The following is a 144,179-nucleotide window of genomic DNA, read 5'->3' on the forward strand; positions in this document are numbered from 1 at the left end:
GTAGGATCTGGAATTTCTTGTGGAGGGGTTGGTGACGTACCCTCGATCAAACCCATTAACCTGTGCACATGTAGATTAGGGAGGAGATGAGTCTTCCACAACAAGTAGTTCTCTTCGTTAAGCTTAATAGGTAGGTAATGAGTTATGTTGGGCAGAGTAGGAAGGGAAGTCTGAGTCAAGCTCCCAACAGCAAAGTAGGAGCCTGACCCAATTGCAGAGGAAATGGAGTTGTTACTATTGGTGGCCATATGGCTCTGATACCAAGTTGAACAAGATACGAACTCAAAGATTCTAGGTAAAGTTCGATGTCTGTATCACTCAAACCTTGTTTCATTTATACTTGTAGGTATAAGAGTTATAGTGGGCAACAAAAGCGTAAAAACAGGGGAGATAAGATAGAATACAATACAGGAGATAAGATAAACACAAACAACATGATTTACATAGGAAATTGATTCAAGCCTATCTGCAACAGAGGTCACGTATCTGATGTGTCAATAAGGGGAAAACTGTCGGAGAGGTTGCAGAGGATGAGGAAGTAGTTCAGACTATTCCGAAAGGATGGAAAGTCAAAAAAATTGCAGTGAAGGGATTGCAAAGGATGAGGAAGTGGGTCAGGAGAAATGTGGCGATGAGGGGGGCAAGGATGAGGAAGCTTTAGAGGGTGGCAAAGATTTGAATCCACCATCTTTAAATAGTGGGTCAGTCAAGTGAGTGACTTTCCAATCAGAGCTGACGATCTTAAGAAGGAAACTTCTTTGGGAGTTTCTTGTCGAAGTCGAGGCAGATGTTGGACTAGACCTTTCAGGTTCATACATGTTTGCCTTTTCTGTTGACAATGCACTTCGCATTAGTAACTCCGATTCTTCCATGAGGAAACGATCACTATTGTTGTCCAAACTCAAATATGGGTTTTTCAAGAACAAGGAGGGTCATACCAGAAAGTTTCAAGGAACAAGGAGGAAACGATCGTTGCTGATTTAGTTTCAATTTCATGGAAACATTGTCTTGTTTAAAAAGGTAAATTTAGAAATTTAGAATGTTATAAATCATGCATCAGTTAACTAACGGCGGATACTAAATTGATAGTTTTTGAAAGTTTGAATACTACAGTGACACGTTTTAAAGTTTTGAAATGTCTAAATCTATACTACTATAAAATGTATAAATAGGGTCTAAGATTTTTAGGTTTTTCTTTATTAAAATACCCCTTTTTTTTATATAGTCCCTCTTAATTGTGAGGGAAGAAATGTAAATTAAATACTATTATTTAATGCATTCAATTCCCTCTCATTAAATCCCACATTTAATGTACTAATTCCCATTCATCCTCATTGAATCATATATTTAAGGGTAAATTACAAAGAACCCCCATATACTATGGGGTCTGTGACAAAGACCCCCCTGTACTTTGTTTTGGGACAAAGACCCACTTGTACTATGACCGTGATGTGATAATTAAACAATATTTTTTTAAAATAAAAAAGTGTAAAGAATCACAAGAATATTAAAAATTATATGAAACAAAAATTAAGCATGATAAGCAAAAATTATTTATATAATGTAGATGAAATATATATAATTTAAAACTGATCTGAAATGAAAGATATTTTCCAATCTAGATGGTGGGTTAATGATCCAACTTTTTGAATCAACTCATAATGTCATAATTGAAAAAATGAAAAAGTACAAACTTTCATCATATTAAATAACAATTATTTTTATTAATGATTGAAATTGAATACAAAATTTTGTAACGCACGTGCATATTTACATAATTGTATGGGAACTCTTAGAAAGTCCAAAAGATATTACCTTTTAAATGTGTTAACCTTGCATGTATTGACTACAAATTCTCAACCTTACATAATCAAATCCCCCTCTTTTAACTTTCCTACTAACAAATGACTCCCCTATTTAATACCTCAATTATCCTATATTCATTGCACTACTTTGTATTATGGCCATTGTGGTTCCTGCAGCTACCATCAATCTCATGTTCATTTTGGGTTTCATGTGGGTCTTATGATAAGTTCTTTTCTCTAGGCTAGTGGGTAAGCGATACTCATTTATCAAGTGGGTGAGTAACTTTCCCATTTAAGGGGAAAGTTGACAAAACATAATGGGACAAAGTTATCCCTCTTAATAATAACATGTTATTATGGGTACAAAAGGTCCTTATTTAATTTACCTAAACATTTCTTTTTAATAAAAAAAAAGAACACGGATAAATACGCTTACATATGTAAATGGCTTTCTAAAAATGAATAGGGCCTATGTATGAAATAGTTAATACCAAGGTAAACTATTCATGCCTCCTCTAAGTGCATATGATATTCAAAGCTTCTAAAAGTCCATCTTATGTTTTTTATACTTTTTTGTATACATGCATACATACAGGGGCAAAGCCAGGGTGCCCCCCCCCCCTTATGGTTCAGAAAATCTCCACTTCCTATGTTGATTGGCCCCCCTATAAGTCCATCCATACTTCATTTAGGTTTTGGCCCCCTTTATAAAAATTTTCTGACTCCGCCATTTATTGTGTGGACAAAACACCATCATTTATATTTCTGAAAAGGACAATTTTTTAGCTGCAACTGAAAAGTTGAAAAGAGGTTTGAGAAAGAAATAAAATAAAATAAAGGGTTGAGATGGTAAAATTGTATTTTATTTTGTCAAAATTCCTTATGAAACCTGAAATGTAGCATATACATTTGACTGAAATTCCAGTAAAGCCACGAGTAATTTACCTTCTATTGCCAGGGATCCGATTCCAACCCAAGTCTCTAACCTTCCACAGTGCAGTATGCGAAGGTTGAAGGTATTAATGAAAATTATGTTCGCTTATACAGGGGTGGTTATCTTAAAATTTTATTAAACATTATCAAAAATCAAATAAAAAGAAAATAGGGGAGGATTAAGCCCGCCTTGTCCCAAACCCAAGAAAAATACAACTATTGAAGTCTGTATATCTTATGTGGCTATATGCCTTGTTTATAATAATCTGAGCCTTAGATTTGGTATTATTAATATGTTGGTGGTATTTTTTGTAAATAATTAAATTTTTCTGATGTATCGATACCTATCATAATCATTCCACCAAATTGATGTGTATTCAAAGTGCAGAAAAAAAGCTTGACTGTTTAAAAAAAGAAAAGAAAAAAAAAAGCCTGGGCTGTTTCTAGAAAATTATCCGGTTATCTCATTTGGTCCTTTATTTGTTTTTAATTAGAAAATATTCATTGCAATTACTCCTTTACCCCACATCTCAACCATATCTGTCCCAAGTCAGCTCTCTGCCTAATGATCATTTCTCCATTGCTCCACCATCTATTCAGTCAGGGTGATCATGGGCCGGGCTTTGCACCTGTGATAAGGGAGGAGATAGTTTGGACACTGGCCCAGCCTGACCTGGGTTCTTGGACTGATTACTGGCCTATGTATTTTATGTATATATAATATATAGGAAAAATTCCCGATTAGTATCTTATACTTGGGTCTAATGTCATTATGGTTCCTGAACTTTAAAATGTGACAATTCAATACCTGAACTTTCAAAACGTGACAATCCAGTACCTGTCATTAACTAATTGTTAATCAGCTGTTAAGTGACACTTTAAAAAGACATAAATACGTTTCGAGTGTTATTTAATTTTCTTTATCAACTATTCAAACATTAACAAAAAAAAAATAGTAGTCCCAAATCATCACCTCTTCTATTCAAGAAAGTTGGAGTCAACAAAATGCCCACTCAAACGTAACCCCAATTTTCTTGAATGAAAGAAGCAAGGATTTGGGACTGGTAATTTTTTGTCAACGTTTAGATGTTTGATAAAAAAAATTAAATGACACTCAAAGGACATTTGTATCCTTTTCAAATGTCACTTGACGGCATATTAACCGCTGATTAATAACAAGTACTAGTTTGTCACATTTTGTAAGTTCAAATATTGAATTGTCGCATTTTAAAATTTAGGGACCAAAGTGACACTAGGTACAAAATACAGACTACTAATGGGGAATTTTCCCTATTATACCATACAATATGCATATAAAACTAAAACCTAAGCCCAAGCCCAGAATTTATGGGCCGGGCTGAAAATGACTCCATCACCCCTACTACTCAGCCTCCCACTACATTGCCTTTATGTAATTAAAAGAATCATTTTTCTAGCATTTTTTGTCATCTAAAACTATAAAGAAAGTTCTGTGAGAAGCCACAGATCCTTATAGGGTGGGGTCCAAATCATGCACGAGCTCACATGTTATTTTGATTGATGATCCAGCAGCAGGGGCCATGCCAAAGTAGAACGTATGATGCCAACCGTGTTCATCCCTCGTTGGCTGCAAAATTTAGCAAAAACTGTAATGTCTCAGTTGTCATGACTCATGACTCATGAGCATCAGAGACCACAGTAGCGTTGACGAAGTTTTCTCGGCATGACCAGGAGAGTCATTTGGGCTTTTTTTTTTGAATTATTTTTTTTAAAGGAGGCACACTCAAAATCATTATTTTTTATCATGAGTAATAGCTTCTTTTGTTCTTTGGACTGTCAACTGTGGATATGACATTTATTAAAAATTGGATTTATCCTCTTAAAAATGTATTGGATTTTATAATTCTTCCAGCTAACGAATGATAAACGCATTTTATAAATTTATATTTGAGGGTGATTGCTCCTGGATCATCACTTTCTTTCTTTTTTTCTAATATTTCTCTGCTTCCACTTTCCAGCCAATGGGGCTTCAAAAAAAATTCCAGCCAATAAATGATAGACACGGTAGGGTTCTAATGGGTTGTTAATGGGTTATGAGAACATTTCTTTAAAAATAAAGACAACTTGTTTATTATTTAGGATACATTTGGTTCATGGGAATAGGGTTCCGGAATTCGAATTGGAATGGGTCATTTTGATCCCAACTGTTTGGTTGGGAAGAATCGGAATTTCATTTCCTTTTTTGTTGGAATGTCATTCCCCCATTTGAGAGAATGACCATTTCCTCCTTTCTTAGAAATAAAATCCCATTCCAGCTTATTTCAATTCTGATTATGGTTCCTGTCTAAACTTAACAGACTATGGGAATAGGCCATTCTGATTTCAATTCCTAAAGATTTTGATTCTGACTACAAACCAAATAGATCTTTACTTATTTATTTTATTTTCTATTATGCTTTCATTATATAGAAAACCATTCTGATTCCAATCCCTAACCCATTTGCGGTGTAGAGTATTGACCAGGCTCGGATACCCAACTTGTACCCCTAATTTTGAGAGTACTACTGGCCAATGTATATGATTTTGTTGTCCAAAACAATAACAAAATCATACACTGGCGAACATCTCCTTAGTGGGTAGCAAGAGAGAACCCCACATGCTGGAAGAAAGCAATGCTGGTTGTACAAGTTCATCCTGATTGAAACCATGGCTAGAATTAGTCGTTGATCCTCATCCCAATGGCCATCTTTTTCAGGCTGTCCTTTTTTTGTAAGAGGGAAGGTCTGCCAATTCTAGTAGGGTACCCTACTAAAGCCTGAATGACTCAGGGATCTTCCACATGGCAACATTAAAAATTTAGCTTTACGATTCCTCTTACCTGTCTATGACTATACTCATGCATGCATTTTAGCTCAAAACTCCTTGCCTGGGGCATCTCTCATTCTCTTGTAGACCTTGAACAGCTTATTTGGGATTAAGAACTATATATTGATGGGGACTTTATGGTGCTCACCGGGGGGCTGAATGCATTGTGAATCATTCGCACCAAAGTCCATTTAAATATGGATTGCTTTGATCTGTAAGAGCTTTAAAGCAGAATTTGAAAGAAGGTTCATACGAGATTTTGATTTAACAGTATGCAGGTAGGGGTGTCAATGGACCAGTTTTGGGTTGGACCCTGTTCAAATTAAAATCAATTTGAATGGACTGGATGGACCAATAAGACACATTGAATTGGATTAGTCTAAAGTATCTATTGCATTGAATTGGACCTATTTCATCCGTAATAAATTTATATTGGGTTGGATTGGATTAAACCAATATCTGGTCCATTGATAGAAGATAAGAATATAAGTGTCAATGGATCATATTTGAGTTGAAACCAATCTAAATTAAAACCAATTTGAACAGATTGGATGATCCAAAATAGACCAAACTATTCACCAGATTGGATTGGACCTGGTCCATCTGTAATGGTCAATTTGACACTCCTAAATGCATCAGCCTTGTGGAATTGTAATTATGTTTTTATTCTTGAAAGCATCTTTTATTGGTTTCAGAAAGAAATTGTTTTCTGAATCAAACAGTCTAATAACACACTTATGTTTTTTTTTCTTGCCTTGACATTGAATAAAAGAAATCAAAAAACACACACACATTCATGTTCATTTCTCTTGCCAATTTATAAGACGAGTGATCTGGGCACATCCATAAAGGTGGAATACCCATAATCATTAGTAGAAGAATACATGACACCTCAATGTTTTGACTTCTACAATAACCAACAGTGGTTTCTTTGTTGTTTTTCAGTAGGGATGTGCACCCTTTGTCAAAAAATTGGATGTGACCTAATCAATCTCCATTTATAGATAAATGGTCATTATTCAGATTTCAGCAATAAAATAAGAATACAATGGTTGAAACATTTATTCACAGTGAAAGTTGTGCTATTCTGATTATTGTAGACTTTAATTTGGAACCTGTTCAGAAACTTCCATGGAAGATTATATTCCCTGCATCATAAGATTAGATTTGGGTGATTATTAGATATCTAGCTTAATTTGAATGTAGATTCGAGTACATAATGATAATTCATCAATTCTTTAAGGGGTCTGTCAAGAACCGAGATATCTAGTCTACTTTTAAGTTTTAACCATTAACCATGATAAAGAATCGATTAGTCACAATCTGCAAATCAACTTCCAATTTAAGGGGTCTGTCAAGAACCCAGAAACCAAGATAGGCAGAGACGAATGAGATTATAAATCCATGATGTCCTTACTAGTTCCACTTGGCAATGTTTATGCCCTAGGTTTTAGGTTTTGTTTTGTTCCTCTGGGATTGGTGTGCTATTCATGACATGACTGACTCCCTTACTGTGCACCTCCTCAAACTCTTAGAGAGAGAGAGAGAGGAACCCACAACATTTGTGCTATAATTAAGAATGAAAACAGGCTAGTATAGACTGTAATTATTTTTTATAGGCTTCAAGCCAACTTGTGAGTTGTGGTATTATTCTTACAGGAACCTGCCTAACAGCTTTGCATGATAGCCCTAAACTTTTAGAGCTAGAAACTCAAGTTTTTTCAGAGACAACTCATCAATGGCTTCTTTTAGACCCTGTAGAGCTTTTAAGTGAGTTGAGCTGTCCAACTCAATGACTTGCTATGTCCTGTGGGTAGATAATCACATGTCTGTTTACTAAAACTTGTCCACTTAATGAGATAGTGTCCATCTTAAGGGACCATTTATGTAGGAAGAGATAGAATAAAGTTGATTTCTTTCCTTCTATAAAATAGGGTATTTGCCCTGAAAAGAAGAACATCTCCTCTCAAAAGCTATTAGGCTCTATCCCCTTGATTAGATTATCCCATGCATTTTCTTTCTCTCTCTTATTGTTGTTGGGTTTGTGCATATAGGATAGGGTCTACATAATAGTTGAGAAATCGTCGTTTCCAGGAAGAAAAAAATGGTTCCTAGAGCTTTATCTTCTCATTGGAATATTCAGACTATCTAGAGGCCCACTAATTAAATCAATGGGAACTAACTTGGATGAGCTAATACTAAGTTGCAACAAAAGTGAGGGAAGAACCCCAAGCAATTTTAATTTAGGAGAGAGAATGATTTCATCACAGAGACACATGGGGTAGAGTATAAAAGTAATCAGAAATAATGATAATGAAAAACTTAAAGACATTTTATTGAATAAACAGCCACAAGATTAATGTTATCTTACTTTAAATAATTTTGTAGGGCTTTTTGATATTATGTTACAGATGTGCTTGAGAATGTGCGGCAACGGGTCCAGTGAAAACGACGACCCACCTCACCCGAATTCATAACTTAGGAGGTGTTCTCCAGTGCACTGTTTTCAAAACCGAACTGGACCGGAAAAACCAGGAACTGGTTACTTGATCGGTTCTATTTTCTTTTAAAATCGCTTTTTTCTTTAAAACCGTTGATTTTGGTCAGCAAACCGCTGAATTGGCCGGTTAATCGTTTGAACGATTTTGACCGTTTTCCAATTTTTTACGGACCGTTCGAACCGATAACCAGACCTCTAACTGGTTCGATCACCAATTCGTTTTTAAAAACCATACTCCATTGTGAATTATTTTTTATTGTTACAAGCTATAAAAACAAAACAAAACCAACTGGTTTGAAACAAATGAAATAAAAAATATTCATGTTGTAGAACAACCCAAGCCAACTTCATTATAAAATAGGCTTGGATTAGCTTTGGCCCAATTTAAAAGGTTAAGAAACAACATGGATTGATGGGCTATTGGGTCGGTGGAATTATCCTTATTCCATTGAAATAGATAGAGAGAGAGAGAAAGAAAATGAAAAAGAAAGAAGGAAAGAAAAGGAAGAGGAGGAAATGATCAAAGTGCAGAATATTATTACTTTGAGAGTGTGAGGTGTTGGAGAGTATAGTAAAAGTTGTGAGGGGGCCAAGCCAAAGGACAGGATTCCTTCCACCCCAATTATATTCTGGTCGGTCTAAAAGAACTAGGTGAGTGCAAGGGTTTCATGATTTCTTGGGAATGGTCAAGTAAGTGCCCCACTCATTTCTATACTACTCTACACTTTATTTTTTTTTTTTCTTTTACACTTAAATTATTTGATTATATTAAGCTCAAATCTTTTAAGAATAAGCCACCTGTTTCAAATTCAACTTTACAAGAACTTTTGCCTTGGATAAACTCTACTCTTAAGGCTAAAACCTAAACTTGAAAACAAAGCCTCAACTTTATAATCTACCCAATAACTCATTGGTGGATTTGATGACTAGCTTAGACGTTAGACCAAGTAAATACCCTCCTACTCACGCTATTTCTTTCTAAATTCCATAGTGGGTCTATCAGTAGGTAAGAGCCCATCTACAAAATCTAATTGGAAATTAGAAATTAGAAATTTGGAGTGATCCAGCCCATTAGTGCTGGATCTTAGGCCCACACCCCTGGATTCAGGACCCAACTGGTGGACATCCAGGGTGCATCATATAACCCACGCAGGAACGTTTTGATTGCATTGTTGCAATGCAATTATTTCAAACATTGGATCTCCACCCCTTTTAACCTTTTTTTTTGGCAAAAGAAAAAACACATAGAATTGCTAAATTATCATTAGATTTTTAATGCACAGGAGCCCACCAGGCAACTCCATATAATTTGCTTCAAACAAAACTTGTTACATGTAAGGAACAAAATTTTTCCCATCAACAAAGATATCTATGTTCTTTTCTTATATTTATGTGGGGTTTAGGGAAAATTTGTTTTTCTTAGATATCATTTAACTAGGTAAGTGATACCTATCTTCCAAATGGATAACTAACTTTCCCATCGGGGGGGAGAAGTTGCCAACACTTGGATGGGACAAAATTGCCCCTTTTAATAATGGATTTGTATAGCTAAAACAGTCATTTTTTATTTATCTATGTTCTTTTCTTATATTTATGTGGGGTTTAGGGAAAATTTGTTTTTCTTGGATATCATTTAACTAGGTAAGTGATACCCATCTTCCAAGTGGATAACTAACTTTCCATTTAGGGGGAAAGTTGCCAACACTTGGATGGGACAAAATTGTCCCTTTTAATAATGGATTTGTATGGCTAAAACAGTCATTTTTTATTTATTTGGAAAGTAAAAGAATATGGATAAAATGGTCATATTTTGTAGCTAATACCCATGTTCTATTCTTAGATTTATATGGGATCCACGGAAAATTTACCAGGTAAGTAATACCCATCTCCTATCTCCTAGGTGGAAAATTAATTTCCCACCTAAAGGTAAGGGTGAGCAAGAAAAACCAAAAAACCAAACCAAACCAAAAAACCAACCAAATTTGAGCCAAAAATCTGATTAGTCGAACCAGTCGGTTCGATTTTGGTTTGATATTTTTAAAAAAATCGAAGGTACTAGTTCTGTTTTGGTTAACCAATATAGAAAACCAACAGTTAATCGAATCGACTGGTATACATATATTTCTATATATTTTATGTATATTTATGTATATGATATATATATATATATTATTTTTTATATATTATAAATTAATAAATATGCATTGTATATATAAATATATTTATAATATATAATGTATTATTTAAAATATAATATTATATATATATATATATATATATTTCTAGTTTCTATTATATAGTTATATATTTTTTATAATATATATTGTAAATATAAAAAACAAAACAATGATCAATCGGTTAACTGATCGGCTTTGATTCAGTTTTGATTACTGATTTTTCAACAACCGATAATACCGGTTCAATTTCAAAAATAGGCCCATGATTCGGTTAACCAAACCGTGAGCACCCCTACCTGGAGGGGAAGTTGCCAACACTTTGATGGAACAAAATTACCCCTTTTAATAATGGATTTTTTTATTACTTAAACAATCATTTTATTATTTATTTAGAAAATAAAAGAACATGAATAAATAAACTTACCTAGGAAAACCGAACTTAGTCAATGTAGAACCTGTTCCAACAACCATTATAGCCTTCCATTGGGAATATCTCCCCATGAAATAAAACACAAAAGTACAAAGGTGTTCCCGATGCAAGGCTATAAAAGCCATGGTTTTCAAAACCGGACCAGACCAGACAATCGGACTGGAAAAACCGGGAACCAGTCAGGTGACCGGTTCCATTTTACCCTAGAACTGTTATTTTCCCCAAAACCGTTGATTTGGTCAACAAACCACTAACCTAAGCGGTTGAACTGTTCAAACCATTCAACGGTTTGGCCATTTTTTAGTTTATTAATTTTTTTTGTTAGCACGGGTCAGACCGTTCAACCCGGGAACCAGACCCTTGACCGGTTCATTGCCCAGGTCGGTTTTAAAAACCTTGGTAAAAGTTGTTCGAACATGAATGGACCTTGCACCAACTGAAGCTAGTCTCCTTAAATCCAACATTTAAGTTATTAACTTGCATTCATGTTCATTGAATCATATATTTAAGTCATTTTTATTTCTTCTCATCATTAAGTTCTATTAATTAAATCCATACTTAATAAATTAAAAATTTAATAACATAAAAGCTTATACCTTTAAAATCTACCTAGCAAAAATAGTGTTTTCATCTAAGTGGTGGTAAGAAATTAAATCATTTTGGGTCAAATGGGTTAATCCATGTTGTCACGATTAAATAATAAAATTAAAAAATAGATGAAATCAAAAAAATAGAAATCAAAAAAAAATTAGGAACATTTTTAACATACATATTAAACAATAATAAGTATGTTAAATAAGAAATGTTTTTATTAATGATGAAAATGGAATGTAAAATTTAAAACCAATTGGAAATAAAAATATTTTCCTATTCTCTCATTAAATCCTATATTTAAAATATATTTTTCTCATCATTAAATTCTTCTAATTAAATCCATAATATTAATTTTAATAGTATAAAAATAAATATTTTGAAAAGTAATTTGAAAACAAAACCATTTTCTTCCCTTGCAGTGGTGGGCAAGCAATTTGACCGTTTGGGGTCAAACGGATTAATAAATAATGCCATAATTAAATAATAAAAAATTAAAATAAATAAGTATAAAATGTAAGAAGTATTTTTATTAATGATGAAAATGGAAAGTCAATTTCAAAATCCACCTAGAAATTAAATAATGTCATAGTTAAATAATAAAATTTTTAATAATAGAAAATACAAAGAAGCACTAAAAAAAAAGATAAGAGAAAATGTTGGGTACATATCTAATGTTATATATTTATAAAAATAAAATAAAATATCGGGTGCATATCAAACATTGTACATTCATTATATTGAACAAAAATCAGTTTTATACATAAGAAATAATTTTATCAATGATGGAAATGTAATACAAAATTTAATGTCAACCTAGAAATCAAACAATTTTTATTTTTAGATGGTGGGTTAGTGGTTTGAGTAAAATGATACCATAGACAAACAAAAATTAAATGTGATAAGTAAAAAATATTTTATATAATGTAAATGAAATATATAATTTAAAGGGAAAATTATAGTCAAAGTCGGTTGTACATTTAAAATTAGGTTATAGGTTGGTCTAGAAACCAACCAAACTCTGAAAACCGACTCTACATTTCAAATTATAAAAAACCCACGCCATGTCATCAGAGGCTTATGTGGTTGTTGCCAACATGGGACTCTTATTCCATGTTGGACACAGCAGAAAACCTATATCGAAAATAGGTTTTTAGTTTCTCTCCCACTCCCTCTGTCTCTCGATCTCCCTCCATTCTCTCTCACTCTCATAGTCATCTTTTGATCTCCCGCTCCCTCTGTCTCTCCCACTCTCTCTGCTTCAGTTTGTAGCCGAATCAAAACCCCTCTCTCTCTCTCTCTCTCTCTCTTTCTATTATTCTCCCTCAATCTCTATCGTTCTCCAATTGGTCTAAATTTCATAGCCAAGAATTTCTTGTGAATTTTATCAAAATTGTTGAATAATTTTTGAATCATACCAAGTTGGTCTCATGATCTTTTATACGAACTCATTAATACCATATAAGTGTATAAGAAAATAAGAAAAAAAAAACGAGAGAGGGAGAGGGAGAGAAACTAAGGGAAAACGATAGAAATTAAGGGAGAATGAGAGAGATTGAGGGAGAACGATAGGTAGAGAGAGAGAGAATGAGAGAAATTGATATAGATAACGTAAATATATAAACCAAAAACCATTTTTATTTATTTTCAAATCACATAGTCGTTGAATAGATAAAGATGACTGTGAGTGAAAAAGTGTAAGGGAGATTGAGAGAGAGAGAGAGAGAGAAACTAAAAATCCTTTTTTTATTTTCCAATCACCCAACATTAAAGGGCAATTTCAGTATAAGCTTTTTATTGTGTCCAATATGGATTAAGAGCCTCAAGTTGGCAATAGCCACATAACCCTTCGATGACATGGTGAGGGTTTTATAACTTGAAATGTAAAGCTGTTTGTTAGAGTTTTGTTGGTTTATGGATCAACTTGTAACCAAATTTTAAATGTACAATCGGCTCCGACTATAATTTTCCCTAATTTAAAACTAATCCAAAAGCAATGCTATTCCTTATCTACATGGTGGGTCAATGATCCAACTTTTCAAAAAAATGCATGATGTCATAATTGAATAATAAATATTTAAGTTTATTTTTAATCATTTTGTTACTTTTTTTAATTTTTAATTTTCTATCTTTACTATGATATATCTAAAATTCAAGTAATTAATATGAAGAAAAATTTCCCACGTACAATGCATGTGCTTAATTACTAGTTTCCTGAAAAGCGAATAAAACCAAAACCGAAAATCTAGGATGATTGGAAAAACATCATAACAAAAAATTTTGACCCATTAAAACCCACATATGAATTTTAATAAATTCCATCTGATTGGTTAATACATTTATGATATGTATTGATCGATTCGTTGTCCGAATCAGTTTTAAAAACCTTAATAAAAGTTGTTCGAACACGAACAGGCCTTTCACCGGACAACGACCCTTGACCGGTTTGTTGTTTGGGTCGATTTTAAAAACCTTGGTAAAAACTGTTGAACACGAACAGCCTTACACCAACTAAGTGGATCTCTTTACCTAGATAAGTAACTTCCTGAAAAGCCAACAAACCAAAAACCAAAATCTATGATGACATAAAAAATATCATACCAAAGAATTTTGACCCATTAAAACGAGACTGAATCAGCCCCCCCACAATGTCCCACAGCACATCCTCACCGTGTCTTAAAAACATTTCCCGATGATGACATTATCATTCCTGATATTATCATTGGGAGATGTTTCCAATACACGGCGGGATGTATTGTGTGACGTTGTGGGAACAATCTGGTGGAAGGCTGATTTTAACTCCATTAAAACCTACATGTGAATTTTGATAAATTCCACTTGATTCGTTAATACATTTATGATACGCATTGATCGGTCACAAATTTTTCAGATATTATGTGTTTCCGGATCCAACCCTACATAAAATAAATCCGTCATTGATCTAAACTGTTATTTTTATAAAATAATAAAAAAACTAAACAATATTAAACCTATCAGTTATTTTTATAGTCCATACAGGTTACAACATGATCTACAGCCGCACATCTCAAACATTATTGCCGTCTCAAAGTCAAACAGTAAGAAACATGTTTTAAATGTATAGCTGTAGATGATGTGAAAAGCTATGGTGGGACCCAGATCACGGCACTGTAATCCGACCCCAACTTGAGGGTCATGATTTTACGGTTTTAGCCACGTCACAGCAAAAGTGAACTCAGTATTAAGCGTTGAAACCTTTTTCAAATTGATAGTCAACTTTTTTGTGTTCGTCTGCAGAGTGCTAAAGGATTAGAGTAATCCGCTTAGGCGAATAGGCGCTTAGATCTCATTCCCTCTAACACAAATCCAACCACTAATAATGGTGGCACGTGTACATTTCCCTTTATACTCATCATAACTGCACGTGTATAATGAAGATCTGAAGCCATCATCAAATAGGTATCACCTGAAAGATCAACGGTCTAAAAAAATCAAGAAGTCAGATTATTTTCAACCATCTAATTTCTATTTTTTTTTTTGAAAAATTATAACAAGTATAGGACCCATCATATGGAAATTCAGGATCTTCATCATATTGACAAGTGGCAGATTAGGTGGACACCAAATTGCTAGTATGATGTGGAGCCCCTTTGCTGCGTGCCTCCCTCTATCATCATTTGTCAATTGTCATCCCATACATTATATAAATAGGAAAAACTACTTATTTTTAATTTTAATCTTTGCAAGATTTTTATATATGTTAAATATAATAAAAAAACAAATGTAAATTAATATTTCATTTTGCAGTTTTAAAAATTAATATTTTCAATGGAAGTTTCAAGAAATACATATCATCCATTTATGTAAAGCTTTTTTTTTATTTTGAAGATTTTTTAATTTCAATTTTTTGCCGCTCTACTTTAGACTTTAGAAGCTCAGTTTATTTTTTGGTAAATAATTTTTTCTCTCACTTTACAACGCGAGTCTGGAGCCGGCAGCCTTAACTAATGCATGCCGGCCTGAAGATGCTGCCCCTATCCAGGGTCCCACCTGAATACTCGCCAGGCGCCACGTGGGGCCCTCTTTCTTTTTGAAAAACGTTTTTCTTTTAGAAACCGGTTAACTAATCCGAACCTGGTAGGTTCGTGTCCGAACCACCAATTTGAATATTTTCGAACGTTGGAGGCCATATGGTTGGAATGACGAATAAACCCGTATATTTCTATTTTAATGGCTTTGACCGTGTTGTAAACGGTCCCAAGCTAACGGAAAGAAAGAAAAATATCCGAGCACGGTTTTAGGCATACGGATTTCAATAATAAATATCACCCCTACGAGGAATGGAATAGCAGGTGACGTTGATGGCGGTCCCCGTGTTCCTCCGAACCCGTATGGCTAGAATTGCCATCTAAAGGGTGGTGGACCGGAGCTTCTGCAGTCCTTGAGATACCCATATAACCATATTGGTTCTTTTTCAAAAAAAAGTGTGGGGACCACGAAGCGTGAATCATTCAGCCAGGGTCGTTCAAAAGAGTGGGTCCAACGTAGTTGTGGGACCCCGAACAATCAAAGACACAAGCTCCGTACGCCGTACGGGATACCCTCTACCATGCTTGGCCAAAAAAAGCAGCGTTACGGATGGTAGGATGATCATGGCCGTCATATTCCGTTCAAAGCTTGTGCAACCCACCAATTGGATTATACTTTACCGTATGATCTTCATGACTGGGACCCATCAAATGGTGGGACCTATTGGGGGCTATTAGCATGTTCAGCCGTAGGCCCACATGATTGGTCTTGGGTCTATCACTTATGGATCCTCTTATCAGATCTGGGCCGGAACTGGGTATGGGCGTTTTATTTATTTATTTATTATCATTTATTTTAGGGGGAGGGGGGGTCTGTTGTTTTCTTATGGGCTTTGGACTCTGTATTTGATCCAACACATCGATATTGACAGCCCTAGACTAGTGGTAGCATGAGTGATGAGTGATGACCCTAATGATTTGAGATGAAATGGTTGGTAACAGATTTTAACAACCATCTAGCAGATTGAAAACGATGGCTTGCCTACTCCACCCGGAGGGAGGACTTTTCTAATTTTCCCACTTTTTTTTCCTAAAAGTGATTATTTAAAGTGATTATGTGATTATTCAAAGCCTTAAAAATGCTTTGCAAATTAAAAAAGTAGTGAACGAATAAGCTAATCAAATCTTAAAGTTGAAGGCTTTCTGTTGTTGAATCAAAAACTCAGTTGTTTGATTTCGACCTTCTTACTTACCATGGTTTCTCATATGTTTGAAGATTAAGCAAAGGGATTGTCTCTTCTGTATTATCATCAGAGGAAAATTGATCAATTTGCGCCCTTTGGCTTCTCAGGTTCCACATGCATTTTTTTGACTTAGCTGATCTGTTTTTGAGTGTCTATGAACCTAACTCTTTCCACAGTGGGGGATACAAATAAAGATAAAGGGGTCCTTTTTCTTTTCTTCTCTTTTCTGTTTTTCCCCCTTTTTGGATTGGATAAACTAGATGGAGGATACTTCTTAACCCATAATATATGGACAGGGTCTTGCCAACAGGCCCAATATTTAATGGGCCCCAGTTATAGACGTACATGACCAAAAAGAAAATGGATATCAACAGTTGAGATTTTTCTTTTTTTTTTTTAATTTGAACATCAGATCATATTATGCTAAAACATTATGTCGTTTTTGGCTTAGACGATTATTATAATAAGGCAAGATCCAACCGGTTCAATCAGTTCTACAGATCCATCCCATTTCAAAATTTGAAATTCAAAGACAACAAGTGATTGGACAAATCCAAGAATATAAATCGAATTCAATGTTAAGTGGAGCAAGCTCATATAAAACAAAAGTATTTCCAATATAAATACATATTTTTCTTTTAGAAAAAAACAGGAATTTAATTCATGTTTAACATTTTGAGTTCAGACAAAAGCCTGTAATCGTAAGCAGCATTTGGTGATTGCAATGGTGTTTGGTACATGAATTATTTCTCCAATGTCTCTGTGCCATGTAGGCATTTCATTTTTGTTTCTCCCGCTTTTTTATTGTTTAGTTAAGGGGATGTTTGGAACCGTGGCCATTTTTTAAAAAAACGTTACCACATCGAATCTACATAGGCATTTCAACAAGCGCCCATGTATCTCATTGTTTGGTTCAGCCGATTATTAAATAATCGGGCATGTCTCAAAAATCGGGACTCCACCGATGTATGCATCGGTGAACCGTTTCCCCCAACAGTTGACTGATGTGTATCCTATGTGGTGCTTACCTGTCAGCACATACAAGAAAAACGGTGATGAAAGTCACCTTACCAAACAGCATAGTGTTGCTCACTGCCTACATGGCAGAAACGTTTTTTTGTGAAAAACAGGTCTTGGAAGCATGGACATTTTTTCTTGAAAATTGGTCCCAAAAAGCGCCCACGCTTCTAAACACCATGTAAATGTTTTGGAGCAGTTTTAAGTGTGGTGTAAAGAAATGCCAAATTCAATATATGTTTGGCATCGATGCTGCTGATGTGTGGATTGGAAACACCATTTTCTGAGAAAATGGTGTTTTTTTTTTTTTCCGAATCATTGTTGCCAAGTAGGACGTTTCTTGGAGCAACAACAACTTTTTCTGTTTGGTACCAATGCTCCAGGAAATGCTTTTAGCATTGATATCCATTATCTAGTGCCATATGACTGCCATCTCACATCTTTGTTGGCAGCAACGAGCTGTAGCTCTAGGAAACGTCAAATTTGGCGTTGCTCCAAACCATGTCTTGCTGATTTCCAGGGCATGGCTTGGGGGACTATTTTTTATGGAAAAAATGGTTCCAAACAAACACCCATTTCCTAGAGCACCATTTTTTTCCGATGTGGCGTTGATGTGATGCCATCTTCTGGAGCAATGGAAATAATGCCAAACAGACGCTCAATGTCTTCTCAGAAAACAACCTGTTGTTGCCAGTGGTGCAATTACATGTCATCAATGTAACATCATCTTGGGCGTTAGATAATGTACACCAATGCTTAAAATAGTTATATAGCACTGTTACCAAACTAGTGCATAAAATAGCCTATCCGGCAGGCATTGATGCTAAACAAAAAGGAGTCGTTTTATGAGAAAATGGTGCAATAAACCCTCATACAGGCAACGTTGTTTTCTCATAAAACATATCTGAAGCAACGACGATGTCAAACACCTACTAAGGTGATTTTGGCATCAATGCTGATTCTTTCTTACTGATACTTTAAAAAGAAATGGTATTTTTTAAAAATAGGTGAATTTTATTATTTGGTAGTCAGTTTGGTATCGGTTCTAAAGGGCTAATTATTTGTGCATTGGAGTTATTATTTAATGCCACGTCAGATGCCATATCATCATCAAACAAATCGGAATCAGTCGAAATCATGTGATCCTTGAAAATGGGCCGACTTCAAGAATTGTGTTTTTGGCTGATTTTCCGAAAATCAGCAAAGTTAGTCAATCAAACAAAAATTTCAGTGCCGATTCCTCTAATGCTGACGTGATTTAAAAAAAAAATTGGCATAAATGCCAAATATAATCAATTTTTTTTACTATGAAAATAATATTTTCTCTTTTTAACATCAAATAACAATATAAAATAAAAATTCAAAATTATCTTACGCATGACTGTAGGCCAACATCACACATGAGAGGAGGGGCTCTCTTACTCATCTAGCAAGGTTGGGAGGAAACCTTGGCATGATGATTAGATCAAGATCCAACAGCAATTAAGAATTCTTTCTCACATAGTTGTCAAAGGCAAAAGACTTTGGCATAGAAACTTTATTAAATGGCAATAAATATAAGCCATGCAATCCGATCATTCGATCAATTAAGAAAACTCAATTCCTTCCTTGGTCATTATTAAACTCTTAATCTAACTTTAGCAACAGTCCTTTATGATGCCCTTTCTTTCTCTTTAATCTTTTTCGCAGGCGCTCTCCTGCGTTGATTATTCCCATCTGGTGCAAATCTGACGGTTCAAGTTAAGACTCCATGTTAAAAGCATAGCATATTGAATCACAGGCTCACAGCTCATCTTTGGTTGGAACCCCACCACGTGGCTAGTGGTTCCTCGTAGAAGAGAATGTTGGACTCGCAGACAGCAAGACAGTTTCAGGGATGCGTACACGTGGTGGTTGTCCTGTGTTTACACGTCAACAACATTTCAAAAATATGACTGTTGGTGACCTTATAACATTAGCCAATAACTTTCCTAAAATTACATCTGAGGGTAGAAAACCGGAGAATCGAACTTTCTTCTTGTCCCGGAAATGCCCTCGTGATTAAAATAAATACCTACCTCAAATACCATTTTCCCATCCAGGGGCCCACTACGCCGCACTACGTGATTGATTTGATGCCACGGTCCCTCAATCGAACGGCTCGTAACCATTTACCAACTTAAGCAATATCATGGTAAGTTGGTAACTTAAGTAGAAACTAGAAACTACTAATCGGCAGGTGATGAGGTGAAAGATGAAAACAGGAAAAATTCCTGATGCAAGAAAGATTATAGAAACCGTTCGGGTACCGAACCGGGAGGCTCGGAACGAGGTTTGGTGTTGCTTTTGAGTGCGATATTAGAACGATGGAAAGGAGGGAGCAAGCTTTGAAAGACAGAGTGAGAGAGAAAGAGGACCGACTCATGCAGAAGAAAGTGTAGATACAGAGAAAGAACGAACAGCGGAGCGACCAAAGAATAGAAAGAACAGAAAATTCCTCACTTTTCTTTATATTTTCCTTTTCTTTTTCTTCTAATCTCTTTGTCTCTCTATAACTTTCGCTTTTCCTTGTGCATCTCTGGTGTCTGGAACCCTAGCTCTGTAACTGCTTGCTTGAACTCTTTCTCTTGAATAAACTGCTCTGCCTCTCTCTCTCTCTCTGCTCAATTTGTGGGAGGAGCTCTAACTTATCAAGATTTTGTTGCATTGATAAGAAAGGGTCGCTTGAACTTGGCCTTTTCTGTAATGGCGTGCATCTGAATTTCATTTGGATTTGTTCATCAGAGTTTTATCTTGTTTCTAGCACCGTAATGGCATCGGAAGGTGTTTTATCTTTTTCTATGGCTTCCGTAGTGGAGGATGTTCTCCAACAACATGGAACTCGATTGAGCGACACTGATTTGGCTTCACGTAAGGCGGAGGAAGCAGGTAGGATCGTACTCCTCTTTGATGAATTTGTCGATGGTGAAGTGAGATTTTGTTTTTTGTTTTTTCATTTTTGTGTGAGTATGTATTTAACGTTTTTTAAAATTGTTTAAATAGTGAGGTGTGCGGGAAATATATGATGCTGATTTCATTTTCAGTTTCTCTTCTTTATGCTTATCTTGAGGTTTATTACAACTAAGCGTATTATCTAAGTTTTTTTCTTGTCCTGGTGGAGAAGAATCTTTGCACAGTTTTACTGGTGAACTTAAGATGATTTTTTTACTAATCTCTTCGCCCTCTCTACACTATAATGATGCCGATGCAATCTTTGATTTCTATTTGTTTTCCTTTTTATGATCGCGTTTCTGACAGGGATCCAGTATTTTTCCTGGGTTTAAACTTCAATTGAGAGTAAAACAGAGCAAATGCTCCCGTTTCCTTTTATTGCTGTAAATCGGTATTGCTTCATTACCTTGATTTTTACAAGAACTTGTTTACTTATTTATTTGCAGTGATTATATGTAATTTTCGCGACAAGCTTCAACGTTTTCTTTTTTCCTCTTTTTGAAAAAACATTTTCTTTTTCCGCGTTATTTACATGAACAGATGTAATGGAATAAACTCAGACCTCCAAATTTCTATAGATTAAATTGGAATAGCTAAAAACGGTCGAATTTGGATTTCTTGCAGCATCGAGGAGGTACGAGGCAGCTGGGTGGCTGCGAAAGATCGTTGGAGTAGTTGGAGCTAAAGATTTACCAGCCGAGCCATCTGAGGAAGAATTCAGGCTTGGGTTGAGAAGTGGGATAATACTCTGCAATGCGCTCAATAAGATTAAATCTGGTGCTGTGCCCAAGGTGGGGGATTTGATGACATGTGTATTTGATTCCATCTGGCCATCCCTTTGGGATCAAAATATAGTCCTTACTGTTCTTGTCTTTTATAACTGTTTTCAGGTCGTTGAAAGTCCATGTGATTCGGTTCTTATCCCTGATGGAGCTGCCTTATCAGCATTTCAGTACTTTGAGAATGTGAGGAATTTCCTTGTCGCTGTGCAGGAGATGGGCCTCCCAACCTTTGAGGCATCTGATCTAGAACAAGTAAGTGTTGTTAAAAAAAGAGAGAGAATACTCTCCTGTTAAAAAATGAGAAAAATGTAAGCAATTTTCTTTTTCTTGTTATTCTTTTTTTCATTATTTTTTATACATAAAATCGAGGTCTATACAACATGGACCAATATGATTCCAGGAAGCATGAGAGTGTAGAAGAATATAACTTTTGTTATAACAACCCTTTTTCTCTTTTCCAGGGTGGAAAATCTGCAAGGATTGTAAATTGCGTTCTAGCACTCAAATCCTACAGTGATTGGAAACATTCTGGGGGAAATGGTTTGTGGAAATTTGGTGGAAATTTGAAACCCGCAAACTCTGGCAAATATTTTGCAAGGAAAAATTCAGAACCCTTCACAAACTCGTTGTCAAGGAATCTGTCAATTAATGATAGGTCTCTGGATGGTTTTTCCATTGACCAGAATGGTGATTCTGCACATGATCCTACTGAAATGGTTGGTAAGCTTTACAATTTTAAATTCATGCCAGTACTTTCTTTTATATGTAAATGAATATACCAACTTCTAGGCCTAACTTGAAATTTGGGTTACAGAATACCACACGTTCCTTAGACATGCTTGTACGTGCTGTTCTATCTGATAAGAAACCTGAAGAAGTTCCAGTGGTAAGTAAGAGTTCTTGTGCTTTCTGGAAGTTGATTAGTCCTTATTGTCACCAAGATTTGGATGGGATATTGAGGACTTTGAGAGGTTTGATTGTGGTATAAATTACAAGCATACAATGTTTGTAGGATCTTCAATCAACATCCTGTGAATACCATCTAGAGGATATTGTAGGCCTACAATTAGCCCCACTAGGTGATAATAACCATTCTGTTATTCCACTCCTTTGGATGATCTGGAAATAGTAGTCTGGAGCAGATGTCTATTAGCCCTCTAGATTGCCTCTTTGGGTGCCATGATAAGAGATCTTTCTACTGTAGGCCAATGATTAACCCCAGTAGGTTAGCTGCTTCCTATTGTTCAGCTGAAATTTGAACTTTCCTTGTTCATGCTTATTTTGTTTTGTCTATTCCTTTTCTTGTTGTTGTTTGGTTGGGTTTGAGGATTATATATTAGTATTTTGCTCATTACAGTTGGTGGAGTCCATGCTAAGTAAGGTTATGGAAGAGTTTGAGCATCGTCTTGCAAATCATAATGAGATGGTAAGTTTCATTTTATTTGTTTGATATTACCTTACATTGCCCATTTTGATAAATAAACTAAAAGTCCTTAATGCTTTTTTCTCTGTCTTGAATACGTAATTTCAGTGGATAAACCTTATTTAGAACTGTCTTAGACTATCATTAACACTCATGCATTTGCAAGAGTCTCTTTGAGGCTTATCTATTTGTTATTTTATAATTCAACAGATGAAAACAACTATTAAGGATCTGGCACTGTCTGATAGCAACAAGTCCCTTTCAAAAACAACTTCTGCTGAAATAAAGGTATATATACTGTTAGTTTTATTCTAAAACCTATCCTTGGAGTTTAAAATGCTGGAAATGGACCTAGATATGTAAACCATTTCTAGTAATCATGTTAAGATGTCAAGTTGGGACAAGTTTATCTAAGTTGTGTAGAACTGCACAATTTGGTAGCTTCCTCCATAGATCTTGAATATAATTGTTTGACATCTTTTTCATTGATATGAAGATGAAGATGGAAGATGAAAACATTGTAAAGATGAAGAAAGACAAATTCTCTCATGAAAAATGTAAACATGATGATGAATCAAAAGGTAGGCTGCTGAAGCAGCAACTGCTCCTTAACCAACAACAAAGAGACATTCAGGTATTCGTTGGAGGCAATTGCTTTCCTCTAATTTTTTTATTGATCTGGTTATTTTATTTCTAACTTGAAAAGCAATGAACTTGAACTCTTCTGTTATTCTGAATGGCTGTAGGAATTGAGACATACTCTTCAGACTACAAGAGCGGGTATGCAGTTTATGCAAATGAAGTATCATGAGGAGTTTAGTAATCTTGGTGAGAATAGAAATATTTCTAGGATTCTGTACGAGTGTCTTAATAAGTAGCTATTTCCTGTTTATTCTTCATCCTCACTGTATTGACTACATTCACAGGTAAGCACATCCATGGCCTAGCTTATGCTGCTTCTGGATACCACAGAGTTCTTGAAGAAAATCGTAAGCTATATAATCAAGTGCAAGACCTTAAAGGTAATGTTTCTTAGCCTAGTTATCCTAATCTATTTTTTAATGAGAAATTAATAATCTACATACAGTCATCAAACATTGCTTATTAGTTTCTTTTTTCTTTTTGTTTAATTAGGAAGCATTAGGGTCTATTGCCGTGTTAGACCCTTCTTGTCTGGACAGACAAATTGTCTGAGCACCGTGGATTACATAGAAGATGGGAATATTACAATCATCACCCCTTCAAAATATGGAAAAGAAGGGCATAGATCATTCAGTTTCAACAAAGTTTTTGGTCCATCTGCATCCCAAGGTTGCTAAGGTCTCCTTTCTTTTTTCTTTCCTTAAAGTATCAGTGGCCATATCTTAAGCACAACCTTTTTCTGTTCTGTTGCAGAGGAGGTCTTTGCAGATACCCAGCCTTTGATTCGATCTGTTCTTGATGGTTACAATGTTTGCATATTTGCATATGGCCAAACAGGATCAGGAAAAACATACACAATGGTAAGTTATTCTAATTGCTTTCTTTCCCTTTCACTTTTCTTCCATTTATGGTAAGGGGTATATAAGATAGACAAACACATGCATGGGAAAAGGGCTCTCTAGATAGATTCATACCTTTGCTGGACAAGATTTCTCTTTGATGATGTGACCAATTCAGACCATCCATCACATTGCGGAACCTAAAGGCGGCTTCCTCTCTTTCAACCCACTAAAATTCTATAACCCATTACTTTTGTATTGTTCTTCAAGTAACACCATCTCCTTTTAGTGCCATGTTTTTTCCTCAAGTGGGAACATGTTATTCGCATGAAACTTGCCACATGAACTGACGGTGATTTGGAAAGCACATGAATCCTTTTGGGCCACTTAGTTAGCTGTTAGTCACCATGTGTATGGTGCTGCCCAGGTTGTGTAAATATCTATGCTGCAGAACTGGTCCTTCAAGCTTCCCCTTCCCTTCCAAAACAAACCATTCTTTTATTTCTGCCATTAATGAACTTCATTGTTTGTTGTTTACACTGACGTGGAGTTTCTGATCATGCTTGTTTCATCTTTGTTTATTTATCCAGACTGGACCCAAAGAGCTTACGGAGAAAAGCCAAGGTGTAAATTATAGGGCATTGAATGATCTATTTCTTCTCTCAGAACAAAGAAGGGACACCTTCTTGTACAATGTTTCTGTTCAAATGATTGAGATTTATAATGAGCAAGTCAGGGACCTGCTTGTCACTGATGGTCTTAACAAAAGATATCCTTTAATATTAGTTATTTCACTTCTTTCCTTATACTTTTATTCTCTCATGATATTTACAATTTTTATTGGGGGAATTTCTTTAACCCTTGAAAACATTAGAGATTCGTAACAGTTCTCAAAAGGGACTCAGTGTACCAGATGCAAACCTTGTACCTGTTGCATCAACCTCTGATGTTCTTGAATTGATGAATCTTGGACAGAGGAATCGTGTAGTGGGTGCAACCGCCCTCAATGACCGTAGTAGTCGCTCTCACAGGCATGTCTATAATGCTTAAGCATTGTTTGAGGGGCAATATGTTTTCTTTTAATTATTTTGGATGCTAATTATTATTGAAAATTTATTTTCAGTTGCTTGACAGTACATGTCCAAGGAAGAGACCTGACATCAGGAACTATTCTACGTGGGTGCATGCATTTAGTTGACTTGGCAGGAAGTGAAAGAGTTGACAAATCTGAGGTGACAGGGGATAGACTAAAGGAGGCACAACACATAAACAAATCTCTTTCAGCTCTAGGAGACGTGATCTCTTCACTTGCACAAAAGAATTCACATGTCCCTTATAGGAATAGTAAACTCACACAACTGCTTCAAGATTCTCTCGGTATGGTTCAAATAGATATCCTGTATATAGATATCCTGTATTCTCTGTCTTCCTAGATATACATCCTGTTTTGGTTTTCCAAATCTTCTCTGATTTTGTTATGGGCTTCTTAATTCTAATTAGGTGGGCAAGCCAAGACACTGATGTTTGTTCATATAAGCCCTGAGCTGGATGCCGTTGGAGAAACAATTAGTACACTTAAATTTGCTGAACGTGTTGCCACTGTTGAACTTGGTGCTGCACGAGTAAACAAAGATGGTTCAGATGTCAAAGAGCTCAAGGAACAGGTTTTTACACTATTTTCCTACTACTTGCATTAATGCTTTCCACAACATATCTTTAATTTATTTCATGTTTTCATATGGAATGAGAGCTTTGTTCTATTACCAATTCTTATTTCAGATTGCTAGTCTTAAGGCAGCCTTGGCAAGAAAAGAGGGAGAAACAGAGCACCTTCAATGTTCCATATCTAGTAGCCCTGAGAGACAGAGAATAAAGGCTGATGAACCATCACCTTTACATTCTAACCAACAGTTTGGAGGGGAGATGTCAGGTGGCCACAGCAGCCGCAGGCAGCCTATGGAGGACGTAGGAAATATAGAGGTAATTTACCCTTTACATTGATTTGCTGAACAAATAATTTAAACTCAACTAAAAATTTGTGGAATTTTCACAGCTTTTATGTTTCCTTCTAACTGAATCTTACTATTTCATGTATAAAATTGCAAAGAGTTAATAAATTTTCATTTATCAAAAAAAAGCAACTTTCTTAGAACATTTCTAAAAATTGCAAGAGTAAGTGGTTTACCAAAAAGAAGTTTGTCAGATAATTCATTTGGTACTGAGGTATGTTCATAATAAGAGATACATGAACATGAATGAACCAACAATCATGATAAGATATGTGAATTAATTAATGTACATTAAGGACAGAATTTCGAAGCTTCATCCACTAAGCCCACTTGGTTTCCTACAAAATATTGTGAAGCTTATTAGAAAAGTTTCCAAGAAAATCTGTTTCAGACAGATGGTATCATTTGGCTGGGGTTATTAGATGGAATCATTTAATTCTGCACTATGAAGTTGGTAAAGATCTTGAGTTGATCTTGCTAGACCCTGGTCCATATCTGGACAAGAAAACCTTTGCTGTGCATACTATAAAAAGCCTCATCCACTAATCCACTTGGTTTCCCAAAAATTATTGTGAACCATGCCAATTGCAGAGGAGTATCTATGAAGTTGGTAAAGATCTTGAGTTGATCTTGCTAGACCCTGGTCCATATCTGGACAAGAAAACCTTTGCTGTGCATACTATAAAAAGCCTCATCCACTAATCCACTTGGTTTCCCAAAAATTATTGTGAACCATGCCAATTGCAGAGGAGTATCTATTTCAGAAGAAAAGATCATTTGATTGGAGTTCTGAACAGGACATGAAACTGGTTGATATCTGGAGTAGATTTAGCTAGACCATTGTCCAAATTCAGATAGGAAACTTTTGGTGGATCCCGGCTCCAAATCCATATCAGGTATAATCATAGTTGTCAAGGCAAACACCTAGGCAACAAGGCACCCTTTGAGGCTTGCCTCGCCTAATCACCAAGCAGTTTTGTACTAAGTAAAATATTCATTTTGTGTATTTATATACTAATTTGTTTTTATTATTTTCTTATTTGTTAGGATTTAATCAATACAAACATTGCTAAATGCTATATTGAACCCTCAAAGACTTTAAAACCTGAACCAATAAGTAAGGAATAACTTAAAATTTTGTCTAATCAACACATTTTCTACTACTACTACTACTACTACTACTACTAATACTACTACTACTACTTGTTTTCCTATAACAAAAATAAGGGTTCAGCCCCTATATTTTTTGAATTTTCTTTTCCTTCTTTTTTTTTCCTTCTCATGAATATGTTGATTTTCTATACTTTAACATGAATTCTATACTTTTCTTATGAAAATTATGAATAATTATTAAGGAAATATAGCTATGGTACCTAGGGAACTACCCTGGGATCTATGTTTTCTATATAAAAAAATCCATCGCCCAGCCTCGCCTTGGCGCCTTGAAAACTATGGGTATAATAAAGTGAGTATATCTGACCTAGGGCTGTAATTGGGTCGTATTTGGATTAAATTTATAATTAAAATAACGAAGAAACTAAAGTATTTTCCATTTTTAACCTATACATATATATAGAAAAATTTATCTATTATTATATGAAATTTATCTGTGTGTATATTCATATTGTATGAAATGTAATCAGGTTCAGATCTTAATTGAATTGGATATGGTGAAAATCTGCATCTGATCCAACCAATTATGCAAACAGATCATCCGGGTCTGAAATAATTGGATCTGGTGTTAGACGTTCATGCTTTGTTGTGACAGCCCTTGTCTGACTGACCCGCATTAAGCTTCCTGTACAATAAAATTTTATCTGTTCAAATAGTTTTTCAATCTACATTTTCCCAGATCTTTCTTTTTTCTGGTATTGCAATATCTTATGTGACCTGCACTACTTGTCCTTGGTGCCCCACTGGTTGGTGGCCATCCTCGTCAAGTTACCCTGTTGGGCTGTTACCTGTTGGTAAAAATTCTTTAGCAAGATGGTAAGTTCATTGCGTTGGTTCTGTAGGTTCGTAACAACTCTGCAATGAGGCCAAAGAGGGGAAGCTTTGATCTCCAAGAACTACTCAATTCGCCTCCTTGGCCACCCGTCAACAGTCCTGGACTAAATTTCCAAAAGGATGATGAGAAAGAGGCATGCACTGGAGATTGGGTTGATAAGGTCATGGTAAACAAGCAAGAAACTGTAAATAGAAATGAAAACCCACTAGGAAATTGGGAAGGAGAGAACGGACAGCTACCTGGGCTATTTTACCAGAGATATGTACCGGATTTAAAAGTATATCCGGAACAATTATATAGCAGGATGACAACAAACAAAAAGGAGAGCAATTATTATGATTTACAGCGTAGCCGATTTGACATGGCTACAACTGATGATTCTGATGAGCTGGAAGTTGCAACTAGCGACTCATCTGAACCAGATTTGCTTTGGCAATTTAATCTTCCTAAGGTTACTAGCATACCCAATGGTGCCGGGTCAAAGATCAAGAAACCTCACCCTAAGACAGCAAAGAGCCCGGAACTAAGGTAAAGACATACACTAATTATCATCTTTGATAAAAGTAACCTTTAGTTGGTGAGTGTATAATCTAATTGCTGTTGTATATAGGACTTCAATACCCACACTGGGCCCTTCACCGTCACGAAAGCTATCGAATGGGGTCACTCCACCTTTGCAGCGCAGTGCACGGCAGACAGTTTCTGTTGATGGAAAACGGCGAACTGGAAATGGGAAGTGAGACTGCAGCAGGTGGAACTGGAGATGGTTGTCTGGTACTCTGGTTTCTCTTAGATGAGAGAGAGAGAGAGAGGTCTTTAAAATATATAGTGCAGCAATAATTCCGGTTGCTCAATTTATTCTGGTGGTGAGCTGGTGATATCGATGGATGTGGTTTTCCACCTGTTAGTTTCTATTTGTTAATATGTGTTGATTTATTTGAAATTTTTTGTTTGTTTAGTGTTTTTTGTTACTAAATAGAAAAGGAAAATTAGAAGGGAATGAGAAAAAAAAAAGTGTTTACAGCTTCATTTGTCTGTCTTGTATTTTTTGTATGCTTCCTAACTCAAAGCAATACACCTATCAACCACAATTTGAATTCATGTCTTGAACAAGATTGCCACAAGATTGTCTTTCTGTAACGAGAGTCGTAGTGGTGTCGGGATTTGCTAGCAACAAAAGGCAAGCCACATCTCCCGATTGAGATGCTTTGAAGAAGCTGCCTAAATTAGCTCAATTGAAAAGTTAATTTCTTAACCGAGTTAAAATGTATTAGGGCTTTCTAGAGTTTTCAGTTTCACCAATGATTAAGCATAGCTTCTAGGCTTTCTTTGTGGAGCTCAACCCATTAGAGCTGCCAATGGAGTCTGATATACCAATTTTGAATCCTATTTATCCAAATAGAATTTGCATCAAATTAATAATGTATTGGATGCATATTTAACACCATCCGATTCGATTATAATTCGAGTATGATCAAATTATTATTATTATTGTTGTTGTTGTTATCAGATAAAATTTTCGATTACCCTGTACTTTGGGCCTACTGCTATTTTGGTCCCCGAACTTTAAAATGAGACAATTCAGTAATTAAACTTTCAAAACTTGTCAATTCAGTACCTATTATTGTTAATCAGCCATTAAATGACATTTGAAAAAGACACAAATGACCTTTAAGTGTCATTTAATTTTTTTTATCAACCATCCAAATGTTAACAAAAGATTAACAATCTCAAATCCTTGTTGCTTCTATTCAAGAAAGTAAGGGTCACATTTCAGTGGGCATTCTGGACCCCAACTTTCTTGAATAAAAGAGGCAAGGATTTAAGACTTTTAATTTTTTTATCAATGTTTGGATGATTGATAAAGAAAATTAGATGATACTCGAAGGGCATTTGTGTCTTTTTGAAAAGCATTTAACGATAGGTGCTGAATTGACACGTTTTGAAAGTTCGGGGACCAAAGTGGCACTAGGCCCAATTTTCCATTATTATTATTATTATTATTATTAAATATTATTATTATATGCGTAGAGACATTATATACATTTATATTTAGTTATTAAATAATAACTTAGATATTTATATTAATCAATTTATTGTATAGGTTAATAAATAAATTTTTCAAAACCTCTTTTTATTTTTTTTTCTTCATTTTAGACACAATAAATTGGATTTTTGAATCATATTGGATCCTGATGTAGCTGGATCCGATTTGAATCCAAAGCAATTACATCGTAGGAAGTTATGGCCTTTCCACTTTCCTATATGTTGGCAATCATCAAAGAGTAAGATGATCTTTGTAGTTGTGTTTTTGAGACAGCTAATTAAGGGCTTATTTATAATTTTATTATTTCACGCTAGTGTAAGGGCACGCGATATGTATGATATGCATCGGTGCAATGAAGAGGTTGAGAGTAGGGGTGTTCATGGGTTGGTTCGGTTTGGTTCTAGGCTATTTGACCAACTGAATCAATTTGGTTGGATTGGGAAATTAGTCACCTGAAACCGATTGACCAATGTCAGTTCAGGTTGTATTGATTTTGGTCGGTTTTTAATTTGGTCAGTCAATTCAAATATTAAATCTAAAAATTTAAATTTAGAAGTTAAATTTAAATTCAAAGAATTGAAATGGTATTATTAAAAAGTAAATTTAAAATATTAAAAATTACAATATAAAATATTTTAAATTAAGAAATATGGAAAACTTCTCACTTTCTCATATTAAAAAAATATAAAATATTAATATATATCTATGATTGGTGTGATTCGATTTTGGTCAGTTTACAATCGATCAAACTAAAACCGACCTGACCTCTTGAGTTAGCATAAACTAAACCGAAACCATCCAGAATGATTAGAAAACTGACCAACCCAGGGTCAGATTGGGTCAATTTGATCAGTTACATCGGTTTGATGAACATCCTAATTGGGACTTAAGGGGTTGGAAGAGGGCAAAATATTGAAATTTGAAAGTTTAGGGGGCTAAACATGAATACCCCTAAAGTATAATAAGGTGGTAATCTATAATTTACCCTGTTGAAAACCATTCATTGACAAAGCTGAAGCTAGAGTTTACAAGACGGGCCAAAAAAACAAAACAAAGCAATGAAACACACATAAAAACCAACACAGAGAAAAGACAAACCAGGAGAAAACAAACTAGAAAGACAACTAGTCAACTAAAGATGAGACTCTAACTACCACACGACCTAATCTCAGCAGCATTAGACATACTAGACTCCCAAAGAACCAATCAAGGGGTCGCCAAAATTTTGCTAGCATCCATGAAGCCTTTACAAGTGGATAGATGAGCTGCCCTGTTGACGAAACTATGGTTATGGAGAATCCTGTATGTGGAAGTGGAACCTTTTACCTTTGTGCCAGCTTTGATTAGCGTCAATTAAAATAGTCACAATCTACAATGATATGATCCACGTTCAATCATCTACCCAATAACACAAATTTAGTGGCTATAAATTTGTAATTTGATCTTTGATTACCACTCCAAAAGCGAGTTCGGCATCAGTTAGGGCAAAGCCGGTTCAAGCACCTTCTATTGCCTTGCATTGAGAATATTTCCATATTTGTGTTCTTTATTTCATGGGGAAGATATTCCCAATGCAATGGTGAAAAAGACTGTTAGAACAGTGTGGACACAGCTTTGCCCTGATAGAAGCCAATCTCTCCAAAAACTGGTCTTGAGCTAAAAAGCGCCATCTGAATTCTTTATTTATTTATTTGCTTTATAGGGCCATACGGTACAACCGGAGTAGAGGTCCATCCCCATCTGGATCTAGTAGGCACAACATAAATGAGCATTTGATAAGTATTTTGACAAGTGTCAAAAGTTTGTCAAAAGTGGGTTTTAATTTTTTTCAAGGGTGGGGTGAGGGTATTTTACGGGACAGGTGTTAAAAAGAATTTCAAGTGCTTATTGAACGTGCTTATAACGTTGTGCCTACCAGATCCGAACTACCTCTTAAACCCCCAACCCTGATGGCATTAAGTCTTTGCAACAAGCCAAAAATCCTACCAACTGACCCACCACCAGTGGGGGGAGTTACACGACTGAGCCATCTGAATTCAACACTATAAATTGTTTATTTTCTTATCACCTGCTGGAGGTAAATCCCCTTCCAACTATTTATTTTCTCATCTACCCCTTTCTAGAAGGTAATTAAAAGTTTGAATTGCTCTAAACCCATTTAAACTCTAGACAACTAGCCATGATTTTTTCTAAAGTTTATGGTGAACTAGTGTAAGAACTTCATATATGATATATAATATTTGGATTTAACTTTTATGACATGCATCAAAATCAAGACAATTATCTATTTTATATAGTATAGATGTTAGTGCCCATCTAGATAGGTATTATAGATGTTAGGGACATGAGTCAGGTTCAATTATATCAAGTTAAAGTTGTTCATGGGCTAGGCTCAGGCTTTGTTTTTACTCAAATTTGAATGTGTCCGATACAAAACTTGAACCCGAAGCAATAAAAAAATTTTCATGGCTGAGCCCAAACCCCAATCTGTGAATAGGTCTACATCAGGTTCAGATCCATTGGAATTTTAACAAATTTCCAATTAAACACGGATTGCTCCCTACCCCAATACAGTTGGGCTAGATGATTCAAAGAGCATGGGACTTGGTTGATAAGCTCTCCTGCTGGTGGTAGCGGAGACTTGGGATCGAATACCGCCTGTACCTGGGTGAGGGGTTATGGGTTGGGGGCTGGATGGGCTACCCCTATTGTGTAGTCCTAGTCCTTCAAAAGAAATCAAAAAGAAAAAGAAGAAGAAGGCAACCAGATAATAATTTGAGAAAGGAAATCAAAGGGTGGAAAAGCCAAACAAACTGACATTCTCATTTAATCATAACAGGCCTTGTTCGCCAATGAATTTTCAAATCATGAGATGACAACATATATAAGCTTGAGATTTTTGTGCATAAAAGGGGTCTTGGGTTAGTGTTAATTTTGGTCCTTGGAGCTTGTGACCATCATATTATAATAGTCTCTCTCTGATGACCATGTGAAATGAAATCATTTCATGTTTAGCATTTGAAAGCCTAATTAATGTTTAATAGAAACAATGCATTTTAGATGTTAAGCAGTGTTCTACTGAGACTGTTCATATGGAAAATATGGAAAACAATGGAACAATGCATCAAACCAATATTGGAGAATGGAGATTGACAAATCAACTTGAAATCGGTATACAATCAAATGATGGACCCTGCATTAACTCTTCAGCTGCCTTGTTATTAAATGGGGTGCAAATTATATAATTTTTTCTCTTGGCACTGGCCAGGAATTTTCTCTATGTAGTTTGTTGGATCCTTTTCATGAATTTTGAAACCAAGAAAACCAATAAAAGTTCTTCCATTTAAATATGATGGAAAATTGGAAATGGGGCCAAGTGCCCATGTGTTTCTAACTTATTGACTTAAAAGTAAAAAGTTCTTAAATTATTTTTAGGGAAATTGTCTAAAACTCACCATGAGTTTTCAACATTTCTCTTAGGGGGTGTTCTTTTTTCGGATTTTGGGAGAGGGGAAAGTTGGTACCAAGAATACCATTTCATTTTTCAAATTTATGTGGAGACCAAGGAAAGTTTATTTTCCTAGGTATCACTTACCCATCTCCTAAGTGGGTAAATAACTTTCCCACCTAAGGGGGGAGTTGTTAACACTTAAATGGGACAAAAACACCCCTTTTAATAATGAATTTTTATGACTAAAATGGCCATTACCTTATTTACCTAGGAAATAAAAGAACATGGGTAAATGCACTTACATGGGTAAGTGTTTCCCAGGAAAAACTTACCCAAGTAATTGTATTTACCCGGGTAAGTAACTTACCAAAAAGCGAACGAGGCCTTAAACTCACCACAACTTTTCAAAATGTCTAAAACTCACCATGTCAGTAAGTTTTTATTTTCCAAAACTCACTTTCTGTTAGTGCACCGGTAATGCTTCTTAATAGAGGTGTCCATGTCAGCATAAATAACAATTTTCATGACCAAATTATCCTTGAATTGTGAGTTAGAGGAAAAACGCTATTTTTCAGTTTTCAATTTTCTTGTTTTCTTTTTGCATTTTTAATATTTTGTTATAATTTCCAATGTTTTTTATAATTCCTATTTTTTTTTACATTTTTCTATTTTCTACAATCTATAAATTTTTGGTGTTTTTTCTCTAATTTTTATTTTCTGATTTTGTTTTTCAATTTCTATAGTTTCTATAATTTGAAAATAATTTTTTATTTTGTTTGCAATTTCTATAATTTTTTATTTTTTTGCAATTTCTATAATTTTTTATATTTTTTGTAATTTCTATGTTTTTATGTATTTTATATTTGAAAATATTTTTTTGAACTTTTTCCTTTTTTCATGTCTAAATATTAAAATGGTAATATATTAACATCCACTAATTTATTTTGTATATATTTTATATTTTTCTATGAAGGTTAAAATGGTAATATATTAATGTCCGTTAGTTTGTTTAACGTCAAGTTAGTGACATGGTGAGTTTTAGACAATTTCCCTTATTTTTACGTATTCAACTAAATAATTGAAATTATTTTTATTTTTATATTGAATAATTTAGTTAAAATAAACAGTAATAATTTTTGTTATTTATTTAATATGAACTATATTAAAATATTTAGATAAATAATTATGTAGTAATTAATAGAAAAGTAGTTATTATTTAAAATATTTGTATTTTATTTAGTTATTTATTCCGGTTCCATAATCTTCTTCACCCATTCACGAAATAGGGTCAAATGAAACCTCAAACCCGTTTCATTAGAAAAACGTATTGAACATCTTTTTTTTTTCATTCTAAAATGAGAAGAATCATGGTTTTAATGATTATGAGAATAATTGAAGAAGCAACTAACATGGTAGGAGATGCAAGAGATTTCTCTTATATGGAAATGAATGGTCTCTCCATCTAATAGCAGTCCGGATCAGGTAGGCACAAAGTTGTAAGCACGTTAAATGAGTATTTAAGAAAACTTTTTGACACCTATCCTTTAAAAGTTATCAATTGCTCATTTAACGTACTTGCTATACTGTGCCTACTAGATCCAGTCCCATCTAAGAGAAAACATTTTAATTCTTCTAAGGTCTTTGGAGTCAATGGTGCTTGTAGTTTCTGAAGTGATTATGGGTTGTCATATGAAAAATATGTGGTACACTTGAAAAATTAGAAATGATAAAATTTTTAGGGGGCTTTCTTTTTTCGGATTTTGAGAGGGGGGAAAGTTGGTCAATGGGATTTTAGTTTTCATTGACCAAGAATCTCATGTTCTTTTTTCAAGTTATGTGGGGACTAGGGAAAGTTTATTTTCTTAGGTATCACTTACCCGGGTAAGTGATACCCATCTCCTAGGTGGGTAAATAACTTTCCCACCTAGGGGAAAGTTGCCAATATTTGAATGGGACAAAAATACCCTTTTTAATAATGAATTTTTGTGGTTAAAACAGTCATTGCCTTATTTACATGAGAAATAAAAGAACATGGGTAAATACACTTACCCGGGTAAGTGTTTCCCAGGAAAAACTTACCTAGGTAATTGCATTTACCCAGGTAAGTAACTTACCGGAAAGCGAACGGGGCCTTAATGATAAGTGTCTTCCCCCCTTGTTTCCTATTTGGAGTTGAACTTTAGTAATAGTATCAATCAATTAAGTAATAAGAACAAGCTGTGGAGATCTAAGGAGATTAAAATAAATTTTGATGCTTCCCGTATAAATGATAGAACTTGCTCCATTGCTCGCATAGCCAGAAATCACTTGGTTAGGTTTTGGAGGCTAAAGGCTACATCAATATTGGTTCTACTAGAATTTAATTAGCTAAACCTTGGGCTGCGCGGGAGGCCCACAATATTGTGTTCAACTTGAGGGACCATCATATTCGCATTGAGGGTGATTCTCTTCTCGTATTGTCTTGTCTCAAGATGAAGATCGGTGTGCCTTGGAGATTGAAGATAATCATTGATGCTATATGTTCACGCTTATCATGAAGCCAATCAATTTGTATATTGGATGGCTCAAGGAGATCTCTCATCCTCTATCTCTCACCTTTGTTTCAACAACTCCTCTCTTCTAGCTGATTTAGCTTTCATTTGTTGTTTTAGTTATTGGGGCAAAGGTAGCCTTATATCCTCTCCAATGGGGTATTTTTCTTTTCTTTTTCTGCTTGAAAAATAGATTTTGGGGTGGGTAGGTTTTGGGATTTTATAGTTGGTATGGATGTGTGAAAGGTATGGTATTAAGCTAAACCCAACCCTCCCTCATCTACATACATATGAACTTATAACTAATTAGAAACCTACATGAATTTGATTAATACTAGTTGATCGCTTACCAATTAGATGATGTAGGTTGATTTGTTTTTTTTTGTGCTTTAGGTATGGTACCTCTTGAGTATCATAGTTGAACTCTTTAACTTAATACCTTATGGGTTGATAGAAATAATAAAAATAATCAAATAAGAGAAAGAAAAAGTGAGGAAAATTTCTTAAAAGAATTTCACAAAAAAGGGTAAAATATTTAAATTACCCCTAAGTTTTAAGAAATGGATTAAAACTTCCCCTATTGTTTCCAAAATCCCTTTTAAGTACCAATTGATTGAATTTTCCCAAGTTCAAAAATCAGTTTGCATATGATATCACATGACTTATATGATTTTTTTAAAGGGTAAATTACTTACACCTCCCTTGAACTTTTTGATCATTGCTGAAACCTCCCCTGAAGTTTGATAATTGCAATCATCTCCCTTGAACTTAGTGACATAATTGCAAGTAGACCCCTTCTTGTTAAAATATTCTAAAAAGAGGCATGAAAATGTCCAAAATACCCATAGAGTTACTTTTCACCACTATGTTTATTTTTCAGAATTTTATTCACATGATTCGCTAGCCCAAACCTTTCCACTATCTTTTTTAAAATTAATTTATTTTTCGAACTTGCCCTTCATATCAATCGCTCAAAGATAAAATTGCAACTTTAAATTTTATTTTTTTTATTGTTATTGTTTTTTGTAAAAACCAATCTCAATAATAATTGCATGGGTATTTTAGACATTTTGTACCTTTTATTAGCAAATTCTAACCAAAGGGGGTCTACTTACAATTGTGTTAGAAAATTCAGGGGAGGTGATTAAAATTATCAAATTTTAGGGGAGGTTTCATGAATAGTTAGAAAATTCAGAGGAGGTTTTAGTAATCTGCCCTTTTAAAATCCCACTTTTACCCTTTTTGATGAAAAATACTCATCAACATTGGCCCATTGAAACCTTGGGCCAAGGACTCATGTAAGAACGATTTGAAGAGGGAATTCCTCATCTCCTGCTCCTCCCAATCATTTCTTAACCTCAAGGAATGAACTAAGAGAGCAGACCATAAACCTATTTTATTGCACCAAGCTCGGTTCTCACGAGAGAACAAACCTAGATCTATTTTGTTACAGCAAGCTTGGTACCACACGAGAGAGAGGAGAGAAGATGAAAAAGAAGAATTGAATGAGGGGACCTGATTTTGCTTCGTCGCCCATATCTTCCTATCTAGATGTACTCTGAAAAGTGGGTGGTGTACTAGTCCAATTGATCATTGGTATTTATTGTCTGAACTAGGGTCTCTTCCTCATAGAGCACGCTTCACACCATTATCACAGTCACATCCCACCCTATATTGGGAACATCTCCCCATGAATAATAAATACAAGTACAAAAAATGTTTTCGATGTGCAGCCAGGACATACTGTGAGGTTGGTGTGAGGTGGACACATATCGTGTTAGTACAATTTTTGTATGTATTTGATTCCATTTATGTTTATTGAATAAATGTTTGTACTTTATTTGCTGGTAAAATTAAGAAATGCAATAATTACAATGGTTTATGATAACTAGGCAGCACTAGGCGCCATCAAACTCCACGTCAGCATAATAGTGAAAAACGCTTGGTTGTTTGTAGAAGCTTTAAAAAATAACTTCCACAAATGTTGGCATGCACAAAAACTAAAATTGGCTTTTTTTCATTTTTGATGCATGCAGAAGAACAAGAGAGAAAAAATGCTGAAGTGATGCCTATGTGGCACCATCAATAAACATTTACCGAATAAACACAAACCGAACCAAACATAGTGGTTTGTTGGACCCATTTACTCCTTACATGTACACAAACTTGTTTATAACATAGTGGGGCCTTTCTTCGTCGGACTCTTTTACAGTTTTACCCAATCTCGGCCCTCAAAAAATTTCATTGGATTTTATTTTTAAAATTTAAAAAATAATAATAAACGAATTTAACAATGGGATAAGTTCTAATTCATTTATTAAAATTAAGGGTAGTTTAAGTATTTTACCCTAGACAAAATTAATTAATTTCTATCTTGTTTTCTATCAAATCAAACAAACCTTTGATAATGCTGAACCAACCAATCACGTTACACCAGATCGGTTCGCTACACTAACTTCCATAAGTTAGGATGACGTGGAATATATTGTTTGGCTTACCTCCTTGATCCCCGATCACCCTTACTTGCGCTACTTTAATTGAGTGGCACGTGAAAAAGGAGAAAAAAATATAAATGGAAAAAGGGAAAGAAATAAATTAGATTTTGGGCGTGGTGGTGTGGACGTGAAGCCTAGGCAATATCGACATTATACGGTAAACAAACAATAATTAATAAATGCTCTTCCGGATCCGGATCTGTGAAAAAAAGATATTTTCGTATTTTAACGATTTTTCCGTGAGTAATCTCGAATGATTCGAATCGAAGCGAAAATTAAGGAAGGAAAGAAAACAAAAGAAGACAGGATACAGACGTCGTTATCGAAGGAAGACATCGCTCTTCGGGTCTATTAAAAACCACCTTTTTTTTTTTTTTTTCTGCCCGGGTTTCTTTCTCCCATGATCCTGTATACACTATACACTTTCCTCCGATTTTTCTGATATCAAATCAAAGTGAGTGAGAAACAGAATGTGAAGCAGAAAGAAAATAAACTGTATGATGTATGAAAAGAAAAACAGTGGCCAGTTGCTCTCTCTCTCTCTCTCTCTCTCTCGCTGCAACTGTGAGTGAAGCTTATAGATAGTTCTTTCGTACATTAATTAGGGTTTCTCTCCTGTTGTTGAAGGCGACTTCTTCCTCTCAGTAGCAGGGAGTTCTCATAGAGAGCGGAGAGTTTTGATTCTTAAAATTGGTGAGCTACTCCAAATGGTTGCAGAAGGGAAATCGTGTCCTCTTTCCATCTTCAATGTCTGATCTTTCGGTGTCTCGAGAGAGAATGTGATTTTCATTCTCTGAGGTTAGGGTTTCTGAACTTTGCTCATTTACTTATTGCCATTATACATGATTTATTTCGTTAGCTGTTTCCCTTGTGCTTTTAGCTGTTCCAGTGTGATTGTTTTAGTGCAATGTAGATTGTGCCTAGGAGACGTTTTGAATGTATTTAAAAAGTTAGGAGTAAATATGGCGAAAACCTGTGCAAAGCCTCACTAGATGGATGCATTTGGATTGAATTAGGGGTTTGATTCGAACGATGCTTTTTGGATGGACTAGGGCTTTGATATCAAGGTCTTATAAATGTCGAAACGCAGATTACTATGAGCCGGACGGAAGTTTCGATAATGAGGTCTCCCCTGGTTCCTCTTGGAACCCTGATCGGTCGCGAGCTCAGGAACAGCGAGAAGATCGAGAAACCTTCTGTTAGGTATGGACAGGCTGCATTGGCGAAGAAAGGGGAGGACTATTTTCTGATAAAGCCCGATTGCCAGAGGCTTCCAGGGAATCCATCGTCGTCCTTTTCCGTCTTTGCGGTACTCTCTTCATAATTGTTTTTTTTTCCTTTTCTTACGAAATTCCGTTTTAATTTGTTATTTTTTTTTTTTTAATTCCAACACGAAGAAATAAACTCAGAGTTTGTTGATAGATCTTTGATGGGCACAACGGCATCTCGGCAGCTATATTTGCTAAGGAGAATCTATTAAATCATGTTATGAGTGCGATTCCTCAAGGCATTCCTAGGGAAGAGTGGCTTCAAGCTCTCCCACGGGCACTAGTTGCAGGTTTTGTGAAAACTGATATAGAATTTCAGCGAAAAGGCAAGCATCAGTTGCAATCTTTGATACGAGCCAACCTTTTGCTCCTGTATTTGCAAAGCTTTTATCATTAATACGGTAATATCATCTATGGCAGGAGAAACTTCGGGAACAACAGTCACCTTTGTTGTAATTGATGGGTGGACTGTGACAGTTGCATCTGTTGGGGATTCTCGATGCATATTGGACACTCAGGGGGGTGTAGTTTCTCTTCTGACAGTTGATCACAGGCTAGAAGAGAATGCTGAAGAGAGGGAGCGTGTCACCAAAAGTGGTGGTGAGGTGGGAAGGCTGAATGTTTATGGGGGAACTGAGGTAAGGAGAAAATGAAAATTACATATAAAAAAAAAAAGAAAATTCAAGCATGTTTACTCTGACTGTTCATGGCTGGATGCTATTTCACCTTTGAGCATACATTGCTCTTTTTACATACATAGAACCTTGTACTTTTATATCATTCACAGGTGGGCCCCCTACGTTGTTGGCCTGGTGGATTATGCCTTTCAAGATCCATTGGTGACACGGATGTGGGAGAGTTCATTGTTCCTATACCACATGTTAAGCAAGTGAAGGTGAGTCATTTCGGTAAGCTTATTCATCTTTCTTTCCTTTTGTATGGTCTGGTCTGCATAAGGGATATCATGACCAGTGATTTAAAAGGCGTGCCCCAGGAACACCTAGGCGCACAGGCGAGTCGCATTTCAGTTTTCAGGGTATGCGCCTTGCCTAGGTCCTAGGCGCAGTCCTTTCAAAAGGCGCACGCCTGGTGCACCTAGGCATGCACCTGATGTGCCTTGCGCCTTAGCCCAGGCGTGCGCCTTTTGAAAATTTGACGCTTTTTTGCTGAGAGCCCCCAATTTGGTAATCTTGTTCATTCATTCATCCTAATAAAATGTCTTCTTAAAAAGCAATTAAAACTATAAAATCATTATTTTTTGTGTGAAAACTAAGAATTTAAGACCTAACGTGGACTTGTTTGGGCTTGCCTCGAGGGATGTGGCACAAGGGTGGCTCGTAGAATTAGGAATGCGGTATGTTATTACATTAGCTACGTGAAGTAACGCAATTGAGTGAAAAAAGAGATTAGAGGTTTTAAATGCTTGAAAATGTTTTATATGTTTGATTTTATTTTTAAATTCTCATTTGAATATGGTTTACATCTTATGTTATATGTATTTTAATTTTAGATAATTTTTTTAAAACATTATTTTAAAATTTAAGTTTATATTTTTATTAATATTATGTTTAATATTTTTTGAATTTTTTGGCAGTTTTTAATTTTCTGACTTTTTTTTTGATTTTTTCGCATTTGTTTTATAATTTTGTGCCTTGCGCCTCAGGCGCAAATTGATCCCTGCACCTTTTTTGCGCCTTGCACTTTTAAAACACTGATCATGACTCCAAACTCTTACATGATCTTCTGGTGGTTTAGCTTTCGAATGCTGGGGGAAGACTAATAATTGCTTCTGATGGAATCTGGGATGCTTTGTCCTCTGAGATGGCTGCAAAAGCTTGTCGTGGATTACCTGCAGAACTTGCTGCTAAGCTAGTCGTGAAGGTGGCATTGAATTCCTATTTCTATTTTTGTTATATCTTTCAGATGTTTGTTCTTTTCTATTTTTCTTAACATTCATGTGCTTATTTGTTCAGGAAGCACTTAGGTCAAGGGGTCTAAAAGATGATACAACCTGCCTTGTTGCTGACATCATTCCACCTGAACATTCTGTTTTACCTTTAACCTCAGGGAAGAAGCAAAATATGCTTACTTCACTTATTTTTAGAAAGAAATCCCAGAATTCAATTAACAAATTGACAAACAAGCTTTCCTCTGTTGGGGTTGTAGAGGAGCTATTTGAAGAGGGTTCTGCAATGCTTGCAGAAAGGTATGTCTCATAGTTTACCTCTAATGTTCACTTATTGATTTCTGAGCTCCCCTTAGTTTACATCGTTCAATCATCATAATTTACTTCAGCTAACATCAAATAGTTTTGAGGATTAATCTTTACCAAGGACAAGTCTACAAGTTATCATTTATATGTCTTATGAGGTATAGTTTAAATTTGGATAATCAGTTTATTGCATCTTAGAGAAGGCTGATCTTTTACTACAACATGAACACTGTCTTTTTTTTGGGGGGATAAATATGAACACTGTCTTTTTTCGGTATGATCATTCTTTTTTTTTTTTGATTCAATTACTGAGCATTTATTAATACAGATTAAAAGGTGCAAACTACAAGCATTTATGGGAGTGATCGTAGTTTTCAAGGCGCCAAGGCGAGGCGACATGGGGCTCTTTGTTGCCTAGTCGCCTAGGTGGGTGCCGGCGATGGATTTTTTTTTATGTAGAAAACATAGATCCTAGGGTAGTTCCCTAGGTACCATATTTCCTTAATAATTATTCATAATTTTCATAGGAAAAGTATAGAGTTCATGCTGAAGTATAGAAAATCAACATATTCATGAGAAGAAAAAGAAGAAGAGAAAATTCAAAAAATATAAAGGCTGAACCCTTATTTTTGTTATAGGAAAAGAAGAAAAGAAAATGTGTAGTAGTAGTAGTAGAAAATGTGTTGATTAGACAAAATTTTAAGTTCTTCCTTAATTATTGGTTCAGGTTTTAAAGTCTTTGGGGGTTCAATACAGCATTTAGTAATGTTTATATTGATTAAGCCCTAACAAATAAGAAAATAATAAAAAGAAATTAGTATTATAAACAAACAAAATGAATGTTTTAGTTTAATAGTGCCTATTTTATAATTATAATGTCAAAAAATAAAGAATAGAAAAGTATTTTATAATACATAGTACAAAACTATTTGACGATTAGGCGAGGCGAGCCTCAAAGTGCGCCTAGGCCTCGCCTAGGTGTCACCTTGACAACTATGGGAGGGATTAGCAAGTCTTTATCTCCCTCTACAACTTTCCTTATAATTGTGTCCAAAACACTTGTTCCCTCCCCACACCTTTCTTAGCTAGTTCATCAGCCATGCTGTTGGCTGTCCTTTTTTTTGGATAAGCAAGTTGAAAAGTATAAATTCATCCAAAAGTGGGCGAGCTCCCCACTAGAGCAGAAACAAAGGTCTTTACAAGAAGACAGAAAAGATCTGATTATACACCCTGAGAGTCCAGATAAAAAATTAAAGAAGACCACCTATTCAAAAAAATCAGAGATAGGAATATCTGCAAACTGCTTTAAAACCCTTCCCACCGAACCAGGATCCATTCTATTTTACTGATGACAGCTTCAATGGGGGCTCCCTTTTCCTCAAACAATTGGCTTTTCCTCTCTTTCCACACTGTCGAACAATGCTCTGCAGGGAGTAGCTTCCATAATACCTTTCCTCTCGTTGACAGGCCTCTTCTATGCCAAGAAGCTAGGAGAGAGGGTATGTCAGGAGGGAGTGAGGGACCACCCAGCTAGAGTCAAAGAGCTTCAGGAAATGAGATCAATCCAAGTAAGTGAAGTCACAGTGGATAAAAAGATGGGGAGCAGGTTGGACTGGACCTACAGTAACTGCAACAGTTCTCCACCAGCAAACCTCTACTCAGGAGATGATCCATTGTCAGCACTTTATCCCTCACCACAGTCCACAGGATGAAAGCCACCTTGGCAAGTCTTGGGCCTTCCTGAACCAACCCTAATGAACATCCTCCCTTGGGTGTGGTAACATAATCCTGTAGCAGGAGCTTGAAGTCATTCAAACTGGAAAGCATGGAGCTGAGGTCTTCCAGACTCTTCTATCAGATTAACTACGAGATATCTTAAAATCATTCAAACTGGAAAGCATGGAGCTGAGGTCTTCCACCTCCCAATCATTAAAGTTCCTACGAAAAGCAGGATTCCACACCACCTGAGATCCCAGAACCTCATAACAGTCCGACACAAGAGGCTCCCTATCTGTTGTAGTTGAAGAAAAAAGGATGGGAACACTTCACATAGTGGTTGGTCAAGACACCAAATACCCTTCCAGAAGAAAGCTTTGTCACCCCTCCGAGGTTGTAACTTTACATTCCTCAGAACTCCTGTTTATGTTTCACGATACCTTTTGACCTTTCCAAAGACTGCAAGTCTGCAACCATATTTATTAGACAAACCATTATTAGACAAACCATATTTCCCTGCAATCACCTGTCTGATCCCTGCCCCTCCCAAGTGCTTAGGTTCACAATTCAATTCCTTGAAACCCAGAGGATCTTTTTCTCTTCATTGTGTCCCATCCATATTTCCCTGCAATCAACAGTGTAACTATTGGCTGCCCTTTGAACCCAATGAAATCTCACTTCCACCTAATCTAGTCTGCCATGGGAACTTTTTTAGCTTTAGCTTGTTTCTATACTACCATAATGCTGCCTTCCCACTCTTCAACCACTCCACCACCAATTTAGAACTTTTTTTTAGCTCATTTCTTTCACTTTGTACCCCTTCCAAGTCATGACCTCCGCTCTCAAGGAATCGCCTACTCCAATAAGAGCTGAACAAAGTGCAATAATAATCCTTGTCTCGCTCCTAAAAATGCCTCCAATCCCTAAAGGTCCTGGATTTCCACTACTGATACCATCGAAGTTGAGCTTGATGAAGCCTTCCATTGGGGGAGCCTAGAGTTTGCATATCAGATTCTTCTTAGTAGAAGTTCCCACCACCTCTCACCATTTTCTCATAATGTCCTTTATTGAAATTGTTGAGAAACTCTCCAAAGATTTGATCCAATGAGCCACTCTAATAGTGATACATTCTATTATTGCTTTGTGGATTCTTTCCTTTTCTTTGAAAAAATGATTATTCCTTTTCTCCCAATCTGTCCAAAGTATTGCTGCTCTACTACATTTCCACAAGATTCTCCTCCTCTTCTTTGGCCACTTGAAAACAGGAGGTGCAAATAGATCTGACATGCTAGAAGGATTCGATCACCTGGAACCAAATAGAGACAAAAACCAATCCCAAATGCAAGAAACAAAAGGATAGGGGATTAACAAGTGTAGGGGTGTTCGTGGTTCGATTAACCGAACCATGGCCCTTTTTTGTAAACCGAACCGGTTGTACCAGTTTTTCCATTTCTTCAAACCGAAACTGAACCGGTACGCCGGTTTCGGTTTTTGACCAGTTCGGTTCTTTGGTTTTTCTATTTTTATATTTATAATATATATTATATAAATATATGTATAATAGTATATTATAAATAATAAATAATATATTATAAATATTTTAAAAATATATAATATATTTATAAATAGATCATTATAAATATAATATAAGTATATATTTATATATAATACATAGAAAATATGTGACATATACTAAAAATATATAAAATATACATATAAATATATATACCGGTCCTTCGGTTTTTCAAAAATTTTGAACCGCAATCGAACCGATCGGTTCGGTTAACCGCATTTGTGGTTCGGTTCAGTTTTTTGGTTTTTCATGGGCACCCCTAAACAAGTGCTAGCATGTCTCACCATTGGCTTTGCAAAGTAAGCACCAATGAGAAAGGCAACAGTTAGGTCTCCTCTTCTATAGGTCACAAGTGTTAATCTTCTCATGGAAGGCCTCTCAACAAAAAGCCCCAACTCTCGGAGGGATTGGTCTACACCAAATCTTTTTTATAGGGAAAAGATGTGTGGATACAAATAAGGAAGAGAGGATCTCAAGAAAAGAAGCTCAACAGAGAGCCAGAGAGGGAAGGGGTCCAAACAGTGTTTTAGAAGCGCAAGGGACAATTTGCACTCGAGGCGCAAGGCGCAAAAATACAAAAAAAGCTAAAAATTAAAAAAATGTCAAAATTAAAAAAAAGCCAAAAAATTCAAAAAATGCAAAAAGTAAAAAATATTAAACATAATATTAATAAAAAATATAAACTTAAATTTTAAGATTAATGTTTTAAAAACCTTTTATCTAAAGTTAAAATACATAAACATAAAATGTACAATGTATTCAAATGAAAATTTAAAAATAAAATTAAACATATAAAACATTTTCAAGCATGTAAAACCCACAATCTCTTTTTTTTCCTCAATTGCATTACTTCAAGTAGCTAATGTGATGTAAAACATTTTAAATTCCTGATTTTACGAGCCCCTTTTTACCACACCCCTTGAGGCAAGTCCGTACAAGTCCATGTTAGGGTCTTAAATTCTTAATTTTCACACAAAAAATAATGATTTTATAATTTTAATTGCCTTTTAAGAAGATATTTTATTGAAATTATAAAATCATTATTTTTTGTGTGAAAATTAAGAATTTAAGACCCTAACATGGACTTCTTTGGGCTTGCCTCGAGGGTCGTGGTCGGGGGTGGAGCCCCCAACCCAATCGCTAGGTTCAAAAAAAGCAAAAAAAGCATAAAATTTTCAAAAGGTGCACGCCTGGGCTAAGGTGCAAAGCGCATCAGGCGCACGCCTAGGCGCACCAGGCATGTGCCTTTTGAAAGTGCTGTGCCTTGGACCTGGATGAGGTGCCTACCCTAAAATGCACCTCGCCTATACACCTAGACATGCCTCAGGCGCGCCTTTTAAATTGCTGGGTCCAAATGCTAGAGTTAGGTTCAAGGGGGCTCAAAAACACTCCAAGAATTTGAAGGAGTCTAAGAATATTCTGGAAAAACCTTTGGTGGGGAGATTCTACCCTAGCTGCTTCTTTTCCTTGACTCTTCAACCTTTCTTTATACCAAGAAGCTACTGTTTGTTCCTGCTTCCGGACCTAACTGCTTAAAACAGCTTGAACCTACACCTTAGAAGGCCCCTAAGGGACCCAGAGATTTCTGACCTAATTGCGCTTGTACAGACCCTTAAAGAAGTCTACATCTGCCCCTCCTCCTCTGACACCTGAATGGATCCTCCACCCATTCGGCGAATTCTCTTCTAATTCTATGTTCAAGGCTCTAACTTCAGGTGAACAAAGCTCTTCCTTCCCCGTCAAGAAGATCTGATGCACCCATACTCCTTCAAGAGTTTGTTTCTTTGTCTGGGAAGCTTGCCTTCAGAAAATAAACACCTGTGACTTTCAGAAGAAGAACTTGGGAAGACTTTTATATCTTCCCATACTTGCTTATTATGCCTAAATGAAGGTGAATCAGCTGATCACATTCTTCTTCACTGTAAGTTCACTCAAAAGATATGGTTCCATGTCTTGAATCTGGCCGGTTACAGCTGGGTATTCTCAAAGCATATTCTGATTTTGTGCATCAGTGGCAAGGTACAGGAGTAAGCAAAAGAGGCAAAGTTTATTGGCAAACTGCACTATATGCAGTATTGTGGGGAGTTTGGGAGGAAAGAAACTATCGCCTGTTTGACAATAAATTCAGGCCTATTGAAGAGCTGACCTCAGACATCACTTATACCTGTAACCTCTGGGCTGTCCACTCGGATCTGTTCAGAGGTATTTCAGTCAATGACCTCAACAGAGGTGCTCACACTTTTCTGTTTCTCCCACATCCTCAACAAGCAAGCCTGAGACATCCACTTGTTTTCAACGCAGGTGTGTTGACCCTAAACTTTGATGGAAGTGCTTCAGGAAACCCTGGTTTAGCTGGCATTGGAGGTTGTTTAAGGGATGAAAGGGGTAATACTTGCTGGACTTTCAGTGGTCCAGTTGGTTTGGCTGACTCTACAAAAGCTGAAGTGATGGTGGCTCTTACAGGAATCAGAATAGTGAAAAATCTGGAATCCAGAACTTAATAATTGCTGGAGACTTGGCAAATACCATAAAATGGTTAAAGGAAAAAGGAGGGGGACCTTTGGAGAATGAACCTAGTGTTTTAAAAGCGCAAGGGCCAATTTGTGCCTGAGGCACAAGGTGCAAGGCGAGGCACGTGCCTTTTTAATAAAGGTGCAAAACTACAAAAAAAAGCTAAAAAATAAAAAAAGTCAGAATAATTAAAAAAAATACAAAAAATTCAAAAAATATTAAATATAATGTTAATAACAAATATAAACATATATTTTAAAATAAATGTTTTAAAAAACCAACTATCTAAAATTAAATACATAAAAAGAACATGTAAAGCGTATTCAAATGAAAATTTAAAAATAAAAGCAAATAAAACCCACAATCTCATTTTTTCCTTAATTGAATTGCTTCAAGTAGCTAATGTGATGTAAAGCATATTGCATTCTTCATTCTACGAGTCGCCTTTGTACCATGCCCCTCGAGGCAAGCCCGAACAAGTCTATGTTAGAGTCTGAAATTCTTATTTTTCACATAAAAAATAATGATTTTATAACTTTCATTGCCTTTTAAGAAGATATTTTATCGCATGCCTGGGCTGAGGCGCAAGGAACATCAGCGCACCAGGCGCCTAGGACTTGGGTGAGGTGCATACCCCAAAATACGCCTCACCTGTGTGCCTAGGCGCGCCTGAGGCGTGCGTTATAAATCACTGACTGAACCATTACTTGGCAGAGGCTAGGGACTTCCTAAACTACCTAAATGCAAGACTAACTTGGATTCCTAGGGATCTAAATCACATAGCAGATGGTTTAGCCAAATAGGGTGTATTTCTAGAAGAACTTTATAGTGTGATAGAATTCCTCCTCTGTAAGCTTTGTGGTTCTACCCCTGCCATTAAGATCATAGTCCCTTAAGCCTCTACAAAATCCCAAGTCCCAATCAAAACCAGAATGTGAATCTAAAATGTAGGAAATTGGTCTTTCAAAGGAGGCTGTCCTAACCAAGTATGTTCCCAAAATTTCACAAAATTACTAGAACAACCATCATATCTAATACAAGAGAGAAAAGTGGAAGGATGGCATGAATATCCTTCCAAGGGGAAGCTCTAGTTGCCCTAGTAGACATTCCAACATCCAAACCATTGTCCGTCTGCTCGTGAGTGCTTAGAATTACCTTATGCCACAACTTATCCGTATCCATTGGAAATCTCCATAGCTATTTCCCAAGCAAGGCCAAGTTCCTATTGTGTAAACTGCCTTGAAGACCACCTTCCAACTACTCAAATGATCCTCTCTCCTCTCTTGGTTCCCATAGAAAGTCTCTCATCATCTTTTCCAATTCTTTTCCCACCCTACTAGGAATCCTGAAGACCAAAAGGAAGTAAACCGGAAGGTTGGCTAGAGTGGACTTGTTAAAGTGATTCTACCTCCCATGGAGATGTAATTTCCCCTCCACAGTGCCAACTTTTTAGAAACTCTGTCTATAACAGGGGTCCAGAAGCATTTATAAAAAAAAAGGGGGGTCTAGAAGCTAGGTTCTCTTGCATTTGCACCTAAAGGAAGTCCCAAATATTTTAAAGGCTAAACAGAAATCTCACAAGTTCACCCCAGCTAAACAGCTCTTTTGAAGATTGACCTTGAGATTTGAGATTCTTTCAAAGAGTTGTACAACTAACCTCAGGTTCCTAATCCAGAGAGCATCACTCTCATCACAGAAAAGAATTATATCATTTGCAAACTGTAAATGAATGACTACTACACCATCTCCTGACTTTCATCCCTTTATCAACTGGCTTCTCTCTGCTTTAGGATTAACCTACTGAAAATATCTGCCAATACAGTAAATAATCTGGCCTTTGTGTGTGTGCATGCACGCGTGTTTGTTTGAAGCTTTTTTCTAAGCTATAGCCTAGTATGATGGCATTAGATAATTGTAGCTAAAGGCTTCAAAGCATTGGATGTGCATAGACTAGCAGGGTGTTTGGTTCCATTTACGTTTATTGAGTAAACGTCTTGTACTTGTGTGACTGCAAAACCAAGAAAAGCAATTAATGAGGTGTTTATGACACATAGGCACCATTAGGCACCACATCAGCAAAATGCCAATAAACGCCTACCCGTTTCAGGAAGCTCCAAAATGAAGCTTCCTGAAACGGGAGAGGTGCACAGAAACCAAAGTTTGCTTTTGCAAATATCGAAACATACAAATGCAATTAATGAGGCATTTGCTGACGGGGTGCCTATGTGGCACCGTTTACTCAATAAACGTAAACGGAACCAAACATATACTAGGTGATTGGATAAGCATTTTGGAGGCCTATGAGCCTATCGAATATCAATTATTGCCTACAAGACAACAAGGCAGGTGGAAGAGAAATAAACACTTTAATAAGTAATTATGCCCCTTTCTGCATTTTGATGCAAGTTTATAGAGCTGCTAATGGGCGAGTTCTGGGCTAGGTTGGGTAGACCTGATATTAAGTCGAAAAGAAAATATACCAACACAGACCTTATAGAGTGTAGGGTAGCAGTTCTATAACTAACCTCTTTATTACTCGGATCTATTGGGTAGGACTTTAAGAACCAATCATAACTATCCACATATAAAATTGAGAAAATAAGCATGATATTTTTCTAACAAATACAATGTAATCTCATATAAATTATAACTGGCATGCTTATTCCGTATTTGGAGATTCATGTATGACATCTTTGATCTCTTTCCTCACCTATTTATCAGCTTATTTCTGGTAGAAAGCAACAATGAGCTTTGCAATACTTGGACCACTGCAAACTTAATTTTCACCTTTGCAAATGGCTGATAACCAGGAAGTAGGATTCACTTGTAGGCATTGTACCAGAAAATCTCCATATCAAGAATCAAAGGGGGCGACAATTGATGTTTATGAGGCTTGTACTTTTCTTGCAGTTTGTCACTGCAACATCACTCTTTCTTGTGCCCAAAACACTTAACTGGTTCCATAGTTGCTTTTTTTTATGAGTAATTAGTTGAAATAATTAAAAGAAGGGAAGTAGAGTCTGAATCCTGATCTAAATGTCTATCTTGGCAATAAATCTGATTGAAATATGAGGAAGTAGAGAAGAGAAGGGAAGAAGAGAGGAAAGGAGAAGGAAGAAAGGAAGAAGAAAAGGTTTGGAGCAATAGAACAGTGCTGGTGGCGCCAGCTTCTATTATATTATATAGGGCGGCAGAAATAAGAAGGGAAAAGACCCTTGTGCCCCTGCTGTAAGTGAGTACAATAAAAGAAATAACAGAAAATAAAAAAACGCTTTAACTAGCCAAACAGAACCTAACGCAAATAACTAAATTATTTCAACAGTCTACTGTTTTTTGACAAGTGAATGGAATAATATTAAATGAAGAGAAGAGGTACAATGATAACAGTACAGGTAGTACTAATACAGGCTTCCCATAGACAAGCTCGAGGTGCGATCTCTCAACAGAAAAAAGCAAATACAACAACAATCGTGCCCAATACAATTGTTTTTTTTTAAGAGAAATCCAATACAATTGTGCCCTAGTAACCCCTTGCTTTTCTAGAGTATTGACAAAAGCATTGGCTGTCCTCACCTATTGAATTTTCAAGGTCATGTTTCTCATCAGCCATTTAAATTTCATCTCATTTCTATAACCCCAACTTACAGCTTCTGTTTCCTTAACCACCCCACCACCAACTTACAATCACCTTCAATTACCAACTTCTCCAAGTTCAACTCATTTGCAATTTGTGTTCCCTGTAGTATGTGTAAACAGCTCATCTCTAGTAGTCTCCCACCTCCACTGGGCCTGAGAAAATGGCACTTGATGTGTCCTTATTCCTGAAAACTCCCCCCAACTCCAGAACGGCCTGGGTTACCTTGTTTGCTTCCATCAAAATTCAACTTGACACGGTCATTTTAATTTTTTTTTTTTTTGTTGGGGGGGGGGGGGCGCAACAACTCTGAGAGTGCTAAAACTTTTCTAGAAGAACTCCTTGTCACCACAAGCCAATTTCTCCATAGGTCAGCAAAGGAAAAAAGTGAAAAGCTATTCAAAGTTTTCAACAAATGTCAATGCAATTCTTTCATCCCCTCCTTTCCTTTCTCTAAAAAAATTCTTGCATTCCTCTCTTCCCAGGTAATCCATATCATTGTTGCTCAAATGCATCTCCACATAATCCTTCCCTTTTTCTGAGGAATACTCCAGAAAGATGGATCAAAGAGACCATTAACCTGCATTGGCAAATTCCACCTGCGCCCAAATAAAGAAGACAACCATTCCCAAGTATCTGCAATAAAAGAACAAGAGATAAATAAATGTTTAATTTCGTCCATGAGAAATCATTTATCAAAAAAAAAAAAAAACTTCATGAGAAATCTTTATTGGCACAAGCCTTGGCTGTTACCTTTCAATCTTCCCACCACCACCTTTCAGTCTTCCCACTACTACCTTTCAACCTTAAGTTTAATAACTTTTACACTTTCAATCCTTTCAATGCTTGCTGATATCTCCCTTATTGAGTCCTGTGCTTGTGGCCAGCTGGTCCTGAAAATAGCACTACTATGATGCCATGTGCATCTCTAAACAGTCCACCATTCCTGAAGGGATTACCAATACAGCGACCATCAAACTTGAGCTTTATAATATGATCCCTACTAGGATTACATCGGACTCATCCCAGATTTCTTGCTGTTGAGAGGCCAGTGCAATAATATATTTTGGAGTTGCTGTTGCCTTCCCCTTTTGCTGGCTAGTGTGAGAAAACAGGTTTGAGTCTGACAGCAGCCATTTTGTGCAAAAAATGCCAAAGGTTAGGACTTAATCCAGTCTTCCCCTCCCAAGACCCAAGATAGTTGGACCAACACTGGGTAATGGCCTTTTTTATTCTAAATATCATACCTGTAACCTACAATACAGTAAATTATCTATTGAAACATTAAATTCAAGGTAAAATTTGATGGATGTAGGACCATCTGCTTTGATACCAGTTTATGTAAAATTTGATGTGATCAAGTGCTAGATTAGTAGTAAATTTGAGGGAAAATGAAAATAGAATATGATATTTTTCAGGGTTTAAGTCCATGGTAAGTTTGGAGAAGGTGGATGAGTTGGTGAGGGTTTATGTAGGGCTATAAAGCTGCATGATTTGATTAGGAAGCTAATTTAGGGCTGAAATTCCTGCAGGACTAGAGGACAAAAAGCTTACATCTAAAGATTGGAATAGGATTTCTTCTATCTGTTTCAAAAGATTGTTTAGGGTGGTCAACTAAAGAAGGAGATTGAGTTTGAGGGATTCTGTGATGGTTTGGCACAAAAAAAGATAAGAATTCCTAAAATCAGAATGTTTAGGATTTTTAGTGGGCATTTTTTAAAATGAAATGGAGAAGGACCTAGAATATGGGGTATGCTTATCTCAAGTGTGAGTCGATCAAGGTTTGATAGCGATTCTCTAGAGAGAGAGAGAGCATATATTCTGATCTGATCCAATTCAAATTCTGAAAATAGAAAAAAATGTAATATAAGTCGGATATATTAATATATCTGATAAAAACAAGTATTTTTTCACTATTTTCATCATATATATCATATATACATGTATTTTTATAAAAATTTTACAATAATGCAATATAGGTCAGATTGGATCAGATAGAGGGTGATCTGAATTCAATCTGATAATCCGGCAGGGGGTTATCTGAATCCGACAAAAATAGGATAGGTTTCGGATTGGATCATGATCTGGTCCATTTGCACCCCTATACTCAAGTGATATCACACCCTAAATGATGTTAATATTGTTTGATGTCATTCCTTATTTTGATAGGTAGAGCCTTTGTACTCATATCGAACCATTATTGAATATTCAAAATTTTAGAGTATGATGATTATCCATTTATTTAACTTTGGTTCCATTGGTTAAAAATATCATACTTAGTTCTTTTTAAATGTTTTCTTGCATTTATTGGCTTTCTGTATGTGTGTAGTAGTAGCAATGGCAAGAATGTATCTACTTTCTTCCTGTTTGACCCACATTGTGCTATTTTTTCTTTGAAAGGGGGGAGGGGGGAGGGGTAGGGGAATTTATTATGTTGATCTGGAATTGCCAATTTGCAGGTTGGGAAAGGACTTTCCATTAATCAAAAACTCTGGACAGTTCAAATGTGCAATCTGCCAAGTTGATGAACCGCCTAGTGATGTTTTGTCAAACTCTGGGTCGTTATACTCGTGCCCATCAAAACCATGGGAAGGCCCATTCCTTTGCACGACTTGCAGGACTAAGATGGATGCCATGGAAGGAAAACGGCCAAGCCGACCAAAGGTGGCAACATAGCAAATAAGCAACATTCCCGCTAATCATCACCGGTTTAACTGAATGTACACGTTCTCTGGCAGTTTTTGGTGTGTTTGTGAGGGAAGTGTATGAGATTTATTCACTATAGCTGATAACTTAATTCTTGTGGGTTGAGGTGTTCACTCCTGGTGAGAATTTACTTGTGTGTTTGAAGAAAGTGAAGAGAGTAAGTAGGTCCTACGAAAATTTATGTTGATTTAGGACTGATTGGACGACTAACCACTGAAGACTACCATGCTTATCTTACAAGTAATGTGTTCTGAGGGGTTTGATTGCTAACTACTTGAATAGTTGAATTTGTAAGTAACATTTGTGATGACACAGTATAATTTTTCTAGTGAAGCCCTTCAGTTTTCTATTTCATATTTTAAGAGGTACACCAAACCAGATTTGACGGTTCAAACTACTTATTCTTTGCGCTCATGGAGAGAGATCATCCTGTTCATATCGATATTGCACGGTCAATTGTTTTTCTTTGGCATGTAGGGCAATGCCACTACTGGGTCCATTTGGTTCACACTTCACAGTTGGAAACGGAATTAGAATCTGAATCTTCGGAATTGGAATGGTCTATTCCTCTCATCTGTTTGGTTCAGACAATCAGACCAGAATCAGAATTGGTTGGAATGAATTTTCAATCTCAGGGGAGGGGAATGGAATGGCCATTCCCTCAAATGAGGGGGGTAATGAGATTCCTATTTCACCCAACCAAACAGTTGGATTCCAATTCCTCTGGATCACTATTCTCAATTTCCCACAAACTAAACAGACCCTTAAAGTACTGCTCGAGTCAATTATATAGTGGTTCTGATTTTCATCATTTTTTGTTAAAAACCACAGAAGCCTGTTTGGTGGAGATGAAACTGATTAGGCGTTTGAATGCATCAGCTTTATTTTTAAAATATTTCATTATAATAACGTATTATGAACTGTTAATTCAAGAAAGTCATTTTATAATTCAAGAAATGCCCTCTTCACCAAGGTTCTAAATATCAATACAGACACGTGGGCGTATCGACCTGTATTGGTGCTTTTTTGTAATGTTTTATTTATTTTTAGTCAAAACCGGTTCAGAGGGATTGATTTAAGTCCTGGCTACCCTCTGAATCATGGCCTGACCCGATACAACTCCTCACAAAATCCAACTAAAACATTTTAGACATCATTTTTTCTCGGAAAACAGACTGGCTGGTCTTGCTCTCTTGGTCTGTTTTGCATGTATAATGTCTGGAAAGGAAACTTTTTTTTTTTCAGACTTCAAATTGTTCTTTTAAGACCTCTTGAAGAAACCACTTACAGTAGCATGACATGGTTGAAGAACTAATATACAGAACCAAAACCAATTTAAGACCTTAATTTCATCAAATGACTAAGCTCTCCGCAGTCTCATCATGGACAAAAGGCTAGGCACATACCCTGCCAAAGTCCGAAGACCTGGATAAACAGGATTATGATAGGTAATAGCCCTTCTAAGCTCTTCACGGTGTGCTAATCTGATCCCTGGGCTAGAATAATTCACCCCCTGCCAGAAATACATAATTGATATAAAATTAAGGCAAATGTAAAAGACGACAAAATTAATACTAATTGTTAATAAAGTATAGATGCAAATAAATATTCTATGGAAGATTACTTACTTAGATCATCTAAGGAGATATTGCTAACATTTTCTCCTGTTTTTATTAGACGTACTTTACCTGCAAGTGGATATTAAAAAGCATCTAGTTTAGGAAATTTACTGAATCCCATGATGGAAATATGGTCTTAAGATTCATTCTTCCACACAATCTGGTTAACCGTTTCAACATGAATTTAGCAACGACCAACATTCAGAATTCACAAAATGTACAAAATACAAACTTGAGAGTCTCCAAAAAAATATGGTTAGTTAATAGGAAGAATAGTAATCCGAAAACATCAGCGTTAAGTAAAATTTCTTCATAGTAAATTATACTCCCAGGAAAATTTAAATGCCACATCCAAGTAATTAACTGAGTCCTGAGTCAACTAGCATTTATCTACCTAGTGTGAATTTACAATTTAAATCCTGTACAATATGTCACTTCCCTTTGAATTGAGAACAGCTTGGGATACAAAATGCCGTTTGACTATTTTTTATCAAAATGATACATGCTACAATTGTTAGACCATTCAATTGTTGGATATAAATCTTTCATTTATAGGGCCACTAAAAGCCCTAGAAAACTATGATACCTGGATGCCTTCATATAGGTGCTGTACCATGTTAGACCCTTAAATTTTTTGTTTAAATTTTGTTTTCTATTCCTTGTCCAGGTAACAGCTAGAAAACTGTGCTTGAGTTGAACTTTTAGAGAAGTTTCATAGCTTAAGGTTTATTACATTTATTCAGTTTTCACAAAACTATTCATGAAACAAATATCGTCAAGCACCTTGTCACTAGTGTGCCTATGGTTGATTAACAACCATTAAAACCCTCTTTTTGTATCCAATAAATCAAAGCCAAGATGATATATTTTTTTGTCCAATTTTCTTATCACATTCTGTCATTGGAAAATGTTAATTAAAGATAATTTTTGCACCCAAAGAAAAAGTCCCAGCTCAAACAGAGAAACACATTGAAGTACTATTGAAAGAAAAAACAAAAAATTACATCTAATATCAAATAAGAATGCCAATTGAAGCCAAGTTAAGCAAACATAAGAAAAATGAGAATAATTAACTGAAACTCCAAAAAAGCTTCTTGAGGGCATTTCCACAACATTTCCTTTTTTTATCTCCTAGTTTATTTGACAATAAATTAACAGCTAATATACAAGATGAATGCCATTTTTCCTATCAAATATTACTTGGTAACAAAGAAAACATTTTTTTTCAGGTATATGATGTTAGAATTCAAAAATATAAACATTGTGTTATGCTTGTGCCTTTAATTCTTTATTGTGGCCCACTCTGAATTAAGTTGAGAAAAACCTAAGGCAAATTACGGGGAGGTGCGGAGCAGAGCACACAACGGTATGGATCCGATCCATATTCAACTTATGGGTCCGACCCATATTCAGCTTGGGGGGGGGGGTCTCTTGTATGTATCTTTTGGTTTGAGAATGAAGTCAATATGTTTTTTTTGGGATTTAGAGTTTCTGTGAGAGAGGTTGTGCACAACTCTGTAATCTCCACTATTGATTCTATAGTGGATTTCTTCTCCTTTGCCCATGGATGTAGGCTATAAGCTGAACCATGTAAATCTGTGTGCTTTATTTCTTGCTTCCCTTTATCTTTGTTTTACTTCATTTTCTTGTGCCATTCGAATATGTGTTTCTGGGTTTTACATAACATAACACATTTTAATATTAGATACTTTCCATAGACATCTTCTCTAGCCCACGTTTTCTCATCTTGCCAAATCAGATTCTTGGACATGTGGCGGATTCCAACTCCCATATCCATGCCCATGCAATTCATCAATTAGCAAAAGGACAAAAGATTTTCTAAATGATGTATTATCTTGACTATACTTGTTTCTATAGAGCCCTTGTTTTCTTTTCCCAGTATAGCAAAAGGAGGTTTTACAAAGAATTTCTTTCTCAATAGGAATTGTTTAAAAATAATCCTGTTTGTTTCCAATTTTAAGAAGCCAAAGATGACTTTCCAAAAGGTTGGGCTGCAGACTTCTCAAAGTGAAGATGCAGAGACAAAGGGCTGATCTTTGTATAGGAACATAATGGATCTTGATGCTCCTAAATTTATTAGATTATTCAGCAAAGGCCTTGTTTTTTGGAAGGTCTATTTCTGTATTTTATTGCATAGTTCCACTCTGCAAGAAGCCAAGAATTCCAAATCATTCTCTTGAAACTTATCCTCTTTAAGGTATATGATTCCCTTGCCCTGAGATGACCTGGCCCAATAAGGAAATCCCAATTTTTTTGTCTTTTCTACGTAATCAAATAGATGCTACAAAGGCTTATTTTTAGATGTGGAAATTAAAGCCCTTGGGTTGAAAAGTGGTACGAATAGTGTTTTGAAAGGCATGACTTGGGCACACTTAAGCTCGTGGGTGAGGATCGTCTTGGGTGTGCATTGCCTAAACCTATGTACTTATCACTTGGCTTGTTGCTATGTTTTGATAAATTGGCCTTCGATTTTATGTTAAATACATAATTTACTATATTGTAGGGTGTACTTATGATGCTTAGACTAAACATTTTAGCCTTTTTTTATCAGCAAACATTTGAGCTAATAGGCTTTCTGCAATATTTTAATAGTTGGAAAAGTTTAGGCAAATTTGAGTCAATGAAAATTCAGAAGAGAGGAAAATGTGGTCTTGTGGGAGAGTGCTATTTGAAATAAGAAAGTACTTTTTTCCCCTCTGGTAGATTATGGTTACATTAAAAGGGATGTGATTCTCCAAAGATAAATGAAGTACGTAAATCCAAGAAACCTTTGGTGAGAAATATTCTTAGTAAATTGAACTATTCTTTCGTATTTAATAAGGTGCAGACATTACTTTATTGTGTGATTGCATAATAGAAGCTTAAAATATGGGCTTTGAGAATGGTCATGGAGTAATAGTTCTAAAAACTAGAGGTATGACAAAAAAGAAATTTGCAATCATTGTGCATTTCAGTGGGAAGGAAAAATTAATTGAAAGATATAATCAATCTATGGACATATTGGCAATGAAAAGAAATGGATCCATAAGCCATTCCTATTTTTGTCAAATACTTAAATGTGCGTACTAAAGGACCTACTAGGGGAAAAGCATGGAAACTTCATTAACAAATTACAGGATGAGGGTTCTATTACTGACTACTTTTCTTAGACGAAAAAAAAACAAAAAGAAAGACATAATGTACTAATAGCGAGCATACCATCACGACGCACACATATCTCAGGAATATTTTTAACTTCACCACTGATGCTGTCGTTGTAGACCCTAGTTTCAATATCGCCTTCAACATAAACTGGAGAACTGGAACAAAATCATCGTGTTCAGTGATGCAACAATGAAGACAACCATGAAAATTGATTTTTTTAATGGGACACCAATACATACTTCTTGACTAATTGTTGGACAGCATAGGCCCCAAGTTGTTCATTATGCACAGCAATTCGATGCCACTGAGCCGGTTTTGGTAAGTGATCTGCTTTTACTATTCTCTGGTCATACATGCCCCCAGTTCCTACTGTAAAGATGGTGACAGTCTTTCCATTCCTCAAGATCTTCTGCACAGGAGCTTGTCCGATTTTTCCACAAATGATCGCCTAAGATGAAAACCGACAAGAGTAAACAAAAGGCAATAGAAGGGGAGAGTACAAAATATAGTTTCTTCGGTCAGAAATAACAGCAAATACCTTGTGAACCCCTCTGAAACCCCAACCTCTCTTAGGATCCACACCTTGTGGTTCTATGTCTTGTTTGTAAGGAATAAAGACATCGTCCTCCGGGTATGCATTGTTAACTCCAGTACCACCATTATCATCAACATCAGCAACGTGGCCACCTTTATTGAACGACGTAGTTGAGTACCACATTTTCGAACTTATTTGCACGCCTACGTACATTAATTCAAGTAAGACAATGAAAACAACAAACATTAGCAACATTCATAAAATACCAACTATCAAATGGTTCTACTGCCCCCAGAGATTGATAATATTAAAATCTGCTGCCGCCCCGCCTGTTGTTTAATTATTTTAACTATTCCCAATGATATTTAGTTCAGCTTCAGGTCGTTTATGAACCAGAAAATCCATCTATATAAGCAGTTGTTACATCCAGAAACCAAACCAAAGTAGTTTGAACTTCCAAGCTATATCGGCTAATGTAGCAACAGTTGTGCTTGTGCTTTGAAAGAGAAAGGAGAATGAAGATACCAGGCGCACAGAAGGTTCTTGACGGAGCTCTGACTCTTAAATACTTGATAAATCTGGCAGATGACGAACTCATTTGTTATTCTTTCAGGTAAAGGATCAAATTGAATATTCTCCTTTGTTCAGTTGTTGCGATGAGAATAGCCGAATAAGGAGGTGGAGAGAAGGTTTTACTTCAGAGCTTAAATTGGAACTTGGAAGGGAAAGAATTTTGAGATTTTAAAATTTAAAGAATTCACTGCTCACGGGCCGTAGATCACTATTAGGTAATAGAGACGGAGGGCCGTAGCCCGTGCTCTTGGCCGGTCCAGCCTTGTAAAGTAACTAGAAACTAGAACCCATGAAACAAGGTTTTAAAAATCGATCTGGAATCGAAACGGTTCCGGCGACCGGTTTATGGGTAAACGGTTTGATTGTCCGATTCAAAAATTATACTCCACAATTATGTCTAATTGAATCAAGTTTTAATGTCTCACCACACAAATAATTTGAATTTGGTAGAGATTTTAAGTTTTCAAACTTTTCATATCAGATTTAAAATGCTTCTATCCAACTTAGCATTAATCCTCTTCCATTCCAAAAGATAAAATTGCTTAGTAGAAAACTTCCCATTGGCCGTTGTCATCCAAACAAATTTCCCATTAGCTTTGAAAATCAATAGGTAATTAGACGTTTTTATTTCACCATGGTAGGAACCAAGTATTGCCCCTAGCTATTTGGGGTCGTGGGGAGAGGTGAGCTGAGTCTAGATCATTTGCCAAAAAAAAAAAAAAACCATTATAACACATTCCAGTATGATCTGTTTGCACATCTCCTACATAGTGTGCCGCACGTGGCCCGACACGACCCGATATGATGGTCTGCGGGTCGTGCTAGGCCTGGCACGATCATGTGGGCCGTGCCGCTCGTGGCCTGTGGGCCAGCACGACCCATATATATTATTTATATTATATATATTTATATAATATTATATAATAATATATAATATATAATATATTAATAATATAAATAATTTTTTAATTTTATTGTACTAATTTATTTAATTATTGTATATATAAGCAATTGTATATACACAATTCGTATAAAATTAAAATTTTAAGTTTTTTGTCATTTTTAAATAAATAACTTTGGCTTGATGCACAATCCAACCTGGCCCAAGGCTCGGCCCGCAGCACGGCACGGCCTCGCACGTGTCTGGGCCATGGGCCGTGCCGGGCCAACCCCCAAAATTTTCACCGGGAAGGGCGATACGACTCGTAATGGCCCGCGGACAAACATGGCACAATCCACACTTTGCACGAGCTACCCCCGGGCCATGCCATGCTGGCCCAACACGGCCCACTTTACACCTCTAGGTGCATCCTGGACTTATGTTGAGATGTGTGGAAACTGATAATGTTGGAAGAGTGTTGAGACAGTTCTTGTTGGGAGATCCCAACTTGAATTGGTATCAAGGTTAAGTATAAGGGCAGAGAGCATCAGTAAAACAATCTTAAAAGACATTACAACAAGGAAATATGCATGGATGCAATATTTGCTTGGTTCCTACCATACATAAAAAGTGCATAAATCAATAACAACACTATGCATAAGTCCCAAATGAGTTATATATATTATATATATCAAGGTTTTTAAAAATCAAACCGGTCAGGGGTCTAGTTCTTGGGTCAAATGGTCCAATCGTTCAAACTGAATGGATGATTCATTTTGACAAAAAAATAAAAAAAATAAAAAAATTGTAAAAAAAGCTGCCAAAACTGTTAAATGGTTCAAACAATTCGCCCACCCGGGTCAGCGGTTTACTAGCCAAATCAACGGTTTTTGGTGAAATAATAGTTCTTGGGTAAAATAAAATCGGTCACCTCACCGATTCTCAGTTTTTTTGGTCCAACCATCCGATTTGATCCAATTTTGAAAACCATGATATATACATAAAAATGCATACTTTAACGGTTTATGTGAACTGCAAATTAATAGAAAACAATTGTAAAAAATGATGAAATAACTAAAATATGCATGCATATATCTTAATTCTAGGAAAATCAATATAATGCATTAATATTTATTAACAAAAAATTTAATAAACAAAATTTACACTTATGGACAAACATACGATTTAGAATCCATGTATCATGACAACAAATAATCTGAACATGTTCTAATGGTGGATTTATCATCTCTTAATCGAAAAACCACAGCGAAAGTCTTTTGATTGGTACTGCCCAATATGACTTTCATACTAAAAAATCTTGTAACCAATCATCTGTTATCATAAAAGTGGTAACCAATCAGGTGATACTTATCAAAATTCATGGGGTTTTGAGGTTTTGATTGATCATAGCTTGTGTGACCTAGAATATTTTACCTTGTATTCTAACATTTGCCAATCCATGATTTTACTAACAAAACAAATACAGATATGTCATCGTCCATGCTATAGGGATAAAAGGAGACATGGAACCTGCAAAATTGACAATTCTCATGTGTCCATGTGGGTCCATATCTACTAGAACCATTGGATTGAATCCATGAAGTGAAAGCCATTTCAACCTTTTAATTTTAGAAACTTTGATTGCACTAATCATCTATACTATCATAAAATGTTGAATTTGATAATATATATTTACCTTGTACACATATATAACACATGCTCTCACATTAGTAATAATCCTAATATAGATGATTGTATAGAGATGTGTGTTGACGATTCAATGCTTATTTGAGAGTAGTATTTTCAATTTGTCATTAATGCATTTGGTTGGACTGTTTGATCCATATCAAGTTATGAATTTTGGTTTGGGTTAATCCTAAATCGTCTCTTTTTTTTGTCGAAAAATGCCTTTTTGGTCTCTCTCTCTCTCCATATATATCCATATGTGTATATATATCACACACAATTGATTCGACTGGTTAAACCAGTATTTTCAACCCGTTGTTGATCTAATTGGTTGAACCGTTCGAACCATCGTTCGATCAGGATTCTAAGTCCGGTTGTATTAAAACCAGTAAGTTAGTCACTAACCATTCGACCCAGCTAGTTCAACTATCGACCTATTCGACCTGGTCACCGGGTCGTGGGCTACACACTCAATGCATCCAAACTTTCGGAGGCCATAACTTTGCATTCCGATGTTCGATTGGGGTGATATTTTTTTTTATTTTTTTTATTTTGAGTAACTTTTTGAGATCTATGCGTCTCAAGGGGCCGTAGGCACCTTGCCCCACTATTTTTTTTTGGCCTCAAATCGTAATTTTAATATTTTTTTATAAATAAAAAATTTAAAATTAAATTTAAAAAATATAAATTAAATATAAAATAATACATATAACATATTTAAAACATAAAATATGATATATATATATATATATATATATATATATATATATATATGTACGTAGATGATGATGTGACACGACCTGTTTGGCCTGTAGGCCCTGTACGGTCGAACCAGAGGCAAGAACGGTTCAGCCTCAGGGTCGGTTATTAAAACACTGGGTTAAACCACTGGCCTGCCACCTGGTGAAAAAACATTAAAACAGGTCAGCCTCTGAATCAATTTTTGGGAGGGCTTCGCTTTTGACTTTGTGAGGTAAGCCCCATCTACACAGCCTAAAAGTAATGTTTGGTGAAACACTTGGAAAACCCAAATTAACCATCTTTCAGCAGAAAAATGACTTTTCTAGTAAATTTAATTTCGTGGGTCCTAATTAAGATGTGTAGTCCATGTTATACTTGTTGTTTGTTGCAAATTTTAAGCCACATTTTGCAGGTAAAAGAAATTGGGCTATACTAAGAGTTGGAGAATAGAGCTGTGAATGGACTCTGAAAGTTTGAAACCTTATCCAATTTTTTGAATTTAGATGTTAGAACCTAAAAATAATTATTTTTTAACAAAAATTATAAAATTTCTTTATTTTAAAGATGATAAAACAGATTTGAATTGAAACCAAATCCGACCTCATCACAGACCTAATGGAGAATGGAGAGCAGGGATTCGACACATTAATTATTTCGTCCAAAGTTTTGGATTTAGTACTGCTACTTACAGTCTTTCTAGCTTTTGGTAAGCGAAGGGGATATATGATATATAAATCAGCATCAGCGCATTATCTTCCAATTTTTTAAACAGGAAGTGGACCCACGTATTCCATCTTATTCCACTTTTGACTAGATTAGCCATAAACGTGGAGGATGAGACCTTTCTTTCTCTCTTCCCACGCGAGCCAGCACGAGAGAAAGAGAGAGAGAGAGAGAGAGCGAGGTCTGTGACTGTGAATTTCTGGTCGTGGTCTATGATCCACCTACCTCAGCCTCAGGCGGAGGAGTGAGGAGGACAATTTTGGCCCTCACACAAAGAATCAACAGACCAGACCAGAATGTTTAATCTCAATGAACAGAGGCTGCAGACTGTAGCTACTACGTCGTCGATTAATTGAAGATAAAGATGTAGCCCATCAATCACAAGAAGTAAATCTTTCAACCCTAGAGGCTAGAGCTTCCTTATTTTCTCACGTATAATGGGTCCTACTTGAGCATATTTTTCTCGTTCAAATGTTGACTCAATTAAACAAAGCAATGCATTGATTGAATGAACAATCTGGTCATTGCTTTTGAACATAATTTTCTATGCATATTATGCGATCGATCATTTGTTCCTCCATCACTCCTCTCCTCTTGTATTCCAAAATCCAAACCCTTGGCTTGGATGAGGAGCATAGCCTGCATAGCTTAGCCCATAAAGATTCATTACCATTAATCCAACGATTTGGAACTACAAGAGCACTCTATCTTTGGTCTTTCTCAGTACCATCTAATCGTCTATAGCTTCACTTTTTTCTTACCAACAATTCAACAGTAAAAAAGAAAGAAAGCTGTGCAAATCTTTGAAAGTTTTTAATCTCTGCTGTTATCTGTCAAAAGGTAGCTAGGAAAAAGAAAGAAAGGGTTAAAAATGAAATATCCAGTTTTTCAAACTCGACGGCTGATTCTAGAAGAAACATTATCTCGATTCTGTTTATTATGTTGTAGTAAGATAATCGTAACATATACCATTACCATCTATAAATACTGCTTTTCATCTGCACCATTGGCATCTCTCTCTCTCTCTCAGTCTGAGCTCTCTTCTCTGATAATTATTCAGGGTGATCTTTGCTTTGGGAAGATGGGCTTCACTAGTTTCAGCAGTGAGTTTGTTTCACCGGTTTCTCCGGCTAGGATGTTCAAGGCTGGAGTCCTTGACTTGCACAGTCTCATCCCCAAGCTCATGCCTGAGGTCGTCACAACTGCTGCCATTGTTCAAGGAGATGGAGGAGTGGGAAGCATTAAGCAATTCAACTTCACTGAAGGTTAGGACATGATTGATGCAATATTAATTAATCCACTAGGGTTGTTTAATGTTTAATGAGTAGTGACCCCTAGACACTTAGGTACAGCCCACTTTCAGATGGGCTTGGTCAGTTGGTCTGCACTTAGAGTAGAGAGTAGACACTGGTCAAGTCTGGGCTTAGCTTGATGGGTTTTTCTTTGTCAGAACAAAGGAGGCCCATTCTGATTTCTGAACCCAAACTTGATTAATTTTATCATTCATGATGAAAAATGAAAAATTTAAAATCTGGAAGTAAGTTAAACATAAAGTGTGTTGTTGTATTTGGTGTGCAGCTTTTCCTGTCAGCCATGTGAAAGACCACATTGATGTTCTAGACAAAGAGAAATTCGTGTGCAAGTATTCATTGGTGGAAGGTGGTGAAATAGGGACGAAGCTGAAATCTGCTTGCTACGAGATCAAATTCGAACCTTCAAGTGATGGAGGAAGTATCTGCAAATTGGGGGCCGAATACAACGTTCTGGACGGAGTGACATACACAGAAGACGAAATCAAGGTGGCCAAGGATGGGATGACTGGAATGTACAAGACGATTGAAGCCCATCTCTTAACCAACCCTCATGCCTATGCCTAGATATATATCTATTGTCACTGGCTTCATAATAATAACTGTGCTTGATGTACTTGGCGGAACTCCACTGTTGTGGTACTCTATCCTGTACTGTTCTAGTATATATAAGAATTATCTCCCTCATTTTAACTGGGTTTTTGCAAACTTGCAATCAAGAGAGAGAGAGAGAGAGAGAGAGAGAATTTGGTTTCATTTAGTGCAAGCCGGTGCTCACACCATTCAAACAGCTTCTTACATCCTTGCTATGCACCAATGGAAGGTTGTAAAGACTGTTCGAACGTGCTATGCACCAATTGAAGTTCAACTCCTTTTTGGAAAGTTACTTACCCATATTCTTTTAATTTCCAGGCAAATAAGATAATGACCATTTTAGCCATAAAAAAACTATTACTAAAAGGGGCAATTTTGTCTCATCCAAATGGTGGCAACTTTTCCCTAGGTGAGAAACTTGAGTTCGGATCTACTACCCACACCTACCCATGCCTCATTACAGTTGTACATTAAGAACACTTCTTTTATTTGCATGTATATCTACAAGCATTTAAGACTTTCAAGGTAGAAGTAGAAAAGCAGACTGGGGATACAATAAAGATAGTCCAGTCTCATAGAGGAGGAGAGTATTATGGAAGACATACTGACTTGGGTCAAAATTCTGGACCCTTTGCTTTGTTCTTAAGAGAACAAGGTATTGTCGCATAGTGCACCATGCCTGGGTCACCAGATCGGAATGGTGTAGTTAAAAGAAGAAAGAAAACCCTAATGGACATGGTGAGGAGTATGATGGGTGACTCCATCTTGCCCATAAGCTTATGGGGAGAAGCCCTGAAAATGGCAATGTACATATTAAACAGAGTACTGACCAAGTCGGTACCAAAAACTCCATTTGAGTTATGGGTTGGAAAGAAACCCAATTTAAATCAGGTACATGTTTGGGGTTGCAAAGCTGAAGTAAGGGTATATACAACCCACAATTAGGGAAGTTGGATTCTATGATCATCAACGAACATTTTGTAGGGTATGCTGAAAGATCCAAAGGGTTCAAGTTCTATTGTCCAAATAATTCTCCAAGAATTATAGAGACAAGAAATGCAAAGATCTTCGAGGATCTCTTGGAGAGTGGGAATTAACATACTAAAAACGTTGAGTTAAAGGAAGTCCAAAATATTGACAAACATATCAATGTTGTTCTACCTATAAATTTCACTGTGGTACAAGAAGAACAACCATCAATAGAATAGACCACTGAGGTAGATGTAATTGTTTCTCATCTTGAAAAACCTACAGAGCAAATACCATCTCTTGTAGAGAGCACAAAAGCACCCATACTCCCTAGGAGATTGATTAGAATAAGAAGCACTACATCTTTTGACTATGTATACCTTAAGGAGACTGAGTTTGATATGGGTCATTCTATAGAACCACTCACATTTAGAGAAGCCATGTATAATCATAACTTCACACTCTGGCTTGAGGCCATGAATAGTGAAATTGACTCTATGGTCACTAATGGTGTATGAGACTTAGTACCGCTACCGGTAGGTGCTTGGGTAATTCCATGGAAATGGATATTTAAGACTAAAAGGGCACCTACTGGTGAAATTGAGAGGTACAAAGATAGGCTCGTGGCTAAAGGGTACAATATAGAGAAGGGAGTTGATTACAATGAGACATTTTCTCCTGTCTCTAAGAAAGATTCATTCAGAATAATCATGGCCTTGGTAGTTCATTATGACATGGAATTATATCAGATGGATGTGAAAACGGTTTTTTGAATGGTGATCTAGAAGAGGAAATGTACATGGAGCAACCTGAAGGATTTGCAGTTGAGGGTATGGAACATATGGTTTGCAGGATTGAAAAATCCATCTATGGGTTGAAATAGGTCTCTTTCCAGTGGTACTAGACATTTCATAGTATTATTACATCTTTTGGATACAAAGAAAATGTTGTGGATCAATGTGTATACTTCAAGGTCAATGGGAATAGTTTCATTATGCTAATGTTATATGTTGATGATATCTTGTTAGTTAGCAAATATATGAGCCTGTTGCACCAAACCAAAGAATTTCCAAAACATAAATTCGACATGAAGGACATGGAAGAAGCCTTCTATGTTCTAGGAATTAAGATCCAAAAAGATAGAGCTCGTAAAGTTCTAGGGTTATCCTAAAGGGCCTATATCTAAATGGTCTTAGAAAGGTTTGGAGTGGAAAATTGTGCACAAAGTGTAGTTCCCATTCATAAAGGAAATAAAGTTAGCAGCGAAAGTTGTCCTCAAACTGAATATGAAAAAGAGGACATGAATATAGTTCCTTATGCATCAGTTGTTGGTAGTTTGACATATGCACAGGTTTGCACAAGACTTGACATTGCATTTGCAGTGGGAGTATTGGATAGATTTCAAAGTAACCCAAGTAGGGAACATTGGAGAGCTACAAAGAAAGTGCTTAGATATCTACAAGAAACTAAACAATATGTTCTCACATATAAAAGAGGGGATGAATTGAATCTGTGTGGGTATATCGATTCGAATTATATTGGTTACCTAGACACTAGAAAGTCCACATCAGGATATGTATTCTTGCTTGTTGGAGGAGCAATTTGTTGGAGGAGTAGCAAGCAGAAACTAAGAGCTTCCTCTACAATGGAAGTAGAGTTTATTGGGTGCCATGATGCTATGAACATGCAGTGTGGTTAAAAATCTTTCTTGTTTGGTCTAGGTGCTCTTGTATTAGATTATGTAGATAGATCAATACAACTTTACTGTGACAATGCATCAACTGTGTTTTTTTCTAAAAATAATAAGACCAGTAGCCAAAGCACGTACATAGATTTAAAGTACTTGGTAGTGAGGGGTAGAACACAAGAATGTAAGGTAGACATCCATCATGTTAAAGCTGACAAGATGTTGGCAGACCCCATGACAAAGGGGTTGTCCCCTATAATTTGTCAAAACCATGTGAGAAACATGGGTATTGTCAGTTCGTTGGATGGAGGTAGCTTAATTGGATGACAACGTCGATTCTTCTTGTATCTGCGGATGTCTCATAGCCTATCACCTTGTGCACATATATGTACTGACAAACAATAGACCAAAACACAATAGGTTCCGTACACTAAGGGTTGTAATGTATAATGGCATAATACATGGAAGGAAAATCTAATAGATAGAGAGAACCACTATGATTTGCTTAAACAATTATTAGCCTTGATCAAGATAAGTTTATTTTATGATTTTTCTCTATGTCCACTATTCAAGCCAAGTGGAAGATTGTTAGAAAATACCCATTCGGGTAGGACCTAGATTGTGGCCCATCATAGTGGCCATAATCCAAATTATTTGGTCCTAATCTAACCACCCAAATAGAGCTCATTGTGTGGGTGGTAGGACTTAAATACTTTCCCATAATAGCTCCAGAATTTGGGGATTTGGCAATTTAAATTTAAATATCAATAGACCCCATTTAATTGGAAATAATGGAGCTGTTAGTTGAGAGAAAATCAAGGGAATTAAATCCCTGGACCCCTCTCCCCTGGGCGTATGTATCATTCTCTCTATTGACTAATCTCATTCCAACCTCCAACTCATGAGAGTGCATCCTATCAACACTGTTTCTTAGAGAAGGGATTCATAAGGGAATCATTGTGACTTAAGGGGATAGACTAAGTCCATGTAGTCAACAAGCAACTATCTTGGTAGTAGAAGGTACTACATTCAAGTGGAGACATTTGTGTTGATACAGCCAAGAAGAATGCCCAAAGGTTGATACAAGAAGGAAATCAACTTCCAAAAAACAAGAACAATGGTTATGACAACCGGAGGTATAATGTTATTTTTTTTTGTTCTTTTGATCGACCAAAGTAATCACCAGTCTACAAGATCTGATCAAGTCAGATCAGTTTTATTATTTCGTATTGTTTTTTATCTACATTGTTAAAAATTGGTGACTGCTCAGCTATCCTTCATCATATACCAAGCAAATTCCTTGCATTTTTAGCACAAGATGACTATTGAGAATCTCTTAGAAAATAAGAGGGATTAAAGAATTGATTTATCTTAGAATTAACTAATCCTTATTATAATCTCAGGTAGCTGCTGCCATGCTTCATACACAAATATATTTTGAGGATTTTCACATGTTCCAGTCTTTACTTTCTGCCTTTCTTTTGCTTTCTTTTCACATTATTGAAACATAGGAACTTCTAATAGAAGTATATAAAATTATTATAAGCTCTTTAATGAAAAGTAAAGGTTTCTTAATATAGGAGTTCTAACATGTCATTGCTGTAGTTTTAATTGCACCTTTTGGGGTTTAATCCCAGCTTACATGAACAATAATTAAAAAACCAAGCAATGTTGCCTTAAAAAATCAAAATTATTAGAAACTGGACTAGACCTAGAGACTCCTAGGACTTGAACTAGAATGTAATTGGCTCAAGCAGGTTTTTGGGTCAACCTAGTTTTTAGGTGGGTGCCATTAGCCCACAACAAGACTCTGGTAGTCCTTTTCATTCTACTTTTTCTCCCTTCCCAAGGAAAGAGGGGACATTTTATGGAGGTGCATGAGGGTTGGTATCCTTTGGCCTATTTGGAAAAGTGGAACTCAAGAATTTCCTATGAGACTACTATCCCTGAAAGCATTTGATTAAGCTAATCTTAGTGAGGGTAGTTCATTGGGTAAGAACTTTGGAGGAATTCTCGATGGTTAGCACTGATATCATTAGGAACTAGTAGCATGCAACTTTGTCCTCGACAAGAACCCTAGTAGTTTCGATATGGGCCCCTCAATCTGTTAACTTCATCAAATTAAAACTTTGAAGGATGTAGATTTTATAATTAAAGTAATTATATATCAAGGAAGAACTCTTTTTACTATAGGGTCTATGTCTGCACTAGTCTTTGGTCTATGACAATCTTTGTGTAGAAGAAGACATTCAAGTAATTATAAACTGGACAAGGGAAGACAGCCTAGGTCCCTCGAATTGTGACACAACACCTTGGATGAATTCTAAAGTGATATTTTTCCATCCAAACTTTTTCGAGGAATGCTAGAGTTTTTTTTTTTTTTTTCTACTTGTATTGGATATGAATACATTATACACCTGCCAAGTGGAACATTGTGTCAATTGAGTTGGGTCTTGCATGATAGAAAACTTTAATTATACTTTTATAGACGTGGGGCACATGATGTATGTATATATATATATATATATATATATATATATATATATATATTTTTTGTGTCACTACCACTCCTTTTTGAAGCATGATTCTTTCTCCCAAGGGCCTCCTCAGTTCTAGCAACTGCTTGAGTAGTGGCAAAAGAACTCCCAACACTAGTTGTTCTAGAGAATGGACCCCATTAAAAGTTCTTTTGGTTATACAAATGAAGACCCGCAAATCCCTCTATTCCCACATTTTGACTAGAAGAATTTCTTCCTAAATTATAAGTGTTCTTGTTTGTTAAATGATGACTTGAGTTCTAAGACTTCTGAGAGAAAGACCATGGTGTCGATGAATTAGAACCATTTGATGGTGGGGGTACTGTCTCTATAGCTAAAAAAGGCTCATGGAAATTGGGGCAAAGGAGATTATGATCTTCACTAAACTTTACCATTGTAGGTTCAGAAAAAAATTCAGCACTTTACCATCGTCATGGGATCAAACAATTATGTTTTTGAACATTATAGTTTTCAAAATAGAAAAAAAGAAGGAAGTATGTCTTCAAAACTAGTTTTGTGAAGTTTAATTGAATTGAATCAATGATAGATGTGGTGAGTGGAGATTGGGGTTGAGGGGCCCCACATATCCATTTGTATAAGTTCTATGTGTTGGTAGGGTCCACATATCAGTATTGTTTAGTTTTTGTATTGGTCGAGCCCATACATTTGCATATTTACATTTATTCTTGATTTATATGTATTTGACTTTAGATTACTTTAAAACAAAATTCTTAAGTTCTTTTCATATCTTTAACTAGTCTTTAAACATATAAGCCTTGATGTATATCATGCACAATCTAATTTTATATTTGTTTTCCTTGTTTTTCAAGTTGAACTAATACAAGAATGATAGAAGGCTTTGTTGAAGGTATTGAAGATACAATTTTTTTATGATTTATTATTATATGTAACAAGAACTTTGTACCTTTTCACATATCATTAATGTATGAAACTCACATTAAGATCTACTTTTGTTTTTAATTAATATATTAGTTTTTATTAAATTGTAATTGAAATTTTGGTGTGATGTTATAGGTGTTAATCAGGTTGGGTTTTCTTTTGGTGGCGGATATACGGTACCCGTTGGCTTTTCTTTTGGTTCGGGTTCTCTTTTAGCGGCAAATATATCCACTGCTACACATCTGGCTTTAATGCATGGTTTTTTTGCTACACATTTGGCTTTTCATTTTTACCAATAGATATATCCATCGCTAAAATGCATGATTTTTTTTTTCTAGTAGCGGATATATCCGTTGCTATATATCAGAGGTGGTTGCTTGTGGCAAATATATCTATTGCTATATGACGAACCAATGCATTTATAGTGGCGGATATATGAATTTATGACAATTAGATAACCTTTTAGCAATGGATATATATGCCGCAATATCAAATTTTCCATTGCTATTAATGACTTATAGTGGTGGCGCATGTATATGACGCTATAACCTATAGTGGCAATGCTTATAGTGGTGAAAATGGATTTGCCGCTAATCCACCGCTAAATATCTATAGTGGTGGTTTTGTTAATGTATAGGTCAATCAACTCGCACGGAAGCCTTGAAAGGCTTTACTTGTGAGGGCAACTCCATAGTCCGTTAGCTGCTAACTCCCATGGGAGCCGCGGAGGGCTCGACTTGTAGAGGTGACCTCACGATCAGGGATGATGAGGCTTGTTCGGGCTGGTCGTTCTAATTCTTCCCCTACGAGGGTTCCTTTGATCCCATGCTGTTGTTGCTAGTTGAGGATACCATTACTTGAGGCTCAGAGAATGGGTGAGAACTTATCTTTTGTGTAGCGTGTTCCCACAGGTGGTGCCAATTGATGATGCACGATTTGACACTCCTTGTTTGTAGATAGCTCGGACGTGGAACTAAGTAGGTCACCTAATTGAGCTGTAGAGAAAGAGATCAGAGTGTCCTAGTTCCTTTACCTGGGGTGGACACTCCGATGCTTAAGTTAGCGAAGAGTTTCTTAGAAAATGGGTGCGCCTTTATATAGGCGTCGGTTGGCGTAAGCTTCACAAACTACGTCTGAGATCCCAGGGAGGACATGACTTACCAGTCCGAAGTCCCCGAAGGTAGTTTCGCATGAGGACTAGGCTTTTGTTCCTTATCCGGTTGCCTCCGGAATGATCGGTGCAGGAGCTGACTTGCAGAGGACCCGAGAGTGATAAGATGCATGTAGAGGAGGTCGGTGAGCACGTCTCGTAGGTCGCCACCTGGACCTCAGTTAGGTCGTTAAATCCTTCGGGCGAGGTCACTCCTCTCGCTGAGGTCCCTTAGATCGATATTGACGATGCACCATAGGTCAGCCCTAGACGAGGTATTGCTAGCCGCTCTCCTAAGGTGCCCAAGTTGTATATGAGATGCTTAGACTGATTCCGGGGTGCGCCTCCTTGACTTAGTGGGATGTGCAGTTGTTCGTGTGGCACTAAGGTGTCATGCGATTGTCCTATTGTGCCACGTGTCACGATATCATCGGAGGGCCAAATCACCCTTCATCAATTACAATTTCTCCATCTCCCTCAACAATTTCAATGCTCTTAATGGATTGGGGCATCGACTTGGGAATGAGATTGTGGGAGTCATGGATCAAAGCCTTGAACATCTTGGTTGGGACAATGGAAGTAGTGAATTCTTGAGTGTAAGTAGTGTCGATGCCCATGTTTCTCTTGAGAGAAGGAGAGGAACTTGCTCAAATTAATTAATAACTAGCGGAGGGACCCCTGCTTCACAGGGGTTGGAATAGAATTTTAACATTGTTATTTGCTACATTAAAAAAGACAATGGTTTCTTAATAAGAAACTTGCAATTATAAGCACTCAAGTCTTGAAACTCATATAAAGACTTAAAAGAAATAATCATGTGCTTGTTTTTTAAATATTGCTTCAGAAAGCATGCCATCTAAAAGAACACAATCATACAGTGATAGTTCTGAATTCTACTTCATATCTGTTCTTTGTTTTACATCGAGAACTCGCAGTTAACCCGAACAGTAGGACCGTTCGGCCTGGGAACCGTCTAGGCAACTGGTTCTGTTTTACCCCAAACCCAGTCCTTGGCAAAAAATCATTGAATTGGTCAATGACCCATTGACCCGGGCGGTCAAACCGTCAACCCGTTCAACGATTTTTGGCCATTTTTTTATTTTTGTTGTCAAAATGGGCCATCTGTTCAAATCGAACGGTCGAACTGTCAACTTGGAACCGGTGGCCAGAATGGTTCCATTTTTGGGTTGTTGTTTTTTTCTAGATGTCAATAATTAGACGAAATAACTTTGTAGTCATAGTCATGGGAATGGTGGACATTGCAAGGAATTCCACAACCTTGAAAAATAAATCCAAAGTAACCTTAAACACACTCAAAAAAAATTGGTGGTAAATCCACCAAATTGGAAAAACCAAGGAAAAAAAATCAGAAAATCAAGTCCAAAGTTCCACTTTGAGACATAGCGAAACATACATGCAATCAAAGAAAGAGACAAAGCAGATCGTCTTGTAAGAAAATAAAAAAAACATTGCACAAGAAACCCAAAGAAAAAACAAAAGGAAATAAATAAAATGATGGTAAACCTTAGACCGTTTTGGAGGATCTTGAAAAAGGAAGATACCACACATGCTTGAATAAATCCCACATTAGAAGAAACCTTTGATTAGTAAAAATCCAAAAGCATAAAAAGCCATGTTTTTTGAACCACCATTGACTTGGACGGATGGACATTTCGGCCCGGGAACCGTCCAAACAACCGGCTCCATTTTATCCCAATCCCGGTCCCTAGCCGAAAACCGTTGAATCGGTCAATGATCCATTGACCCGAGTGGTCAAACCATTGACCGTTGACTTGTTTAATGGTTTTTGGTCGTTTTTATTTTTATTTTTTTTTTAATTTTTGTTGTTAAAACGAATGCTCATTCGAACTGTCGACCTGAAAATCAGTGGCCAAAATGGTTCCGTTTTCGGGTTGTATGAGTCACATGCTCGAATGACATAACACTTATGATACTGCTTAATGGACATTGCACTCAATTTTTTGCCTGTAAGTTTTGTTGTCAAAACGGATCGTTCGTTTAAACTGGATGGTCGAACCACTATTTTTTTTTTTAATTTTTTAGTTGGGAACCGTCCAAGCAATCGTCTCCGTTTTACCCCAACCTCGGTCCCTAGGCAAAAATCGTTGAATCGGTTAATGACCCATTGACCTGTTCAATGGTTTTGGCTGTTTTTTTTTTTTATTTTTTTTTTAATTTTTTGTTGTCAGAATTGGTCATTTGTTCGAACCGGATGGTTGAACCATCGACCCAAAGACCGGTGGCAAGAATGGTTTCTCGGGTCGTATAATCACACGCTTGAATGATATAACACATATGATATTGCTTAATGGACCTCATACACTCAATTTTTTGCCTGTAATTTTTGTTGTTAGAACAGGCCACCCATTCGAACCGGATGATCGAACTGTCAATCTAAAAACCGATTACCAAAACGGTTTCATAGTTTTTATTGCTTGAACGGGCCATCCATTCGAACCATCAACCCGAAAACCACTGCTAGATAAGATATATAAGATTCCTTATGTTATAATTTGAGAATTTTCAATAAAGAATCTTATATATATATATATATAATTACTAGGCAAAGGCAAAGTATACAAGCTATATAATTACTGGTGCGGATGACGATCAATTGAGGGAGGCAGGTATTTATAAACTTATTAGAAGCATCGTAGAGAGAGAGAGGTAGGTTATCTTGGGTGCAGAAATTGAAATCCATGCATTATTTCAATGTTAAGGGCGAAGCACCTCCATTATGGAATTGGAATGGGGTAGTCTCTCCATTTTGACCGTTACCATATTGATTTGAGAGAGATTAAAACTATGCTTGATTTAAACAAACTTGGACCTTTTCTCTTATAGATAGATTGAAAAAAAAAAAAAGAAAAACAAAAAACAAAATCGGGGTCTAACATTGTTGGCTTTTCAGCCCATTTAGGCCCCGCTAAAGACCTGGTGAGCTGGGTCATTTTTTCTAAAATTTGAAGTCGTCCTGTCCAGATCTACCATTTATTAATTTATTGAATTGTTAGGATGAACTTATTTAGCAGTTGAAGGCTGGCTGTCAGACATTAAAACTTTCGTCAAACTCTTATAGTAGTTAGCTAATCCTTTTTTTTTATACTTGAAATAAGGCTTAAAAGATAATGAAGACAATAATGGTGATATGAACCAGAACTGAAGGTGAGAATGACTGAAGCAAGTTCAAAAGTTCATCATAATAGTGAAAATGAAAATCGTTTTCCACGGTGATTTACCAAAGGGTCTCTTTAGTTTGTGGGAATAGGGGTGTGGAATTGGAATCAAAGTAGTTGTTTGGTTGGATGGAATGGAATTCCGATTTTCATTCCTAGTAAAATGGCATTTTTCCAATTGAGAAAATAGAAATTGGGCCCTACTTCGGAATGAGAAACTCATTTCAATGGGAAAAAAAAAAAGCTTATTTTCCTTAATCTGATGCCAATTCTCCTTGGGTTTGGGTTAGTAATTTGTTAAATTTTCAATGACCCAAAACCCAAATGCTATGCGGTTGAAATTTTTGAAACCATAATCGACCAACCCAACTTTACCCCTATTTGACTGAAAATGTTGAGGCTCAGTTTGAAAGGAGTATAATTACAAATTTGTAGAATACAAAATATTTGTATGTATTTATACTGTACATATTTATATTTGTATTCTTTTCAAATTGAGGTTAAGTGAAGAATCAGTTAAACAAAATAAAATGGTTATAACTTATAATAGTCCAAACACGTAGAGATTTCTAAAGACATGCTACTTTATGTCAATGTTTTAAAAAATGACTTAGAACCGGAACCGTTTTGGCCACTGGTTTTTGGGTTAATGGATTGATTGCTCGGTCTGAACGGACAACCTGTTTTGACAAAATAAATTAAATTTTTAAAAACAGTCAAAACCCGTTGAATGGATTGAACAAGTTGACGGCTCAATCGCCCGAATCAATGAATCATTGACTGATTCAACAATTTTTGGCAAAAATCGGGTTTAAGGTAAAACAGAACTGGTTGCCTGAATGATTCCTAAGTCAAATGGTCCGACCATCCGGGCCAACAACGATTCGAAAACCATGGCTAGCTTTATATTGGGATAAGGCACATTATTATATTGTAGAGAAATTTCACAATGAAGAAATGTAACAAAATTATTAATTCTTTATTAATCACCCCACCATTAATACCAAGAAGGCAAGAATTTACCACATGTATCCAATCGTATGTATTACAAATCAAACATTTCAAGCACGCTCCCAACGGTGTGAAATGCCACAACATGGGGTAGGCTTATGTAATATGACACTTAAGACTCAGGATCATATAAATACTACAGAAAAGCAAGTAGAACAGAGAATTAATCACACTGCAAGACTCATATAATAAGAGGAAGACAAACTATATATAACATCTCAACAAATTAATTAGATCTAGAGACCCGGCCTCAACTCAAGGCTCAAGCATAGACATGAGGGTTTTCCGTGAGGTAGGCCTCTACAACCTTGTACATCCCCATAGCTTTCTCTTTGCCTTGTTTGATTTCTTCTTCCTTGAGCTCGACACCTTCTGCAGTGTGATACTCGCTTCTCATCTTGCACACAGCTCCTCCATCACCACATGCCTCAAACTTAACTTCGTATACAATCCATTTAAGTTTGTCACCCAACACATCACCTTCAATCAATGTGTACTTGCAGAAATAGTTTTCTTTGTCCAGAGAATCAATCCGGTGCTTCAAGAATTTGAAATGACCACCTGCTTATCAACAATGTTTTCCTTAATTAGTTTGGTTTCTTTTCTACCACATCTATAATGTCAAATTATTTTAATTTACTGCCAAGTAGGATCAGATTTGATCCAATCCGATCCAGTCCAATATGAATACTCCAGTTACAAATGGGGCCAGGTCCAATCCAACCCAATGAATAAGTAAACTATTTTGGATCGGTGAAATTCAATGTTTGAACCATCCAATCTGTTCAGATTAGTTTTAACCTAATTAGATTAATTCCAATCCAAACCTGGTCCATTGACAGCCATGTTCCTATCTATCAATGCATATAAATAAATCTATTACAGATGGACCAGATCCAATCCAATCCAATCCAATAAATATTTTAGATCAGTATATCTGGACTGGTCCAATTCAATATGTCTTTTTGGTTTATTGATTTTGATTTGGATGAGAGTTCAATCAAAACCGATCCATTGACACCCCTACTATCAAGTTAAAGTTAATAAAAGTATAGTTACCTTCAGGGAAGTTGGTTTGCTTGATGCTTCCAGCCCCACCATCTCCTTGAATAATTTCAATGCTCTTTATGGACTGAGGCATGAGCTTGGGAATTAGGTTGTGTGAATCAAGGATCAAAGCTTTGAACATCTTAGATGGAGCAATGGAGGTTGTGAACTCCTGAGTGTAAGTGGTGACACCCATGTTTGCCTGCACAAAATAAATTAAAAGAGACGAGCTTAAGGAGGAAACAATGAAAATTTGGGTTGGATAGTAAAGTACACAAGGTGAGTATTTGGATTGTGGAGATGAAGAGCTTGTGGGATAGTATTTATAGATGGGGATAGGTTGTGTGAATCTGAGTTGCGTACTTAGCACTCACTTGACTTTTCTCTCTCTCTCTCTACTAACCATTTTAAATGATAACGAGTTGGCTTTAATAATTGTGGGTCCTTGTTTGATTTTCTAAAACTTAGACTTTGAGGGGGAATAATCGAGAGTTTACATTGGTAGGCTTAGCTATTAGGCAGGCTACCTGCAGGTAGCCCAACCCAGCTGAGGACCTCAAGAACTAAGCATCTCGGGCATAAAACTGGAATTCACCTCCTTATTGTCTTGTTCTCATGTTCTGAATCCTTATAGTAATAATTAAGTAATATGGGTATAACCAGATCAAAGTTGATAAAGCCCATGAACATGTTATAATAATAAGGATCGTTTTCCTAACTGTAATGGCACCCTAATCACCTTTTCTGTTGAATTAATGCAATGGTAAGATAAGAAATATTTATTGTGTGTCGGCAATGTTCCCATTTTTCCTCTGGAGTCAAGCAATTCTCCTTTTTAACCCGTTAATTTTCTCAACCCAAGGTTTAAAATATCAATATGCTCAATATGTCGTATCGGCAAATCGATTCAGTTTTTTAGTGTTTTTTTTTCTATTTTTTTGTTTGCAACTGGTTCAAGGGAATTGGTTTAAGCCTCTTCTACATCCTAAATCGGTCAGACTCTCAATACATCCACCGTAGAGGTGTATCAGAGGGGTTCCAAAACGATACGTATCAACCGATATAGATTGATACATGTTGATACTTTGAACCTTAACCCAATCTAATCATTAATTAACGGATTGGCTTGTATTCATTTAATCACTACAAGAAAAACAGTCTAGGAAAACCACCATATCAGAAGTAAGGTGGCGGTCATTAGTTCGCCCCCTAAACCACTGACAGCCTAGATCAAGACCACCGGTTTAGATAGACAAGATCGCCGCCTTTGGGTCATTGGCAGGTTGGAGTAAGGATAACCCAATAAAAGAAAATTTAATGATTTTGATGGATTGGGTCATGGTTATCGACTGGGTGACCCTTTATTTCATTGTCTCTCCCATGAATAACCATTGCCAAAGGTCTGCTTGCTGCAGAAAATTAATGTCTTTCAATTAAGCACTGTCACTCTGTTGTCAATTCCAATAAGCTTCAAAGATGAAAGCTAAGCTATCGTCTGTGGAACGCCTGGTTTGATCTCTCGAATGCAGTTAGATTACGATCTTCAGCATCCCAAGTGAAGGTCAAGAAAGACCTGGTGAAGCTTTATTAAAATCTTAACCGATTTGCTAATTCCGTCAGTTCTCACTGATTCATATCCACCACTTCCTTCTACAAAACAGGCTTGATCTGGCATGCATGATTTCAATAAATATGATCTCGCTGTGAATTGCCTTAAGAAGGCCATCGATCTAGTATCTAAGATCGAGGTAAATGAAATTTTTTACAGTGCAGAACGGAATTTTCTCTTAGATCTAAACAAAGTGAAATCACGCTTGGAATCAGAAGTCCCAGATCAAAACCTCTTGTTGAATGGGTGGACGGCCTATGCATTTCTTTTCTTTTTTCTTTTTGTAATTTATGTTATTTTTTCATTTTCTGTGTTTTTTATAACTCTCATATTTTTCTGCAATTTCTCTTTTTTCATCTTCCATGTTTTTTATTAGCTTTTTCACAGTTTTTTGTGATTTTTTTTTCTGTAATTTCTGCTATTTATCTTCATTTACTGTTTTATTATAATTTCTGTAATATTTTTCTGCAATTTCTATTTTCTCAATACTTTAATACTTTTTTTGTAATTTTTATGTTATATTTTTCTATAATTTGTGTTAGCTTTTTGCATTTTCTGTGTCTTTTATAATTTCTGTTTTTCTGTAATCACTTTTTTTTTGTATTTTTATGTTATTATATAATTTCTGTATTTTTTGTTTTAATGAATTAAAAATTTAATGGGTTGGACGGGTTAGGTTGGGTCAAGATGAGTTTGGGTTGGAACCGATCCATTTACTTCAAACTTGGTTTTTGGCCAAAAACTGTTGAATCAATCAATGATCCATTGATTCGGGCGATTGAGCCGTTAACTTATTCAATCTACTCAGCGGGTTTTGACTGTTTTAAAATTATAATTATTTTTTAATTTATTTCTTTTAGAGCAGACTGTCCATTCAAACCAAACGATTGATCCGTCGACCCAAAAAACTAGTGACCAAGACGATTCTGATTCTGGATCATTTTTTATAACATTTATATAAAATACCATATTTTTAGAAATCTTTACGTGTTTGGACTATTATAACCATCTTGTCTTGTTTAATTCGTTCTTCACTTAACCTATTCAGTCAAATAGGGGTAAAGTTGGGTTTGGGTTATTGAAAATTTAATAAATTACTAACCCAAACCCAAACTAAATCTGCACCCCTAAAGAACAGGTAATTTATGTTGGATGGCATACATAGACGAGTCAAGACCTAAGATCGAATCCCACTACCACTAAGGTTGGGGGTTAAGGGGAGGGGGATGGACAACCCCAATTGTATCCCCATGAAGATAATTTATATAGCTTTATTTCTATCTCAATTTCTATAAAGCCTATGTCCACATATCCACTTGTCCAATGGTCTCTCCTTATATTCATCATGTATTTACTGATTGCTTTCACTTGTCATCAATGTCTGCTAATGGGCCAAATTTGAGTTTGAAATCTGTTTTTTCTGTGTTCTAAACAACCCTTTCTTTTTGAGCTACTTTCATATTGAAAATTCAAGTCTGTATTGTAATGCTCAATATTACTAGGGTAAAATGCTAAAATAAGGTTATAGGTTCAACCGAGGATTGTTATCTGCCACATCATTCCTCCAAGTGGCAGAAATAGGAACATACGATAGGCCCTACAGTGAAGCTCTCTGTTTGACCCAATTACCCAAACTTTTTCTAATCATATGGCATTAGTGTAAGTCACAAAAATTAAATTTCATTAATTAAAATTTTACCCTTTACTTGTAACACTAATATTATAATGTTCAACTAATCTCAAGGATGAGGAGCTTACATATATTACAAAAATCTTTCTTTGTTATGTATGTTGATTTGATGGCACTGTGACTTTGATTTACAGTCAGATTAGATTGGCATTCCCTGGAATCAGAATCTAAATCACCTAATCCCTCTGTCTGTTTGGTCTGGACAAGAATTGGATTTGGAGAGTTGGCATCCGATTAAGTAAAATAAGCTTTAGAGGGTTTTTAAGCCATTTGGCCTTTATTTTTTCCCGTTAAAATGAGATTCTCATTCCGAAGGCCCTAATTGTTATTTTCTCAATTGGAAAAATGCCATTCTACTAGGAATGGAAATCGGAATTCCATTCCATCCAACCAAACAGCTGCCTTGATTCTATTTCCACACCCCTATTTCCACAAACTAAAGAGACCCTTTAGTTAAATCACCGTGGAAAACGATTTTCATTTTCACTATTATGATAAACTTTTGAACTTGCTTCAGTCATTCTCACCTTCAGTTCTGGTTCATATCACCATTATTGTCTTCATTATCTTCTAAGTCTTATTTCAACTATAAAAAAAGAATTGGCTAACGACTATAAGAGTTTGACGAAAGTTTTAATGTCTGACTGCCAGCCTTCAACTGGTAAATAAGTTCATCCCAACAATTCAATAAATTAATAAATGGTGTATCATGTCAGTTTAGATATGGACAGGACGACTTCAAATTTTAGAAAATAAAAAAAAAGAATTATGCTTTATGACCCAGCTCACTAGGTCTTTAGAGGGGCCTAAATGGGCTGAAAAATCAACAATGTTAGACCCCGATTTTGTTTTTTTTGTTTTTTCCTTTCTATCGAAAAGGTCCAAGTTTGTTTAAATCAAGCAGGTTCAACGACTTTAATCTCTCTCGATTCTCAAATCAATATGGTAACGGTCAAAATGGGGAGACTACCTCATTCCAATTCCATAATGGAGGTGCTCTGCCCTTAACGTTGAATTAATGCATGGATTTCAATTTCTGCAACCAAGATAGCCTACCTCTCTCTCTTAATTGATTTGTAGGATGCCTCTAATAAGTCTATAAATACCTTCCTCTCTCAATTGATCGTCATCTGCACTTTGCCTTTTCCTAGAGATTGTTAATTAATTTGAGCCGGTTCCTCTCCTTCTCTCAAGACAAACATGGGTGTCACTACTTATACTCAAGAATTCACTACTTCCATTGCCCCAGCTAGGATGTTCAAGGCTTTGATCCTTGATTCCCACAATCTCATTCCCAAGCTGATGCCCCAGTCCATTAAGAGCATTGAAATTGTTGAGGGAGATGGAGATATTGGAAGCATCAAACAGACCAACTTCCATGAAGGTTAGTCTTCTTACTCGTGTAAAACTTAGGGTTCGTTTGCTGGTTTGTAATCGGAATTGGAACCGGAATACTTTGGAATTGGAATTGAGATCGATGCTTTGGAATCGGAAACGGAATGATCTATTTCCATAGTCTATTTGGTTCAGATAGAAATGGGAATGGAAATTGGAAACAATAGGAATGAGATTTCATTCCCAAGAAAGGGCCAGGGAGTGGCCATTCCAAAAAGAATGGGAATGTGAACCCTATTCCCATGAATCAAACAGGGCCTTAATTACTAATACTATTTAGTGTTTATAGCCCAACTTTTAGCTACGGACATTATATTTATGCCTGTAGCTAAAGTACAATAGTTACAGCCCCATTTTCCTGTAGTGGTAGTAATTAAGATATTGGACTATTAATACTGTTTGCTAAAAAAGAACTTGATTATTACTAAACATAATAAAGAGTTTGTTTACGCATTCATACATCTCAAAGAACCATTCAACCTAAAAGCTTAAGCTGTTAAATGAGGTCTTAAATAGGTTTTATTCTCTAACAATATGCATGCAGGTAGCCATTTCAAATTCTTGAAGCACCGGATTGATGGTCTCGACATGGAGAATTTGGTGTGCAAGTATACATTGATTGAAGGTGATGTACTGGGCGACAAACTCAAATCCATCATATATGAGGTGAAGTTGGAGGCATCTGGCAATGGAGGATCCGTCTGCAAGATGACAAGCGAGTATCACACCGCCGACGGCATTGACCTCAAAGAAGAAGAAATCAAGGCAGGCAAAGACAAAGCTATTGGCATGTACAAAGTTGTTGAAGCCCACCTCTTGGAAAATCCTGAACTCTATGCTTGAATCATTCTCTCTCTCTCTCTGTTGAGAAGATGATAGTGGTCTTAATTTCTTTCTCCTTATATATACTACAGTTTGTATGGTCGACTGGTCATCTATCTTTGTTTTCTTTACATTTATGTGGTATGCCAACGAGTTCTTCAGTGTTATATTATTGTGGTAACAATAAAGTTATTGGAATTGAGAGTGATATTGGTATTATGTGAACTTAGAGTCCTTATTATACTTGAAGGGCATGTTTATTTTTTCGATTTTGAGAGGGAGAACTATTCAAAAATCCCATTGATCAGGAAATTTATGTTCTTTTTTTTTTCAGATTTAAATGGGGATTAAATATCATATCACTTATCCCGCTTAAATAATACATATCTCCTGAGTGGATAAATAACTTTTTCACATGAGAAAAAACTTATCGATAATTGAATAAGACAAAAATACCCCTTTCAAATTATTACTTTTTGTGAGATTCATCAGATCAGATATGGCCGGGGTTTATATTATGAGATTCATCAGATCAATGAACAGAACCAAATTCGATCCTATCCATTGCATCCCTAACAAAAATATTGAACTTGATCTTTCATCAATCATTTTATGTGGAACCACCCAGGCAATATGGAATAGTCATTGCCCATTGCAGAAATCTGTTGCAGGGCTTTACCAAGTTCTCACTAAGTCAATTATGTGCCGTGTTTGCACATTTGTTGGCTAAGTCGTTTGGATCTGTTAAACAAAAAACTGTAAGAAGGTCTGATCAATCTCCTCCCTTGACTGGCAATATCATTTGCAGGGAGATATCTATAGAGAGTTAAGTGAAATATGACTTGAATTAGCTTTTGTACTTAAGAAAAATCGTGACATTTATTAAACATTTCATTTAAAAAAATAGATAAATATAATTTAAGAAATTGACAAGAAGTATGTAGAGGGAATCATTGTTCAGCCCAGCTTTGAAACTCAATTTCTAAATTAAAATTTGATTACTGGGACGTCAGATATTAGTTATGTTATGGTAATTTATCAATAAGTGCTTAATTTGCAGATGATAGCTTTCTAAATTGAACAAAATATACCATTGATTGTAAACAATACATAAATTGACATGATTCCTTAGCACAATTAATTTGCAGATGATAGTTAAAGATTCCTTTTTCAATATCTTTGTGATAAATTCTGCTTTATATTATTAAATTTTCTGAGCACAATTATACGTTATTCTAATAAGGTTTTAAATTCCTTAAAAATTAATGAAGGGATACAATCATGATTTTCAAAACCGGACCGGACTGGATGGTCGGACTGGAAAAACCGGGAACCGGTCAGGTGACCTGTTCCGTTTTTTCTCAAAATTGGATTTTTCCCAAAAACCGTTGATTTGGTCAGAAAACCACTGACCCGGGCGGTTAACCGTTTGAATGGTTTTGACTGTTTTTTAATTTTTTAATTTTTTTTGTCAGAACGAGAACCGAACGTTTAGACCATTCAACCCGAAAACCGGACCTTGATTGATTCGTTCTCTGGGTCAGTTTTAAAAACCTTGGATACAACTATTATTTCATGGATTCGATCAAAATTCATGAAATGCTTTGATTGATCAGAACTCTTCCGATCATAAAACTTAACCAATCAACCACGTTTTTGACTTGAATTTTAACTACCAATATACAAGGTGTAGGTCTTCTCTCCGGCTTTATTAAATGTTTGTATAACTTTTCTGGTCTGACTTAGAAGTAGCTAAAAGCTATAAAAGGCACTTTTCAATGTCAACTTCCGAGGTCTTGATGAGTTTATTAAATCTAATTTTAGGGGTAGTGGGGATGATCTTGCTTAAAGTTTCAAATAACTTTTTTAAACTTTCAAGGGCTCTAGAATTTCAAATTTTGGACTAGAAAGGTGGGTGTGAATTATTCAACAAAAAAAAAAAAACTGAGTCATGATTCATGTAATTATGTAGATCATGTTCTTATACATTGACACTAGGAACTGCTTTTGTGGACTAAAGGTTTGACTTAGACTATTCAGCTCAATCACCACCCCACCATAGCTATATCCAAAATGAGTAGGCAACGGCTTCTTATCCAATTTTCATATTTATGAGAATAATTAAAAGATATGGTGGTATTGTCAATGAAAAAACATCATAAACATTTATATTGGGGTTGTTTTGTAATTATTAATTTCTAGTAGATCTTCTACAGGACAGCAGACACTCAGACAATGAGATGTATTGAGCTTTTGGGGTATTGTTTTAAAGACCAAGACTGTTTGGTTCACGTTGTGATTTATTGGGCTGTTAATTAAAAAACAGCTAAATCAGTAGGGAAAGATCAAAATTTTTATTTGAAGCGTTCGATTTGTGGCCTTTTCAGTCTTTTATGCACTAGTAGATGTGCGGGATACCACTTTAATATGGCCCCCACTGTAAAGCTGGGGCCCCATGTATTTAAGTGGAACTTTATCATTGATTCCATAGCCTGTTGAACAGCTAAAACGTTCAGCTAAACCTTACACAGCTCAAAGAAACATCACAATCCATAATGTTATTGGGGAAGTTTTCAGAGCTGGTTTTTTATGTAAGAAAAGTTGGAGAAATTTCAGAGCTGGTGGTTAAAAAAAATATATCAAGTATGGAGGAATTCCCAATATATTAAGATCTATTTTAAGCAATTGAGGAATACTTTTTGATTGACCCAATTATATTTTTTGTAGGCTCGTCTGAATAATAAATCCATTTAATTTGAATTATATTCTCTATGTATAATAACTAAATAGAACAAAGAGGGGTTATAAGGAACCATTTTCTGTCGGCCTTATTTTTCTATCGGATTATGTAGGGCCTATTTAGTTAAGCGGAAAGAGAGAGATATCTTCTTTGTGAATGTGAAAGTTAGACTCGGTACTAAATCCTTATCTACAAAATAAAAAATAATAATAAGAGGCAGTAAAGTTAAGAACCGGTACCAGCTTGACACCGACCGCCGAGCTGTGAGTCGCGAGAACTGACTTTTGATTTTCAATGAGATATTCACACTCTGTCACAATCTTTGAAGCATACAATCTCTGCAATTTTTTTCTTGGCCTGTAGGGCCGGCCAGGTATTGTCTACGTCACTTGTGTAGGAATTGATGGCGGAATTTTGGAATTCAATGCGATGCCTTCTAAATTTAAGTGTGGCCACGAGCCGACCTATTCACGAGTTATTCCAGCTCAGTTCATGAAAAGTATGGTCCGGTTTGATTTCAATCGAGCTTTGAGTCGAGCTTGAATCCAATTTATTGGTTCATTTAATAATCGAGTTAAGCTCAAGCCTAATATATCTCGACTCGTGAGGCTCGCAAGTTGAGTTCAAATAGCTACATATAATAATAAAATTATTATTATATATACAATATTTTTATTTTTATATATAATAATAAGTAACTATTATAATTCTTAATTTTTTAAATATAAAATATAAAATATTTTTATATATATGTTTTTTTATTTTTATAAAACATTTTTTCTCAAGTCGAGCTTGAGTTCAAGGTTCTAACTCGAACCGAGCTCAAGCCTTGTACTACCTTGGTGAGCCGAGTTCGAACCTCGAACTATTTGGCTTGGCTCGAATCCACCCCTGGGTAGCAGTTGAGCTCGAGCACAATAAAGCTTGATTTATAAGGCCCACGACTTAATCGAGCACAATAAAGCTCGATTTATAATAACTCTTAATTTTTTATTTTTATAAAATATTTGTCTTATAATTAAGTTCAAGTCGAACCAAGCTCAAGCTTTTAACTCTAACCAAATTCAAACTCAAATCTCTAGCTCGAATTGAACTCAAGCCTCATACTTTAAAATTGCTAAATATTCGGCTTGATTTAACTCAAATTTAGTCCTAATTTTCTGTTATATTTTTACATTTTAGCTTTATCCATTTAGGTAGTAAGCTGGTGAATCAAGTAATTGATCTATATTCAAGCGCCAATATAATAGATCTCACGGAAAGATTATTTTGCAGACAATAACCAATACTCAGCTAAAAATATTAAAATCTCTCATCTTATCTTTACAAACGTGAACCAACACTAACACCACAATTTGCCCGGATAAACGAATAATGCCTTTATGTTACTGGATCTGCTATAAATAACTCAATAAGACATTTAAAAAAAAAAAAAATATCAATCAGAAAGGAAAAGCGGCCACTGAGGCGATTCTTGGAACGTGATATATTCCTCTCTTTTATGGTCAAAGTTTGCGTTCTCTCTTCACCAGATTAAAAAGGGACCAGCCCCCGGTCGATTTGTATAATCCTTCTAACTTTGAATCTGTTGACTCAGCTTCACACCAACTTAATTATATTGATCTTGCCCTCTTTCTCAATCTATAAATACCAAACCCTTTGTTTGGGCATTTGCAGCACTCACTCTAGTTAGGATTCCCCGTACCGTCTTAGGCCAACCCACTGAGTTTCCTCTACTCACTCTCTCCCCCCTCCAGACTCGAATCATGGGCGTCATCCATTACAGTCACGAGATCTCTTGCCCGATTCATCCAGCGAGGATGTTCAAGGCCTTGATCCTTGATTCCCACAACTTGATTCCCAAGCTCATGCCTCAATCAGTAAAGAGCATAGAGATCGTTGAAGGAGATGGAGAGGCTGGAAGCATCAAAAAGATCAGCTTCACTGAAAGTACGCTATTTGTCTTTAATTGTTATTGGCAAGTCTTTTTTGCATTAAGATCTTGATAGCCTTAAGACCGTTTGGTTAAGGTGTATTTTCTGTGCGAAGACGAGTTGAAAAAAATCAAAAAGCTTCATTTAGAACTTTCTGAAAATTGTTTAAAACGGGCTTTGCATATCTTTTTGGCACGATGTTTTTTGACAATCTCAACCAAACAGGAAAAAACAAAAACGCGGGCTGTCAGACTTTTGAAAAACCAATAGCCTGCATGAAAAGACATGCCAAACGGATAATAATTGCTTCGGCAATCTGAATAAGCTTTACGAATTTTTATAGATCCGGTTTCTCAAATGTATTTACACCCATTCCGGCCGGCCCCTATAAACACCATCCCCCGTGAATTAGGAATCTTTCCCTCCTACTCAATCTCTTCGATCGCATTAGGAATTGTGGAAGAGATCGACTGAACTCAAATTACCCCTAAACTTAATTTAAAGAATGGTTTTATGATTTGATCTTAATGAATGTTGTTTTTACACAGGCAGCCATTTCAAGTACATGAAGCACAGGATTGATGCAGTTGACAAGGAGAACTACGTGTGCAAGTATACTTTGATTGAAGGTGATGTATTGGGAGACAAGCTCCAGTCAATTGCCTACGAGGTTAAGTTCGAAGGATCTGCCGATGGGGGATGTGTGTGCAAGATGACGAGCGAATACCACACCGTGGGTGACTTTGAGATCAAGGAAGAGGATATCAAGGCCGGAAAAGAGAAAGCCATGGCAATGCACAAGGTGGTGGAAGCCCATCTCCTGGAGAACCCCCATCTCTATGCTTAATATTCTTATTGCTTCACTCTGCTCCATGTGGGAGATGAGACAGCACTGTGTGGGTGGATGCTTGCTTTCTTTTCATGATTGATTTTTCTTTTGGAAGTTTGGCTTGAAGAATAAGAAATCCATGTCCATCATCAGTTGGATATTGTTTGAATAATATTTGATTAATACAAATACATTTTGTGGGTTTTGGAATTCATCATCAGTCCATGAATATAATCCACTATTTCTATCGTTCATTTATCGTATCTCGTGGGGGATAAGTTGTTTATTATTCATTTCTATTAAGGCCTCGTTCTTGCCCATAAATTATTTGCCTAAGTAAAAACATTATCTACATATACATATTTCTTTTTCTTATATACATTTAGGCTGTATTTAATTTGAAGAAAAAAGTAGGAAAAGGAAGAAAAAAGCAGAGCAACAAACCTTCTATAGGTTTTTCTGCCTTTCTCTACTTTTTTCTTCAAATCAAACATATTCTCAACTCTTGATGAGGTGGTGGTAAGAAGGAGGAATCCAGAAAATATGCCATTTCATATGGCCAGCTACGAGTCCAAATCCTAGGACAGCTTTGATTGATGCTTATGCTTGTTTTGTTTTGTTTTTTTTTTTTTTTTTTTTTTTTTCTTTTTGCTTTCTGTGATTGGAAAAAGATCTAAAGGTGATTTTTGTATTTCTTTCATTAATGGCTTTAAGCGAGCCACCTGCGCCTTTTGAATATTTTGTAAGATCCTTATACTTACCTTTGTCTCTTCATCCCCTTTAACAAACTATAGATTTTATTCGTCAAATCTACTAAATGGATTTAATTAACGCTCTCTCTCACACACACATATCATTTAATTAATTACCAATAATGGAGCAAAAAGAAATTTTCTCATGAAGCCACAATTTTACAACCTGCAACTTGCCAGGACAAGGGAAAAACACTTAGGCCCGTTCATTTTTTTTTCGATAAATTATTTATTCAGGTAAATGCTCTTATTCGATTTAGGTAAGTATATTTATTCATGCTCTTTAATTTTTTATGTAAATAAGATAATGATCATTTTAACCTTAAAAGTCAATTATTAAAAGGGGCATTTTTGTCCCATTCAACTGTTGACAATTTTTTACCTACCTGGGAAATGGGCATCCGAGAAAGTAAATTTTTCCTTATCCCCACATAAATCTGAAAAATGAACATGAATTTCTTGATTAATGCCTAATGAGAACTAAAATCTTATCGAACAACTTTCCTCCCTCTCAAAATCCAAAAAAAAAAAAAGAAAATGAATACCTCCTTAATATAATATTAATGGATCATCAGAAGCATTCTTGGATTACTGATAGGAATGATCATGGTTTGGGCTGCCCGGATTTTGACAAATGTATTAAAAATATGTGTCTGGGCCTTGGATTTGTTTGGCCCGGCCCAAGCTTGCATTATGTACAGGCTTGGTGTGAGTCCGGGTGGAGCCAGGTCAATGATCGTCCTTAATTATTACTTACATAACTTAGAGGTTACCCAATATAGCTAGGCCCTAGCCAGTAGTCATAATTTGCACTATTCATTAGAACCCTATTGCCGGTGGTATTTGGGTTTCATGAGGTTTTCCCTTTGTTACCTGGGGTATTAGGGTCTTGGGTATTGCTGTCATTAATGGAGAGATGTACCTAATGCGTGGTTGTAGGGTCTTGTGCCCAACGTTTTGTGGTTAGTAAATTTAAACTGAGGGCTGGTTAGTTGGTGTGTTAATTGGTTTGTTTCAGCGTTGATGTAAAATCAAATCCTGTAATCAGCACTTTAGAGAAAAAGGGGTTAGGCGAAAGTATAAAAAAAAAAAAAAAAAGGGAAAAGCACGAACAGGTCTAATGCAGATTTCTGAATTTCATTGTAGATCTATAAACAATCAAAATGTCAAATATCCCCATTCTATGCATCAATGGCCGCCTTAACATCAATTCCGAGCTGGCACCTACCCAATTATACTTCAGGCCTAAAAATTCTGACCCTGGGCTGAACTGTCACTCTCCAAAAAAAATCTAGGATTGCTCACAAATCTATAACCAATCCATGAGCATATTTTTGAAATAGAACCAGTCCCTTTGGCTTCTATATTGTCTCAAACCAAATCAATTAGTTAACTAGTTGATCAATTTGGTTTTTCGAGTTTTTATATTTATAAATAAATAAATAAATATATATATATATTAATGGTTAGACTAATTATACATATCAAAGGATCAAAGGGCCTATGGCCAACACTCTTGAGCGCTCTTCTACGCGTTCCTCTCTATCCCACTATGACACTATCTACTGCTTTTTTCTTTGTTTTTGGGACTATCTACTGCTTTTGGTGTCACCGTCGAAACTTCTAAAAAAGATAAACCGTGTCCAGTTCTGGGGATTAGTCGGAATTGTCAAAAAGAGAAGAACCCTATTTTATAGTTTTTGAGTGCGTTGAGTTTGACTGGATGGCTTACCCACCTTTACTCTCAATCCATATAATTGAGAACTAGTCTCTCTTCAACTAATACTAATCAAAAGCTTCGCGAATCGTTTCTTTTTCTTCGTCTTCTTCTTCTTCTTCACAGGCTTGAACCGTTTGCTGAGGAAAAATGGGAGTAATTCGTATCAACCAGACGTTTGCGACGCGGGTGAGTCCATCTAGGTTGTTCAAGGCCTTGATCCTTGACTCGCACAACCTCTGCCCCAAGCTCATGTTTGCATCCATTAGGAACATCGAATTTCTGGAGGGAGATGGAGATGTTGGAAGCATCAAACAGATCAACTTTACTGAAGGTTAGCCTCTGATCTCATGCATATCTGATAACACACTCTGAAATCTGAAAGATCTAGATGTTAATTCTTGTTTGGTTATAACTTTTTTCAGCTAGTCCCTACCGATATGTTAAGCACCGAATCGACGAGCTGGACAAAGAGAATTTCACCTGTAAGTACACTTTGATCGAAGGCGATGCATTGGCAGAGAAGCTGGAATCAATTACTTACGAGGTTAAGTTCGAAGCTAATGCCTGGGGAGGATGCATCTGTAAGATGTCGAGCGAATACAGAACAATTGGGGATGTCGAGGTCAAAGAAGAAGAAATTGAAGACGGAAAGGACAGAGCCATTGGGATGTATGAGGTTGTCGAAGCCTACCTCTTGGCTCATCCTAATGCCTATAAATAGTTAATTAATTAGTCTTGTCTACTCGAATCCATCTTTTTGTTTTGTTCAATTCTCCCATTACAGATCTACATGTGTTGTGTATATCGGTTATCGATCTGGCTGGATAATATATAAATATTTGTTTCTGCATTTGTTAACTATGTTGAATTAATCTGTGATTTTTGGCGAATATATATGTTGAATTGGACGACAGAGCAAGTGATTGTATCCATTTGGGTGCCAATTTTTTATCCCTGTATTCAGAAGCAAGGGAGATCAGAGCTGCAAATTTGGCCAGTTCAGCCCGAACCAACCTAAAACTTAACAAGGCTGTGTTTGAGTGTGGTATAAATATTGGACCGAAGGAGTTCTTCTGCACTCGTTGGTTTAATAGTGGCAATTATCGATGTAAATATTTAATTACATCGTTTTTATGAGAGAAATTTCTCTTGATTATCGATGTAAATCTCGACCTGGAAGGAATTTTACATCAATTTTCGGTGATAATTTACCTTTCATCCAAGTGGTATAAAACCAGACCAGAGGAGTTTTACACTGTAAACAAACACAGTTAAGTGATTGATTTTAGCTTGTCGATTCGGTGCTTCAAGTACTTAAAAACTACTACCTGCATATGAATTGAATCAAATATATGTATGTTAGTTTATGTGACGACTTTGTTTACAAGTGTTAATTTTGTACGTGAATATATATATATATATATATAAATTCGGTGCTTTTTATTGACTGAGGCATGAGCTTGGGGATCAAGTTGTCTGAGTCAAGAATCAAAGCTTTGAACATTTTAGCTGGGGCCATGGTTTCGTGAATTCCTGGGCATAACTGGTGAAACCCATGTTTTCTTGGAGCAATGAAATGCAAGGGAGAAAATGAAGAACAAAGAAATTGATGATCAATTAGCTATGTAATAGAGGCCTTGGGTAGATTAAATCTTTAATTATGTATGTGTTTGGTTTTATTTATGTTTTTTATTTAATGTTTATATTTTATTTGCTTATAAAATCAAGAAAGGTAATAATTATAACCGTTTATGATAATTAGGCACCACTAGACACTAATGAAAATCCAAATCCATTTTTGCCATTCTCAATGTGTACAGAAGAGCAAAAAAAAGAAACTGCTTAAGTAACACATATATAATTGTGTTTATTAAATAAACACCCATAAAACTAAACACGCTATATATATAAATATATAGATAAATAGAGAAAAAACAAAAGAAAAGTAACCTAAAATTCTTTGTTCAATTCTAACTTTCACATCTTCACCGACCAGTGGACCATGCGTGTTAGTAACGAACAAAATGAGCTTATATTTTAGACGGTTGACTGGTATGTGCTTGCTTTTAAACAGATAATGATATAAGTCTTTCCTGGCTTATTGATCGTATATATATACCTAAACCAATCAAAAGTTGTTCTATTTAATCACATTTATAATTGATTTTTAGAATATTTGTTAATATATTTATAATTTTTTATATTTAAATATACTTAATATTAATTTATTTATAATCGGTTCAAATTGATTACACCCGTCGCACATTGGGGTGTTTTTTTCAATGGGAGCAGATCCAAACTCTTAGACTCCACAGGGATTTTTTTTTGCATCTCAGCCCGTCCCAACAAAAAAATGGGTAGGGCACAAAATTCATACAAATTTTAATCAAAATGCAGTCACTCACTAATTGGCACAGCTCCTAGTACTAGATCGATGGTGTTCGACAATTGGCTCAGGAGGATAAATACTAATTGTCAATTAATAATTTTAGGCCATGTTTCTGAGTGCTTAAAAATAAGTGTTTTGTTTGGGCGAGGATCACATTATGAAACATTTATTGGTGTTTGGGAAATAAGTCCGAAATAAGTGTTTATATTAAAAATAAGGACTTATTTTTTAATCCAAAATTTCTAGCTTTTTTTAAGTGTTTATACAATAAGCACTTATTCAAATTTTTACTCCCAAAATTATTCATAGTAAATTTTTAGAATACTAATTATATCGTTTTACAAAAGCAATTTTACAAAGGCACTTTTATAAAAGTAATTTTATGAAAAGTATTTTTACGAAAGCATTTTTAGGAAAATACTTTTACGAAAGTACTTTTATAAAAGTACTTTTACATGAAAGTAGTTTTATAAAAGTACTTTTATGAAATTACTTTTACGAAAGTACAAAAGTACTTTTACACAAGCATTTTTATAAAAATACTCTATGAAAGTACTTTTACAAAAAAACACTTTTATGAAAGTACTTTTACGAAAGTACTTCTATAAGAGCACTTTTATGAAAGTATTTTTACAAAAACACTTTTATGAAAGCACTTTTACAATAGTACTTTTACGAAAACATTTGTATAAAAGCACTTTTACGAAAACACTATAAAAGCACTTTTATAAAAGTAATTTTATGAAAGTACGTTTATCAAAGTACTTTTATGAAACCACTTCTATCAAAGTACTTTTATTCATTCACTTTGGATTAGATGCTTTGAAATTTTGAAAAAAAATGAAGGGCGAAAGAGTCACAATTTATTATTTAAGTGCTTATTGGAGAAAAAGACCACCAAATGCCCAAGATGAAATAAGTACTTATTTTTAAAATAAGCACTTAAAAAAGCTGAGTGCCAAATGCAAATAAGTGCTTATTCCAATAAACTTGTTTTTAAGCACTTATTTTTAACATAAGCACATGGCCTTAGTCAAACTAATCCTAGTTTTTGGAGTTATCCCGGATCACAAACCAATTAACGGATTCAAGGGTTGATTGGAGCTTGCTAATCTCCATTCAATTGAAATAAACTTCATTGCATTTCAATTTGACTCCTTCATATAGTCAGTTGGTTGACTGCCATGGTGAATGTGAAAAATGAGACATTCAACTCTTCTCCCATCCATCGAGCTTTTGCCAATTCAGTGTTGAAATAAAACTGATTAAGGTGATGTTTGGCATCGATGCTGATTATTCCTTACCTATTTTTCAAAAGTCAGTGTTTTTTGAAATTAGTATTTTTCTAAAATTTCTAAAATTTCTAAAATTTCTAAAATTTTGTTATTTGATATCATTTCTGTTATGTGAGCCGATTTTTTTACTCTGTTTGGCACTGATTCTCAAAGGCGGGTTATTTTTGTATTAGAGTTATTATTTAATGCCATATCATCCTCAACAAATCAGAATCAACTAAAAATTAGGAAATTACCAAAAATTGGTGATCCCTGAGAAGGCTGATTTCAAGAATCAATTTTTTGTCTATTTTTTAAAAATCACTAAAATTGGCCAATCAAACAGAAATATCAACACCGATTCCTCTAATACTAATGTGGCTCCAACATGGCAGTGGTTTTCAAGAAATCATCATGAATGCCAAACATCACCTAAATATATTAGAACTTAGATAAGGTGTCGGAGATGGAATTTGCACTACAAAAATTCTAGTATCCAGCATGACATCAACCTATAATATCTCCAAATTTTTCATCTCTTTGTTGACAGTTACAAGTAACTCTAGTGTGAACCGATGTTTTTTTAGTAGTCAAGCAAAAAAAAAAAAAAAGTATTAGAAGAAAAAGGAATAAATGGGTTTTGCTGCCCAAGCAGGTCCTAGACCCAAAGAAACAAAATAAAAGGAGGCCAAGGCCCAGCCCACATAAGGGAAGACAAAGCCCACAAAAGCAAGCCCAAAAATAATAACGATCGAGATATCCACCAGCCCAAAACCCAACCAAAAGCAGATAGGTGGATTTTGACGGGTTTTAAATGGGTGGCTGGGTAGGTTAGGCTACCCCACAGTTTGTTTAGCTCTTTCTACCTTTCTTTTAATTTCCAACAAAAGAATTCCAGTAGCCCTTTACTTATTGGCAAATCATCTGAGCTTTGTGTTATGAGACCTGGGCCAATTCAAAGTTCAGACAATTGGGTTGGCTAGAGGACTAGGTGGTTGGACCATTAAACCTGTCAAAAAGATTTATGGATTGGTTGCAAAAGGTATTTGTTTGAACTCAAATAATGATCTGATCTGAGAACAAGTTCAGAAATAGTAGCTGAGGTATTTCATTTGCACTAATGTTTATTGCCATCTAAATATATCCAATTCGATCCGTCTGCAGCTCCATCGCCATCTGGTCTATGTTATGGGAAAATTATGATACCGGAAAGATATGGTGAAGGTAGAATTTTAACCAAACATCTCCATGAATGATTTTTTATGAATATCACCTCATTGGTCTCCTTTTTTATGATACCAGATGGTTTTCTGTAATTTTGGGAAAATTTGGGATTGATAAACAGTTTCAAGCTCATTCATTGTTGTCAGACTGAATTTTATGTCTTAGGCCTCGCTTGGTTCGTGGGAATAGGGTCTGGAATCAGAATTGGAATGGGCTATTTCGATTCCAACTGTTTGGTTGGGTAGAATTGGAATCCCATTTCCATTCCTGTTGGAATGGTATTCCTCCATTTGAGGGAATGGCCATTCCCTGTTCCTCCCTTGAGAATAAAATCCTATTTCCTGCCGACTCCAATTCCCATTTCCATTTTCCTGTCTGAACCAAAAAGACTATGGGAATAGATCATTCCGATTCCCATTACAAACCAAACGGACCCTTAATTTATAAGTCATCAATTACCACTGATAGAGTGATTGAGAAATTGACCTATACAAACATTACAAAATTTTCACAAGCAAATTAAGCTCAATAGAATTTCTAAGTCATCAATTACCACTAATAGTGTCAGAGACTTCTTATTACCAGACCACAAGAATTGAAGGAAAACACGAGGAAAATTAATTAGCTAGAACCAGTAAAACGTATGATATAGAAACTTAGAAAGAGTAAAACTAATGCTTATAACATGCATGACAAATTGACGCATCGAAGTCTAGGCATAGACATGAGGGTTCTCCAAGAGATAGGCTTCCACAACCTTGTACATTCCCATTGCTCGCTCTTTTCCGGTCTTGATTTCTTCTTCTCTGACCTCCACATCACCGGAGGTGGTGTGATACTCGCTTGTCATCTTACAGACGCATCCGCCGTTGGCAGCGGCCTCGAACTTAACCTCGTAAGCAATTGATTCCAGCTTATCACCCAATACATCACCCTCCACCAATGTGTACTTGCACACCAAGTTGTCCTTGTCCAAGGCGTCAATTCGGTGCTTCAAATATTTGAAATGACCACCTGCGCCCATTGATTGTATACAGATAACTACTGAGTATCCGAATCTAACCAGACAAATTAAGCTTATTATTATTGACAAAACATCTGTATATATATGTCATATGTGACGACGAGACGATCGACGACTAACCTTCAGGGAAGTTAATCTGGTTGATGCTGCCTGCTCCTCCGTCTCCTTGGATTATTTCAACGCTCTTGATTGACTGTGGCATGAGCTTGGGGATCAGGTTGTGAGAGTCAAGGATCAAGGCCTTGAACATCCTAGCCGGAGCGACGGGGCATGCGAACTCCTGCGTGAAACTGGTGACACCCATCTTCTTCTTCTAAACTGATCAGGAAATGAACAAAGGAGAAGAGGGGATTAATAATTTTCACAAAGGCTTACTGAAGAGTGAAGAGTTGATTGTTGCTGGAGATGGAAACAGAAGCCCATTACTGCAGGGTATTTATAGATCGAGATTCATGAGGAGCCTTCGTTGTGAAAGGTGATAAAATTCAAAGTCCGATATTATAGACTATTGTAAATACATACAGCAATTAATAATAAGCCACTTTCTTTGAATGATCATTAGCTAATAGCTCTTGCTTTGAAGGAAGAATTTTCGTGGGACCGTAAAAATCTTCTATCTGGTAGTTTCGGACAGACACAAATTAAATAATTGTTCATGAAAAAATTAAGGGATATATACTTAAATTTGGCTAGCCAAGGTTGTGAATTATACATTAACACTAATTCAACCCAGCCCCCCGCTTCTGTCTCTTTGCTGGCCGACGTTCAAAGCCTTGATCCTTGATTCACACAAGCTCATCTCAGTCGATATGTATAGAATGTTGACATAATTGAAGGAGACGAAGGGTCTGGAAGTAGGGGTGTGTCAGTGAGTCCATTAAAAATGGACCAGGTCTAATCCAATTCAATGAATATTATGGACTAATTCAATGCTTGGACGTCTAAACTGTTGAAATTTGTTTTGATTTAGATAATACTAACCCAAACCTGGATCATTGACACCTATACACTTATGTTCTATCTATGGACCAAGTATTGGCTCCATCCAACCCAATTCAGTATAAATGCATTACAGATGGACCAGGTTCAGTCCAGTCCAATCCAATCCAATAAATACTTTGAACCAATATTAAATCTGGACAGGTCTAATTCAATATGTCTTGTAGTCCGTCCAATCCATCCAAATTGATTTTTATTTGAATGGGTTCAATCCAAAACTGGTCCATTGACACTCCTAACTGGAAATATAAAGAGTATCAACTTTAACCTGGGCCAGATGCATAAATCTATACTACTAATAAAAGAGCGAATAGCCCCATTTTTTGGACTTTTCATTAAATATTTTTTTAGCCCTTATCTAAACAATATACAACGGGCATAAAAAATGGCATATATGTCATTTACTCTCACTCCAAAAACTGTCCACTTATAACAGTTAAGGAACTGTCCAGTTGTAATTGTTCACTTGTAACAGTTAAGAAACTGTCCACTTATAATTGTTCAAAAAATATCCATGAATTATAAATAGTTTTGTCTTGGAGATGCACGTACATGTTTACTAGTTAAACTTATTGATGAAACACTATTTGTTTAATGATGTAAATTGGAGTCATGCATAGACGAGAGTAGTTAATTGACATAAATGAATTGAACGTTTTCATTTTGTCTGTCACGTAAATAGTCATTCCAAATACGTGAAAACATCAAATAGATGCACACAAAGGAGGCTCACACTTGGTAGGAATTGAAGGTGATGTAGTGTGGGACGAGCTTGATTAATCCAATTACTTACGAGGTGAAGTTTTTGAATTTGAGGTGTCCGAGAAGTCTGCAGACGAAGGATGCATTTGTAGAAAGCAAAGTAGAAAAAATTTGGGGAAGTAGTTTGTGTTCACTTTTCTTCTGTTTTAGGCCAAGTATGGATCTCCGGTCCAGATTCAGAGATGTGCAGGCCATGCCTAAGCCCATTATTGTAGGCCTGACCAAAAATATATGGGCCAGGTTTGCTGGGCTTTTGGATCTACAATCTTTCATGTATTTTTTTTTTTTTTTTTATAATATATTCGTATAGGGTAGCTGTTATACATATATACAAGTAAATGGTAAACTAAGTTGATATTATATAATCAAATTTTTTTTATCCCCGAAGTTTACTCCGGGTGGAGGGACAGCCACCTAAGAATTTTATTGATCAGCCATTACCAAAAGGAAATTGAATTACAGGGGAGGACGTAACCCGCCTTGCCCCAAAAGCCCAAACAAAGAAAAGCATTTCCTTCCATACTCAACCCTGCCCAAGAGCATTAAAAAAATAAAGCAAAGAAAAATACACAAAACAGATAAAGCAATAACCAAAGGACGGGGAGCTGCATACAGTCTTCCTTCATGAAGTTCAAGAGATCCCGAGGAAGAAGATCCTGAGAAGAGTGAAACACATATCTACTTCTTTTCATAATTCCCATATTAGCAAGGAAGTCTGCACATCTGTTCCCTTCCCTAAGTGTACGAGAAAATTTGATTCTCATAGAGTTAAACAGGCTTCTAATCTCTCTTAAGAAGTAGATAATGCTCCAAGGCGCTAAGGAATTACCAAGAAGAATATTTACCAAACCTTGATTATCACAATCCACTAACACATCCTTTTATACCATTTTCATAACAAAGCTTAAGCTCTTCATGGACAGCCATAGAAATTGTAGAAAGCAAAGTAGAAAATACCATTACAATCTCTAACAATCCCTCCGCCAACGTTGTCTCCTAGGTTGCTGCGGCATATTCCGTCAACGTTAATTTTAAACTGAAATTGAAAAGGAAAGCGCCAATAGACCTAACGAATTCTCTTTCTTTTGATTGGCAAAATAGGAATATTCAAAACCTGTAAAATTAGAGGATTGCTATTTGGATATGAAGACTTACCATTAGCCAGATTAATTTCCCACAACCACCTCTCAATTTTCTTTATAAGAGTCAAAGTAGAGACACCCTTTCCTTCTAACCTTCGAGAGCATCGTTCTTTCTAAATCACCCACAATAATATAGAGGGGGTGATTGTAATAAGCTGATGAGATTGAGAGTTTAATGTAACATCACTCCACCAAAGATTATCTCTATCTATTACATGTTGTGCTGAAATGAGGGGAATATTAAAGAAATTGATTACTAAAGTGAGACCAAATCGATCTTTTTAGCAACTGCTCCATTGACAAAAACATGGCTTAAACTTTCTATACAAAGCTGACCACAACAGTTACACTTTGAAGCCAAATGGACACCACCCTTCCTAATGACCATGTCAAGAGGCAAAGCGCCATGTAAATGTTTCCACATAAACACAGCTGCTCCTCACACAGGGCGCCTCACACGCACATTCCACCATGTATTGAGAACATTTCTCATAAATAATAACATATAAATATGAGAGATATTCCCAATGCACAATAGAATGTGCATGTGTGAAGAGGTCTTAGATTTTAGTGGGAAGGCCAACTTTCCACGTAATCAAATTATATATATAATCCATATTTCAATATTTACTACTGTAGAGGAGTTGGAAAGGCTGGTAATGTTTGTTGAGGTTTCTTTTGCTGGGAACGTGCCATTGCTCAAAAACATTATTTGGGCTAAAATAATTTTAAGCCAACAAGCCCAAACCGTGAAGCTTATACAAATGCAATTTTGACATTTATTGGAAAGCCATATTTGGAAGGAAATCAGATTTGATACAAAATTGTGCTTACACCATTCTCACAATGTTAAAAGAAAAAAAGCCATTAAGCACTGTTCTCAGCTCTTTTCAGTTGTACATTGGGAATATCTCCTTGGTGTCAGTACTGAATTTGCCCTGGAAGTACTTCTGTTCTTCAATGGGTTTTGTGTTCTTCATGCAAAAGTTAGTAAAAAATTTGTTTGGCAAAAAAACAGCTTAAAATAGGCTTTTTAGGAAAAAGCAGGAAAAAAACATTATTTTGCTTTTTTACCGTCTTAAGAAGCTTTTTTGAACAAAACAGCCGGTGAGCAGGTAAACACTAAAAAAAATCATGGTTTTCAAAACTGGACGGCCAGTCCAGAAAAATCAGGAACTGATCAGGTGACCGATTCCGTTTTTCCCCAAAACCAGATATTTGCAAAAAAACATTGATTTTATCAGCAAACCACTGACCTAGGCAGTTGAGCCATTCGAACCATTCAATAATTTTGACTGTTTTTTAATTTTTAATTTTTTTGTCAGAATGACCTGACCGTTGGACCTGGTAACCAGACCCCTAACCGGTTCGTTCTCCGAATCGGTTTTAAAAACCTTGAAAAAAATGACTTTTCAAAAAGTGAATTTTTCGAAAGCCCAGCACTCCCATGTCCCAAATGCAGCCTGAGGTTCACAGTGCAGTTCAATTCCCTCAATGACAGAGCACCTGAATGATTCACATGGTCCATCACATCCACCCGAGACATGAGATGATTGAAATCCTTAATTCGTAATTGCATCATTGTTGGCAATGCACGCCATTAATTCATCAAGATTAACATAGTTTGAATGTGATTTATAAATGAGAATGAAAGAAGGAATTAAATAGCAAACCATCTGTAAATTGGAAATGTTTGATTGTGCCAACGTCGCCATTTCTATAACCCATCACTTTGTTGGGAAGAAACTAAGTTTATCCACAAACTATTTCTCTCCCAAAAATAAAAACTTGTAGATATTCAGCTATCACAATTCCAAACAAGATATCAACAAAAACAATCATAAGCCAAGCAAAGAGAGACACACACGATATTTAACGTAGAAAACCCCTCCAATGTGAAGGGTAAAAAACCACGGGGCCAAGGAGACCCAACAAAAAATCTCCACTAATAACTTGAGATAACAATTACAGCAACTCAAACACCACAATATGCTCACAAACTTAGAGCAAATACAGATTCTCAAACATACAAACGAGAATACCAAAAGCGGTGAAAATAACAGTAAAAAAAACTCACAAACGTGGCTACTGGTCAGGCCACAACATAGAGACCTTCACTACACCAAATCAGATCTCCACCGTTCCAATCGTAGGTCTGTGAGTTTCGAACAATCCCCCCAAATTTCAGCCAAATCGAACCACAAATGACCCTTGATCAGAATAATTGATGAAGACTGCCGTGAAATGTTTTCTTTTCCCGAACAACTACGAGTTGCTTCTATTCGACCTCAAATAACCGGCGATTCAGAGCTCTGATCAAAGATCCGACCGTTCATAATGAAGAAAAATGAGTTATCCACTTACTATCCAAATTTTTGCTCGATCGGACGGTAGATCGGAAAGTTTCAGCCGTTTGATGAACTCTGCACACTGAGAAATATGCACAGTATTTCGATTTCTCTCTTTTTCTCTCTCTCTTTTTCTCCCCCTCCAGCCCATGAGAGAAGGGAGACACTTCAAAAAAGGCAACTATGCAAATTTAAGGCCGGCCGCTCCAGCACACAGTTCAAGCTTCTCTCGAGGCACCACTTTTGTCATCATGTTAGCAACATTTTTGTTAGTGTGAATCTTTTCAAGTTCAATCAACTTGGAGTTCAAAACATCTCGAATCTAATGATATATTACATCAATATGCTTCGATCTATTATGAAATGTTGGATTCTTACCAAGATGAATAGCACTCTGACTATCACAATATAAGACATACCTCTTTTGAGTGAAACCAAGTTCATGCACAAACTTTTTCATCCACAGCAACTCCTTACATGCTTCAGTAATAGCGATGAATTCAGCTTCAGTTGTAGACAATGCAACACACTTCTGTAACCTAGATTGCCAGGCCACAACTCCCCCTGCAAAGGTAATCAAATAACCAGAAGTAGACTTTCTAGAATCAACATCCCCAGCCATGTATGAATCTGTAAAACTACAAAGAATAGGTTTCCCAATTCCAAAACAGAGTTTTAAAACTAGAAGTACCCCGGAGATATCTCAATATCCACTTCACAGCAGTCCAATGTTCTCTACCTGGATTGGATAGAAAACGACTAACAACACCAACTGCATGAGCTATATCAGGCCTTGTGCAAACCATTGCATACATTAAACTTCCTACTGCAGATGCATAAGGAATACGTTGCATTTCTCCTTTTTCTTTATCACTAGAAGGAGCTTGTCTAGTACTAAGCTTAAAGTGTAAAGCAAGAGGTGTACTTACCACTTTAGCCTTATCCATATGAAACCGCTAAAGTATTTTCTCAATATACTTCTCTTGAGATAACCATAACTTCTTGGCCTCTCTGTCACGAGTAATCTGCATGCCAAGTATATGTCTTGCTGGTCCCAAGTCTTTCATTGCAAAAGACTTACTAAGCTCATTTTTCAACCTGTCAATTCTAAAACAGTTATGACCAACAATCAACATGTCATCGACATAAAGCAATAAAATGATGAACTCATTATCAGAAAACTTCTGCACAAAAACACAATGGTCTGAGGTTGTCTTCTTGAATCCCTGTTGGATCATAACAAACTCAAACTTCTTGTACCATTGTCTCGGGGCTTGTTTCAACCCATATAGACTTTTCTTCAATCTGCAGATATATTCTTCTTTACCCTTCACCACGAAACATTCTAGTTGCTCCATGTAAATTTCCTCCTCCAAATCACCGTGAAGGAAAGCAGTTTTTACATCCATCTGCTCAACCTCTAAATCAAGACTGGCTGCCAAACCAAGAACAACTCGGATAGAAGACATTTTGACAACAGGCGAGAAAATCTCCTCAAAGTCAATTCCCTTTTTCTGACGATAGCCTTTGACAACTAATCTAGCTTTGTATCGTGGATTAGAAGTATTATCCTCAGTCTTTAACCTGTAAACCCATCGATTTTGCAAAGCTTTCCTGTCCTTAGGCAACTTGACCAGCTCAAAAGTATGGTCGTCAACCAAAGATTTCATCTCATCATTCATAGCGGCAACCCATTCTTTCTTGTGCTCAGACTCCATAGCCTCTTTGTAGCAATCAGGTTCTCCCTCATCAGTGAGAAGCACATATTCATTAGACGAATAGCGAGTAGAGGGAATATGCTGTCTAGAAGACCTTCTAAGTGGGGCAACAGGTTCACCAATAACACCACTGGTAGAAGCATCAATATCATCAGCAACATCATCATCATTATCTTCAACCAAATCATCATGAATATGATTTTGGCCATCATCATGATTACCAAACTCAGCTACACTGGGCGTATGTGTCTCGGGAACTGGATTAAGATCAACCAATCCATCAGTACTTGAAGACTCTGATTTCTCCGCCTTATCAATATCCTCAATGGTCTGATCCTTCATAAAAATAACATCACGACTTCTTATAAGCTTCTTTTCAACTGGATCGTACAATCTATAGCCAAATTCATCGTGACTATAGCCAATGAAGATACATTGTCTTGTCTTGACATCTAACTTGGACCTTTCATCTTTTGGCACATGCACAAATGCTTTACAGCCAAAGACACGTAAGTGGTCATTGGATACATCTTTTCCGTACCACACCCTATCAGGAACATCAGCTTGCAAAGCAACAACAGGAGATAAATTAATAACATGTGCAGCAGCATATAAAGCCTCACCCCAAAAAGATCCAGGCAAATTTGCTTATGAAAGAAAACATCTAACTCTCTCCATCAACGTCCTGTTCATCCTCTCTGCCAGGCCATTAAGCTGAGGAGTCTTAGGGGGCGTCTTCTGGTGTCTAATGCCCTGCTGCCTATAGTACTCATCAAATGGTCCACAATATTCACCACCATTATCAGTGCGAATACATTTCAGTTTCTTCCCTGTTTCCCTCTCAACAGAAGCCTGAAACTGCTTAAAGACACCAAGTACCTGGTCTTTACTCTTCAAGACATAAACCCAAAGTTTCCTTGAATGATCATCAATAAAAGTAACAAAATAAAGTGCACCACCAAATGTTTTTGTCTTCATCGGACCACAGAGATCTGAATGCACCAACTCAAGCAACTCTGATTTCCTAGAGGGAGGATGGCTCTTGAAAGAGACTCTATTTTGTTTCCCAGCCAAGCAATGAGTACACTTTTCTAACCTTGCACTTTTCAAAACCTGACAGATTCTTCATCACCAAACAATCAAGTCCCTTCTCACTGATATGGCTTAGTCTTTTGTGCCATAACACTGATGAATTATCACATTCAACTGCATTCACACCATCAATGGAAACTGAAGTCTTGGTCCAGTACAAACCAGAACACTTCTTTCCACGTGCCACAACCAAAGAACCTTTCGAGAGTTTCCATTGTCCATTACCAAAGGTACTAACATAACCATCATCATCAAGAACACTGGTAGAAATCAGATGCAAACGAATGTCTGGTGCATGTCTGACATTTTTCAAAATCAATTCAGTTCCATTACTTGTTTTTAGACAAATAGTGCCAATGCCAATCACCTTTGACAAACCATTATTACCCATCTTTAAAACCGCATAACCACCTGGAGTATAAGATGTGAAAAAATCCTTTCTCGATGTAACATGAAAACAGGCACCACTATCAACAACCCAACTTGTCTCATCACAAGCAACATTAATCAAATTCTCATCACAGACAATCACAAGATCACCTATAGTGGTGGTGGCAACACGATCATCATTGTCATTATCTTTATTTTGTTGCTTACCTTTGTTACCTTTATTATCCTTGTTCAGTTGAAAACAAAATCTTTTGATATGTCCCTTTTTACCACAATAGTTGCATTCAAGGTTTTTGTACTTAGACCTTGATTTGCTTCTAGCCTTACTTTTACCTCTGTTACCTTGTCCTCGGTCTCTATCATTGCTTCTCCCCCTGTTTTCAGTAATCAAAACCTCTGATTGAGAAGAGGATGTTTGCTGAGTTCGTCATCTGACTTCTTCATTCAAAATAGCAGCTTTTACATATTCCAAGGTCACTACACCACCAGGAGCAGAGCTGGACAAAGTCACGCGCAAATTTTCCCAAGAGTCAGGTAGAGTATTAAGCAACCAAAGTCCTAAAATTTCACCTTCAAATTTTATACCCATGGACAATTGATCAAAGCACCCCTGAAATTCACTTATGTGATCAGAAATAGGAGTACTTTCCTTGTACCTCAAATTCATAGCCTGTTTCAACAGAAATAATTTATTGTTCCCAGATTTAGAGGCATACAAAGTCTCAAGCTTATCCCACAAGGTTCTAGCATGTGAATCATTAGCAATATGATTCAAAACATTATCATCTACCCATTGTCGAATAAAGCCACAAACCATCTCATGCTCAAAAGCCCATTCTTCATCAGATTTATTTTCAGGTTTTTTAGTAGAAAAAACTGGTAAATGTAACTTTTTCACAAATAGTAGATCCTTCATTTTTCCTCTCCACTTGTGGTAATTGGTGCCATTCAAACTAATCATTCTACCATAATTAGGCTCCATCATGCAATCAAACAAATCCACAAACAAATAACCTGGCTCTGATACCACTTTGTTGGGAAGAAACTAAGTTTATCCACAAACTATTTCTCTCCCAAAAATAAAAACTTGTAGATATTCAGCTATCACAATTCCAAACAAGATATCAACAAAAACAATCATAAGCCAAGCAAAGAGAGACACACACGATATTTAACGTGGAAAACCCCTCCAATGTGAAGGGTAAAAAACCACGGGGCCAAGGAGACCCAACCAAAAATCTCCACTAATAACTTGAGGTAACAATTACAGCAACTCAAACACCACAATATGCTCACAAACTTAGAGCAAATACAAATTCTCAAACATACAAACGAGAATACCAAAAGCGGTGAAAATAACAGTCAGAAAAACTCACAAACGCGGCTACTGTTCAGGCCACAACATGGAGACCTTCACTACACCAATTCAGATCTCCACCGTTCCGATCGTAGATCTATGAGTTTCGAACAATCCCCCCAAATTTCAGTCAAATCGAACCACATATGACGCTTGATCAGAATAATTAATGAAGACTGCCGCGAAATGTTTTCTTTTCCCGAATAACTACGAGTTGCTTCTATTCGACCTCAAATAACCGGCGATTCAGAGTTCTGATCAAAGATCCGACCGTTCATAATGAAGACAAATGAGTTATCCACTTACAATCCAAATTTCTGCTCGATCGGACGGTGGATCAGAAAGTTCTGGCCGTTTGATGAACTCTGCACACTGAGAAATCTGCACAGTATTTCGATTTCTCTCTTTTTCTCTCTCTCTTCAACACGCCGCGTGCAAAAAAGATCTAACCCTAGTTTTTGTTTTTCTTTTTTTTTGAAAAAAAAAACAGTTGGCTGAAAGAGAGTGGGCTATAATATGGGTCAATGTCCCATAATGGGCTGGGCCCAACACACTTATCCAATAGCAGAGACCAGTTCTATCTTATTTGTTAATCTATAATCCATATATCATCAACTGGGTTAATGATGAATTGGATAATATGTTATTATTATTATTATTATTATTATTATTATTATTATTATTATTATTATTATTATACAAAATTCTCAATGGCAAGGACTCTTTCAACATTAGTTATTAGAGTAGACTATAAGAGAGCTAGATAAGGAACTAAAAGAACTACCGAATAAAGAACCTCCTCGCTTATCATGCCAACTCATTCAGCTGTTAGTGGGTAAAGAAATTAGCAGTAATACAAACACATGATACTTTAAAAGCTTTAACCAATCAACCCTCTTCCAGACCCATGAGTTTTGGAGATCACATCTCCTCCCCACAAGGGGCCGCCCCACAATGTCTCACAGTACATCCCCGTCGTGTATTGGTAACATCTCCTAATGATAGTATCAGAACCGATGATGTCATCATCGGGAGATGTTCCCAATACATGGCAGGGATGTGTTGTGGGATATTATGGGGTGGCCCCTTATGGGGAGGAGATGTGAACTCTGAGTTTTGATGAATATCATTGGGTCGGTCCTCTCTTTACTAGGCCACTTAGTCGAATGTTTGTCATTTGTTTGCAACTTATAAGATTGCAATGAACCCCATCTAGGCCTCGTTTGGAATGTCTTTCTGAATGGTTTGCCAGCTATTTATAAGCTTGGTAGATCGCAATTCAGTTTTTTCCCGTTTGATTTGCAGTAGATCTAGTCACCAAAAGTCGATGTGCCGATAAAACACGAGAAGTCCAAAATGGGCGATTTTCGGGAAGCTCCAAATGGACTTTTTGCGTTTTTTTCTTTTTTATTCGTCTTTGTGCGGAAAGATGTGCAAAAAAGACACACCTTAACCAAACGGGCTTTAGACTGCTCAGATCTTAATGCAAAAGCTCAATACATCTTTTGACTATAAACTGCCAAAAGATCTTCCCAAAAAAAATTGTCAAACGGCACCTTAATGAACTCTATCCATTGCACCAAATTTCCAAAAATGGACACATCCATTTACTCAAGTTAAACCGTTGGTGGGTGGTGAGAGATGAATGCAAATGAAACAGGAGATGAAATAGGGGATAGAAATAAATCAAATTATGAGAAGGAAGGAAGGAGGATTGGGTTTCCATGATATTCACATTAGAAATAAGGTTGGTATCATGAAGTTATCTTAGTGGTTCCTTACTGAACAGAATTCTCTCTAGACTATGATGCTTTACTTGGTGGTTCCTTATTGAACAAATTCTTTCCAAACATGATATGGAAAGATTTCTAAAGGTTGAAGAAACTCACGCTCTGGATACATATATTTATTTGGAGATGTCAGTGAATGGGATTCTTGCTAACTGCACTGTTAAATGTGATGGGTTGTGCCCTCTTTGTGATAAAGAAATTGAAGATATTAATCATTTATTTGTGCACTGTGAGCTCCTGAGACTAGTCATGCCTAGCCATCCGCATGGGCTTGTGTTCGAATTAGATCCTATAGAGATGTCTCTCATTTAATTTGGTGGAACAAGGTGAAGGAAATTGAACACAAGATGATATATCTTCTTTCAGAATTACTTTTTTTTTCTTTTGATAAATCTTCTTTCAGCAAATTCTCTATCATCCTTTGGCATTGTTGGAAAGCTAGATGCAAACGTGCCTTGGAGGGCTGAACTTCAATCCCAATACTAGCCTAGTAGCTGCTAACTCGCAAATTTAAGAGTACACTGTAGTCCACTGTAGAATTCTGAAATTACAGTCCTCATAGTCCACTAGTAGCCCCCCCTCCCCCCTATAAATGGCATCCTGCCTGTAGATTTGAAATCAATCCAGAGTCAGGATTCATCTCACCTGTATGGTGGGGCTAAGAATTCTGAGGTGGGCCGAACAGTCATTCTCCCTTAAAAATTTGGGGAGGACATCAGGTGACATGACACCTCACTCTTCTTCCAGTCCTAACTCCTAACCCATCTTGTTGGGAATTAGGATTAGCTGAACGCTTTAACTGTTCAACAAACTGTAGAACCAATAATGAGGTTTTACACCAATAATAAATTCATGGGCCCACTATAAAAAATACAGGCCCCATATATTTAAATACTAGCATGAAACCTTATCATTGGTTCCACAGCCTACTGACCAGCTAAAGCGTTCAGCTAAACCTTACTCTCTTGTTGGATCCTTCCCCTTGAATTGCAGGATCTACAGAGATTTCAAGATACCATATATTATCTCCTTTGTACCATATACAGGTAATAAGGTAGGTCATACATTAGCTAAATATAGATGTATTTTGAATTTTGACTTCTTATATATCAATTGATCTGCCCATAGGCTTTTTCAAAAAATAATAAAATAAAATAAATTAGGGGTACGTTTTCGTATAAAACTTAATTAATAGGTTGTTTTTTTCATTATAAATATTAATTAATGGTGTATGTGAACCACTTTTGTTATAGTCAATAGAAGTTATATATGTTATAAATAGGGTTATTGACTAAAATACCCCCTTATGGGTTGTGTTTTACTAAAACACTCCCTACGGTTTACAACTGATTTACTTAATCGAGCTTTCGTGAGAGGAAAGTGGAAAATGATGTTTTTGACCCTAACATCTGTTAATCTGTTTGAACAAACAATCATTTTCGTAAAGTAAAAGAGTTGGATCGGCTCAATCCAATTTGATGAATGCTCTTCACATTTTGGACTGGTTCAATTTAATGTTTAGACCATCCAATCTGTTTGGTTTTAAGTTTTTAATTTAGATTGGTTCCAACCCAAACCTGATTGTTATGTTTTATCAATGGACCAGGACCCGTGTGATGCATAAGATTTATTAAGCGAAAGATAAATAATAGAAAGGGTCATTTACTAAAATATCCTTATAGTTTCATAGATTTACTAAAATCTACCCTTTAGTTAGCATTTTACTAAAACACCACTTATAATTTGCAACAGATTTAATCAATCTTCCATTAGATGATAGTGGAAAATGACAGTGTTTACCCTAATGTTCATTTAAATAAATTTAGTCAAAGGAAAATAAAAATAAAAATACCATTTTTGCCCTTTATACTGTTAGACAGTCTTGTATGCCCTTAGCTTCAATCAAGAATGATGTACTTTATGAATTTATTGTAAATGAATAAAAGTACATATTTGATTCATGTTCCCTTGATATGTTTCTGTATAATACCCTTAAACTGGACACTTAATGAGATTCGTGTTAGTTTAGAATGTTCACAGCTAGTGAATCGGTCTAGGGAGACATATCCTGACAAGGCTGACACTTTAGTGCTACCAAGTCGGCTGGGATGGCCTGTCTCAACTACCAGGGTGAGACTCTAGGCACATACAGTGTAGGATTAATAGAATCTTTGAACCGGACTAGATTTTCAGTATTGCCCTGGACCTTGGAGATAGATGGGCAAAACTGGAAAGTTACACCTAACCCCTAGACTCGATTATGATACTACACTAGATGTCGGATTGGGCTGTCTTTGATGTACCAATCAGTGAGATCCTTAGCAAGGGTCAAAACCTGGGTATGTTGGGACAATCCGAGAATTCATCCGAGTGGGTGATCATAGTGAAAGGATCAACCCCTTTAAAGGTAATGATCGGGGATGCACTCTCTCTGATGGAAACCAAGACTGCCGGCAGCCGATTTCAATTGTTGAGATTTTGTTTTGCAAAATATATTTATATATATAAAGATATTATATATATGTTATGGTTCCAAAATGATTTGCAAAAGGTTTTAATTCCCATGATCCATATAAGTAGAGAGTGCAACGTTGTTCCTTGCAGCCGAGGGAGAGGTCCTCTCTTGTCGGGCAGTGTATGATCATTATGGGCTGAGAGGTTAAGTGTAAGACCATTGAGGATAATACCTGATGGGCTAATCTTGCATCTGCCCACAATCCCTGGGTGTTACAAGTTGGCTTGGCCCAGGGACCACTTAGGGTAAGTGTTGGGCCCATAGAGCCCATAAGATGGGATTCAAGGGGTGCACTATCCATAACAGTGTATTCGGCCAGGCCTTGTAACAAAGGCTGGGCTAAACCCATGTGGCTGATGTGTAGATCAATGTTTGGGTCCTACGCCATACAAGGAAGCCCAACTGGGCAGCAGTTTGGAAGGCTAATTGAGTACATAACCTTAAATGGGCCTTAAGCCCATTTCGAACTAGGATGATTTGATCAATCAAAAGGGGGGCGAATTCTGAAGTGGATCAGCTGATGGGATTGGGCTTAGACCCTATCCACTTAGAGAGTCCAAGATCTAAATGTGATTTAGATCTGGAAACCTCCTAATTAGATTAGGAGATGGCTGATCTGATCTGCAGATAAGATAAGGATTATCCCTTATCACTTAAAGGGACTTCTAACCCAAATATGATTTGGATTAGCAACTCCTAATCTGATTAGGAGCTGATCCCTTTAAGATTATGAAAGAAGAAAGGGGCGGATATAGTTTTGTGTGATTGAGGTTCAATTCTCTTCAGAGAAAAGAAATCACAGAAAGAGAGATTTCCTGCATACTGCGAATTCCCTCTTGCCGCCTCCTTCCTGTCATTGCCATTCCCTTTAGTTCGATCTCCAGTTCTTGGGAGAAATCAAGATTTCATCTTGATTCCAATCTTTTGGGAAAAGATTGGTTAGAGTTGTACCCACAAGCCATCCAGTTGATTCTTGCGAAGGGTCAAGTTCTTTTGGAAGAACGTTGCTGATTCTACTCCATCCTTCACTGCGCCATCTTTAGTGGGAGCAGATTTTGGATCCTTCCTTGGGCGTGAACACCTCCATTGGGAGATATTGATTCTCTGTATCAGGTATATCCTCCCTCCTACTTCTTTTGGTTCATATCTGATTTGGTTCTTGATTCAAGATTGATCCTTGAAAATATGTTTTCTGAAATAGGGAATTCGATTCCCTGCAAAGATGGGAGAAATTTTTGAAATTCGCCCAATCCATTCCGCAAGATTTGGGCGTCCATGAGATGGATATCCCATCCCTTCCGACACAAGCAACCACTCTATTGGCTATATTTGGTTAATTTTGTTTTTTATACAAAAAAAAAATGTTAAGGGTATTTTTGGAATAAAAAATCATTGGCCTATGACAAAATAAATACTCCTTAATGAAAGGTTGATTAAGTAAATAAGTTGTAAAATATATGGGATGTTTTAATAAAATGAAAATTATAAGGTAGGTTTAAGTAAATATGTAAAACTATAAGATGTGTTCTAGATTAAATGACCCTAATAGAATCACATAAGAGTATATAATTGTTTTATATTTTCAACTTTTAAATAATTAATAATCATTCATATTTTATATACTATTTTTAATAATTTTTTATAATACAAAAATAACAATAATTAATTTCAGTTAAATTTATTCATCAAACTGATGAAACCGACCAACCCGATCAACTCAACTCGAATTAGATGAGCTCAATCCAATCCGATGAATGCTCTGAACCATTTTGAACTGGTTCAATTTAATGTTTAGACCATCATCTGTTTGATTTAAAATTTTGAATTTAGATTGGTTCCAACCCAAACCTGATTCTTATATTCTATCAATGGACCAGATATTAATGAACTAAATGACCTACAGCTCATAGTTATCTTCTCTCCTTTCCTTTGCCGCAAAAAGAGTTTGGTTGGGTTACGTTCCACACTTATTGACCTGAGAAGGTGAGAGGTCTAAAGATGAAGTAGCGGTAAGTCTCCCACACCAAGCTAAGTTGACGATGCTAGATTAGAAGTGTAAATTTTTCATTTTCAAAAGGAAAGAATGTTTAGAATGAGGTTTGATCGAAAGAAAGCAAAATGATTTTTAGAATCACATGTTTCATATTCAAGCATGCATGTCAAACGCAGAATAACGAGCCCACTGAGACGCATTTTTAAGGACTTTTTTGCATAAAAAGACCAATCAAAGATATGATATGAAAAGAGTTTTGACCAATTAAAGCTCATCCATGAATTTTGATAAATGACACCTGATTTTTCTGATATCATATTTTTCCGTATCATAGGCGAACCCAAATCAGGAAACTCTAATATGTTTTGAAAAAAAAAAATTGCAACAAGAGTGAGCGGGAGATGTTTTTATTTTTTAGGGACTAATGCCCTTAACTATGCAACCCAGTTTTCTTTCTTGTTATTTACTCTCATTTAACCTACAAAAGCCAACACAACGAAGCAAAATTTCGGCGTCTGTTTGGCATCGATGCCATTGCTCCAGAAAACAGTGATACATCAGTGTCACGTCAGAAAAAATGGTGTTCCAAGAAATGTTAATACATTTGGAACTGTTTTTCCATAAAAAACAGTGCTCCAAGCCACGCCTTAGAAATCAAGAAGGCATAGTTTGGAGCAATGCCGAATTTGAAGTTTTCTCATATTGGAGCTTGTTGCTACCAACAAGGATGAGATGTGGTAGTGACGTGGACTTCCTATAATGGGTACCAATACTAAAAACAGAAATGGAGCAGTGATACCAAACGTAAAGTGTTGTTGTTGCTCCAGGAAATGTCCTACCTGGCAGCAACGCTTCCAAACAAAAAAACGATATTGTTTTCTCAGTGTCTGTTTGGCATCGCTGTCATTGCTCCAAAAGCTGTGCCAAGTCGTAAAAAATGGTGCTTCAGGAAACAGTCATTTGTTTGTAACCATTTTTCCATAAAAAATGGTGCTCCAAGCCATGCCTTGGAAATCAGAAAGGCATGGCTTGGAGCAATGCCAGATTTGGCGTTTCTTGGAGCTGCAGCTCGTTGCTGCTAGCAGGAATGTGAGGTGGCAGTGATGTGGCACTGGATAATGGGTGTCAATGCTAAAAATGTTTCCTGGAGCATTGGTACCAAACATAAAAAGTTGTTGCTACTTCAGGAAACATTCTACCTGACAGCAACGATTCCAAATAAAAAAAAATACCATTTTCTCAGAAAAATTGTTCTTCCAACCCACACATCAGCAGCACCATTTTCTGAGAAAGCGGTGTTGTATTTACAACATCGATGCCAAACATATACTCAAATTGAAGTTTAGTTTCTTAATTCGAAAAAAACATTTGGAAGGACGACAGCAACAACAACATCAGGATCTAACTAGGGACGATGAAGATGTATTAATGGAAGGGAAGAGTAAAGGTAGGGTGGACAAAGAGATTAAATCTCATTAGAGATTAATAGATGATTCAACCATGAGAATTGGTTGTTGGATTTTAATCTCATTAGAGATTAAATCCAATGGGTTTGATTGGTCAATTACATGAGAAATTGCACCTGCACACTTGTTTTAGAAAATAACTTTTATCTTATTAAAACCAGTTTTAAACTTGTCCCACATTGGATATTTACAAGTTTTGTTTTGGGTATTTTAATAGGAGTTGACTTACACTCCTTAGAAATAGAAGAGGAGAGTATGGAGACTTGATACTGCACAACATGTGTGCGCACATGTGTGTAGCGCAATGAGGCGCTTTAGGGTGACTTTGGTTTTGGTGCGATGTTGACCGTTGATCACCATTGATGAAATCAACGGTCATTATTCGATCGGGTATGATCAAGAGGCACAATTCAAAGTTAATAGTCATTAACTGTTAACTACCTTTTAAACAATCACAACAATTTCGAAATTCACTTTCTCTCTCTCTCTTAGTCTAGTCTACTACAGTCTCATAGAAGGTTTCTTCGGAGACTCTTCAAATTTGCTGGTTGTAGATTCTCGCCCAAGGCTCTGTTGTATTCTGAGAACGGATTTGCCTATAACCCAACAACAAACTCAGTGAAAACTTAGTGGGGGCAAATAACGTTCTAAAGACAGTGTCTTCAGACGCACCTCAAAACTTCTCCTCCAAGTTTCAATGACCCCATTTCCCAACATTGGTAAAGTTCCAGATACTCAACGAATGAATGAACCCCTGAAAAGGATGAAACATATTACCCTACCAGTTGTTCTGTTTGTTTAACTCTCCAATAATCCAAAGATTATGCTTCTTAAGTTGTGGATAAAGCATGCATTTTGTATAAATAACATGGATTCAAAGCTCATTGTAGATGTTGATGTTTTATAAAGGAGAAAATCACTTTTTGACTTGAGGAGATTTGAAGTATCTAAAAACGAAAGTGAAATTATTCAATCTACAAGGTTTCATTTTCAGGAAGTCAGCTCGGAGCAAAAAGAAGACATGAAAAACCTTGATTCAAAACTTGAAGAGAGTAATCACCATTAGTTTATGCTACAAAACTTGTAGTTTTGCTAGTGAAAATTGATGAAATGCTTAACAAACCCTAGAAATTGATACTCTTTCTATGGTTAAATCAACATCATCTAAGATTCTACCCTGATGGTGTTGTATGGAGAATCTTGTATGAACTTGACAATTTCAAACAGATTTTGCATTGGGAAAATTTGGAGAATCTCGAATTGCAATTAGAGCTACACTACATCTACTGAACCAATATTTTTTAAAGCAATTCATGATCAAGAAAATCATATGAAGTTTCTCCAGTGAATGCTATTGAAATTTCAAACATGCAAACAATCAATGGAATCACTTGTACTTTTGAAACACAAATTAGCTAATGGTAATGACAAAAGGGGCATTCAAACACATGATGAGTCAGGTGCAGATAATAGCTAAGTAATGCAAATGGTAATGGCGAAAGGCACTTTCAAACACCCTTACTCCCTTTCACTTTGAAACGGTGAGAAAGAGATGCCAATCAAGTAAGGAACGAGAAAGGGAAAGAATTGTCCGACGAGTCTTTTTAAGTTAAGGGTAATTTAGTGTCTCTAAAAGTCCTACCTCTATATGTTTTAGAGGCGCTTGGTTGAGAATTAGAGGCGGATTTGTAATTCCCCTCTAAATTGGACTTTTAGAAGTCCATACAACTGTCTCTATTGTACTAACGCTAAAAGTCTTCTATATAGGCACTTACAAGTGCCACAAAAAATCCAATTTAAAGACGCATTTGAATGCCTTTAATTGCTTTTGAAGCAATTTTATGTGCCTTTAAAAGCAATCTAAGAAGAAAAAATTTTCAATTAAAATGGTTCAGCAACATTGTGGCTGCCTCTAAAAATATATGCTTCAATTTTTAGAGGCACTTTTGACTGCCTCTAAAGATGCTTCAATTTAAAAAAAAATGTTTTATCATATATAAAACATGTATATAATATTGAAATAAAACCTATATAAAATATACCTATACCACTCCATTCAAAAAAATACACCCGTAACTATTGTTCCATGATGATTCTATTAAACAACAAAAAAAATACTCAAATTGATTTTCATCCTCTTTCTAAGAACAAAAAGAAAAACGAAAAAGAAAGGAAAAAACATTACATTTAATTCTCATTGTCTTCCTTCATCCAACTTAGTAGATAACTTCTTTAAATAGAATCCAAAAAGATATCAAAATAAAACCTGTAGCAACCTATTCCAAAAAGATATACCTCCAATTAAATACAACATAACAATGATGAAAATGCAAATAACAGCTCATGTGATGTTATGAATTTATTTCCATTGTTGAATTATTCATCTTTGATTGAAGGGTCTCAAAGGACTAATGCAACCACAACCACAACAGATGTGTCCTCACAAGTAAGGGGTCTAGACTAGTGAATTGTGGAACATAAAAAAACCAACATGAACATGCTTTATATTTGAGTTTTTCAGCATAATTCTTATAAGATGGCTATATAATTTATGATAATTTCACAAAAAAAAAGGTTATAGACTTCGAACATGAGACAATATTAGAATATGATAACTCTCATGTGAACCAAATAAAAAGTAATTTGAACCTTCAACCTTTAGGATAAAAAAAAAATAAAAAAATAGTAGCCTTAAACCTAGGCTGCTAATGGATATAACAAGAATATCAGATCAGATCTTTACTGCATTTAGCAAACCATATCAATTTGGATCATGAACTCATCCATTGCAAGCCTTACTTTACAAGGGATGTTAACCTATAAAAGCTTGGATTAGTAGTAATTGGTGAAAGTAGATTAATAACCATACTTTCAGGAGTATAATTAGCATCACTTTTAATATAAGCATCCTAAGGAGAGTTTGGATCTGCTAACACAATACATTGCTGTCTGGCCACGTTCGCCCAACCGCACATTAGCAATGTCTCCTATACTTTATATCACTAATATTCTCAATGCATGTGTTGTGTGGCTTGATGAATGTGGCCAGAAATGTGTTGTGGTCAGCAAATCTGAACTCTCCAAAGGATCTATAAACAAACAGTTTTCCTACTTCACATACAAGATGAAGGGTGTAGACCTCACAATTCAATGTTTTCAAAGAAGCAGATTGACAAGAGGTGAAGATAATAGACCTGCCAAATTAGAGTTTGGTGATTCTACCAACCACACAACCAGCTCAAGGCTTATCAATGATGTCACAAATAATAAAAACAGAAGATGGTTATCCTTAAGGTAGGTCTTAAATTTTCCAACAAAAATAATAAAAATTGAAAATTATAATTATAATTATAAAAAGTAAAATATAGTTATAATTATAAAATTTGAAACAAATAATTTAAGATTTAATTTTCACCAAAACAATTTAGTAAAAACTGAAGATTATAAAAATAGTTTATGTTATCTAATTTAAATGATTTATATGTTTTATTTTACATATAAGTTATATATTAAAAATGAAAACATGTTTTTTATTTGAAAAATAGAATTATTATTTTTATAAAAATACTAAATAGATAAATTTCCCAAAAATCAGTAAAATTAAAATAGAGTGATAATTATTATATGATGTATACATGTTCTAGATTCTAGAATTGTTGATTGTAATGTTTCTCTTCATATAACCTATTAAAGTGTGTGTTTTTCATGTGTTTATACCTTATTTATAAATGTTGAATTTTGATCTCATTAGAGATTAAACCCAATGGGGTTTGATTGATCAACCACATGAAAAACACATATGCACACATGTCTTGAAAAATAGTTTTTTCTCTTACTAAAACCAGTTTTTAACTTGTCCCACATTGAAAAATTATAAGGCTTGTTTTGGATTTTTAAATAGGAACTTATTTACATTCCTTAGATATAAAGAGGAGAGTATGGAGGCTTGCTATCGCGCAACGCATATGCACGCGTGTACGCGTATGTATGTGGCGCAATGAGGCACTTTAGAGGCGCATTTTGCTCGCACCCGTGTGGCTCACAAAGGGCGACTTTGACTTTTGATGTGAGGCTTACCGTTAATGGCTATGATTCGATCAGGTGTGATCAAGAGTTACTATTTAAAGTTAACAGAAATTATTTGAGGAGCGTGAATCAAGCAATTGCACATACAAATTTCAAAAGTCACTCTTGTCTGTCTTATAGAATCTTCACGCGGCTTAGAACTTCTCCAAATTTAAGTGACCCCAATTTCCAACAATAAATAATTCAACTTTGGATTTAGTGTTAATAATAATGTATATATATGATTTATGATCATTTCCATAGTTTATCTCACTTGATGTTACTAATCAATCTTGGATTTGCATTTTTAAGATCTGCTCATTTCAAATTGTGACAAAAAAATATGAAAAAAATCATATTTAATGGGTTGTAAACCTTAGCCACATTTCCAAAAATAATTTCTTACTTGTAGGGAAGGGATGCTCATCCTTCACCAAAAGCTAGCTTGACTTTCTTTTAAGCCATGATCACGTTGTTACTTTTACGATTTTGCTCAAAAACACAAGAACACGTACATACGGCACATCCCAATAATAGATGGCCACCCATTATATTCAAGGGATGAAATTCCCTTTGGCTCAGTATTCCCAATTCAATAACTTCAATCAAAACACCAGAGGCCCTGTTCCTTGCCCCGTTATTCCACTCTCCATGAGATGAGATTCTTTGTATGGCCCACACCTTTCACCTTTCAAATATTCTTCTCTTCTCATCTCAAATTAAACCAAATATATAGGCCGCCTTTCAGATTCTTCACTCACACACTCCACCCTTCCATTTCCCATACAAAACCCCCCCTCTTCTTTCTCTTCTTCCTCCCTTCCCTCCCCCCCCCCCCCCCACCCATCCATTTTCTTTCTTCTCCATTCTCTGTTCTCACCGCTCATGGTTCCTGAATCGGAGGTACGTACGCTTCTCAATCCTATATATATCTTTACAATGACATTAAATTTCAACGAGCTGAGTTATATATTCTCTTGTTTTCGGTGCATAAATTAAGAGAGAGATATATATATATATATAAGGTCGACCATTTATCCCCAGTTTTGGTGCATTAACCAAATCAATCTAATACTTCTTTCCTGTGCTTATACATCGTAGAACACTAATTAACTAATACAATCGGGTTATAAAAAATGCAGAGGTATCGAATCATTGAAATACAGGTCCGTGTGGACTGCAATGGTTGCATACAAAAGATCAAGAAGGCGTTAAACGGCATTAATGGTAATTAAAATGAGTAATCATGAACGTCCTAACTTCTTCTGCTCTTAATTTAATCTGTTTCCAATCCATTCGATCTGCATGTTCTTCAGGTATTAATTAATTAAGCTCTAACTTTCTGGTTTGATATACATATATACAGGTATACATGCTCTCTACATTGATATCCCCCAACAAAAGCTAACAGTTGTTGGGTGGGCTGATCCTGAAAAGATCATCAAAGCCATCAAAAAGACCAGGAAGATCGCCACCATTTGCGCATACACAGAAGCAAGCGATCCTCCGGCGGAACCGTCGGAACCAGCGCCGCCCGCCGAAGCCACCCCACCGGCAGAGCCTCCCAAGGACACACCACCACCACCCGAAAACCCACCAGCTGTCGAGATGAGACCGTCACCGGTAGCTGTCGACACCGCCGAAGCACAGCCGGTGCATCTATCTGGGCCCAACGACGTAGAAGAGATCCATGTAATAAATCACCATCACCCACATGATCATTACTATGGGAATGGATACGCGTCTGTTCCTGATCATGGAGATGGACTGCGAAACCAAGCAAACCAAGCACCCGTTTATGTGGCTCATGGCTACAACACCTACAGACCATCGCCTTACATATCTGAATACGAGTACATCCATTCCCCACCTCGACGAACCAGTTACAGTAGGACGGAGCACTACAGCGAGGATTATTATTACAGCCGCAGTAACAGTGATGGGAACAATATTACATCGATGTTTAGCGACGAGAACCCAAACGCTTGTCGAATAGTCTAAAAGGATGAACACAGATCGAGGTTAGTAGGAAAAGAGCTCTCTTAATTACTTTTTGCCGCTAAAGAGAGTCTTTTGCAGGAAGCTAACGGAGAGCGATTAGAGATATAATTAGCATAAATGGATGACAGTAATGAGCAAGCAAGTGAGAACGCTTTGCCTGAAAGTTTAAAATAATATTCTTAGCTTGTAAAGGCAGGAGGAATTGATCCTGCATTCCACCACTAAGAAAACAAGGAACAAATATAATTGACTAGTTCATTTGCTGAACGAGAATCCTGCAGTAAAGCTATATTCTTCTATAACTACATTGCTCATGAGCCCATTATTTGTTAATTATATTTTAGCATCTTAGAACCTCTGCACTTTAGAAAAGTAAAAGTTTAGCTTGTTTAATTAGCTTATCGTAACTACTTATACAAAAATAAGGGAGGAATAAAAAGTTGAGAGAAAGTTGTTAGGCTGCGCTTGGCGGGGCTTCTTTCCTCTAAATGGGTTTTTTTAGAAATGTTTTTTGGATAAGTGCTTTTAAAAAGTGCTTAAAATTCGTTTGGTAAGGTGTTTTTTGGGGTGATTTCTAATGAAAAAGCACTTATTTGACAATATTGCTTGGTTCAAAATGGGTTTTTGCCAATATAAAGACAATATTACCTTCATCATATATAAACATAAAAAAAAAAAGATAAATCTATGATGCGGGGAAGATATGGTATGGAAAGAGTTTTGAACAATCATAAGCTACCCATAAATTTTGATAAATAAACACCTTATTTGTTAAAACGTTTATACTAATCATGAACTGTAATTCGATATAAACTAGTACAAAAATAACAATTAGGCTCAATTTAGAAAAAGTATAAATACAAATATGTACAGTACAAATACAAGGCTTTGCGCTCTACACATTTGTATTTATACTCCTTCCAAACTGAGCCTTATAGTCAAATCTATCTAGAAGCAAAAGCAATTTTGCTCTTATCAACGTAAACAGGTTATCTTTTGCCTTCTGGACGCATGCTTAATCGATATCTCTCTATCTAAACGAGGACCAGGGTCTGGTGGGCTGGATTTGTCTCCTCAAGCACTTTTGTCTAGACAAAACAAAAGAAATCATGCATGCCTGCAACCAAGGTTCAAAGTATTGGCCCGTATCGGTTAATACGTATCGTGCCGATGGTTTTCCGATACGCCCCTATAGGGATTGTATCGGATCAGACCATGGTTCAAAGAGTAATCAGGACTTAAACCAACCCCTTTCAGTTTTAAAATAAATAAATAAATAAAACATAAAAAAAGCACCGACACAGACCAAGACATATCGGCTTGTGTTGATATTTAGAACCTTGCCTATAACAAGAGAAACCAAAGACATCAATCCACAACCCAGACTTAAATAACATCTAGAAGAGACCAATCCTGAAAAAGCCACCTGACCAATCCAAACAAAGTTGCCCGACCAACTAACAACTGAAAGACCCATCCTGTACTATAGTAAGCATTTCATTGATGTCATAACCCATAAAATGAATCCTCAAGGAAGCCCAAATCACCAAAAGCATAGTTCAATACAAAGAATGTGCAGATAACCACATAGAGATGAATCAGAACATGCTAATAATTACATAATTGCAAATCAGATCATATAAGAGAGATGCCAATATCAACATATGCATGAATTCCACCAGTTAACATATAATAAAACAAGCACAAGCTGCAAAAGTCGACTCTATCCATGAAATCATTTTTACTTGAAAAGTATTTCCTGTCAATCATTAGAAACATTGATTGAATCATCTAGAGGATCGTCTATAGCTGCAGAAAGAAACAAAGGCGAAGCAAAGTGAGGAATTATCAGAAGATGAAATCTTTTAACTCAATAAGGAAGAGGCAGTTACTAAAAAAAGCAGAGTTTGGAGCTAAGAGACAAAAATCTAGAGAGAAACATTGAAGGAAGAAACAAAGGCGAAGCAAAGTGAGGAATTATCAAAAGATGATGAAATCTTTTAACTCAATAAGGAAGAGGCAGTTACTAAAAAAAGCAGAGTTTGGAGCTCAGAGACAAAAATCTAGAGAGAAACATTGGATCCTTCAGGAGGATTGAAGATAGAGAATGAATTGAAAACAAGTGCAAAGAATGAAGAAAATCAAAATAGAATCTAAAAACACATCAACCTAAAATGCAAGTATTAGATAATGAAAAATAGCCAAAAGGGTTAGAGCATTACCTTGTGTAATCACCATGGTAAGGTGGAGGTTGGCCAGTCTCTGAAGGTCTGGAGGTGGCTGCAAGAAAAAGAAAGGATGTGGGGAAAAGAGGAGAAGAGAGGAGAGAGGGGAGTTTATTCTTTTCTCAAAAACCTTAGGTCTAGGTTACCAATGAAGATGCTATTTCCTGTTAAGAAAGATGATCTTTTCTGTTAGGAAATGATATCTTTTCTTTTCTCTGAATATTAAGGGATCATTATTAGAGAATCTTATCTCTTTCGAATTCTCTTTGTATGTGACCCTATTATACCGATGTGGCGCGGGTGACGTCATCATTTGATGAGCACACTTTCATTAAACTCACATGTGTGACTTAAAGACGTACTTGTAACCGGTATTTATTCCCGTTTTACCGTGATTCCACGGTTTTGTAATGGTGTCGAGTTCATCGCAGCTTTATGTGTGTTTGGGTTCATCGCAAATCGATGTGTATCCAGGGTTTATCACAATCGCGCGTCTGTCTTAACTTTATCACAGATTCATGCTAACCGAAATTCATCGCAACCTGTCCCTGGTATGAATCCATCGCAATCACGGATCTGCGATGAATTCATCGCAATTTTGTGGTGGATTCTGAATTCATCACAAGCGTCTATATAATATTGATTCAACACCTTTTATATTCTAAGTCTTAATGACCACTATATAACTACACCTTGTAGAACGAATCTAAGGATTGATGTCAATATAGAGCTTCGCCAATCGATGGAAAATAGTTTTCCCTTCTCCCAATCTATACTTACGTTTCCATTCTCCATGGAGAATTCCCAAACGAGTAATGATAGTACGAAGCTCTCTTGAGTCGTACAACATTGGTATGCCATCTATTTCTCGGTAAATTGATTCTTGTGCTCTCAGTCAAACAACGATGGTCCAAGTGGAATAATCGATCTCTTGTTTTGTTTGCGTTCTCCCTTCTTCTTGTCATCGATTTTACCGATTACCAGTTTGGATTTCTTTGTAAAAGCTTCCTCTACTAAACCTTTTGGATAGAGGAAACCTTTTGGCTTCCTCTAGCAAACCTTTTGGTTTCCACTTGGCTGGTCGAACGCAGGCAATAGAAGAATGCGAACGCTGGAGTATTTTTTTTTTTTTTTTTTGGCTTTTTGAAACTTTTTGTGTTCACCTCTCTCTCTCTCTCTCTCTCTCTACCAGCTTTAAACCGCCATCCTTGATCATTTTTCTTGTAGTGACAGTATTCAACTTGTGGGTTGGGTAAAGGCCCAATTTTTAAATGGGTGAATGAGTTGAGTTGTACCTTGACCTAGCATGAACGATCCCTTTTTTTCAGGCTTGGAGATAATCCCCAGTTCTTCATTTATTCGAAAGCAGGGGTATTTCTGTGAAAGCAAATGAAAAGCCGTTAACACATAACACTCGATCAGTTGTATCACAAATCCCAATCTCCTAACCGTTCGCAACTGATCTTATCCCATTTCTCCATCTCCCAAGCTTTCCTCCTTGATTCAAATTCCTTCTCACCTTCTCTTCTGCCACAACCATGGCCTCCTCAGAGTGGGAAACAGTGATCAGAGAGAAGAAACACAGCCCCATCATCCCCAACAATTGCAGGGCTCTTGTTGCAAGGAGAGATCCCAATAACGCACCCAAATCTCCATTATCTTACTTCATCAGCATCACCATCCACACCAAGAAATCCAGAGCCCTCGGAGATTCATTGCCAAAGCTAAGAATCAAGGTTCCCAAGTTAATCGGAAGGACTATACAGAAGAGCTGCCAAAGCAGTACTGGAGGTGTCGATACTAGCAGAAACAATAACACCACCAAGACAAGTAACAACCCAAGGAAGCTGTTTACGAGTAAAGCTGCTTCCCTCATCTCTAATGTCTTTGGAAGTAAGAAGTCAGAGGCTACTTTTGCAGACGAAAGTGAACATTCCGATAGTAGTTCCGATGATAATGGTGGTAATATTGATAATGTTAGTAGAAATGCTGAAGAAATTCGTAGTGGAAGATCGGGAGACAAGCTGCTTTCGATCTTTCACAAGTTGGAAGATGATTCTGGTTCATCTCATACTAAAAGTATGAGCAGCATTAACAGTTTGAACAGTGGGGAGCTTTCATTCTTTCCTGAACCCAGATCTCCCATATGGGATTTCCGTAACTCGGGTGGGAACCTAGAGAACGAAGACCAATGGCAATCTGCCAAGACGACCAAGGAAACCGGGCTCAACCCAAAGAATGCGCAACAGACCTGTGCAGCCTGTAAGCTACCTCTGAAAGCTCCAAACTCTTTCTTGGGTTTCTTAAACAGGAGTACTCCCTTAAATTTCATCAAAAACAAGAACAACATTAATGCAAATAGTGACAATCACCTTGGCAGAGATCGCCATAGTGGTAAGAAAGGGAGAAAATCCCGCAATTCTTTCAGACCTCTGGCCAGGTTTAAAATCAATGGAAAAGTGGACAAGAAATTTTCCATGGGAAAGCAGGCGACAAGAGTGGATGAGACAGATGATGAAAGCGAGAAGGAGCTCTGCAAGAAGAAGATTCTGATGGGAGAGCGGTGCCGGCCTCTGAATATTTCTGATTCTCTTCATTAACCATGGAAATCGCATTTCATCAGACTATCAGAGGATCGACCACTCGGCTAAAGCCAATGTTAATATGAGGTAAAAGCATGAGAATTCAAAAGGTATTGTTGTTTTCTGTTCGTTTTGTCATTTCAGTCTTGATAAGTGGTCTTAGACTCACTCTTCACAAGTGTTATTATTATGTCTTCCTCTATTCTGTCCTAAATAATGTTAGCGTCAGTCAGTGCAATGCAATGGATTATTTGTATAGAATCTTATTCAATGAACTGAGTAATCAGTAAGTCTACAAGCTATTCCATCACCAAAAGGGTCAGATACAGACCAATAGTGACTCTGATAAATGATAATATTCTACGATACCTGACAAACTAGATATGACTACATGAGCAATGAATCTTTTCAAATCACCTTTATTTGGTCAGGAAAATTATGAAACTCCCAAAGACCTCTCTTACAATTGCATTTCCAATTCTCTTTGTTACCGATAGATAATTTGAACATTGGGCTGCGTTTGGAAACGGTGCAAATAGGGTGTAAATGCCGGTTCAGTACAAATAAACACTCTGATTCAGTTTTGCTAGTTTTTGACAAGAAAGCATTTGTGTATTGACAATGAAAAAAACACAATTTCCAATATATGTTTGCAACTAAAATGAGAGGTAATTTTATGTCGGGAGAAAAAAAAGAAAAGTAAATTTGTACTCAAAGTGGTTAATGTTAAAAAGGTATATTTTTACATCAGCGTTCACGTTTTCATCCATTACAACTAATGCTTAATTTAGAAGGAATATAAATACAAATATGTAGAATGCAAAATCTTACATTTTGTACGAGTGTAACTGTACGTATTTGTATTTGCACTCTTTCCAAATTAAGCTTAAAAATCATTTGGTAAGAAAATAAGTTTGTCAATACAAAACTAACCCAACTTTAAATAGAGTATAACGCACTTAGCATATTTGTATTTACACTCTATTGTCAATACAAAACTAACCCAACTAAAAGCCATTTGATAAGAATAGGCTGGATGTCGTCTATGTTCACTTAAAGAGCTAACGGCTCTGGAGTAAAGAAGAAAGACTGTGTTTTTTATATTAAAAAAAGTGAAAATGTCTTTTTCTTATATTCGTTAACATGATGGTGAGAGTTATGTTTAAGTCCAACTAGAAAACTTGGGATATGTTTAAGTGAATTTATAAAAATTGTTCCAATGTTTAGACTTTGGAGAAATACCGATCTAGCCCCAACAATCGCCCTAACACAACCCCAACCGTGCCATCTATCATTTAACATGCTTAGAACCAAACATGTGCAAAGACTAAACCCCCTGCCCAGAGCAACTTCACACACCTAAACCCTATCTCAGCTCAATGCCCTGCTTCTTAACAACGTTATATGTTATGTACAGAGACCTTCTTAGATAGAACCATAGGCCATATTTGGATCACTGCTCTAGGCCTTATTCTCTTAATTCTTGTTAATTCTAGGCAAGAATGGGAAAAAATGACTAACATTAGAGTGTTTGGTTACAAAATTCTTGTCAAGTACCACATTCTTTTTAGAATGAAAAGTCAACTTCATAGCACAAAAACTGTGTAGCTTGCGGCATGAAAAATAATCATGCCCCATCTTGCTTATTTCATTCTTTGAGGAAACTATGCCTACAAAATTGTTGTCATGAATGTTTACTTTTGCATGAAAGCACTTTTACAAAAACACTTTATAAAAGTACTTTTGCATGAAAGCACTTTTATGAACCCACTTTTACGAAAGCATTTTTATGAAGGTACTTTTACATGAAAGCACTTTTACGAAAATGCTTTACAAAATAAATTGTGAAAGTACTTTTATAAAAGCACTTTTACGAAAGCACTTTTATAGAAGTACTTTATGAAAGCACTTTTATAGAAGTACTTTACGAAAGCACTTTTACGGAGTACTTTTACGAAAGCACTTTTATGAAATACTTTTATAAAGCACTTTTATGAAATACTTTTATAAAATCACTTTTATGGAAGTACTTTTACAAAAGTACTTTTATAAAAGCATCTTTATAAAAGTACTTTTACGAAAACACATAAAACTTTTATGAAAGCTATAAAAAGACTTCCACGAAAGTACTTTTACAGAAGTACTTTTATGAAAGTACTTTTACGAAAGCACTTTTATGGAAACACTTTTATGAAAGTATTCACAAAAGTACTTTTATGAAAATATTTTTATAAAATGACTTACAAAAGCATTTTTATGGAAGTACTTTTACAAAAGCACTTATGAAAGCACTTTTACGATAGTACATTTACAAAAGTACTTTTAGGAAAGTACTTTTATAAAAGCACTTTTATGAAAATACTTTTATTAAAGAAATTTTACGAAAGTACTTTTATTAAAGCACTTTTGCAAAAGTACTTTTACAAAACATCTATGCCAAGTGGTAAACATTGACCGTTGGAGACCTAAGCTCACAATTTATGAATACCGGCACGATTTTTTTTTTTTTTTTTTGAAGAATGAAAATGAGCAACATAGGACATTTGTTAGTATGAAAAAAATTCATTTTTAAGAAAAAAGGTGTTTGATTCATAGCAATATTTTCTTATTCTGCCTATTTTTATCAATTTATTTATCCATCCAATCAAACATGGCTATAACTGCTGAAACATGGAACATTCCCTTTCTTCAGCATTATTTTGATAAGACCCAACTGCCTAATTTATTTATCCATCCAAACAAACCGCTTAATCAAAGCATCATAATTGATTCACTTAGGAATCAAATTAGGGCTCCAATCCGATTAAAAATCCAATTGATCCAAATCCGATAAAGTATAATTCGAACTCCAATATACTATTAGATATCCGATTCGATTAGAATTGTACCTTTATAAGTTATAACGAGTGCACTTTTGCTACAACACTATCGCTCAAGTGTTGTTCTTACACTGTCGTAGCGCATGACAAAAACAGCAATTAAGTCACTTCGATTTAGTTATTTCAGCACAAGGCTACGACGCTGTGGTAGCAAATGTGGGTTGAATATATTGTATTTGGACCATTCTTTTGAGATCAGATCCGGACTCCAATATTACAATGTACAGATAGTTGACAAGTTGAATTCCCATGTACCGTCACAAATAATCCTTAAACGAAGCACCAGATCAAAAGAGGAGATTGTTTCAATGGGATCTCTAGGCGTTCAACATCTCAAACTTTGAGACTCCTCGATCCTCATGGTCATGGTTGCAAACGATACTGAATTTGTGCATTATTTTAACAGCAACCAACCAACCAACCGCAACAAAATTTAAACAATCAATTTCCGTTCATTTTCCTTTTCGATGTATCAACAACCCTCAGAAAATATACTATTTTCAGCTTTTCCAAATGCTATGTTTACTGTTTAGAGCCACATGGGAAAAACAAGTAGTGCATTGCTAGAAAACGAGAAAGGATGACGTACATGAAACAGAACAATAGATAGATTGATCTAGTTATGCGCCTTCTGTGTGTATATATATATTGCAGATTGAATTCTACTAACGGCAGTCGGTGAAGGTGAATAGCCCTTTTATCATACAATGGGTAGAGCAGTGGATAGGCACAATTCTTGCTCAACCCCACAATTCACGGCCTTAATGGTTTCAATCCAAGAGATGCACGTAGCCTGTTTTGTTCTGCAATCTCTGGATCCGGGTGGTCTGTCCCATCATCCTTCTTCTCTTTCCTTTCCTTCTTCTTCTTCGACTCCTCCCGAGCATTCCCTTCCTCTGTTCCATCCGAACGCTTCCTAGGACTGGCACTGCGGTCATGCCTCTTCCTGCGATTCCCACCTTCACGGTCTCCACCACGCTCCTTGCGATCCCTACTCCTGCTCCTACTCCTGGAACGGCTCCTTCGCCTCCCACGATCCCTGTCTCTCCTATCCCGTTCTCTATCCTCCCTATCCCGCTCTCTCTCACGACCATAGTCTTCACGTAGGCGGTAGCGGTCCCGGTCCCGGTCCCTATCCCTGTCTCTCTCTCTGTCTCTATCTCTGTCTCTATCTCTATCTCTATCTCTATCTCTTTCTCGCCCTCTTCCACGGTCTCTATCATAGTCCCTGTCATAGTCCCGCTCCCTGACAGATCACAGTAAAAAAAAGAGAGTATTATATATTCATAAATCAGCCCTAGAAGAAGACAACCATTAATTGTTGATTGTTTAAAGGAATGCACACAATGGAAAAGGATCAACTAGCTCAGAAATATCATCAGCTATGTTTTTTTTCTTGCTACTACTAAAAAACTTTAGTTAATAAAAGAAGAACAAATACAAACAGGAGGCTCAACAAATCAACCCCCAAACAAAATTCAAATGGAAACACCAAACCAGCAGATTATGAGATATAGTGTTTAACTGCATACGAATAAAGGAAAAAGTAATTCCACCGCGAGCAGCGACCAAGTGGAATTACCTTTTCCTTTATTCGTAGGCAGTTAAATACCTGTTGACATTAGGTATGAAAAATAATTTTATATTAGTTCATTTGACCTGAAACTTATAATAATAGTACATTGCTTTGAAACCAATGACGACTGCACCCTGTAAGTAATGCAAAATTGTATGACCCATCATACTTCTCACTGCACACTGTCAGTGCAGAGAAACCTGGCAGAGTCGCAATAAATTACTTTAGGAAGCTTTAAGATCTACCAAAGGCTTTAAGATGCCCCAGTAGTGACAAAAATATTTCAAACAAAACAGCTGCACAAGCAGCCAAGCACCAGCTTCCAATATGTTTTCCCATGCTCGGTTTTTGTATATTACAGGTGCATGACCTTAGTCTAATGCGAACAGTAATAAAGGAATGCCATGCATGCAACAATATGCTCCCCAACAATGCAGAACTAATGACAAGTTCTTTATTAAGATTATTTTCTGAAACCCATGGAGGGTTGCCTCACTTAAGTGCCTAGCTATCCAATGGCACACCCTTCTTTCTTTTTCCGAGGATAAAAGAAAGGGTCTCAATCTCTATATTATTTTAATTTTCTTTTCTTCTTTTTCTTCTCGTGAATACTTTGATTTTCCATGATGGCTGTTAATTTAACCTGATTTCAAACGCTTTGGGAGAGAAAAAAGGGGACAAATCACCACTTTGGGGGTGATTCATGATTGTGGTGCTTGGCATTTTATCATTCTTATAAATATATCCAATTCTTTTTTCAAATCAATGAAGTTTGACGTTACCAATCAAAAAATGTGTGATTTTCTATGTTTTAATATGAAGATTATTGATTATTACTTGTGAAAGGAGGTTGCTGGTTGCTATGGAACCAAGGAATTACCTTGGACTCAAGATTTTTATTAAAAAAATCACACATTTCTTTTTCAATTTTTTATCAATACATTTCTTTTTTCAAATCAATGAAGTTGCATCTTACCAATCAAAAAATGTGTGATTTTCTATGTTTTAATATGAAGATTATTGATAATCACTTGTGAAGGGAGGTTGTTGGTTGCTATGGAACATTGGGAATTACCTTGGACTCAACGCTTTTATTAAAAAAATAAAAATAAAATTCTCAGTCCATTCCACGTACAGCAATTTTTACCAGGGAAGGTAGCAAATTTCCAAGCTCAAGAGCTGGAGTGTTACTGTACCTTCATCAATTACTATCAGGGAAGTTCAAATGAAGATAGCATAACCTTGGAATGTTTGAAGACAAAAAGGACAGATTAACAAGAAATCCATTTTTATTCTAGCAAGGTAATGCAACTGGGTTCTTGGATGTAACCTTTGATATCTCAAATTCAGTATTTGCTTAAATCCACACAAATATGCTGCACCAGGAAGGTGTTTGATTTTCCAATAGGGAGAATATTGGAAAACAGGATTGTATGTCTTGCATCTATTCTGCCATTTTTTTAAAACAGATACCATATTTTTTTATCAATCAGATATTATATTATATTGTATTAAAAGGTAAAAATAGAACTCATGTACAACAAAAAACTTACATTGGGGAATTCACAAAACAACCACTGTACTCAGCAAGGATGTTAACAAAAATAATAAACGGAGAACTACGGACAGGGCCATTGCAGATTTCTGAATCCCACTGCAGAACTATAAGCATTCAAAATGTCAAATACCCCCACTCTACACACCAATGCCCACCCATGAATTGGCATCAATTCCAAGCTGGCACCTACCCCAAATCTACTTTGGGCCTAAAAACTCTGACCCTGGGCTGAACCGTCATTCTCCCAATAATAAATCCATGCCAAAAAAAGATTTGTAAGGTCTCTCCCTTGCAATGCAAACCAGCCTTGACCACATCTCTCTTTGACATTCTCAACCACCATTGTCTCCTTACAGACTTTGTTCTCAAAAATACAACCATTCCTCCCCCCCCAGATAGCCCAGAACACAGCCGCAGGTATCAATTCCCATACTGCCTTGCCTCCTCTACTCCAGACCCCTAAGCTACTGGCATCCAGAAACTATTAAACTGTTTCTGGGAAGCAAAAGCGCACTCTAAAAATACTTCACACCCTTTTCCATAGAGATGAAGCAAAGTTGCAGAGGAGAAAATGATGTTTTGCTGATTCAATTCAGCTGTTGCAGTGCTATTTTTACCTTTCAATAGGGTTTTCCCATGCAGTCACCCAAAGAAGAAAAGAAATCCTTGAAGGTACACAGCACTCCAACTCTTGAAAACAGTGCTATTTTTACCTTCTAATACAATATAATATAATATCTGATTGATCAAAAAACATGATATCTGTTTTCAAAAAATGGCAGAATAGATGCAAGACATACAGAAATGAAAGAAATATCACCAGATGGAGGCAGTCAGAAAGTAAGGACTAATGGAAAAACAAGAAATATAAAGGAAAAGACTTATCTTACAATGAAGAACACCTATTACCCTTCTCCTACTTCAAAACAAATCAAATATTAAAATGAAAGGATGGCACTCTGGCAGTAGATTGTACCTGTGTCTATAACTATCACGTTTTCTGTCCCTATCTCTATCCCTTGCAGGACTCCGCCCACGATAATAATCCTATAACAAAAAATATGTATATACAAGACATTAGAAACATAATACTAGAAATAGAGATTTTTTTATTTGTCTAGAAATAGAGAACTCTTGTGAACCAGAACTAGAATGCCCTACCTTTTCATGAGCACCAGCTTCTAATTCAGCCATAACTTGTTCATCCTCTTCCTTTTCTTCTTCCTCTTCAAAATCATCTTCCAAAGCACTTCTTCTAAGTTCCAGTCTCCCAATTGATTCAAGAGTCCATCTGTTGATAAAAAACAACAATCATATTCAAACTCTTAAGCCAGCAATGTCAAATATGTCAACTGAAACAAAAGCATTCTAACAATAACTCTAAGGACAAAATGGCAGCTAATAATAAGAATTAGTAAACCAATGAAGCTTCACCAAAATGAATGTTCTGCCATTAGTAACCCATGCTAAATAACCAACATTCAGTTGATACATTATCCAACTGCATGTGAGTAACACAACACCCACGTGAACAAACTAATAAAGGCAAGAATGTGGCTCTAGTGAAGAAATCAATAACCTTGTCACCAAAATTCGTAAAGCTGATTCAATAAGTTCTCATCTAACACAAAGATGAATTTTTATAGAAGTACAACAAAGCTTGAAAAATAAATGTATTCCTTGTGCAGCCTTCCAAGCCAAGTATAAAGAGTACAATAACAGTCTCATTATATTACAATGTGAAAGGCAAACTCTGCTTAAGTGCTTGAAAATTTTAAGAAGTAGGTAAATTCACCCCTGGGCCCTGGTAAACACCAAGTCTGAGTCCTAAATCTGTTTCAGGAGAGAAGAAAAGTTTGGCAGTTTTGCTAAATCACTGAGGAAAAAAAAAAAGAAAAAAGCTTAATCAAAACAACAAACAATTTATAGAGATAACTTTTTTTGTTGTTTTATGATCAGCAACTCAGATATAGAGATACAGGTCATTTGAATATAGCTTCCAAACAATGGGATAAGGGGAGTTGTTCAATCACTCACTTTATCTTTGGATAAGCATATTTAAGTGACAGGATACATTCCATACAAGAATATGAGTGCTACTAAAATGTTCAAAGCAGAAATCCTATTACTGCACACTGTTACTTGATAATTTTCTTTTGAGAAAGCAGTAGATTGGAAAAGAAATGCATTTATATAATGTCAATGGGATACTTAATAGAGTTTTTATAGTTAATACAAGAAGTAAGAGAAAAAGAAGACATGAAATTTTAAGCAAAGTATCATAGAGAAGACAAGACTATTAAAGACAAGAGGAGACACATTTTCACACCAAAAGCATTTCTATGAAAGCATTTAATATTGTTCCCAATAATATACATCATATATGATAAAGATAAACAAGGAACATGGCATTCTATTACTAAAGATTCAATTATTATTAGATCTAAAGGGATTCTTATAACAGTACTAAACACTATTCTTAATAAATATGTGAAGTATTGATCTAAATGATAAATATAAAGAATGATATGATATTTTATCATTAAAGCCTGAATAGTTACACAGTCTACAGAAGAATGTTACCTTTTCTTAATACGTGGCAAAGCAATGTCACAGGAATAATCTTTAGTCAAAAGTTCATCAATAACCTCATCTACATGAGTCAAAGCAAAACCTGAGAAATAGAAAAACGATAAAAGAGTAAATCAATATAGCCATAATAAAGCTACAAAATCACATAGTAATAAATACATAAATGATATGAATCAAAGGTGACAAAAACAGCTTCAAAATAAGATGGCATTCTTACATCCATCTGTTAGTTTTCGCCTAAGTTTCCGATAGTCATTGTATAGTGGCTCTAGGTACTGGTATACATCAGTGTCTGATCCAGTGAGGCGCAAATAGAAGGCCCCAAGAATACGGACATATCTGCAAGCAACCACTGCATGTTAAATAGAAAATAAAATAAAATGAAACAGGAAAAATGAAATGACTTAAGTAATCATCTGCAGAAAATGTGGCAAAAGAAAATGGGGGACAATGAGAAAATATTAAACAATACAAAGAACCTCAGATAAAACATGAAACAAAACCACAGAGATGCAAGTCATGCAGTGAATCATCCCTCAAAATAGATCGTAGTGAAGCAAAACAAATGAACCACCATTCTTGTAATTTCAAGAATTTGATGTAAAAGAAATTCAGGAACTTAAGTTTTGTAAAAAAATATCAGATAAAGAAAAAAAATCTTTTTGATGCCATTAGTAAAAAGGCAGCATCATCAGACTTTTCTAACACTATTCAACCCTACAATCACTTAGTTCCAAACTGAAGTGTACAAATTGGTTAAAACCATCTTCCTGGTTATGAATTTACAATAAGTTCAAAATTTCAAGGCAAAAGACAAGTTAAATTTTTCCTTATAATCTTTTTACAAAGATGACGTTATTGATGGATATTTTATTAGATTTACTCATTTACAAACTATTACCTCGTTCATACCCTTATAGAACATGTTGCGACAAAGTAAGTCCACACCATGCAACAAATAACTCCTTGGTTTAACTTGCAAAATGACAGTTACAATCAGAGGTACCTCCAGAAATCCACTCAAGAGCCTTAATACGTATCCTTCCTCCACGTAACCATATACAAATAAACCCGATTTAGGATTCTTTCTGTCAATTAAGATCCTTGTCTCCACCTAAAAATAACAAAAGAGCCTTAATAGAGACACGCATTAGAGTCTAGGCAACTTTTAGTTGAACAGAAGCTCCTACACAGCTAAACGCAACTCAACAAAATTTTGTCCCAAGATTCCAACTATGTAAGGTTGGCAACTCAGGAACCCCTATCACCCAACCCAATTAATATTATATCTTATCTTCTTCTTCCATTAACTTTGTTAATTTATCTTTTTCCTATTTATATGCCCCTTGTTCTTTAACTTGTACTTTCACAGAACCACATAATTTTTCTTACGCAAAGGCCCAATTATTTCATATACAATGGCATCTTTATATAATCGCGAGACAAGATTCAATTAAACTACATATGGACTAGAGTGAATCAGATGAAGTAACTCGATTTAACCCGATCCGTCATCTAAGAAAAGAGCTCAGTTAAGACTCGAAATACTAGTTAAGACAAATTCAAGGTAGACACCTTTTAAAACCCTAATTCTTCTATCGAAGGCAAATACCGAACTACATACGGAAATGACATATTTCTGTTATAATACTTACTTGTAGTCTTCATTCTTGATGAACTCGACGACGATATCCTTCTCGGGCTGAATCTGGAGCATCTTCATGACAAGGCACATGAAGGGTGTCGGTTTGCGATTGCCGCCATAGGTACCGCCGAGGTGGTCCAGCTCCATGGCCTTGTCGACAAGCGTCTCCGCAGTGAGTCCGAAGCATTGCTCCTTCCAGTACGTAAATTGATAGATCTTCGACCTCAATATTTTCTCTACCAGGTTCTGAGGATTCGTCCCTCGAATGCTTTTGGCTGCCGGATCCGTACGGTTCGCCATTGAAAGAGAACACTAACCAACCCTAATCCCAATCCTTTGAAGAGAAAAGAGAACCCCTAGCCGGATAGCCGTCCCTCCAATATAAAACAATGGCAGAGGGCGAGGAGGCGAATCAAAAACCAAGAAACGAACAAAGATAAAAAGTGCAGCGAAGCCAATCGGTCCAGAGAGACCTAAGGCTGTCCATGGATTGACAACCTTGCCATTCTTCCCCTTTTAAATTGCCATTGCAGACATGAAAGTTGAGATGGACCTAAGCCCTAAGGGTGTCAACGGATTGATTCTACCTGAGAAACCCGAACCAGCTGAACCCATTTATATCGGTTCTGGTTATGTGATTTTGTCCCACGGCCCACGGGCCGGGCTTTGCCTCTATATCAACATATCAACAGAGCACATTCAGGCGGAGCCCGACCCGAGCCAGGCCAACCATCACACTTAAATCTTGAGCCCGAGCCCGACCTATATATATAAAGTCCGAATCTTCATTAATAAATTAAAAAAATATTTGTTATTCAATATAAAATTGATTTATTTATATTAAATGATTTCAAAATCTAAAAATATTGAAACATGTCAATATAGCTCAAGCCATGATAGAATATATAATATATATAGAAAAAATATAAATATTATACTATATATATTGAAAGATGTCAAATATTATTATTATTATTATTATTATATATATATATATATATTATATAAATATTATCAGGTTGGGCTTGAATTTGAACTGGGATTTTTTGAGAAAACTTGAGATTGGTCCCAAAAAAAAAAGTTTTACTTAGGTGTTTTGGGTCTAAGTCCACAAGCCTAAATTCATATCCAAACCCAACTAAGAATGGGCCAAGCCGGACCAACTCATTAAACCTCCAACCCAAGAACAAGTCTAATATCAATTAATAATTGGATCATTTTGAGTTTTGCTTGTTTCGAACTGACTCAAATCCAAACCCATTATTTTGTTAATTAGGCCATAATAGTCTACCGTAATTTTGATAACCACAATTATACATAGCAAAATGCCCATGATGATTCAAAACCAATATTTTCATTTTAAAAAAGAGGTGGTGTGGTTTTGAAACATAACCATTTTCAGAAGTTTAAATTGAACACCACCCAAAATCATTGGATTTGTTGTAATTGGCACATCCAAATCCATTTCTTACTTTGTTACTAAGAGTGCCATGTGGAATAATATAAAAGGGTAAAATACTTAAACTATCCCTATGTTTTAGCAAATAGACTAAAGTTACCCTAATGTTTGAAAAATCTATACTACATATAAAAGTGTGGATGCAAAGTAAGTTTTCTTCGATTAAAATTACCTTCTATTTATTTGTTTGGGAAAGGGCATAAAAGTCACTTTATTATAGCTTTAATGTCAGTTTTAATGGCTATTAAAATGCTCATATTTATGTACTTATTCCATCTCTAATTTTAAGGGTTGAAAGTGTAACTTCAATTATTACTTTCTATCTAATTTAATCCCCTCTCATTAAGTCTTGTACTTAAGAAATTAACTCTCATTTTCTCTTATTAAATCATATATTTAAGTTATTTTTAACTAATAAATGCTACCAATTAGATATACGTCAATATTTTTAATATTATAAATCCATATATTTTGAAACTAACTAAAAAACAAAGTCATTCTTTATTCAATTGGTGGCTAAACAATTCAACCATCCAAATCAAATTAATCAACAAATGCAGTCCTAGTTAGGTAATAAAATTTTCAAAATAGAAATAAATATATAAAAAATACAAAAATGTAGAAAAAATTACACATTTATGATATTTTTATTAATCAAATTAAAAAATAGGTGAATAAACAATAATTATTTTTTATTGATAATGAAAATGAAATACATAATTTTAGAAATGACAAAAAATGAAATTATTTTATTATTTGGCAAAGACCAATAGTTCAACTTTTCAATCAAATGTTTTAACCTTTAATGTCATAAACAAATAATAAAATATAAAAATATAAAATGAAAAAAAAACATAAATTTTTCAAAAAAAACATTCATGCACATGTATACTATCATATATTTATCATATTAAACAAAAAGTAAATGTGGCATATCAAAATTATTTTTACCCATAAAAATACAGAATAATATATAGAAAAAATTAAACACATCTATAATTCTATATTTACACCACTATTAAAATGACTAAGATTGTAGAACTTTCTTTTAACTAAAATACTCATTTTTAATTTAATCTCTATTTAATTGTGAGGTTTAAATTGTAAATTGAACTACTACTTTTTACCTCATTCAATTTCCTTTATTTAAATCTTACATTTTTTTTATAAATGAGCAAAAAAAGATACACAAAAAATATAAAAACATTACAAAAAAGAAGAGTCCAGCTAAGTAGGTAGGCCTATCGATGATACTTGAAACTTCACAACTCAATTTGATTATCATATATTAGGATGATGTGTCTATGTAATCAGATTTGGATTTTGCAATCTGCATCCAATTAATAGTAAAAAACATATACATATATATATAATAAAAAATATATAAAGTTTATAGAAAATTTTGGATATATTGTTACTATCATTATCATCATCTAAAATAACCACGTGCAAAGCATGTGCACACTTACTAGTTATTTAAAGTATCCTTAAGTTTTTTGACAATTAACAATCATCAATATCCATTAATGGAATGTTGGAAAAAACTATTTTGCCTTCATTCTTCATCAAATTTTCAAAATTTTACCATTTGAACGTCAACACTTGTTAGGAAGAAAAGCACTAACAAACAACACGTGATTAAGAAAAGAAACTATTTCAGAAAATATATAACACTTGTTATAAAAACTTGCATGCTGAGTGAAGGGAAGGGTCACAACTCACTAATGGGGGAGGGGGGGGGGTTGGGAGTGCTTTTCACATGTGTGCACCAAGCCGTGTTGAGCCAGGACAAGACGGGACGGGGTGTGGGTATGTGAACGTGTATACATACGCTAATGGGGACAAGGTTATCCTCATCCTTGTCCCCACAAGGATCCCCATTCCTCGTATTTTTTATAATGTTAACCATTTTGTTTTTGTTTTGTTTTTGTTTTTTTTATTTTATTTAAAAAAATAAAATTAAATAATTAAAATTTACAATCCTATTAGAAAAGATTCAAACATATTCAACCATGTTTTAAAAAATATTAATATATAGATGTATGTGTACATATATACATATATGACACATGCATATATACATATATATTAGTGGGGATCCCACGGGACGGGACCGCCCCCGCCCCATCCCTACTAACAGGGATGAAAATTTCCCTATCCCTGTCCCCGTAGGGGGAAAATCATTCCCATCCCCGCCCCATTCAGTGCGGATCCCCATGGGGATTGGGGAAATGGGAAAATTTTCCATCCCTACTTCTATGTCCATTCAGGTGACTAAGAACACTCTATAAAAGGAGTGTTGGTCAAGCCAGAAACACAGATCAGTGCACACATCACAATTTGCTCTCTCAGTCAAGTGTCAATTTTCTGAGCATCATTCTTGGTGGTTCGCGGAGGTCTGGTAAGTGAGTGCACGCCTACCAGTGGCCTGTGGGTTGTTTTATCTTAGCGACCGATTTGCAATCACCCAACTACACCATAGGGGGCAAATGTGGTTTTAAGGAGAGTGACCAAATGGCATGACTGAACCCTCATCTCTATAATTTCTTAGATTCACAATTCTGCAAGTTCTTAATTTGGAAAGCGATTACCAATAAGTTCCATCCTGCCTTCTTTATTATTTTCCAACAATCTTAAAACCGCATTTATGTAACCTATCTTTGCTAACCCCATCATGAGGAACCAGATACTGTCAATAATTCCCACCTTCTCTAAGATTGAACCTTTCAATGGAACCAACTACAAACGTTAGATACAATGCTTTCTATTTGCCTTAGAGAAATTAGGGGTAGCTTTTACTTTGACTGGACCAAACCCACTAAACATGGAGGACCAGCCCGTTCTGTTGTTGTACAGCACTGTATTACGGCTGACCATCTCTACAAAAGCCATATCCTCAATTGCTTGTCTAATGAAGTGTACAATGTCTACTCTTCCTATAACTTTGCCTATGAAATTTGGAATGCATTGGACAACAAGTATGCTCTACAAAATGCTGGGAATAAAAAATATGCGATTGTTATTTTCCTGCATTTTACCATGAAAGAAGACATGAACGTGTTTACCCAAATAGATGAGTTCTAAGTGCTTGTGGGGGAACTAACAAAGGAAGGCATGATACTATCAAATGAATTTATTGTCGGTTCTCTCATAGAGAAATTGCCACATACATGGAATGATTTCAAAACAAGTATGAAGCATAAGATAAATGACACTACTTTAGACCAATTAGTGGTTCAAATTAAAATAGAAGAAAATAATAGAAAGAAATATGAAGATGAGAAAAATCAGATTTCCAAAACCAATATGGTAGATGAAATGACTACAAAATTCAAAAAGAATTTGAATGTGAAAATGATCAAAAATTCAAGAAGCAACAAACGAAAGGTAAGTGCTTTGTATGTGGCAAACCCGAGCATTGCAAGAAAAGTTGCCAGTATCGAAAGAAGAAAGACTCTAGAAAACCAAAGGTCAATTTGACTAAAGATGTTATTGCAGCCATGATAGCCGAGGCAAACATGGTTGACAAACCGAATGAGTGGGTATTGGACACAAGTGCTACTAGGCACATATATGGGGACTGCAGCTCCTTCTATGAGTTCACAACTCAGTCTAAGGGAGAGCGAGTCTTCATGGGAAACTCACAAACTTCGTAGGTCGTTGACAAAGGAAAGGTGCTCCTAAAACTGACTTCAAGAAAACTCCTAATGCTGAATGATGTGTTGCATGTTCTAGAGATTAGACGAAATTTGGTATGAGGAGCACTCCTCAACAAAGTAGGACTAAAGCTCACATTTGAAGTGGACAAGACTGTGTTGAGTAAAAATAATGTATTTATTGGGAAATGATACAATGCTGGTAGACTATTTGTACTGAACATTTCTGATATTATTATAAATAAGAATGCTTCTTCTTCTGCTTATATTGTTGAATCGATTGATATTTGGCATGTTAGATTAGGACGTCATAGTGCTCTTTATTTAAAACGGTTATGTAAATTAGGAGTTTTGAATGTTCCTATTGATTTTACAAATGAAAATTGCCAAGTATGTGTAGAAGCAAAGTTCACTAAAAAACATCATAAAAGTGTATAACGAGAAACTGAATTATTAAAACTTATACAGAGTGATCTAGGATACCTTAAATTTCATGAAGCTAGAGGAGGAAAACTATATTATATAACTTTTACAAGTGACTTTTCTAGATATGCAAAAATAATCTTACTTAGATTAAAAGATGAGGTTGAACAAGCTTTTATAACTTACAAGACTAAACTAGAAAATTAGTTAAGAAAGAAAATAAAAAGACTTAGAATAGATAGAGAGACTGAATATGATGGAGAAACCATCAAGAAATTCTTTGAAAAAAAAATGGAATCATATATGAAACTACAACCCCTTCCCAACCTAAATCTAATAGAGTTGTAGAAAGACTTAAAAAACATTAAAAGAAATGATGAATGCTATGCTTATTAGTTCAGGTGCACATATGAATTTGTGGGGGGAATCAATCCTAACAGCTTGTCACTTATATAATAGAATACCTCTCAAAAAGAAATGACAAATACCATTTGAACTGTGGCATAAAAGGAAATTTAGTTTAAACTACCTAAAAGTTTGGGGTCACTTAGCAAATGTTGAAATACCTGAACCTAAAAGAAAGAAACAGTACGGCTAAACGGTTCCTTGTAATTAAAACAATTGATAATGTTGTAGAGAATAACACAATAAATAAGCAACCTTCCCAAGTCCACAAAAACCAAGAACGACAATCGAATGCTCAAGGAATTAGTACTTCATTTAGTTAAGAATACACTAATTTTAGGAATCAATGACCAGATTTAAGGAGAAGTAAAAGACAAAGGAAAGAAACAAAGTTGGGTGATGGAATGTTCACATTTTTGGTGGACAATGACCCAATAACCTATCAGGAAGTCGTTACCTCACCTAATGCAGTATTTTGGAAAAAAAACCATAAAAAGTGAAATAAACTCTTTAGTCACTAATCACACTTGGGAACTTGTAGATCTCCCTCCTGAAACTAAGGCACTTAGTTGTAAATGGATCTTTAAGATAAAATTGAAACCAGATAATACAATAAATAAATTCAAGGCTAGATTAGTTGCTAAAAGGGTTTAGACAAAAAAAAAAGATGTAGATTTCTTTGACACTTATTCCCTAATTGCAAGGTTAACTACAATTAGAGTCTTGTTTTTTATAACATCCATTTACAAACTGGTGGTTCATCAAATGGATGTCAAAACCACTTTCTTAAATGGAGAATTAGAGGAAGAAATAAATATTAAGCAACCTGAAGGCTTATAATTCTAGGACAAGAAAATAAAGTATACAAGCTAATTAAGTCTCTATATGGCTTAAAACAAGCTCCCAAACAATGGCATGAAAAATTTGATAATGTATTAATAACAAATGGATATAACATAAATGATTCCGATAGATGCGTCTATAGCAAGTTCGAAAATGATAAAGGAGTCATGATCTGTTTATATGTTGATGATATGCTAATAATGGGATCAAGTCTAGAGGTAGTAAAAGAAACAAAATAGTTTCTGATGTACAAATTTGATACCAAAGACTTGGGTGAGGCTGATGTTATCTTGTGGATTAAAATCCATAAACAATAAGGAAATTTTATTCTCTCTCAATCACACTATATGGAAAGTATTCTTAGAAAATTTGGACACTATGACTATAAACCTGTTAAAACGCCTATTGACTGTAGTATTCACTTAAGGAAACATATATGAGAACCTGTTTAACAAAAGGAGTATGTAAGTATAATTGCATCTATATCTTACTTAATAAATTGTACAAGACCAGATATAGCTATAGTTATTGGAAAATCAAGTCAACATACTCATAATTCAAAAAATGAACATTGGGAAGCTCTAATGAGATTATTAAAATATTTAAA

At 35.9% G+C, this 144,179-nt stretch overlaps 11 protein-coding genes across 14 annotated transcripts; 7 read left to right on the top strand and 4 right to left on the bottom strand.

The window, feature by feature from the left end:
* Positions 1 to 19,900: 19,900 nt before the first annotated feature.
* Positions 19,901 to 29,250, top strand: LOC104588986 (kinesin-like protein KIN-14I). 2 transcript variants are annotated; one of them, XM_010247140.3, is made up of 19 exons: positions 19,901 to 20,455; positions 21,143 to 21,309; positions 21,409 to 21,552; positions 21,762 to 22,016; positions 22,115 to 22,186; positions 22,658 to 22,726; positions 22,934 to 23,011; positions 23,220 to 23,357; positions 23,470 to 23,551; positions 23,650 to 23,745; positions 23,858 to 24,034; positions 24,119 to 24,225; positions 24,795 to 24,973; positions 25,074 to 25,235; positions 25,328 to 25,581; positions 25,705 to 25,868; positions 25,984 to 26,184; positions 28,229 to 28,749; positions 28,832 to 29,250. In XM_010247140.3, the coding sequence occupies exons 1-19, from the start codon at positions 20,338 to 20,340 to the stop codon at positions 28,959 to 28,961; spliced, it is 3,114 nt and encodes a 1,037-aa protein (XP_010245442.1). In that variant the 5' UTR covers positions 19,901 to 20,337; the 3' UTR covers positions 28,962 to 29,250. The 2 variants fall into 2 exon arrangements, with proteins under 2 accessions (XP_010245442.1, XP_088760494.1); XM_088904368.1 differs by having other exon boundaries at positions 19,914 to 20,455; positions 21,762 to 22,020.
* Positions 29,251 to 39,125: 9,875 nt separating this feature from the next.
* Positions 39,126 to 54,719, top strand: LOC104588987 (putative protein phosphatase 2C 5). Of its 3 annotated transcripts, none has more exons than XM_010247141.2 (8): positions 39,126 to 39,543; positions 39,762 to 40,054; positions 40,168 to 40,339; positions 40,434 to 40,651; positions 40,801 to 40,908; positions 41,769 to 41,894; positions 41,987 to 42,219; positions 54,119 to 54,719. In XM_010247141.2, the coding sequence occupies exons 2-8, from the start codon at positions 39,842 to 39,844 to the stop codon at positions 54,333 to 54,335; spliced, it is 1,287 nt and encodes a 428-aa protein (XP_010245443.1). In that variant the 5' UTR covers positions 39,126 to 39,543; positions 39,762 to 39,841; the 3' UTR covers positions 54,336 to 54,719. The 3 variants fall into 3 exon arrangements, with proteins under 3 accessions (XP_010245443.1, XP_010245444.1, XP_010245446.1); XM_010247142.2 differs by having other exon boundaries at positions 39,127 to 39,543; positions 39,836 to 40,054; XM_010247144.2 differs by having other exon boundaries at positions 39,218 to 39,543; positions 39,798 to 40,054.
* Positions 54,720 to 55,580: 861 nt separating this feature from the next.
* Positions 55,581 to 60,423, bottom strand: LOC104588988 (single-stranded DNA-binding protein, mitochondrial-like). The gene is made up of 6 exons (XM_010247145.3): positions 60,210 to 60,423; positions 59,688 to 59,887; positions 59,389 to 59,597; positions 59,204 to 59,304; positions 55,994 to 56,053; positions 55,581 to 55,878 (listed from the first exon to the last, which is right to left on the bottom strand). The coding sequence occupies exons 1-6, from the start codon at positions 60,280 to 60,282 to the stop codon at positions 55,862 to 55,864; spliced, it is 660 nt and encodes a 219-aa protein (XP_010245447.1). The 5' UTR covers positions 60,283 to 60,423; the 3' UTR covers positions 55,581 to 55,861.
* Positions 60,424 to 65,284: 4,861 nt separating this feature from the next.
* LOC104588989 (major strawberry allergen Fra a 1.08-like) lies at positions 65,285 to 66,305 on the top strand. The gene is made up of 2 exons (XM_010247146.2): positions 65,285 to 65,552; positions 65,866 to 66,305. The coding sequence occupies exons 1-2, from the start codon at positions 65,369 to 65,371 to the stop codon at positions 66,162 to 66,164; spliced, it is 483 nt and encodes a 160-aa protein (XP_010245448.1). The 5' UTR covers positions 65,285 to 65,368; the 3' UTR covers positions 66,165 to 66,305.
* Positions 66,306 to 77,589: 11,284 nt separating this feature from the next.
* LOC104588990 (major allergen Pru ar 1-like) lies at positions 77,590 to 79,000 on the bottom strand. The gene is made up of 2 exons (XM_010247147.3): positions 78,702 to 79,000; positions 77,590 to 78,203 (listed from the first exon to the last, which is right to left on the bottom strand). The coding sequence occupies exons 1-2, from the start codon at positions 78,883 to 78,885 to the stop codon at positions 77,905 to 77,907; spliced, it is 483 nt and encodes a 160-aa protein (XP_010245449.1). The 5' UTR covers positions 78,886 to 79,000; the 3' UTR covers positions 77,590 to 77,904.
* Positions 79,001 to 83,103: 4,103 nt separating this feature from the next.
* Positions 83,104 to 84,413, top strand: LOC104588991 (major strawberry allergen Fra a 1.08-like). Its single transcript, XM_010247149.3, has 2 exons — positions 83,104 to 83,372; positions 83,928 to 84,413. The coding sequence occupies exons 1-2, from the start codon at positions 83,189 to 83,191 to the stop codon at positions 84,224 to 84,226; spliced, it is 483 nt and encodes a 160-aa protein (XP_010245451.1). The 5' UTR covers positions 83,104 to 83,188; the 3' UTR covers positions 84,227 to 84,413.
* Positions 84,414 to 88,606: 4,193 nt separating this feature from the next.
* LOC104588992 (pathogenesis-related protein STH-2-like) lies at positions 88,607 to 89,922 on the top strand. The gene is made up of 2 exons (XM_010247150.3): positions 88,607 to 88,895; positions 89,428 to 89,922. The coding sequence occupies exons 1-2, from the start codon at positions 88,712 to 88,714 to the stop codon at positions 89,724 to 89,726; spliced, it is 483 nt and encodes a 160-aa protein (XP_010245452.1). The 5' UTR covers positions 88,607 to 88,711; the 3' UTR covers positions 89,727 to 89,922.
* A 2,151-nt stretch (positions 89,923 to 92,073) lies between these two features.
* Positions 92,074 to 93,093, top strand: LOC104588993 (major allergen Pru ar 1-like). Its single transcript, XM_010247151.3, has 2 exons — positions 92,074 to 92,511; positions 92,603 to 93,093. The coding sequence occupies exons 1-2, from the start codon at positions 92,328 to 92,330 to the stop codon at positions 92,899 to 92,901; spliced, it is 483 nt and encodes a 160-aa protein (XP_010245453.1). The 5' UTR covers positions 92,074 to 92,327; the 3' UTR covers positions 92,902 to 93,093.
* Positions 93,094 to 97,636: 4,543 nt separating this feature from the next.
* On the bottom strand, positions 97,637 to 98,606 carry LOC104588994 (pathogenesis-related protein STH-2-like). Its single transcript, XM_010247152.3, has 2 exons — positions 98,212 to 98,606; positions 97,637 to 98,081 (listed from the first exon to the last, which is right to left on the bottom strand). Exons 1-2 carry the CDS (start codon positions 98,393 to 98,395, stop codon positions 97,780 to 97,782), a joined length of 486 nt encoding a protein of 161 aa, XP_010245454.1. The 5' UTR covers positions 98,396 to 98,606; the 3' UTR covers positions 97,637 to 97,779.
* Positions 98,607 to 120,545: 21,939 nt separating this feature from the next.
* Positions 120,546 to 121,996, top strand: LOC104588995 (uncharacterized). Its single transcript, XM_010247153.3, has 3 exons — positions 120,546 to 120,631; positions 120,871 to 120,955; positions 121,095 to 121,996. The coding sequence occupies exons 1-3, from the start codon at positions 120,614 to 120,616 to the stop codon at positions 121,727 to 121,729; spliced, it is 738 nt and encodes a 245-aa protein (XP_010245455.1). The 5' UTR covers positions 120,546 to 120,613; the 3' UTR covers positions 121,730 to 121,996.
* A 7,889-nt stretch (positions 121,997 to 129,885) lies between these two features.
* LOC104588996 (PRP38 family protein) lies at positions 129,886 to 137,375 on the bottom strand. Its single transcript, XM_010247154.3, has 6 exons — positions 136,797 to 137,375; positions 135,359 to 135,480; positions 135,133 to 135,223; positions 133,711 to 133,840; positions 133,526 to 133,596; positions 129,886 to 130,661 (listed from the first exon to the last, which is right to left on the bottom strand). Exons 1-6 carry the CDS (start codon positions 137,084 to 137,086, stop codon positions 130,169 to 130,171), a joined length of 1,197 nt encoding a protein of 398 aa, XP_010245456.1. The 5' UTR covers positions 137,087 to 137,375; the 3' UTR covers positions 129,886 to 130,168.
* Positions 137,376 to 144,179: the final 6,804 nt, after the last annotated feature.

This window comes from Nelumbo nucifera, chromosome 4 (assembly GCF_055504915.1).
Source record: "Nelumbo nucifera cultivar China Antique chromosome 4, China Antique-T2T, whole genome shotgun sequence".
NCBI lineage: Eukaryota > Viridiplantae > Streptophyta > Magnoliopsida > Proteales > Nelumbonaceae > Nelumbo > Nelumbo nucifera.

Excerpts from the sequence above, each read along its gene's own strand:
- LOC104588986 (XM_010247140.3), top strand. The coding sequence starts at position 20,338 with ATGGCATCGGAAGGTGTTTTATCTTTTTCTATGGCTTCCGTAGTGGAG. Across the intron at positions 21,553-21,761 it reads AGGCATCTGATCTAGAACAA|GGTGGAAAATCTGCAAGGAT; the intron begins GTAAGTGTTGTT and ends TCTCTTTTCCAG. Across the intron at positions 24,974-25,073 it reads ACTGATGGTCTTAACAAAAG|ATTAGAGATTCGTAACAGTT; the intron begins ATATCCTTTAAT and ends ACCCTTGAAAAC.
- LOC104588987 (XM_010247141.2), top strand. The coding sequence starts at position 39,842 with ATGAGCCGGACGGAAGTTTCGATAATGAGGTCTCCCCTGGTTCCTCTT. Across the intron at positions 40,055-40,167 it reads CGTCCTTTTCCGTCTTTGCG|ATCTTTGATGGGCACAACGG; the intron begins GTACTCTCTTCA and ends GTTTGTTGATAG. Across the intron at positions 40,340-40,433 it reads TATAGAATTTCAGCGAAAAG|GAGAAACTTCGGGAACAACA; the intron begins GCAAGCATCAGT and ends CATCTATGGCAG.
- LOC104588988 (XM_010247145.3), bottom strand. The coding sequence starts at position 60,282 with ATGAGTTCGTCATCTGCCAGATTTATCAAGTATTTAAGAGTCAGAGCT. Across the intron at positions 59,888-60,209 it reads AAGAACCTTCTGTGCGCCTG|GCGTGCAAATAAGTTCGAAA; the intron begins GTATCTTCATTC and ends TAATGTACGTAG. Across the intron at positions 59,305-59,388 it reads GTCCAACAATTAGTCAAGAA|TTCTCCAGTTTATGTTGAAG; the intron begins GTATGTATTGGT and ends ATTTTGTTCCAG.
- LOC104588989 (XM_010247146.2), top strand. The coding sequence starts at position 65,369 with ATGGGCTTCACTAGTTTCAGCAGTGAGTTTGTTTCACCGGTTTCTCCG. Across the intron at positions 65,553-65,865 it reads GCAATTCAACTTCACTGAAG|CTTTTCCTGTCAGCCATGTG; the intron begins GTTAGGACATGA and ends TTTGGTGTGCAG.
- LOC104588990 (XM_010247147.3), bottom strand. The coding sequence starts at position 78,885 with ATGGGTGTCACCACTTACACTCAGGAGTTCACAACCTCCATTGCTCCA. Across the intron at positions 78,204-78,701 it reads GCAAACCAACTTCCCTGAAG|GTGGTCATTTCAAATTCTTG; the intron begins GTAACTATACTT and ends GTTGATAAGCAG.
- LOC104588991 (XM_010247149.3), top strand. The coding sequence starts at position 83,189 with ATGGGTGTCACTACTTATACTCAAGAATTCACTACTTCCATTGCCCCA. Across the intron at positions 83,373-83,927 it reads ACAGACCAACTTCCATGAAG|GTAGCCATTTCAAATTCTTG; the intron begins GTTAGTCTTCTT and ends ATATGCATGCAG.
- LOC104588992 (XM_010247150.3), top strand. The coding sequence starts at position 88,712 with ATGGGCGTCATCCATTACAGTCACGAGATCTCTTGCCCGATTCATCCA. Across the intron at positions 88,896-89,427 it reads AAAGATCAGCTTCACTGAAA|GCAGCCATTTCAAGTACATG; the intron begins GTACGCTATTTG and ends GTTTTTACACAG.
- LOC104588993 (XM_010247151.3), top strand. The coding sequence starts at position 92,328 with ATGGGAGTAATTCGTATCAACCAGACGTTTGCGACGCGGGTGAGTCCA. Across the intron at positions 92,512-92,602 it reads ACAGATCAACTTTACTGAAG|CTAGTCCCTACCGATATGTT; the intron begins GTTAGCCTCTGA and ends AACTTTTTTCAG.
- LOC104588994 (XM_010247152.3), bottom strand. The coding sequence starts at position 98,395 with ATGGGTGTCACCAGTTTCACGCAGGAGTTCGCATGCCCCGTCGCTCCG. Across the intron at positions 98,082-98,211 it reads CCAGATTAACTTCCCTGAAG|GTGGTCATTTCAAATATTTG; the intron begins GTTAGTCGTCGA and ends CAATGGGCGCAG.
- LOC104588995 (XM_010247153.3), top strand. Across the intron at positions 120,956-121,094 it reads GGCGTTAAACGGCATTAATG|GTATACATGCTCTCTACATT; the intron begins GTAATTAAAATG and ends ACATATATACAG.
- LOC104588996 (XM_010247154.3), bottom strand. The coding sequence starts at position 137,086 with ATGGCGAACCGTACGGATCCGGCAGCCAAAAGCATTCGAGGGACGAAT. Across the intron at positions 135,481-136,796 it reads ATCAAGAATGAAGACTACAA|ATATGTCCGTATTCTTGGGG; the intron begins GTAAGTATTATA and ends GGTTGCTTGCAG. Across the intron at positions 135,224-135,358 it reads GCGAAAACTAACAGATGGAT|GTTTTGCTTTGACTCATGTA; the intron begins GTAAGAATGCCA and ends TCTATTTCTCAG.